The sequence below is a fragment of the Chiloscyllium punctatum genome, chromosome 10, assembly GCF_047496795.1.
Source record: "Chiloscyllium punctatum isolate Juve2018m chromosome 10, sChiPun1.3, whole genome shotgun sequence".
In the NCBI taxonomy this organism is placed as follows: Eukaryota; Metazoa; Chordata; class Chondrichthyes; order Orectolobiformes; family Hemiscylliidae; genus Chiloscyllium; species Chiloscyllium punctatum.
The window spans coordinates 72,612,600-72,746,191 of record NC_092748.1 but is presented as its reverse complement, the minus strand read 5'-3'; the positions used below and the strand labels follow the sequence as shown (position 1 = coordinate 72,746,191).

General features: G+C 40.5%; 1 protein-coding gene across 3 annotated transcripts; it reads left to right on the top strand.

The window, feature by feature from the left end:
• Positions 1–49,900: 49,900 nt before the first annotated feature.
• Positions 49,901–133,225, top strand: slc38a11 (solute carrier family 38 member 11). 3 transcript variants are annotated; one of them, XM_072579488.1, is made up of 12 exons: positions 49,902–50,681; positions 51,060–51,183; positions 66,252–66,326; positions 66,443–66,577; positions 68,490–68,555; positions 75,824–75,930; positions 84,552–84,631; positions 101,271–101,341; positions 112,997–113,158; positions 120,126–120,238; positions 129,300–129,431; positions 132,262–133,225. In XM_072579488.1, exons 1-12 carry the CDS (start codon positions 50,625–50,627, stop codon positions 132,550–132,552), a joined length of 1,413 nt encoding a protein of 470 aa, XP_072435589.1. In that variant the 5' UTR covers positions 49,902–50,624; the 3' UTR covers positions 132,553–133,225. The 3 variants fall into 3 exon arrangements, with proteins under 3 accessions (XP_072435590.1, XP_072435589.1, XP_072435591.1); XM_072579489.1 differs by lacking the exon at positions 129,300–129,431 and having other exon boundaries at positions 49,901–50,681; XM_072579490.1 differs by lacking the exons at positions 49,902–50,681; positions 51,060–51,183 and adding an exon at positions 65,440–65,550.
• The last annotated feature ends 367 nt before the right edge of the window (positions 133,226–133,592 follow it).

Below are 133,592 nucleotides of genomic sequence, written 5' to 3'. Positions count from 1 at the left end.
CAGGAGTCTGCGCTGGGGTCTGAACCTTTTACAACTTAAATCAATTACTTTAGAGGAGTCAAATGGAAGCATGATCGCTAAATTCTCATACCACACCAAGATAGGTAGGAAAAATATGTAATACAGAACACATAGGAAGTTGCAAATAAATATAACTAGATAAATTGAGTGGGCAGAAGTCTGGCAGATGGTGTACGATGTGGGGAAATGTGAAATTGCTCACATTGGCAGGAATAATAGAAAAGCAGAGTAATTCTTAAACAGAGAATGACTGCAAACTTCAGTGGTATAGAGGGTTCTGGGTGGTCCGATGTGTGAGTCAGTTAGTACGCAGACGCACTACAGAGTCAATAAGTTTTTTACACTCCATAAAACTCATATCCCACTGATTATGAGGTTTCCCTCATAATTTAAATGCAATTAAGTCTTAACTAATAGCATAATTTCTTCCATCATTACATTATGTCTCAGACATACATTTACATGGTGTCCATCAATGCTCTTGATGGCTTTAGAGAGAGGTGGGCACTGTGGAAGGTACTGTGTTTTATTTTCTCCTCCAAATCCATTTCAATTTAGTTCTTTCCCATCATTGCTACCTACACCACACTCGCCATTGATAGTTTGCATTGCCCATAATGAACTTTGCTTGTAAATACTTTATTAGATAGATGGATGTTTTTATTGAGCATGTCTACTAGTTTAAAAAAAAGCAAATAAAACTAGATATTCATTCAGATCACAGCAAATAATAACAGATTCCTTTTTTGCTTCTTTGATGGAATTCATCTACAATAATAATAAAAAAACATAACAAACAAAATGACACAAGATTATTTTCCCATTTTTATCTTTGCCTAAATTCCAAGTCTTCTTTTTTCAATATGTATAACAGTTTCTTAGAAGCTACAGTTTCCTTTGTAAAACAAAACTAGATTATAAATTTACTCTGTCATTACAGAAAGAATGGTTTAATCTGAGGGTCACCACCTCTTAGGCAAATGGAAAGGTTGAGATGGAGAGTCCTTCATGGTCATCTCACCTCAAGCAGGAATTTAATCCACGCTGTTAGTATCACATTGCATTGCAGACTAGCTGACCACACAACTGAACTGACTGACCTCCTTTATCAGATAATTAACTGTTGGTGTCCACCCATTTCAATTTCAAGATTTTTCCTTTCTCCACCATCTGTTTTGAAATTGCAATATCAATTCTCATTCCTTTCTTACTCACACACTTTGGTGAGTATATATGTTGTTCCATGGTGATTGTTGATGTAGCATTCAATGTATAATGCTGCTGAATTTCTTTTCATAATTTCTTCCAACAGTTTTGCTCTGTAAAATGTTACCAAGAGTGAGAGTCTTTGCTACTCGGCCTTTTTAGTTTCCCAATCTAGAGCTTTCAACAACCAGATGATAAACTCTCCTGCACTTGAGAACTCATCACCGACATTTGTATAAGAAGCATCAGTAAAAACTACAATTTCATCTTCCAGTCATCTCACACTGAAGGAAATTCACAACATAATACTACATTTTTAATTCTTCAATGTTTATTTTCCTGAGTAATACCTCTCACATTGGGATTTTTCATAACTGTATTCTATTGTAGTGTATTAAGCTGGCACCTGGCCTTTCTGGGTTCTAAGTCAATTCACCTGTCCAAATAGACTCCAATTCAGCAATTACTTCACTTCAGTCTGGAAGCTGCAGCAACTTTTTTTTTTACAAATAGCATGGGGTTAACATTTTCCAAATACGATTGCTGATGCAAAGTGACACTTGCTCCATTCTGCCCAATTTCCAATCCAGTGTACTTAAAAGCCCCAGAAGCCTGCCTTCCAATATGAATTCACTTTGAACCTATATATAGCAATGTTTTCAAATTCACTGCTCCTACCTCTGGAAAAAAACACCATCAACATTCATAAAGATTCCTGGAAGCTACCTGTTATGATGCCAGTTAAACATGGCAGGATCTGCTTTTTAATGAAGGAAAAGCCAATTTTATTAAGACAGATCTTTTGACAAGCATTAAACTCTAGAAGTGTCATATAGGCTGTGTAAATGTTTATTTAACTTCAAGATTCTCCCCACTGCATTTAATGCCTTGTTTGAAAGTCAAATAAACAGTTCTGCTTTCAGCTGATCTCCCTACAAAAAGGCAACTTTAATATCAATTGATATACGTTCCAAGCATTTGTTGCAAATGATGCCTCCATCTCCCTAAATATTTCATTTTCATGATATTGGTGAATATGTCCTTATATTTTGATGCTCCCAATATTTATTTAAAAGCCTTGTACCACTAGTTTTGTTTTAGCATAATAAGTCCCATCAAGGGACAACTCTTCAGTGCATATACATTTACATTATACAACTAAACCTCACCTGTCTGGCACCTCGATACAAATTGTCTTAAACTTTGTATTTCTAGTCTTGCTGTTTGACATCTTTTGTCAACTTGTCTTCTAGTTTGTTCATGGCCACTAAGACTTCTCAGTTACATGGGCTTCTGCTACTGGTGATATTCCTGGTTAGTACTTTAGTTGTCATCTTTATTATGCCCTCTACCTTGCCTTCAATCTTTTTTTCTGGACTGTTACTGTTTGACCTCCCATTCTTTCAATGGTTATTATTGTAGTCTCTTTTTATGTGCATGTCTGTTCCTGGACCACTGTTTGAGCTTGCACTGCATTTTCCTGCCAACTGTCATTGTGCTTTATATGCCCAATCTATTGGCTTAACCTCCTACCTCTCATTCTGTATATTTATTCAAATTTTTATATTTTTCAGTGGCCATCCCTGTTTTGCTCAGAATAGTTATAAGGTCTCCATTGACTAGTCCTCTCAGGCAAATATAAACTGAAAGAACTGTGGATGATGTAAATCAGAAACAAAAACAGACATTCCTGGAAAAGCTCATCAGAGCTGGCAGCATTCATGAGGAGAAGTCAGTTAATGTCTTGGGCCAAATGACCCTGTCCTTGCTCCTGCCCCACTGAACTGCTCCTTAAGATCCACAAGCCCAACTACCCAAGACGATCCAGCATCTTAGCATGTTCCTGCCTCATCAAACTCATCTCATCCCATCCTCTCACCCTTGGTTCAGGCATTTCCCACCTACATCCACGGCACCAACCATGCCCTCCATCTCTTCACTAACTTCTAGATTCCACCCCCCCCCCCCCACCCCCACCCCCAGCGCTTTCTTGTCACTATGGATGTGCAATATTTATACACGTCCATACCCCACAAGATTTGGAGATGCTGGTTTTGTACTGCGGTGTACAAAGTTAAAAATCACACAACACCAGGTTATAGTCCAACAGGTTTAATTGGAAGCACACTAGCTTTCGGAGCGCCGCTCCTTCATCAGGTGATTGTGGAGGACACAATTGTAAGGCACAGAATATATAGCAAAAACTTACAGTGTGATGTAACTGAAATTATACATTGAAAAATATCTTGACTGTCTGTTGAGTCTTTCATCTGTTTGAATACCGTGATAGTTTCACTTCTTTCATGTGTAAATCACAACACCTTTTTTTAAAAGTTGCATTCTCAGGTTAGCTGTAACAATTGGTGTTAGCTAGACAATATGTTGAAGGTGTTAGCCCCCTGTGTTCTCTGTCTATGCCATGATGTTTAGTTTGATTCTAATCTAAAAAACAGAGTTTTACGTGAATGCATGCAGTTTTTGAGCAAAGTACAATGTAATTCTGCAAGTACAAATTCACCCCACAAAATATATTTGTGCATGTGGGTCTTTGTGTCTGTCTCTGTGTGTGTCTGTCTGGGTTGGGGGTGTTGAGTGTGAGAGAGAGTGTATATGTATGTGTAGTGAGTGTAGAGTGTCTTAAGTCTGTGAGAGGGTGCATGTGTGAGTGTGGGAGTGTGTGTGTGTGTGTGTGCGTGTCTGGGGTGAGGGGTTGTGAGTGTCTGTGAGAGAGAGTGTATATGTGTGTGCATGAGTGTAGAGTGGTCTAAGTCTCTGAGAGGATGCCTGTGTGAGTGTGGAAGTGTGTGTGTCTGTAAGGGTGTGTGTGAGTGTCTGTGTGTGTGTCTGTGTACATATGTGTCCGTGTATATGTGTGTGTATAGGAGTGCCTGTGTGTGTGTGTGTGTGTGTGTGTATGCGTGTGTGCGTGCATGCGTGCGTGCATAGGAGTGTCTGTGTGTGTGTATAGTGCAATGGTGGTCACCTGTAGTGTGACATGAATTCCAGTTGAGACCCTCCCTATGGGTACCGAACTTAGCTATCAGCCTCTGCTCGGCCACATTTCACTGCTGCCTGTCCCGAAGTCCGCCTTGGAGGATGGTCAATTGAAGGTCTGAGGTCAAATTTCCTGGACCATTGAAGTGTTCCCCAACTGGGAGGGAACACTCCTGTCTGTTGATTGATGTGCGGTGTCCATTCATCCGTTGTCGTAGCCTTTGCTCGGTTTTTCCAATATACCATGCCTCTGAGCATCCTTGCCTGCAAAGTATTAGGGTTCAGCAAGGGATGAATAGGCACCACACAACAATCAGGTAGGTAAAAACAATGACTGCAGATGCTGGAAACCAGATTCTGGATTAGTGGTGCTGCAAGAGCACAGCAGTTCAAGCAGCATCCAAGTACTTCCCAGTTGGGGAACACTTCAGCGGTCCAGGACATTTGAACTCGGACCTTCGGGTGACCATCCTCCAAGGCGGACTGCGGGACAGGCAGTAGCGAAAAGTGGCTGAGCAGAGGCTGATAGCTAAGTACAGTACCCATAGGGAGGGCCTCAACCGGGACCTTGGGTTCATTGCACGATACACACACACACACACATTCCTACATACTCCTACATACTCCCACACACACGGACACACATATACACAGACATGCACACAAACACCCACACACACCCTTTTGGACACACATACTCCCACACTCACACAGGCATCCTCTCAGAGACTTAGACCACTCTACACTCATGCAAACACACATACACTCTCTCTCACACTCACCACCCCCAACCCAGACAGACACACACACAGACAGACACAAAGACCCATGTGCACACATATATTTTGTGGGGTGAATTTGTACTTGCAGAGTTACATTGTACTTTGCTCAAAAATTGCACAAATTCATGTAAAACTCTGTTATCTCACTTTTTAGATTAGAATCAATCTAAACATCATGGCATAGACAGAGAACACAGGGGGCTAACACCTTCAACATATTGTCTAGCTAACACCAATTGTTACAGTTAATCTGAGAATGCAACTTTTAAAACAAGGTGTTGTGATTTACACATGAAAGAAGTGAAACTATCATGGTATTCGAACAGATGAAAGACTCATCAGACAATCAAGGTATAATTTCAGTTACATCACACTGTAAGTTTTTGCTATAAATTCAGTGCCTTACAATTGTGTCCTCCATAATCACCTGATGAAGGAGCGTCGCTCTGAAAGCTAGTGTGTTTCCAATTAAACCTGTTGGACGATAACCTGGTGTTGTGTGATTTTTAACTTTGTATACCCTACAAAGATAGTCCCCAAGCCCTCTGCTTCTTCCTCTCCCACAGACCCATCCAGTCCCCCTCCACCAATACCCACCTCCGTCTCGCCAAACTGGTTCTCACCCTTAATAAATTTTCCTCTAACTCCTCCCATTTCCTCCAAATCCAAGGGGTGGTCAAGGGCACCCAGATAGCCCCCAGCTACGTCTGCCTCTTTGTCAGCTATGTCGAATAGTCCCTCTTCAGTACCTATACAGGCACTGTGCCCCAACTTTTTCACTGCTACATTGATGACTGCATCGGCACAACCTCCTGAATCAAGGCTGAACTGAAGCAGTTTATCGACTGCTCCCACAAATTCCACCCTGCCCTCAAATTCACTTGGTCCATCTTGGACACCTTCCTCCCCTTTCTTGATCTCTCCATTTCCAACTCTGGCAATAGTTTCCAGATGGATGTTTACTACAAGTCAACAGACTCCCATAACTACCTGGACTACAACTTCTCCCATCCAGAATTTTGCAAGAACCCCACGCTGTTCTCCCAATTCCTCTGCCTCCAACACATCTGCTCGGATGAGGAGACATTCTACTCCCAAGCGTCCCAGATGTCCACCTATTTTGAACAACGTGCTTTTCCTCCCTCTGTCGTCCAGACAGCCCTCCACTGCATTACCTCCATTCCCCATTCCACTGCTCTAAACCCCCTCCCCAAACACAATAACGACAGAGTCCCCTTGTCCTCACCTACCATCTCACCAGTCTCCACATCAAGCGCATCATCCTCAAACACTTCTGCAACTAGACCCCAACATTCAAGAATACTTCCCCTCCCCATCCTTCTCCACCTTCCACAGGACTGTTCCCTTCGACGGTCTTTGGTTTGCGCCACTTACCCCACTAACACCCCCCACCACCCCTGAACCCCCAGGTACCTTCCCCTGCAACCAGAAAAGATGCAAAACCTGCACCACCCCCTCACCTCCATCCAGGGCCTCAAACACTCCTTCCAGGTGAGACAGAAGTTCACCTGCTTCTCCCCCAACCTAGTTTACTGCATCATGTGCTTCTGATGTGGTCTTCTCCACATAGGGGAGACCAAACTTAAACTTAGGGAATGATTCCCAAGCACCTCAGCTGGGCCTGCAGGGGCAGACTGGACCTCCCAGTCACCGCCATTTCAATTCATCTTCCCACTGTCTTTCTGACATGACCATGCTTGGCCTTCTCCAGAGCCACAATGAACCAAACCACAAATTGGAGGAACAGCACTTCATCATCCGCCTGGGCAACTTACAGCCCAGAGGACTCAACATTGAGTTCTCCAATTTCAAATAACCTCCTTTCCTATGCACCGACTCCCTTCCCAGCCCCTCCCCATCCCTTGCAATGCCACAAACCAGGTTCATTCCTCCCACTGACCAACCAGGTCATATTGGTGAAAGTGAGAACTGCAGATGCTGGAGATTTGAATCGAGAGTGTGGTGCTGGAAAAGCACAACAGATCAGGCAGCATCCGAGCCGCAGGAGAGTTGATGTTTCAGGCAAAAGCCCTTCATCAGGAATGAGGGCTTTTGCCCAAAACGCCAACTCCCCTGCTCCTTGGATGCTACCTGACCTGCTGTGCTTTTCCAGCACCATACTCTCAATAATCAAGTCATACCCTCTAGCTGTCTTCACTTAACCCCACTTTACCACCCTGCTCCTCCCAACCCCTTTATCTGCAGCTCCCCTCACACCCATCCCCCCAGTCCTGAAGAAGGGTTACACCTAATCATCATCTTCTCCACCTCCTGATGCTGCCTGGCTTGCTGTGTTCTTCCAGCCTCCTGTCTGTCTACTCAGAATAATTGAGGCAGTTTTATCCTCATAGTTGTGCAATATTTAGGTGCAAGAAGTACCTGGATTCTCCCTATTTTCTAGAACATCTTTAGGATTTGGAAATTTGCAATCCATACCAATCAATCTTGAAGAATGTTCTTGAATAGTCTACTTTCCATGCTGTAGAATTATTACATTCCTGTCTGTAAAAATAACCTTCCCAATTTTCTCTCATGTAATAAATCACATCTCCCAGATTAAAACTGCTTTCTGAAGACCTTATAATGTATCTTTCTAAGATTCGGGCTTTAATGAAAGCCTTTTTGCCAGTATACAGTGCATTCAAATGATCTAAAAAGTAGAATTAATCATAGCCCCTTTTCAAGCAGTGTTTCAACACTTATTACAGATGAAACTTTAGGATTCCTGCAGAAAATTAATTGAGATAGTCTACACCCTCCAACTTCTTGGAGTTTGCATCAGCTTCTTAGCATGGACATCCTATGCTAGTGGAGACAGCAATTTTCAGTTTGGCTGATGCTCTGAAACTTTATGAACCAATTTCTGTATTACTGCATGGTTTCATTCATGTAAATCATTGCTGTAAGAGCTTTCTGCTGCTGTATTCATAACTATTATGTTCATATCTGGACACATATCTCTGAATTCATCATTAGTAAACTCTCCTGCATCTCTCTATTACCAGTAAGGTCCCTATTCACTTGTCCATTACGTTATCTATGATTATTTTCTTATCTTTACTATGTTTTATCGCTTACTGACAAAATCTGGTTGCCAAATCTGTGAAAAGTAAAAATTAATTATATTTTCTTCTGACTTTATTCCAAAGCTTTAATTCCATTGCCACTACCTCATTGAAATATCTTGCTAAGAGAAGACTTATTTTAGCCTGTTATGGTCCTTTGAGATTTCTTGCAAGTCCAACATTTATCACTCATCTCTTCTACAAGTTAATTGTGCTGGCCATCCCTTATTCCTGCATTCTTTACTGAAACTTCTAATATTTGAAAGTATAGATGGGCAAATTACATACATAATTTTAAAATAATTGACTTTTCATCTTATAAATTTCTACCCTGATATCAGAAACAATTCATTAATTTCTTCATTGGAGAGATTATATTTCAGTAAAGGAATACAATTTTGTCCTCATTGTGAAAATTGCAAATTCACTAATTTTCCAAGTACAATAGACTTGTCACTTCCTATCCAGTTTGTCTGTGCTTTCTTCAACAATGGTCTACTTAATACTTAATGACAGGGCTATTTCACTGAACACTTCACTTGTGCTAAGAAATTATTGATTTTAGCTATTTTACAAGAAATAACCATTCTTTTTTAAAAAAAGCATTACATTATCATCTTCAAATCTGAAGAAGGTGGAACTGTCAAATTCTTTCACTTTGTCCTGATCTTAATTACGCAGAGTCAAGTTATTATTTTAGCCAGTCTATTCCACACAGTGTAGATGTGCATCCATTGTCTAATATAGGACAATTGAAAGACTCTATCACTAACACATATATCATTGGGCTGAACATTGTTGTGTCCAAAACAATGCTCTCTCTTTGATCCATATCCCCATCGTCTTCTTCTTTGGAATTTTCCATTTCATGTTTAGTTTTGAACACTTTGTTATACCATTTTGGATAGTACTTGATGGAAAAGTATTTTGAATTGCACTTGAAATGTTGATTGATTATATTCTGAACATTTCTGGGTTTAATTTTAAAGAAAAGTTCAGTCTATAGTTTACAGCTCAACAGGTAACAAACAAAGCAGGCAAAATTCTTCTTGCAATGGGTGAAGACTTCAGAAAAATATGATGCTTTGATACTTCACAAGATGACAGCAAAGATGCTGTAGGATCTTAGAAGATCATCTGAAAGTTGAAGTCAACTTCTTGAGTTCTTGAGTTCATATCAGACCATCAGTAACCAGATGAAACAATTGACCAATTCCTGGTGTGATGAGATGTTTCTTCAAGAGGGACTTGTTGTACTCTTTTCTCTTGAAGAGGTGTCTTTTAAACCTGATGATGAAGTGTCTGCTCTATGGAAAACAAAGTAAATAGCTTTGTGTTTTCTTTTAAAAAGTAGACAAAAGAAGCAGGAGTGGGTGAGGCAGGCTCACACAAAACCAGAGTTTTAGTTTTTGCTTTTAGTTTTTGAAGCTGGGATTTTGGGGTGAAGCTGCTAGATACTTGTTTTCTCTCTGCTACTTCAAAAAGCTTAAGTTATCTTTCTACTGCTAGATTCATGCTTTCGGTTTTTCCTTTCTGCTGGAGATAGCAAGTGAGGAAGATCTGTTTTGCTGAATTTGCCTTTGCCAAAGGGTGTGTTTATGGGATGCTGCTATATTGGATCAGTTGATAAGTAGTGATTAAATAAAATATTATCTTATTAAGTATTTTGATAGAGTTAAAGTTATGCCAATTCTTCTTTTATTGTTTGTATTTTAACTAGGGCTGTAAGAATAAAGTATGTTTTTCTTAAAGCCTCATAGTTTGACCAAACAAATCACATCTGGACACAACGCCTCACATTTGCTTTAAATAAGATAAAAGTTAGGGTCTAGGCTACCTCCTTGATATGTTTAGAAGGAGTCTGGTCTGATCAATAAGACTAGGCAGGTGTCGATACAAAATTTCACCAAATTTAATTTATCTGAAAGTCTTATGTTATATAAAAGAATATTGATCTCAAATGTGTAAGTATAATCACTTAGAGAAAGCAAAGTGCAAGACAATGCTCCCCAACAGCATGTGAAGAAGAGCCAACCAATGAATAATCCCAAAAACTAACAATTTTCCATCCAATAAAGTGCAAGAGATATGGGGTTACAGCTTGTAGGTCCTATTCAGACAGTACATTTGGTATACTTGTCACACTTGTCTGGATGCTATCAGAATAGCTGAAGTCTTTACCTCTGTCCAAGTGATATTTCAAATTCACTAGGGGCCTTTAACATCATGTTACAAGACTGTGACCCATTCCATCTACAAGGATAAAGGCAGCACCATCACTGACAATTTCCCTTCCAAGACAAACACCATCCTGACTTAGAAATAGAGTCATAGAGTCATAGAGATGTACAGCATGGAAACAGACCCTTCGGTCCAACCTGTCCATACCAACCAGATATCCCAACCCAATCTCGTCCCACCTGCCAGCACCCGGCCCATTTCCCTCCAAACCCTTCCTATTTATATACCTATCCAAATGCCTCTTAAATGTTGCAATTGTACCAGCCTCCACCACTTCCTCTGGCAGCTCATTCCATACATGTACCTCCCTCTGCATGAAAAAGTTGCCCCGTATGTCTCTTTTATATCTTTCCCCTCTCACCCTAAACCTATGCCCTCTAGTTCTGGACTCCCTAATCCCATGGATTTATCCTATCCATGCCCCTCATAATTTTGTAAACCTCAAATAGGTCACCCCTCAGCCTGTGACACTCCAGGGAAAACAGCCCCAGCCTGTTCAACCTCTCCCTATAGCTCAAATCCTCCAACCCTGGCAACATTCTTGTAAATCTTTTCTGTACCCTTTCAAGTTTCACAACATCTTTCCGATAGGAAGGAGACCAGAATTGCATGCAATATTCCAACAGTGGCCTAACCAATGTCCTGTAGAGCTGCAACATGACCTCCCAATACATTGACTTTCTTTACTCCGCTGGAGTAAAATCTGCAACTCAATCTCTTACAATATGTGGGTGTTCCTATACCCCAACAGCTGCAGTGTGTCAAGAAGGCAGTTCACCACCACATAGAACGCAGGAAGTAGTACAGAACTATAGATGTCAGTCATTGTACTTTAGATTATGTGACAGAAAAATCAGAAATCGTCAATAATCTTGGAGTCAAAAGTGTAGAGGATGGAGGTAGAAAAAGGGGCAGCTTTTTACACAGAGGGTGGTATGTATATGGAGTGAGCTGTCAGAGGAAGTAGTGGTGGTTGTTACATTTACAGCTTTTAAAAGGCACCTGAATGGGTATATGAATAAGAGAGTTTAGAGGGATATGGGCCAGTGTGGCAAGTGGGACTAGAATAATTTAGGATATCTGATCGGCATGGACAAGTTGGACTGAAGAGTCTGTTTCCATGCTGTACATCTATGACTTAGATTCTATGACTCTAAGAGGCACTTCAGCCCACCATGTCCGTGCCAACCATAATGCCATTCTAAATCAATCCCATCTGCCGGCACACAGTTAATATCCCCCTATTTCCTGCCTGTTCGTGAATCTGTCTACATGCCTCTAAAATGTTGCTATCTACTTCTTCCACCTACCTTGGAAGTGTGTTCCAGGGGCTACCACCCTCTGTGTAATAACCTTGACTCCTTTAAAATTTGCCCCTCTAACATTAAAATTATGCCACCTGAAATTTGACATTTATACCCTGGGAAAATGACTTCTCTTATCCATCCTACGCATGCCTCACATAATTTTGTAGACTTCTATCAGGTCGTTCCTCAGCCTTTGACATTCTAGCAGAAACAATCCAAGTTTGTCCAAACTCTCCTTCTAGTTAATACACTACAAAACATCTTTCTAATCTGATTTGCTCTATGCTAACTTGCATATGGCTCAAGTAATAATGCAAAAATTATGACGTTTGAGGTTCTGTTTCTTAGTATGGTTCCTAGTTTCTGATATTATTTCTGCGGAACACCTATCTTTGTCCTGCTTTAGTTGTTGGTACCTACAAGGACCACGGTAACTTAATATTCTTCATTCCACTGAACATTAGTCATAGTGATGTATGGCAAGGATACAGACCCTTCAGTCCAACTCGTCGATCCCAACCAGACATCTTAAATTAATGTAGTCTCATTTTCTAGCATTTGGACTTTATTCCTCTATTCAAGTACCCATCCAGAAGGGCTTTTAAATATTGTAATTATATCAGCCTCTGTGTGAAAAAGTTGCTATTTAGGTTCCTTTTATATCGTTCCAATCTCACCTTAAATCTATGCCCACTAGTTTTAGACTCCTCTATCCTGAGGAAAAGACATTGGCTATTCATTGGGTCCATGCTCCTCATGATTTTATAAACCTCTATCATGTCACTCCTCATCCTCTGACGCTCCAGGGAAAATACCCCTAGCCTATTCAGCCTCTCCTAGTTCAAACCCTCCAACCCTGGCCACATCCTTATAAATCCTCTCCAGACTTGAGCAGATATCCCAAACCCTGGCACTGGGCAGGCAACATTACCATCTGGATTCACTCTTCCTTGCAGAAAATAGTGTCAATCCATCTCACTATGCTGTATCCTAACAGCACTACATTCTTATTATCTCTTCTCTTGAATGACTCCTTTTCAGCAAAGGCAATTATCTCTCGAATTATCAAGGCCATTGCTAAGAAATAAAGGTACAGCCCAAGTATTCTCAAAGATACATTCATGGTGAAGGAGGCCTGGAATGTGTGACAGAAGCCAAAATTGTCAATTGCTTCTGCCACACTGAGTTCAAACGGGCCACAGCTACATATGTTGCTAAGAACAAGGAGGCTCAGTGTGAACAATGGCTCATACTGAAGCTATTTTCATGCACTTGTTGGAGACCAGTAGGGAAATTCCAACAGAACAATCAAGGAAAGTTATGCCATGGTAGATGATACCCCACATACTGTACATGAAACTGACTGATGAGGGAATTGTAGATGTAGTATATTGTTTAATAGGGAGGCCCAAGTAATGCTGAGGAGTTTGATGAATGCTTGGCTTAATCTCCTGTTTCCCTAACTGAAGCACAAAGGCTGTATTTTGCACTGCAGAATGAAACCATGTTTGACTGAATTGGTAATATTGGGGACTGGATTACATTTTTCAGAAGACAGCTCATTAAGCTGAGAAATATTACTGAGCCAACTCACCACATTTTTCAATGCCATTTATTACACAGAGTCAAACCGTTTTAAATGCAAACAAATTGAAAAGCAAAGACATTATTCACATACTTAGTGCATTTTTCATTTGGTGTGCTTGACAGAAAACATATTTGTCAGCAAACCCAGGGTGCAAAGAGAACTCCTTGGCCACCTCAAAGCTCGTTTGACATGAGTTTGTGGGATGTCCCCCTACAATTTATCTTATTGTGATTTTACCTTAAAACTAAAAGCCCTTCAACTTTCAACCCTCAAAACACTCCCCATGCCCAATTCCTTCAATCTCATGCATGCATTTACCACTCACATGACCCTTTATAGCCAATATTGTAAGCCATGTCTCTCTACCCATCTCCTATGGTCCCTCATACACATATATTAACTTATAGCCCCCTACACACCCCAGAGGTACTTTTGTCCTTATACAAATTTAATGCCAACTCATACTGAGCCCATAAACCTTGCCCATATGCACTCTTTGTCAACTCACCCAGTATCCACCATTGGTAGACCATTGGATTCATGCTGAGATGAAATACAAAGTTCTTTCCTGTTTATTAGTGAATTTACTTTATTAAAAAATACCCACTGATTAAAAACCCATTGACTACACTTAACTTCCTTCAACTACTTTATCTTTATTCATTTGTATTCATAACCTGTTTTGAAAGACTTTACAAGTATTTGCAGTTGCCAATCAAGCTATGAAAGGACAGGCACGACACTGTGTTATGAAATCAATCAAGAAACATAAAGCCTACAGTGTTAGTCCTTAGATTTATGATAGTAGAGGGAAGTAGAAAGCATTGATATTTTTAGCACTATTGTCTAATCTCTCAAATCCCTCCAACATTTAAAGGTCAGGAGATATAAATACTTTGACAGTTTGACAATTGTCTTAATATTGTGACAGTTCTGATGAACTTCACTATTCCAATGAAGTTACCCATTTTTATGCACACTCATGTCCTCTCTTAACAAATACAATTGCAAAGGGCACCTTGCCTCTCTGAAAGGTATCTCTGATTCTATCTAAATTGTTACCTTATCTCTCCAAATAACTCTGTCAGCATAATACCTTCTCCTGAAATGTGTAAAGTACTCAGATCATAATTCTGGACATCCCATGAACAAAAGCTGGAACTGTTTAAAGGCACAGGTGTGAAAGATATTATGTTCCCAATTCCTCCTCCCATCTTGGTGAAAATAATGGGTACTGAGTTCAGTAGAACTTCATAAATAAAACTACAGAACTGTAGAAAGGGCATGGAAAGGGCCCATTCGGTTTATATTGATATCCTGATGTCCTTTCTAATCCCATCTTCTTGCAATGGTCCAAAGTCCTGCAGCTTACAGCACATAAGATCCAGATACTTTTAAAAAGAGTTTAGGGTTTCTGTCTCAGGCAGTGAATTCCATATATCCACCAGCCTCTGCACAGGAATGTTTTTCCTCACATCCCCTCTAATCCTTTTGCCTCTCAGCTTGAATCTACAGCCCCTAGTTTTTTAACTTTCTGCCAAAAAAAACAGGTTCCTACTGTCTACTCTATCTATCCCTCCCAATCATGTTATCCCTCAGCTTTCTCTATTTCAAAGAAAACAACCTCAAACTATCCAATCCCTCTTTGTAGCTCTAATTCTCCAGTTCTGGCAAGATTCTAATACACCTTCTCTGCACTCCCTCCAGAGCAATTACATCCTTCCTTTAATTTGGTGACCAGAACTGCACACAACATTACAGTTGTGACCTCACAAGTCTTATACAGTTTCATCATTATATTCCTACTTTTGCATTCTATACCTCTGCAGATGAGGGGGAGCATTGGTGGGATATTGTCCAGATTGTTAACACGGAAAAAAAATAAGCAGTTCCCATATCTGTGAGAATGGCTGGATAAACTTTGGATTCATTGCGTGTCAACCAAGCAGGTCCTTTCATTGGAGTCAATGTTCACTCAGACATTCACTCAAAGTGATTGGACATGCATAGGGTCCATTTGTCAAACACACAGAGTTCTGGAAGTCACAGATAGTGGACTATCATTTACTATGGGATTTTTATATAAGGAGAACTCATTATCTAATGACTTGGCAGAAAGAGCAGTAGGCTGGCTTGAAAGAACAGCCTATAGCCTTGCTGGATACCAAGCTGTTATGATTATTTGAAATGTTGCCAGCTTATGGTGACTTTGACACATTTTACCGTATTTTCATTAACACGTAACAATAAATTACTAAATTACTATAACGATTACTGATTATAGGACTACACATCATGCAACTACAGGGATAGAATTGCCAGAGTTGCTCATGAGTGGAAGATTCTCTAGCAGGTAAAGTCTGATCTTCCTGGATCTTTGGGGGAGGTTGCACCAGATCAGGAATTCCAATGTCAGTCACAAGACTGGATCATGTTCATTTGAACTTTGTTGTAACAAAATAGAATTCGCACTTGTGTTGTGATTTACTATTCACAGAGATTAGAGTCATATGGGGAAGAGTAATTTATTTGCAGAAAACATATTCATCAATTGATAATCATGGTAATGTTGGGACAAAGTATCCAAATAATCTCTGCAGTAAGTTTTTCCAACTGGAGTTGTCACATCTGAAACTCTTCAGGCTCAGAAACAGGCTCAATTCAATCTGACAGAGTTGCTATGGGGAAAAAAAAATCTTATGATTCTCAACCTGGCTCTGGAAAAATCGTCTGAATGTTGCTCAATGTTTTGTAGTGGTAATAAATGGAGCATTTAAAGAGGATATTTTTCTGCTTTCAATAAAGAGATAGCAGTCGCTGAAGTGCCATTTTAAAAATCTTTCACCATTTTGGGGTTTATGTGATGTGCCAAAAGATATCAAATGCAATTGTAGAAACCACAGAAGACTAGTGAATATCAACAAACTGTTGGTTGAGATTAAGCACTAATATACAGTAATAATCTGCAATCAGATGACTTGAGTTCAAGTTACTTCACAGCTTAGAATCCGATCAGTTGCCTCGCATTGTCAGAGTGATGCTTGTATTCCTCTTGCACCTGTTCCATGCAAGATTCCTTTTCCCACCCTGCCCTGATATTTCTTATGTACACATCAAATGTGACCTTACATATATCAAAAATATATGCTTTATAGCAATAAGTTCAACATTCATATCAAGTCTGTGAAACTAAGTGACAACAATATCACTATCTGAGAAAGACTGTTAATGATGCAAACAAATCTTCAGTGATCAAAAATAACATTAGTAACATTATTTGGCAACTATTTCTGCACCTTTTGCTTTGCTTCTTTTAATCTTTATTTATTGCTTGACCAAAATGATTCTCTTATTGCCATTTGTGACTGTTCATAAGTGGCTCAAAAATGGTCAGAGTTTCCCAGTCCCTTTGTGGATGACCTTAGAGTTGGGGTTGGGGAGAAATCAAATAGGGTAGCTTCACAACACCATGTTCTGATTTTACGAGCAGAAGGTAACACATCAAGTGGGAACATAATTGTATATGTACATTGGGTGATTTTTAATGGCATGGTAATATTGGGACAAAGTAGTCAAGTGGACCACATTATATCTGTACTAAATTATTCCAACTGGAATTGCCACAAATGAAACACTTTAGGCTTACAAACAGTGGTGTGTTCAGTTCCAACAACACTCAAGAAGCTTGACACCGTCCAGAACAAAGCAACCCATTTTATTAGCACCATATTCACAATTCATTCCTTCCAGCACCAACACTTAGTGGTAGCAGTATGTACCATCTGCAAGGCACACTGCAGAAATTCACTAAAGTTTCTTAGACAGTGCCCTCCAAACCAATAGAGTCAAAGAGTCATAGAGATGTACAGCATGGAAACAGACCCTTCGGTCCAACCTGTCCATGCCGACCAGATATCCCAACCCAATCTAGTCCCACCTGCCAGCACCTGGCCCATATCCCTTCAAACCCTTCCTATTCATATACCCATCAAAATGCCTCTTAAATGTTGCAATTGTACCAGCCTCCACCACATCCTCTGGCATTCCATACACGTACCACTCTCTGCGTGAAAAAGTTGCCCCGTAGGTCTCTTTTATATCTTTCCCCTCTCCCCCTAAACCTATGTCCTCTAGTTCTGGACTCCCCCACCCCAGGGAAAAGACTTTGTCTGTTTATCCTATCCATGCCCCTCATAACTTTGTAAACCTCAAATAGGTCATCCCTCAGCCTCCAACGCTCCAGAGGAAACAGCCCCAGCCTGTTCAGCCTCTCCCTATAGCTTAAATCCTCCAACCCTGGCAACATCCTTGTAAATCATTTCTGAACCCTTTCAAGTTTCACAACATCTTTCCGATAGGAAGGAGACCAGAATTGCATGCAATATTCCAACAGTGGCGTAACCAATGTCCAGTACAGCTGCAACATGACCTCCCAACTCATGTACTCAATACTCTGACCAATAAAGGAAAGCATACCAAATGCCTTCTTCGCTATCCTATCTACCTGCGATTTCACTTTCAAGGAGCTATGAACCTGCACTCCAAGGTCTCTTTGTTCAGCAACACTCCCTAGGACCTTACCATTAAGTGTATAAGTCCTGCTAAGATTTGCTTTCCCAAAATGCAGCACCTTGCATTTATCTGAATTAAACTCCAGCTGTCACTTCTCAGCCCATTGGCCCATCTGGTCCAGATCCTGTTGTAATCTGAGGTAACCCTCTTCACCGTCCACTACACCTCCAATTTTGGTGTCATCTGCAAACTTACTAACTGTACCTCTTATGCTCGCATCCAAATCATTTATGTAAATGACAAAAAGAAAGACAAGGTAAGCAGATATGTGGGAACACCACTATCTGCAAGTTCCTCTGCAAGCAACTCACTGTTTTATATTTTCCAATTCCTTCACAATCACTGGGTCAAAATCCTAGAACACCCTCCTTACTGACAGAATGCATTTATCTACACATAATGGTCTGCAGATGTTCAAGAAGGAAGGTCACCACCACCTTCACGAGATTGATTGGGAATGGGTTATAAACACTGGCCTATCCCCTGACTGAATAAAGAAAACCGAATGGGCTTTTGTATTTAGGGTACTTCAGGGGGAAAAAATTACAATTGTCAATTATTGGCTATTCCAGTTATGCACAATATGCACAATGGACCTCAGGGTCTGAAAGCGCAAACTAGTAGTGAAACCTCAGGCACTGCTGCTGCATTAGGTAGTTTCAGCTAAGGCGATGAGCCCTCCCAGTAAAGCTTGGACAAGCTGGCCAGATCCTACTGCATCAAGAAAGGGATGTTCACGTGCCAAGGCTTATAGTCAAGTCTCCTTAGTGGCAATTGGCTATGGTCATGTTGGTACACCGATAAGGCCTGAGGTGATGTTTAAGGAACTATCTGAAAGTGAACCTCGAGATAGGCAGTGTCCAATACCATATGCATCATTCACCCAGGAGGTGGATCCATTAGCAAGGAGTAGTTTAAAAGAGAAATACAGGCAAAGTTGCAAGACAGCAGCAACATTGTGGTGACTTGCAAGGGCAGCCTTGGCTTGGGGAAGTTGCAAAAGGCTACAAAAGGAACAGTGAACAGAGTCCACAATAGATCAAGTAGCTGCACGGTGGTTAGCAATGCTGCCTCACAGCGCTAGAGACCCGGGTTCAATTCCCGCCTCAGGCGACTGACTGTGTGGAGTTTGCACATTCTCCTTGTGTCTGCGTGGGTTTCCTCTGGGTGCTCCGGTTTCCTCCCACAGTCCAAAAATGTGCAGGTCAGGTGAATTGGCCATGCTAAATTGCCCATAGTGTTAGGTAAGGGGTGAATGTAGGGGTATGGGTGGGTTGCGCTTCAGCAGGTCGGTGTGGACTTGTTGGGCCAAAGGGCCTGTTTCCACACTGTAAGTAATCTAATCTAGCTACTCCATAGGAAAAATAAGTAGACAGAAGGTGAACTGTCACAAGATATCGGTGTGGGGGTGTGTCACAAAAGACTGTGTCTTTCACATTACAGACCTTTGTACCAGACTGGCTGAGTCCCATAGATACAGGCAGACACTGGTGAAGATTACCATGGTCATTAATCCTTATGCTGCATTCCAGAACGCCACTGTAGACAGGTGTGACATCTCCCAGTCAGCAGCATATCTGGTGACTGATGCCTTCCTCAGGTAGCCAAGCAATGCAACTGTTATTCCACTAATCCAGGCAGTTGAGACAGTCAGAAGATTTTGGCTAGCACTGACTACCCCAGGCGCAAGATGTGACAAACGTAAAAAATCCACAAGCCAGCCAGTAGCCTTTATTAACAGAATTAAAGAGTTCTACTCCATTCACCAGCTCTGTGACCACCAGGAATAGATAATACAATTGGGTGTATGGTCTTCTGGAAGCAGCCAAAGTGCCTTTTTTTATTCATTCACAGGATGAGAGAATCACTGTCCAGGTCAGCACTTATTGCCCATCCTTAATTGCTTTAAGATCAGTTAAGAGACAACCACTTCACCATGGATCTGGAGTCACATGTAGGCCAGACCAGGTAAGGATGGCAGTTTCCTTCCATAAAGGACATTCGTGGACCACATGGGATTTTCGAACAATGGATTTGTGGTTATCATTACACTCTAATTTCCAGATTTTTATTGAATACAAATTCCATCATCTGCTGTAGTGGGATTCAAACATTACATGGGTCTCTGGATTAACAGCCCAGCAATAATATCATGAGACCATCACATCCCTTTGAATCTCAGTGGTCTCATAAATTTTCTTTCTCATCCTCTCCTGCCAGTGAATTGCTTTCTTTCTCTCCCATTGTAGATCTATTCCCTTCCTTACCCTACTCTGGGCAAATTTCTCACTCATCCTTTCCTCAGAAAAGTGCTCTCATACAACATAGAACAAAGAACAGTACAGTACAGTACAGGCCCTTCCTCTACCTTTTACTTGACTCTAAGATCTCACTAACCTACATACCCTTCATTTTACTATCATCCTTGTGCCTATCCAAGAGTCGCTTAAATATCCCTAATGTATATGACTCTACGATAACTGCTGGCAGTGCATTCCATGCACCCACCACTCTCTATGTAAAGAAACTACTTCTGACATCTCTCCTCAACCTTACTTTGATCACCTTAAAATTATGCCCCCTCATGATAGCCATTTCTGCCCTGTGAAAAAGTCTCTGGCTATCTACTCTATCTATGCCTCTCATTATCATGTACACCTCTATCGAGTCACCTCTCATCCTTCTTTGCTCCGATGAGAAAAGCCCTAGCTCCCTCAATGTTTCTTCTTAAGACATGCCCTTCAGTCCAGCCAGCATCCTGGTAAATCTCCTCTGCACTCTCTCTAAAGCTTCCATATCCTTCTTATAATGAGGTGACCAGAACTGAACACAATATTCTAAGTGTGATCTAACCAGGACTCTATAGAACTGCAGCATAATCTCATGGTTCTTAAACTCAATCCTCCTGCTAATGAAAGCCAACACACCAAGCTACAACAGGCCTGCACACTATCCACAATTCCACCAAACTTCATGTCATTGGCAAATGTACTAACCCACCCTTTCAGTTCCTCATCCAAGTCATGTATAAAAATCACAAAGAGCAGAACTCCCAGAATAGATCCCTGTGGAACACCACTGGTCAACAAACTCTAGGCTGAATACTTTCCATCTACTACTAACCTCTGTCTTTGATGGACCAGCCAATTCTGTATCCAGGCAGCCAGATTCCCCTGCATCCCAAGCTTCCTTATTTTCTGAATGAGTCTACCATGGGGAACATTATCAAACACTTTGCTGAAATCCATGGACACCACATCCACTGCTCTACCTTCGTCAATGTGTTTTGTCACAACCTCACAAAATTCAATAAGGTTTGTGAGGCATGACCTGCGCCTCACAAAGCCATGCTGACTATCTCTAATAAAGCTATGCTTTTCCAAATAATCATAAATCCTGTTTCTCAGAAACCTATCCAATAATTTGTCCACCACAAATATAAGACTGGCTAGTATGTAATTCTCAGGATTATCTCTATTCCCTTTTTTGAACAAGGGAATCACATTTGCCATCCTCCAAATATCTGGTACTACTCCAGTGGACAGTGACGATGCAAAGATCATTGCCAAAGGTGCAGCAATCTCTTCCCTTGCTTCCCATAGTAACCTTGGGTATATCCCGTCTGGCACAGGGGATTTATCCAACCTCATGTTTTTCAAAGTTTCCAGCACAGTCTCCTTTTTAGTATTTGCCTCTTGGAACGTATCAGCCTGTTTCACACTGTCCTCGCAAACGACAAGGTCCCTCTCACTAGTGAATACTGAAGCAAATCATTCATTAAGGACCTCCCCTGCCTCCTCTGACTCCAGGCACAAGTTCCCTCCACTATCCCCGATTAGCCCTACCTCACTCTGGCCATTCTCTTGTTCCTCACCCCAAGTGTAGAATGCCTTGGGGTTTTCCTTAATCCTACCACCCAGGCTTTTTCATGCCCCCTTCTTGCTCTACTAAGTCCATTCTTCACTTCCTTCCTGGCTACCTTGTAACCCTCTATTGCCCTGCCTGATCCTTCCTTTCTCAATCTTAAGTAAGTTTCCATTTCCTTTTGACTAGATGTTTCACATCTCTTGTCATCCAAGGTTCCTTCACCCTACCATCCCTTCCTTGCCTCAGTGGGACAAACCTATCCAGCACTCGCAGCAAGTGCTCCCGAAATAAACTTTTTGTCATGCATTTCCTTGAGAATATCTGTTCCCAATTTATCCTCCACGGTTCTTGCTTAATTGTATTTCCCCCTTTCTCAATTAAATACTTGCCCACACCGTCTGCTACTATCCCTCTCCATGACTATAGTAAAATTCAGGGGATCATGATCACTATCACTGAAATGTTCTCCCACAGAGAGATCTGACACCTGACCTGGTTCATTACCAAGCACCAAATCCAATATGGCCTCCCCTCTAGTCAGCCTATTTACAATTTGAGTCAGGAATCCTTCCTGGATACACCTGACAGAATCTGCTCCATCCTAACTATTTGCAAGAAGGACATTCCAATCAATATTAGGGAAGTTGAACTCACCATGACAACAACCCTGTTATGTATGCACCTTTCCAAAATCTGCCTCCCAATTTGTTCCTCTGTGTCGTGGTGGTGGGGGCTGGGGGGAGGGGGGGCGGGTGGCGTCTATAGAAAACTCCCAATAAGTTAACTGCTCCTATCCTGTTTCTGACTTCCTCCCAAACTGACCCAGTAGACAAACGCTCCTTGACGGCCTTCCTTTCTGCAGTTGTTGCACTATCCCTGATTAGCAATGCCACTCCCCCACTTCTTTTACCTCCCTTTCTAATCCTTTTGAAACATCTAAACCCCAGAACATCCAACAATTATACCTGCCTCTGTGATATCAAAGTCACTATAATGGCCACAACATCACAGCACTGAACCATGCTCTAAGTTTATCACCCTTATTCCTGACACTTCTTGTGTTAAAATAGACGCACTTCAACCCATCACACTGACTGTAACTTTGCCCTATCAACTGTCTGTCCTTCCTCACAGACTCTCTGCATGCTGAATCTACCTGTTCACCCATGCCCCATCCTCAGATCCATAGCTCTAGTTTCAATTCCCTTACCAAACTAGTTTAAACCCTCCCAAAGAGCTCTAGCAAACCTCCCACTCGGGATATTGGTATCCCTCCAGTTCAGGTGCAATGCTCCCTCCTTGGACAGGTCCCATTTTCCCCAGCAGGTATCCCAATGATTCAAATATCGAAAGCTCCCCCTCCTACACAAGCTCTGAAGCCTCATGTTCAGCTGCATTCGCTCTCTGTTCATGGTGTCACGAGCCTGTGGCACTGGGAGTAACCCTGAGATTACAACTCTGCTCGTCCTGCCTTTTATCTTCCAACCTAACTCTCTATATTCACTTTTCAGGTCCTCATCTCTTTTCCTAGCTATGTTATTGGTACTGATGTGTCCCACAACTTCTAGCTGCTCGCCCTCCTCTTCAAGAATCCTGTAGACTCAATCCAAGACATCCCTGACCCTGGCACCCAGGAGACAACACACTATTTGCAACCACAGAATCTCCTGCCTGTTCCTCTATCCATTGAATCTCCTATCACTATCTCTCTCCTATTCTCCCCTTTCCCTTCTGAGTCACAGATTCAGTCTCAGTGCCAGAGACCTGGCCGCTATGGCTTTCCCCTGGAAGGTCAGCCCCGTACCTCCCCACCAGTATCAAAAGCAGTATACTTATTATTGGGGGGAATGGCCACAGGAGATCCCTGCACTGACTGCCTATTCCCTTTCCCTCTCCTGATGGTCACCCAGCTACCCTTATCCAGTAACGTAGGTGTGACTACCTCCCAACAACCCCTCTCTATCACTCACTCAGCCTCCTGAAGTTCCAGTTCCCTAACATGGTCTGTGAGGAGCTGGAGTTGGATGCACTTCTCGCAGGTGAAGTCAGCAGGGGCACTAGTGGTGACCCTGACCTCCCACATCCTGCAAGAGGAGCATTCAATAATCTTGATGGTTTTTCTTTTCTCATCTCAGCGACATTTCCTTTCTGTCTTCTCACTGATTTTCTCATTCTCTATCTCTGCTGGGTGATTTTCTCTCTCACCATCTCCTCTTGGTGATTCTGTTTTCCTCTCAAATCTCTCAATGCTTCTCTCTCAAATTGAAACATGGGATCTGGAAATAGATTTAGGCCATTTGGCCCTCTGAGCCTGGTCTGTCATGCATGGAAAACATAGACACACAAAACTAGGTGAAGGCCATTCAGCTCTTTGCACCAACACCACCATTCAATAGGATCATGGCTGACCTGCTACCTGAACTTCATGTACACATTTTCTGTCCATAATCTTTAACATCTAAAATAAAATTAAAGTTCTTGCTTGAATATACTCAATGAACCTGTGTCCATAGCCTTCTGTGGTTGCAAATTCTACAAGTTGGCCATCGTGTGAGTGAAGAAACATTTTCTCATCCCAGTCCAAAGATGACCCAGCCTGTATTCTAACTATGAGCTCTGGATCTAGACTCCTTAACTAGGGAAAACATTCTCCTTATAACTTTTCTGTCTAGTCCTGTTAGAATTTTATATCTTTCAGTCAGACGTTCTCTCATTCTTCTCTACTCTATTAGCTACTGGCACAGTCAAACCAATCTCCCCTCGTACAATAATTATATTTTCCACAGTATCAGTCTCGTATACCTTTTGCTGCATTCCCTCTATGGCTGGTATATTGTTTTCTTCAGTACAGAGAGCAAAATAGACAGAATACTCCACAAATACAGTCTCACCAAATCCTTGTAAACCTGTCGTAAGGCATTTCTTCTTCTGAACATATAGCCCCTTGCAATAGAGGCCAACTTACCATTCACCTTTCTAATTGCTTGCTGTGGGAGCCCATACACTCAGGCACTTCCAGGGTCAGGTAATGATACTTCATTTAACAGAATATTTAGGACAGCACAGTGGCTCAGTGGTTAGCACTGTGGCTTCACAGCACCAGGAACCTGGATTCAATTCCAGCCTCAGGCAACTGTCTGTTTGGAGTTTGTACATTCTCCCTGTGTTTGCATGAGTTTCCTCCAGGTTCTCTGGTTTCTTCCCACAGTCCAAAGATGTGCAGGTCAGGTGAATTGGCCATGCTAAACTGCCCAAGTGTCCAGGGATGTTCAGGCTAGGAGGATTAGCCATGGGAAATGTGGGGTTACAAGGATTGGGTGAGATGCTTGATGGTGTGGATTTGATGGGCCGAATAGCCTGTTTCCACACTGTAGGGATTTTATGTGCAAATATATGTTGAAATAAAGAAATTTGATATTCATGTTGATAGCAGTAGGAAGCTGTAAGGGAGCATAGAAGGAGAATGAATAATTGTTCCAGGCAGGGATTGTACGAGTGAGTGAAAGGAGTCAAGTGGAATAAATACGAGAGGTAAATATTCAAAAGAACAAAATAAAGTGGAAAGTATGAACACTTAGTGAGTAATGGATGAAGAAGGGGAATAAGACAGGGGGGCTCGGTGAGACAGAAATGAAAAGTGAAAAGATTGTCTTGGCAGACAATAAGGCTGAAAAGGGAAGAGCCAAAGGTTAAAAAGTATAGGTGTTGAGTGCAGGAAGCAGCAGCAGTAAGGGGTGTTGCAGGATATTGGTAAATTACCACGGAAGACAATGTATTGATGATTCAGTGAAGATTCAAATTACTTATTTTCTCTTGGTTTAGAGAAAACTTTATTAAGTAAAATTCTTGGAAACATAATTTTAAAATTCTGTTGTTAAAAAAAGACATTTGTATATTTAAACCATGACTTCTAAATGTTACAAAACTGTCACCATAATATCTGTGGATGTCACAATATGATATTGAATGCACAAAATTCAATAATTTTGGACAGTGAAGTTGGGGATTTGCAGAAAGAATACATTAGACTAGAAAGACCTGAGTATAATTCTGATCACAGTTGTGTCAGAAATGTGGAGCATACCTGAATCAATATAGTTCCTCTGTAGTGCAGGACAGTCAGAAGAAGTCAAACCAAGACCCTTTTTGCAGCAGTCAGTGCACTGTGTTCTGAGATTTAAATGCAGCACCTTGAAAGCTTCTATTAAATGCTACGTGATGGTACTACGGTTTTAAGAGTCTACTCCAAAATCAACAAAACAGCCTGTGAGGCCTTTTTTTTTGGAACTTGGAACGATAGAAGTAGCCTGAATTGCTGGGGTAAGCTCCCACAGAACCAGGATTTTTGGTGTTAGTTTTCATTAGCAATTGTTGGTGGGTCTTGAAACTGGGTTTGGAAGTTACAGTACATTTCTCCCTCCTACTCTCTCTCTCTGACTTTTCTCTTAATTTTTTTTCCTCCTTTACTAGACAATTGCCTGTGAGACAATCTATTTTTCTGAACTTAGTTTTTGCCAAGGGTGTGTTTCTGAGATGTCACTATATTGGAACAGTTACTGTTTAGAAGTAAAATAATCGATTATTCTGTTAAATATTCCAATCGAGTTGTTATTCTAAATTCTTATTTCTTTTAACTATAGTGTATGAATAAAGTGTGTTTTGCTTCAAATCTGGTAGTTTGACCAATTGAATCACAGCTGGAATGAAATACCTAGCACTTGCCTTTAAAATAAGAAAAAATTGGGGGATCCAAGATGACAGCAATCTAAGAAGATTGCACTGCAGAGCTCCACATCACAACACAAGCGGGATGAACTTTTAACCCACCCAACCCAGGCCATCACGATATCTTGGGACTTCAGAAAGATCATGGAGTCCCAAGAAACTTCTAAAAATTTAACTTACCTGTGTTTCCTGCCATCCAGAGATGCCAAAAAAGGGAGGAGGAGCATCCGAGGCCGGGTCTGCAGCTCAGCCTGCAGGATCCTCGGAGTCGAATGTTTTCCAGGCCCTGGTGAACAAGCTCGTGAAATCTCGCAAGATGCTGGGGAAACAGATTGAAGAGAAGCTGGCTTCAATTTCTTTCATGCTGCAGAAGCATGAGCAGCAGCTGGGAGACCTGGAGAAGAGGATGGATGAGGTAGAGCACAGGGTCACATTGGTGGAAGCTGATACCATTTCATCTGAGGATAGGATTCAAGCCCTGGAGATGCAGGTCCGTAATTTGTGTGACCAAGTGAATGATCTTGAGAACAGGGGCAGGAGAATAAACATTTGGATCATGGATCTGCCTGAGGGTAAGGAAGGTGAGCGGCCTGCGGAATTTGTTGAGGATTGGCTGCTGAAATTCCTTGACTTGGAGGCTGGCATGAGAGGATTGATGATAGAGAGGGCTTACCAGGTCACAGCACGGAGATCGGGTCTGGGTCAATGTCCTTTTCCTCTCTTGGTGCAGATCCATCATTACCGAATAAAGAGAGAGAGTCATGGAGGCTTCCAGAGTCCAGGGGAAGAATTTGAAGGCCCGAATTTACCAGGGCTCTAAGATCATGTTCTTTCAGGATTTCTCAGCGGCAGTGATCCAGAAATGAAAATTCTTCGACGGTGTCAAGAGAAAACTGAGGGAGTTTGGGATTCTGTACTCCCTAAGGTATCCAGCAGTGTTCGGTTCACCTTAGATGGATCCATATATCTCTTTGACACATCGGAGAAGGCAAGAGACTTTGTGGACAAGCTAACCTAATTTGAACAATTCTAGTATACATAAATAGGGTTGAAAATATGTTGCTGGAAAAGCGCAGCAGGTCAGGCAGCATCCAAGGAGCAGGAGAATCGACGTTTCGGGCATGAGCCCTTCTTCAGGAATAGTGTTGTTTGCTATGTGTTTATCAGTCTGTAAAAGAAACAGAGGAAGTCCAGTTGGAGCTGTATTTTTTTTTTACCCTCTATTGATAATAATTTGGTTTAAACTATGTTTGGTGGGAGTTGAGATGTACATTTTCAATTTCTAAGTAAGGATATACCAAAGGATGGGTGGGGTATTTATTTTTCTTTTTTTTCTTTCATATTGGTATTCTATGGGGTGTTTACTCTTTACTCTTGTGTTTGCGGTGCGGCTCTAGCTGGGAGAAGTGAAGGTGGCTGGGATGGTTAGATGCCTACTTATGGGCAGTTTGGGATGGGTAGTTGCCCCCTCTGGGCAGGGGTTGAGTTCCTCTACTCAGTGCTGTTGGTGCTTTATATGTTGGTTTGTTTTTTGGTTTTTGTTGTTTTAATTTTCAATAGTTTTGTAGGTTTGTTAAATGTAATGGTTTTAGTTTATGCAGTTTTTATATTTGGTGGATCATGTGACACTAAGGCTCAGCAGTTTGTTGTTTGGGTTCCTCCTGTCTGGAATTTAAATGTTATTGCAGAAGATTATGGCTAATGATTTGATTAAATGGTGTACCTGGAGTTCTAAGGGAAGTCATTCACTAATTAAGAGGAAGAAGGTACTCTTGAGTCTTAAAAAGGAGAAGATGAATATTGCTTTGTTACAGGAGACACATTTGGATGACAAGGAGCACATGAAGTTGCAGCACAATGGCTTTGACAGAGTTTATTTTTCATCATTTAATACCAGATGAAGGTTAGGAAAAAATCTCCCATTTAAGTTATTGGAATGTGTTAAAGACACACAAGGGAGGTTTGTAGTTCTTAGAGCCTTGATAAATGGGGAAGAATATGGTGTTTAAAATGTCTATTTCCCTCCAGCTCATCCCCTTAAAAGTTTGGTAGATCTTTTTCTAAACTGATAAGTCTCGAGTCCCAGCACATCATTATAGGGGGAGATTTTTAACTGTCTCATGGATCCCACAGTAGACAGGTTGCCCAAAGGTCCCTCATTTCCCTCTGTACAAACTAAACAGTTAGTGTGTCTGTGTGGGGAATTAGAGTTGGTGGACGTCTGGAGGCATCTCCACCCTACAGGTAGGGATTTTACATTTTTCTCCAATCTACATAGATACCACATTAGGATTGATTTTTTTCTGACCCCTGCAGTAACCCTGGATTTGGTGGCATCTTGTACGATTGCTAATATTATCATCTCTGATCATGCTCCAGTGTACCTGTTAGTTAAGATTAAGGACGTTACAGTGGGTTTGAGGTACTGGCAAATGGATCCCTTTATTCTCAAGGATAATAAGTTTGTGGAGTATTTCTCAAGGGAATTTCAGGCATTCCTAGACATCAACGTAGACTCGGTTGATAGCTCATCCATTCTCTGGGAAACTGCCAAAGCCCATGCTAGGGGGTTAGTTATTTCATATTCCGCCAGTGACTCCCGAACAACAGTCCTTTCTCAATGCCCCGCTATCAGAGCAAGAAGTGCAGGAAGCTGTGAGGCAGCTTCAGAGTGGAAAGGTGCCCGGTCCTGGAAGATTTCCCAGTGCATTCTATAAGGAATTTATGAGTATACTGTCAGGCCCAATGCTCAGTATGTTTATTGATTCATACAGTCATGATTGTCTCTTACCATCTCTGAGTAAAGCCAGTATTTCACTTACCCTTAAAAAAGGGAAGGACCTGGAAGACTGTGCTTCGTTCAGGTTCATCTCACTCTTAAATGTGGACTTTAAAATCCTCTCTAAGGCTCTAGTGTTCAGGCTGGAGACTGTGTTACCATCTATTATTAAAGTGGGCTTGATAAAGGGTTGCAAATCCTCCAATAATGTTAGGAAGCTGCTTAATGTAATTCAAGCATGTCAACAACAGGGACTGGCAATTTTCCTAGATGCAGAGAAGACATTTGACCGAGTTGAGTGGCTGTACCTTTTCTCTACTCTAGAGTGGTTTGGTTTGGGTGAAGTCTTCTTAAGATGGGTAAAGGCTCTCTTGCGGCGGTCATCACCAATAGGGTACGATCAAGTAATTTAATATTTTTAGCGGCAGTGCTGTCCCCTTTTGCCACTCCTTTTTCTGTTGGTGATTGAACCATTGGTGGAGGCCATTCATGGGGATCCCAATATACCAGCTCCAGAAGTGGGGTCAAAATTACAAGGTTTCATTGTATGCGGACGATGTCCTAATTTTTTTGACAAATCCAGCAGTCTCAGTGCCTCACTTGATACAATGCATTTGTGCCTTTGGCACTTTTTCGGGGTACAAGATTAATTTTGCGAAATCAGAGGCTATGCCTATGGGTGACCTTACAAAGGAGCGAGCTGTTGAGGGCAGCTATAGATGCCCATTTAGGTGGTCATAGGGGGTATTTGAGCATATTCATTACTCCAGTTCTGGATTGGCTGTTCAAAGCCAATTTTATCCAATTATTTGAAAAGATTAAATAAGATCTTCAAAGATGGGAGGCACTTCCAGGCTCGTGGTTGGGTTGTGTAGCGCTTATTAAGATGAATATTCTCCTATGTTTGCCATACCCTATATGGATGCTCCCCCTGAATTTCAATAAGCAAACACTCAGGAGACTGAATGGCTGGTTTAGCTCCTTTATTTGGCATTGTAAGCGGCCCTTCATTAAATTAGCCAAACCGCAACTGCCTCACAGATTGGGGGAAGTGGACCTTCCGGACATTAAAAATTACCAGTTAAGCTCATTTTGATCTACGTGAGTGATTGGGTTTTTTTTTGTGCGAGCCTCCAAATCTGTTTAACAAATTTGTGATTCAACTTCCATTTGCTTCTTATTTGTTTGTTGATCCCATTCTTTCAGCTTCCAAATGTGAAAACTGCTGGCAGAATCTTCCCAGGCCTTGAATGATGTGGGCAGTTTTGAGTCATTTGGGAAAATAAGGCGAGGTAGGAAAAAGTTAAATTTTCAAAGTTGAGAAAGTAAAGTTTGATTCTGCAACCAAATTTTGAACTGTGAGATCAGAATCTCACTAGTGAGTGGTAAGAGGCCTATTTGTGTGCATTTGGATGCTGTTTGTACCTAATCTCACCTCATTGATATGCATTTTCCTTTGCATCAGAGGGAAATGCAATGGCGACAATTACTGACATGAAAATCAAAGCAGGTATCTGGTGACTCTGGATATAATTAAACTGGAGAGGGTTCAACATATATTTACCAGGATATTGCTGGGAATGGATGGTTTGAGTTTTAAAAATAGGCTTGATAGGTTGGCACTTTTTCACTGGAGTATTGGCAGTTAATGGGTGACCTTATAGAGGTTTATGAACCATAAAGGGTGTAGATAAGGTGGATAGCAAGGGTCTTTTCCCTAGGATGAGTGAGTTCAAAATTAGGGGGCATATTTTTAAGGTAAAAGTTTTTAAAAGGGCAAGAAGGGCAACATTTTTACACTGAATATGGTTCGTGTGTGGAATGAACTGCTGGAGGAAGTGATGGATGCAAGTACAGTTACAACATTTAGAAGACATTTAGATACATACAAAAATATGAAAAATTTGGAGGGATATGGTCAAAATGTAGGCAGGCGGAACTAGATTAATTTGGGAACATGATCTACGTGAATTATTTGGACCGAAGGATCTGTTTTCATGCTGTATAATTCTATAACTCCATGACATTCATCTTTGACAACAGTCACCAACATCTCAGGTTACGCTCCATGGACAATGACTTACTGCAACCTATGTTCCCTCTAATATTCCCTGCTGTTGTGCGAGCCTCCAAGGTATAGCAACAGCTTCTGAAACCGGAAGCCAATAGATCCATATGCCAACTGGGATACAAGGACCTTCTGAGTAGCAGTGCAACTTAAAGGGAATATTGCCTGCAGTCCCTGCCTATTAGATAGCCTCACGGCATCATCATGGCATATCTCCCACCTACTAACAATATAGGTCTGGACTTCAATGATGTACTTTGGTGAACACCGGTACCTTTCACTCTTTGCATATTATGCTCAAAGGATCAAGCATGGATTTGATGAGGCTGTACATCAGGACTTCTCTCTTGCTCTCTTAGCACTCACTCACTTTGCGCCGACTTGGTTGCATACAGTATCTCTGTCTTGCCTTGTCCTGCTTTTAAACTTTGCCTCCTTATTCATTACTTAGAGCCTCATAGAAGTCTGCCTTGCCTCATCTTTTATTGCAGACACAAAGCCACGCAGACTGTCATGGTTGTCAGCAAAGATAGGCCAAGGGAGTATTGTTGTATGGTATCATGCCACAGGAGTGTTCCATCTGGCCCATGGTGCCAGCTGCTTATGCAGCAATCACACTGCATATGCTTCAAACAAATGACCATGCCTCAAAGTCAAAAGCAAGTAGCTCTTAGATAAGTCAAAGAGGGTAGCTTTCAGTCAGGGGTCCAGCTGAGTAAGGGCAATATATCAGTCCAGGGGCTTAGGACATTGTCATTTGGCAGCTTGGGCTGGAATTTCATACCACTACAGTACAGGCTCTGGACCATCAGTCCTGCATGTCCAAGGTGAACAATCTGGGGAATCGCATCCAGCCAGGTGGGGAGTTGCACAAAGATTACTCAGGACGTGTAATATCTCTAATCACGGTTGTCTTTCAAAGTCAGTCAGGAGGATGGGCCATGGTCAGTCCTGGGGTGTGTCCATTGAATGTCAAGGGGGTATTATCAAAGACAATTTCTGTGGTGCATAAAATGGAGATTCTTCAGAAACATGAACTGTGCAAGGCAGCTCTGGACAGATAGAGCTTGACCTGGTGCACAACTACATTTCAAGTTTGTCACCAATTCTGCATAGCAAGGTGGCTCAATGATTAGCACTGCTGCTTCACAGTACCAGAAATCTGGATTCAATTCCACCCTCGGGCAACTGTCTGTGTGGCATTCCTCCAGGTGCTCTGGATTCCTCCAACAGTCCAAACATGTGCAGGTTAGGTGGTTTAGCCATGCTAAATTGCCAATCAAGTCCAGGGATATGAAGGCTAGGTGGATTAGTCTTGGGAAATGCAGCATTACAGGGGTGGGGTAGGTCAGGGTGGGATGCCCTTTGGAGGGTTGGAACAGACTCAATGGACCAAATAGCCTGCTTGCACACTATAGGGATCTATGATTCTCGAATTGTGAGTACTTCTGCTGTTTTTGAATGTAAGATAGCACGAGCATGTGCCTTAGAACATGGGAAATGAGGAAATAGGCATTTAAAAAATGTGAGAAATCCCCATTGGGCTCACTGAGAGAAACTGTCCATGCAACTCCCTGAAATTGATACTTTGCTGATTTCTGATAAAACATAGCCCTCTGTTTCAGTGTGTATGAAATTACATAATGCAGTCAAATGTTTTAGATTGGCTCCATTAAGTTATCGAACTATGCATGCTTCCACTGTGAAATATTACAAATATAAAGATTGTCAGGAGACTACTAAATGCCTTTTACAATAGTGCCACCCACTGGTCTGAATAGCTGATGGAAACAATTATATATTCAGCTGATTCAGTAAACGTTCTAATTGCATCTCAGTCATTTTTAAATAATGTATGATTTTTTTAAAAAAGGTTAACTTCTAGCTGTTGTTTTTCAAACAATGTCATTGACAGACTTTGGAAAAATAACCTTTGGGTGATTTTAACTCAAGAGACCTTGTAGAAGGTAGGAAGATGAGCAGTTAAGACTGCCACAGTTATAGAGTGGTAGAGTCATAGAGATGTAAAGCATGGAAACAGACCCTTCGGTCCAACCTGTCCATGCCGACCAGATATCCCAACCCAATCTAGTCCCACCTGCCAGTACCTGGCCCATATCTCTCCAAACCCTTCCTACTCATATACCCATCCAGATGCCTTTTAAATGTTGCAATTGTACCAGCCTCCACCACTTCCTCTGGCAGCTCATTCCATACACGTACCACTCTGCGTGAAAAAGTTGCCCCTTAGGTCTCTTTTATATCTTTTCCCTCTCATCCTAAACCTATGCCCTCTAGTTCTGGACTCCACCACTCCAAGGAAAAGACTTTGACTATTTTATCCTATCCATACTCCTCATGATTTTATAAACCTCTATAAGGTCACCCCTCAGCCTCTGACACTCCAGGGGAAACTTGCCACTCTGGAGTCTTCAAGAGCTGATAGCTTCATATTTTAATGTATTCCCATAAAAAAAGTACATGAGGTTCTCAAACGCTCCATATTTGGTATGAATCTACTGGAAAGGGTGCATTGCTGGCAACTCTGAAGATATCATTCCTGGTGTGTTTCATATCCAAACTTGCAACCAAACTCTCTATCAGCCATTCAGAATCATTAGCTTGTTACTCTTTGGGGTGAGGTAGGGTCTTGTCTGGTTCTAATCTTTAATGAGAAGCAGTCAGTTTATTTACTTTCCAGTGTGTGTACTCTACTGGATACTGGCCTATGAGTTCTCTTACTTCATTTAGGTCTAATGGGGTGCTTGCTGTCTTGAGTCTTCAAACAAAAGCAACTGTAATGGTTCCCAGCCCAGATCCTGAAGAAAATTTTAACTATTTGGCAGAGGTTTGACTTTGCTGTGGGCTGATCTAGAGTCCCTCTGTTTAGACTATGTCCTGAGTGAGGCTATGCAATTGCCCAAGCTCAGTCAGACTGGTGAGGGTGTCTTCTTGCATCAGCATACCATATAATTTATGTCCAATTGTAGGAAAAGGCTCAGGCCCAAGCTTGATGTGGTGAAATTAGTTGAGAAAGATTCACGTAGAATGGTTCAACATTTTTTGATTAGAAAATTGTTGCCTGAGTGAAGTCCTAATTAAATGCCTGGAAGATTTTCAGGAAGGTCTCCAGACTATCAAAGGAGCCAAGGCCATCTTGCATGTGACCAGGAAGCAATTCCATGATTCACTGGATACCAAACTGTCCTGGTTCATATTTGATTATAGGACCAGCTCTCTTGCAAGTACAGGGATAGCTCCAGCAGAGTTGCTAACAGGGAGAAGACTCTGCAATAGGTTAACATCTGATCTTCCTGACCTGGTGATGTTGGTGGGAGTTGGGGTTGGGTTGAAACAACACCAAGAACACTAATGAGGGTGGACAAAGACTCTGCTAAGCAACAGAGACAGCATACCTCAAGGGACAGGGTTTGATGTAGGAACCATGGGAATTGCCCTGCATGGATAAGGTCGAAGTAAGATCAGGACCATTGATGTACAAAGTTCGGGTAGGTGCGACAGAGCTGAACAAGCACATGGACTATATGAACGCTGCAACCTCACAAAAGGTGTGGAAGCAAAACATGCCCGGCTCCTCAACAAACTTTCTGACTGTTCTGGAACCTGTGGGTTCTCCCTTCCCATCAAGCTTTGAAGATACATGGCAAACTGAGATGGATGCGATGGATGTCACTGTCTTGGCACCTTTTCTGCCTGAAGAAGAGAACAAATTTCTTCCTAGATACTCACAAGAGGTGAGCTACTGTGCATTACATGCCACCCATATCAGAGGCAGAGTTGGAGGAATCTGATCAAGTGCTAAAATGCCCCAGCTGGAGCTACAAAGAAAACTGGCTTTTGTCCTTGGACTCTGAGGGGAAGAATGTAATGATTGTCACAAGGTCACCCAGGTGGACCTCATAAAAACTGAATTCCCTGATTGGGGCTGTTAATCTGGAATAATAAGGGAAACCTGACTGTCAGATATATTGTAAACAGGACTGTCAGAGGTTCTATTCATTCTGAGACCTAACTCTGAGGAAACTGGATCAATGTCAAGGACCCTCCCATGTATAAATAAAGGCTGATTTGGTGACAGGATATGAGCCACTGTGGAGTTATTTCATGGAGGTGTCGAGAATTTGAAATTCCTAGGTGTAAATATCACCAACAATTTTTCCCGCTCCATCCATGTTGACACTACAGTCAAGAAAGCATATCATTGCCTAAACTTCCTCGGAAGGCTAAGGAAATTTGACATGTCTACAATACCTCTTACCAATTTTTGTAGATGTACCATAGAAAGCACCCTATCCAGATGCATCACAGCTTATTATAGCAACTGCTCTGCCAATGACTGCACAAACTTACAGAGATTTGTGAATGCAGAGCAGTCAAACCAGCCTTCCATTCATTATCTCTGTCTGCAGTTCCCACTGCCTCAGGAAAGCAGCCAACATAATCAATGACTTTTCCCACCTAGGTTATGTTCTCTTCCACCCTCTTCCATAGTGCAGGAGATACAAAAGCTTGAAAACATACCAACAGCTTCAAGAACAGCTTCTTTCCTGCTGTTATCAGACTGGTGAATGGACCTCTCATATATTGGAGTTGATATTTCTCTGCAATTTCTCTGTAGCTGTAACACAATATTCTGCATTCTGTTCTAATACCCTGATGTACTTAGGTAAGGTACAATGTATCTGTTTAGCACGCAAAGTAATAAATTTTACTGTATCTTGACATGTAGAAATAATAAATCCAATCAAACTGTTTTGTGACCCTTTGCTGGTTGTTATATCTTCCCCATCCAGATCCTGAAGAAAATGGCAGAGGCTTGACTTTGTTATGGGATTTTGCTGTGGGCTGACCTAGAGTCTCTCTGTTCAGATTGTGTCCTGAGTGAGGCTATGCAAATGCCCAAATTCAATCAGACTGGTGAGGGTGACAACTTGCATCGGCATACCCAGTAATTCATAAGCTCCACTTGCCACATTTTTCAGTAATAAAGCCAATTGTGGTACCTGTTTGAAATCCAGCTGGGCTTCAGCTATTAGTGCTTTTGCCTGGTTATAAATGATCTCTCAGCATCTCATGTTTAACCAAAGTCAGACTCTGCTGGTCATCTTAACTTTGTCAAAAATACCGACACAGATTCCCCGGTTCTCGAACTGCCAGGTAAAACCCATAGTGCCTCAAAATTAGAGGAGGCTTGGTGTCATAATATTCCTTAACCACATCAGTCAGCTCTTGAAAGGTTTTTGCATCTGGTGCCTCAGGGAAAGTGAGGCTCCTAATAATCAAAAATGCTGCTGGTCTACAAGCTGTCAAAAGAGTTACTCATTGCTTTTCATTTGTCCCCATGTCATTGCCCACAAAAAAATGCATTCTTTCCACATTGTTTGAAGGTAGCATAGAATGAATCAAGCTTCCCAATTAGTGGTATGATGCCAGAAATGCCTACCCAACACACCGACTGTTGGAAGGGAGTTTCTTCAGGATCATGTTTTTCTCATATTGCCACTGAAATAATGCCACAGAGGCCAATTTCCTGTCCCCAGTCACTCTTTCACTCTTTATTTACACATGGGGAGTCCTTGTTACTGATCCAGCTTTCTCAGAGCCAGCTCTCAGAGTGGACAGAACCTCTCACACTCTGTTTATATCTGTCAGCCAGGACTCCCTGATTAGACCAGGTTAACAGCACCAATCAGGGGCCTCATATTCTATGAGGCCCACTTGGCTGACTTTGTTACAATCACTACACTCCACCTCAGCACCATTGATACAGACAGGGGTGTGTCTTCCCCTATGCTTCCTGAAGTTGATGACCAGCTGCTTTGTTTTACTAACATTGAGGGAGAGTTTATTGTCTTTACACCATGCCACAAATCTGTCAATCTTCTTCCTGTACTCTGTTTTGTTGTTGTTTGAGATCCAACCACACCATGGTGGTGTCATCAGCAAATTTGTAAATTAAGTTAGAGCTGAATTTGGCTACACAGTTATGAGTGTATAGGGAGTATTGTAAGGAGTACAGTTTCTAAGAGCCACAAAATGGGATTATGAGGGGAAACTTGCAGGGACACCAAAATCAATAAGAAGAAATATTGTAGTTATATAAAGAAAAGCAGGTGGTCAGGAGCAATGTTGGCCCATTAAAGACTGAAAGTGGGAATACGGTCAATGACGATGGGAAATAGCAGACATGTGGAATAATTACTTTGCCTCAGTATTTACAAAAGAAAAGGAAGATAGCTTCCAAGAATTCCTGAAGAAATTAAAAGTGGATTGAGGACAGGGATTGAATAAAATTAGTATAAGTAAAATAGCAGTAATAAGGAAATTAATTGAATTCAAGAGTTATAAATCCATGGGACCCAATGGTTTCCATCCAAGGAAGGCAAAGGAAGTAGGAAAATTAATTATAATATTTCAGAGTTCCCTAAATACAGGAGTCATCCCTCTGGATTGGAAAATTGCACATGTCACTCCACTTTTTAAACATGATTTGGAGATGCCGGTGTTGGACTGGGGTGTACAAAGTTAAAAATCACACAACACCAGGTTATAGTCCAACAGGTTTAATTGGAAGCACTAGCTTTCGGAGCGACGCTCCTTCATCAGGTGATCACCTGATGAAGAAGCGTCGCTCCGAAAGCTAGTGTGCTACCACTTTTTAAAAGAAGAGCAAAAGAAGAAAACCCGGGATTTATAGATCTGTTAGCCTAACATCTGTGGTGGGAAATTATTGGAGTGAATAATCAAGGATAGGGTAACTGAACACTCTGAAAATTATCAGTTAATCAGGGAGAGCCAGCATGGATTCATAACATCTCGAACATGCCTGATAGCCTCACTGCATTTTTTTGAAGAGGTGATAAAGGTAGAGGACAAGGGAATGTCCATGGATGTTGATTACATGGACTTCCAGAGGACATCTGACAAAGTCCCACATGACTGACTCTTAGTAAAGTAGAAGCATAAAGATTTGAGGGCAAATTATTGACATGGGAAATTTAGTTAAGTGGCAGGCAACAAAAAGTAGGTATAATGGGTCGGTATGCAAATTGGTAGGATGAGACCAGTGGTGTCCCACAAGGATCTGTGTTAGGATCTCAGTTATTCACATAATTTATTAACAACTAAAATAAAAGCATAGAAAGTCATATATCCAAATTTGCTATTGATACAATGTTAAGCAGTTGCAGACAGTGTAGATAAAATTACAATAAACACTAGGGAAATGGGCAAAATTGCAGCAACTAGAGTTCCTTGTAAACAAATGCAAGGTTATCCATTTGGACCAAAAAGGTCAATCAGAGTACTTTCTGGATGATATGGAGTTAAATAGAGTACATACCCAAAGAAACTAGGGGGCTCAGGTGAATAGATCTTTAAAATGTCACAAACAGATACAGAAAATAATAAAGAAAGCTAATGGAATGCTGGTCTTTATATTGAGAGAACTGGAGTAAAAAGATGCAGAGGTTGCGCTACACTTTTACAAAACCTTGTTAGACCCTATGTGGAGTACTGTTAACAGATCTCGACACATTAGGAAGGATATATTGACCTTGGGGCAGTACAATGGAGGTTTATGAGAATGATACCAGGACTTTAGAGATTAGGTTATAAGGAGAAATTATACAATTAGACATGTTTTCTGGAGAACTTACTGGATTAAGAAATGAGTTGAATGAAGTCTTCAAATATTAACTGGAAAAGAAAGGGTACATAAAGATAAACTATTTCTATTGGTTGAGGATTCTTGAACTAGGAGACATAGTCTGAGAATTAAGGGCTGACAATTTAGGAGAAATGTTAGGAAGCACTTCAACATACAAAGGGTGGTAGATGTTTGGAAATTTCTTCTACAAATGGCAGTGGATGTCGGACCAGTTGTTAACGTAAAACCTAAAGTAATTCATTTTTTTGACAAGCACAGTGGCGGCACGGTGGCACAGTGGTTAGCACTGCTGCCTCACAGCGCCAGAGACCTGGGTTCAATTCCCGCCTCAGGCGACTGACTGTGTGGAGTTTGTACATTCTCCCCGTGTCTGCGTAGGTTTCCTCCGGGTGCTCCGGTTTCCTCCCACAGTCCAAAGATGTGCAGGTCAGGTGAATTGGCTATCCTAAATTGCCCGTAGTGTAGGTAAGGGGTAGATGTAGGGGTATGGGTGGGTTGCGCTTCGGCGGGGCGGTGTGGACTTGTTGGGCCAAAGGGCCTGTTTCCACACTGTAAGTAATCTAATCTAATCAAAGATATTAAGGAATGTGGGCCAAAGGTAAGTATATGAAATTTCGCCAAAGATCAGCCATGATCTCAGCGAAAGGTGAAACAGGCCCAAGGAATTGAATGGTTTACTCCTGTTCCTATGTTCCTACAAATCCAACTATAAGTTACTTAAAAGTGTTTTCCTCAAGCTATTACTATCTGCTCCAATTACTATTTGCATTAATGTTACTCCAGTTACAGAGACATCATTTGGATATGAAAACCATCCAATGGAAATAGATGTACATCATTTACATATTGTCAAGATGACATTGTAAAATTCCCAAAAGCACACTTCAACCCAAAATGGCTTTCCAGACATTGTAATGAGCAACAGTTGCTCTAATTTTAATGAAGAATTCAGCCATTTCATAAAAGACAAAGAGCATAAAAACAGGTCCTTTGGCCCACCATGCCTATGCTGACCAACAAACACAATACTACACTAATTCCAATTACCTGCACTTAGTCCATAGCCTGCTGTGCCCCAACATTTGAGGTACTCAGCCTGATTCTTCTTAAATCTTGTGAGATTTCCTGCAACGTCCACAGTCTTAGGCAGCATGTTCCATATCTACCAACCTTTGGGCGATTTTTTTTTTAACCAGGTCTCCTCTAAACTACTTGCTCCTCACCTGAAATGTATGCCCTCTGAGCTTAAACACATCTGGCATGGGGAAGAAATTCTCATGATCTACTCTGTCTATGCCTCTCATAATATTATATAACTCAATCAGATCCCTCCTCGGTCTCCTCTGCTCCAAGGAAACAAGTCCATCTTATCTAATCTCTCCTCATAACTGAGACTTTTCATCCCAGGCAACATCATGGTGAATCTTATCTACATCCTCTCTAGTGAAATCACATCCTTCCGTTAGTACTGGGAATTTCACCATCATAATCCTCTCCAAATAATCCCCAGTCAAATGAAAAGGCTGAGATGGCCTTGAAAATTACCAAAGGATTCATAAATAAATAAATAAATAAATCAAAACCATCACTGACATATGCAAAGTGTCGTGAGTAAATCACCACACGTTACCCTTAATTTGGTTACTTATTAAGAAATCCCACAGAAAATCAATATTGAAACGTTGAATCAAACTTTCTTGCGCATAGCAACCAAAATAAGAGTCCTCAAGTAAGCGAGTTAAGCCTCACAACCCAACTTGGCTAGTAACAGATAAATGGTGGAATCTGGCTAGGATTTCAACCAATGGTGATCTGTCTTTAGAAGTATCTAGTGCTTGATTCTTGTACAGTGTTGTTCTTCAAAGCTCTGCTAAGGATAAAGTTCTGGAGTTTGATTCTTACACAGATTTTCATCCTTCAGATTATTATTGATGATTTTTTAAGTTCTTTTATCCAAATTACTGCAAGTCTACATCTTCCTTTCTCATCAGAAGTAGCTTCTTTGTTCCTTGTTACATTTGATTTTGCTGTCTGTTTGGAGAGAGTGAGGACTGCTGGAGATCAGAGTGGAGAGTGTGGTGCTGGAAAAGCACAGCAAGTCAGGCAGCATCCTAGGAGCAGGAGAATCAATTTTTCAGGTATAAGCCCTTCATCAGAAATCCTTCCTGATGAAAGGCTTATGCCTGAAATGTCTGTTTGGAGACCCAGCTTTCTGTGATCAATCTCTTATATTTTTCTGCAGGGCAGTCAGCTGTTTGTGGCAGTAAAGCATCCAGTTTATCAAGCAGGTGTCAGAGCAGTTTTATCTATGTAATTTCAAGTCCTCCTTTCCAAGATATGGCTAATTGCTTTTAATCCCTGTATTAGTTTGACCTTGTCTTTAATAGTTTATTCCAGACAATGTTATTGCTGATTCTTTTGAGTGTAACAGTTTATCTTTGTTGATTCATCCAATCCATGAACAGTCATTAAAGTTCTGAAGTCTATAATATCACGAAAGTGGAGCTCCTTGAGTAAGACAAGTAGTAATAAAGTCTTTCCAGAAGGAAAGTAGTCCAATACAAAGATTGATGTCACACTGCACACAAACTACTTTTCCAAAAGCAAAAGAGCTACTGAAGCCATATGTAGTCACAGGCATGAGTGACAAAATAAAGGTGCAACAACCTTTGTTTTGATAAAACCATCAAGCCCAACAGTAGAGTTGAACATTGAAGAGTCTGTCAAGTTATTCTTCAACACTCTCAACAAAAGTGCACCAAAGTAGCAATTTGAGATCTGCACTGAGTAGTCGTCATACCAGTCGCTGACAGTGTAACTGAATGACTAGATATACTTACGCAACCACAGGAACATTTATATATTATTGGGCGGCACGGTGGCACAGTGGTTAGCACTGCTGCCTCACAGCGCCAGAGACCCGGGTTCAATTCCCGCCTCAGGCGACTGACTGTGTGGAGTTTGCACATTCTCCCAGTGTCTGCGTGGGTTTCCTCCGGGTGCTCCGGTTTCCTCCCACATTCCAAAGATGTGCAGGTCAGGTGAATTGGCTATGCTAAATTGCCCGTAGTGTTAGGTAAGGGATAGATGTAGGGGTATGGGTGGGTTGCGCTTCGGCGGGTCGGTGTGGACTTGTTGGGCCGAAGGGCCTGTTTCCACACTGTAAGTAATCTAATCTAATCTAATCTAATCTCATAACTGGAGAAGCTATTTCTTCATTATCAGCAGCCAATCAGGAACATGTGAATCTATAATCTGCACTGACTACAGTGTCAACCCCTGAAGTTTACAGCATCACAGAAATAGAAATGAAATAATAATAATTATCATGGCAATAAACAGCAAGGGAACAACAATTCCCCACAAAAGGAATATCACCCTATTGAACAGCCAATGCATATGCATAGCATTAAGAGATGAGTACGACATGTACATAGTATGTACAGAGACTGACTAAAGTAATGATTTATTAATACATGCATAGTTGATAACTTGAATAATAGTGTAAATAGTAATACATAGTAATAAACAAGAATGCTTGACAGAGAAGCAATACTGTACTAATGTACTTCTGGCATGCTGTACTCACAGGACCCTAACATAAGGCACTCGGTATTGACATCCATCTTATAGCCAATTCAATAAAGACGAAGGATAAATAAGTCTAATGTAGTGTGATTTTATTAGATTATATTGTTGCGCATGGCAAAGTTGTGCAGTGCCTCAATAACAAGTACCATGTCTTCATCATGCATTTAGTTAACATCATTATACGCAACTTGGTGAAAGTCCCTCACCAACTGAGTAACCAACACGTTATATTAAATGTGAGAGTCTGCTGCACTCTGACCCCCAGAATTAAATAAATCAAAGTTTATTGTATTCCTTAAAGACCATCATTAAGCTTACATAACAGATGACAAAAGTATATTCACCAGCTCCCACAGTACCTTGGAGGTTGCACAAGTAATGGATCATAATTGGCCACCATTTGGCTCTTTTAAAGTTATTACTGATAACTTCAGCATCAATGAGATGCCAATGTTAAATTTGCAAGCATCAATGGCATGGTGCAAATTGCTTTTGACCAGTATTTGAACCATAAGCACATTCATTTTACATGCATACAAATGGATGATGAAAAGGTTACAAATAATATGCAACTAGAGTTTGCCAAAGCCTACGCCATTTATTTGTCCTTTAATTTCCTAGCATCCAGCAAAAATGCTTTCTTCCAGCAAACTGACATCAATTCTGTCCTCTTGGGCATTGTCCAGGTTACATTTCCTTTTTTTTATTCATTCATGTAATGTAAGTGTTGCTAGCTGTGAAGGTAGTGGTGATCTGCCTTCATGAGCTGCTACAGTCCATGTGCTGTAGGTCAATCCACAATGCCCTTAGGCAGGGAATTCCAGGATTTTGACCCAGGAATGGTGATATATTTCCAAGTCAGAATAGAGAGTGGCTGTGAGGAGAATATGCAAGTGATGTTATTCCCATATATTTGCTGCTCTTTTGTCCTTCGAAATGGAAGTGGTCATGTGTTTGGAAGGTGCTTTCTAAGGACATTTGGTGAATTTCTGCAGTGCATCTTGTAGATAGTGTACTCTGTTTCTACTGAACTTTGATGATGGTCGGATTAGATGTGGTGTCAATCAAGCAAGTTGTTTTGTCCTGGATGGTGTAAAGTTTCTTGAGTGTTGTTGGAGCTAACAATCACCTAAGCAAGTGGGGAGTATTCTATCGCACTCTTGACTTCTGCCTTGCAGATGTTGGTCAGGTTTTGGGCACACAGGGGGCTATTTATTCACTACAGTAATCCTAGCTTTTGACCTACTGCTGTACTATTTATATGGCAAATCCAGTTGGCATTCTCATCAATGGTAACCCCCAGGATGTTGAATGTGAGGGATTCAGTTTTGGCAATGTCATTGAATGTTATTTTTTTTTTTCTTTATTTTTCTTCACACTACCGCCTAACTGCGGTAGTGCTTAGATACTGTTTATATTTTTTTTAATGCTGTGTGAACTCCTGTTTTTTTATATATAAAACCCCCACACTACCGCCTAACTGCGGTAGTGCTTATTTTTCCCCAGCACCCATGGTGTGTGTGTGTAGATGTGAGACACAGTGAAAGACACAAAGTGCACGAATCTTTATTCGATTTCCACCACCAGGAAGATAGGAAAATACCCGAGTGGCCAGTGACAAGCACTGCCCTTCACATCAAAGGGCAATGCTGTGTGATCAAAACAGCGAAGGGGAGGGTAGGGATTAAATCAAAATAGAGTTGGACGGGAAATAATGCACTCCACTCCCTGCGGTGCCCACCTCTCCCTGAACAACTCCAGGGTGTTGGTGGACACTGCGTGCTCCTTCTCCAAGGACACCCGGGCTCTAACGTAACCCCGGAAGAGGGGCAGGCAGTCAGCCCTAACGACCCCTTCCACGGCCCGCTGCCTGGACCTGTTGATGCCATTGAATATTAATAATAGTGGTTAGATTGCCTCTTATTGGTGATCATTACCTGTGGTTTCATGGTCATCATCAGACTCTTAATTTCAGATTTTTATCGAATTCAAATCCACTATTTCCTGTAGTGGAATTTGAACCCAGAACCTCAGAACATTATCTGAGTTTCTGCATTAATAGTCTTGCAGTAATACTACTAAAGAATCCAGAGAATTGCAAGCAATGGCAGGGAATGCAGCTCTTGGTGGACATCACCAGAACTGTGCTGCTCTGTCTGGTCACCAGGTACTCCACACCCCAGAGTCTCCTTTTATCTCTCACTATCCTCATAGCCCATTTCCACCCATTTTCTCCTGTGGAGACTCCCCACATTGAAATTCACCACCATTGTCCTCCATGCTCTTGATATATTACACCTTTATGATATCTATCCTGATTCTCTACACTCCTATTGGGGGCCATGTTGATGGTCACTGGCATTAGTACTGGCCCTCCATGGTTGTTGTCTATTCCATGGACTGTAGTCAGACAGATCTCCTGATCATGCCAAGGCTTCAGGCTGTCTACAGAGTCACAGTATAGGGACACCCTCATGGATAGCGGCCTCTCCACTCTTCAATGGTCTGAGGACTAATCTCCACTCATTTTCTATTAAGGCCAATTAGTTTAATTAATGTGCAGTGTGTTTGCTGTACAGGCAGATGGCAAATACTGATGTGTTGGATTGATATCTCAGTATACCATTCATAAAGATGCAATCCCATCCCCACCGTACCCCAGACAGAACCTTACTGTCAGGCCGAACAAGCACAAAAGAGCACACCGATATGTCAGTATTGATGGTTTTGATTCTGGTTAAAGTGTCAATGTTCAAACAGGCATGGCACTGCATGCCCAGGTAGGATAAGACTTGGATGTTGCAAGCATGCAAGTAGCTGCGATGTGAGCAAGCACTAAAAGACCAAGCGAGAAGCCCTGAGCTGCAATCTGTTCTCACCCTTGAGATGGAGGTGTGCCTGAATCTGCACTCAAATTATCCTTGCAGAAGCCTTACTCTGCTAATTGCTGGTCATGTTGTAATGCAAACCTGTGCTTCTAAAAGCATTCAGCAAATTGGTTGGAGTGGATTGAGACATGGTGGCAAATGTCAAATGCCAATGTTTGTGGATGAGGTGTGCCATGGTTAAAGCCCTGAGCTGCTGTTTGCATCTGAGCAATGGGGAGGCTCTTTGCAGCCAGCAGTGAAATGAAGTTGCCAGTTCTGACTTTGAGAGTTCCCAATATCTAGCTTATTCAGCGTGTTTGGTAAGGTAGAAAGCTCAATATTTATTAGGTGAATTGTGCTGTTAATTAGGCATTTGATAAACTGTAATTCACCCTTAACTGGCAGCTTGCCAATGTCTATCATGAAACTCAGCTGATTGCTTAACAAATGCATAAAAATGAAGTGAATTGTTCCTGAAACCAAGACAGGCCTTGTGGGCTTCTCATATGATTCTGCCAAAAATGACGCCATAGTCCATGGTAATTTATGCCCTTACATTATTCCGTACTGTATCTCCCATTATAATTACAGATTGTATAGACTGCAAAATTTCAAGAAAGATCGGAATATAATTTCGTGATTCAATTTGCAAAAAAATTCTACCACATCCAATACACTTTGTAATAAAATGTAATTGAAATTTTCAATAGCAATTCCTTTCATCCTTATTGTATATAGAGTACTTTACAGAGCAAAACTTTATCCTCCATCTGGTCCTGCAGGACTCCAGAAGACAGCAAAATAAAGTTTGAAGATGTTTTTCTCAATGTATTGTGCAGTAGGCTAAATATTTGTGTGGCATATAATTTAAATCTCAAAATATGAATAATATTCCTACAACTCTTTGGAATAAGTTGTAAATAAGTACAAGGTAAAAGTGAAACAATTGTGGTTTCTTCAAACCAGTAGTTTTATTTTCAGTAAAATGGCGATGTTAGACAATTAAAGCAACTAGCTTTTCTTCACAAGCCTAGAAATCATGGCAGTGTTAGGGTTAAAGTTGGCAACAAATAGTCAGTAAATGGACAATAATGTCAGCAGTACAGTACGTCCATTACAAAATTGCTATCTTAGCTGTTTTAGTGCACACACTAATATATTCAAGACATCTGCCAGCCTATTAGTCTAATTAAAACTAACAAATTAGGTAGATACGTGTACCACACTGACACATCTTTCATACAAAGCATTAATTTCACCCAAATGGAACAAGCATTACTGGATGCACATTTGACTAAATGCCAAAAATGTCATTTTAAAATGAGGTACTTCTTATTTTATTTTCATATGCTCGGTTTTGTCATACTAGGGCAGCAATCCAGCTCCATTTCAACTAGCTGAGAGAAGGAATAGAATAGAATGGAAATTTATTGCCACATATACTTTTACATGAAAAATTATATAAGTCATCCCTTATGGCACAAACATCAAGGACAGAAGTCATACCTAATAATAATAAAAAAAGTAAAATTCAGACAAAGTTCATCACAGTTAAGTTGACAGCTCCTGAGCTCAGGGAAAGTCAATATAGGGATGATGGAATATCCTGAATGTGCAGCCGGGACAAGACCGCCACGCCATGCCGTTGAACAGTAGGCCGGAAGCTTCCAGTGAAGAAATCTGCTATGATGGGCTGAAACCACCACTCCTGGATGAGACCACCTGCCAGGTCACTGGAATACCTGAACACCGAAGATGAAGAAGACGTCCAATCAGGGACAAGTCCTTCATGCCAGGATAAGACTGCTACGTCAGGAGACCACCACACAGGGAGACTGCCACACAAGGAGACTGCCACACAAGGAGACTGCCACACAGGGAGACTGCCACACAGGGAGACTGCCACACAGGGAGACTGCCACACAAGGAGACTGCCACACAGGGAGACTGCCACTCAAGCAGACTACCACACCAGGAGATTGCCACACAGGGAGACCGCCACACAGGGAGACTGTGATACAGGGAGACTGCCACATAGGGCGACTGTGATACAGGGAGACTGCCACTCAAGCAGACTGCCACAAAGGGAGACCGCCACACAGGGAGACCACCACGCAGGGAGACTGCCACACAGGGAGACTGCCACACAGGGAGACTGCCACACAGGGAGACTGCCACACAGGGATACCACCACACAAGGAGACCACCACACAGGGAGACTGCCACACAGGGAGACCACCACACAGGGAGACTGTGATACAGAGAGACTGCCATACAAGGAGACTGCCACACAAGGAGATTGCCACACATGGAGACTGACTTACAGGTAGAGTGCCACATAAGGAAACTGTCACATTGGGTGAAGACCATCTTTCTCCTCCTTTAGGGGCCTGGGCCTAGCTGTCAACATGAAACCTCAGCCTAGCCTGTGAGTCCAGGCTGGAGGAGTCACATTCCTTGCTTGTTGCAATGTTATCCAGCAAAATGTGCCTTCAAGCCCCAATGACATGCTATGTTCCGGGTCTATGCATCAGGTCCAGCTGATCATGATAATGTATCTTATGAGACCAAAGAGTATCATGAACTTGTTGCCTACTCTCTCACACCACAAACAGCATTCAGTCCACCAATGTACCAGAACAACTACTGGCATATGTGGACTACACAAGTTTCCTTTTCCCAATGTGTGTCCCCAATGTCTGCAACCTGTCCCTTACTATTCAGATGTATACCATATTTACTTCTTGATTTGTTGCCAAACCACTGGATCACCCTCCTGGAGGAGCAAACCATATAATTCCGCCTTCCCCATAACATCTCCTACCTCCATGTAATGTGAACCATCTTCCTTTCTAGTTCCCATCAAACCATAAAAAAGTAAGACATAAAATTAAGTTTCATTTCTCAACAAGTTACATTTTTTTGCAAAATGTGAACTTAATTACAAAATGTTGAAACACAAAATATTGCCAACCTTCTGATTATACCTGCACAAAATTAATGTAAAATGTTCACAGTATTCAATATTCATATATGAATCAAATTGATCATATATTTTATATCATTTAAATCAAACAATATGTTGTAACTATGTAGGAGACCAGGAGAGAGCTAGATTAAGTTAAGAAAAGTTTCATTGTATTACTTACAGTTAATAAGGATTGTTATGGAACCGAGACCATAAGATGTTGGAGCAGAAGTTGCATTCAGTCCCCCTGGGGTCTACACTGCCATTCAACAAAATCATAGCTGATTTCATAAGCCTCAATTCTTTATCTGCTTTATCCCCACAACCTTTGATTTCTTTTCCTGATTATAAATCTGTCTATCTCAGTTTTGAGCATACAGCTGTGAACAACACAGCCACTATTTCCCTCTGAGGTAAAGAATTTTGCAGAGTAACTATTCTCTGAGAGAAAATAATGTTCATGTCTGTCTTAAACATGTGACTCCTTATTCTGAGATTTAACTTCCTGGTGCTAGACTTTTCCAGGAGGGGAAGCAACCTCTTTGCATCTAACTTGTCAAGGTCCCAAAGGAATCTTTATAACATGCACTTTAAAGTACACTGCAGTTACTAAAAAAATGTGCCTACATTCTGATTAAAGTTGGTGGCAAATGTGCAGTAATGGACAGTAATATAAGAATTGTAGCATCCATTACGAAATTGCTCCTAAAGGTTTTTAATACAAGTAAATTACAGTAGGGATTGTCACGTGGCTCCACATTTAGTCATTTTGTTGCTGGTCATCTGGATAAACTCTGGTACCTACCTTGTCAGGTATTCCTCGAATTTCTTTGCGTCCACACATTGATTGGTCTCATTCTTGAATGTATCTTACTACTGGGCATTCGTCTTTGGGAAGTGAATTCCAAACACTCACAACCCTCATGTCAGTCCTAAATAGCTGAAATAGTCTTGTGTAATCATTGCATATAAAAGGAAGCAAATCAATATCTGTTTCTCTAAAAGTCCTCATGAGTTTTCCTTTTAAGGCAATCACTTTTATCATCTTTATTTGAGGTGGAATTAGGGATAGCACCAGCGATACCAGTTCTTTCATAGATCCGCAGCAATTATGCATTTACACTGAAAATAATGGGAATACAGAGCAGGTCTGTCAGCATCCGTGCAGAGAGAGCAATAGAGTTAATGTTTCAAATCATGAATCATGCAAATACCAAGGACAGAAGCAAAGCAAATACACACGAAAAAGACTGTCACGACAGCCGTAATTATAAAACATGCCATTCAGATCTTGAAGAAGCATCGACGATATGGACCAACCTTCTGCAGCAAGCCCATTATAGACTATCTCCTACCGCACAGCCCACAACTTTACAGGACAACAGTGAGGAATCAGAGATGAGGATTCGCATCTGGAAGAGTAATGCAACAAGACTCCAGAATGTGTAGGAGTCTAATTTAGCTGCCTTGTTACTTTGTAACCAATAACTATTAAGTACACGGCGTATTCTAAATCACATGGCGTGTGATTAATTCTCTGCGCTGTCTGGTGTATAAATGCTGGCAGTTTGCGTTAACCTGGTGCTGTGTTTGAATGCAGTATGTGACAATCAACTGGTGAAAAGAATAAGTGTGGTACCACTCTGCGGGGGTTCACTAACAGCTTGCTTATATTCATGGTGGACTTTTTCGGGAAGCTAGCCGGCACATTGTAGTTAACTTCGACTCTAGTTTCCAGATCTAATTGAAATAGGCAATAACGCTGCGACCAGAAACACAACTCCGTTTTCAGACTAATAATTTAGATTCCCACCAGATCCTGGAAATCGTTCCACTCAAAAGAAAAGCTGCATCTAACGCCATCAACTGCAAAATAATTACATTTGGATGAAAAAAAATTGCAGCGTTCACACTGACGGAGGTGGGGTCAACTTCGTAATCAGTTTTCGTGCATCAGAGTCGAGCTAACCTCTGTGCTGGAAAGAAATATTGCTGCTACATAATAATTTTGGATATTCCGTTGTGAAAGAGTATAGTTGCACTGTTCATTCTTTTGGAATTATGAAGTTGGAAGTTTTACACGGAATCCCTCATGTAAAGCCGGATGGCAGGGTCCGTGTAGAGGGGGCGGATTAAGGAGGAGCTGGACTTCCTTAAAAGGCTTTCCTTTGACATCCAGAAGAAACCCCGAGCACAGTCGTTTCAAGCAGGAGCTTCAATTTCACAACATTTTCAACTATAAACAAATCACAAGATCGTTTTTACTGACTTGATGGAGGCACTCGGCATGGAAGATGAAAATAATCAGATGCGGGAAACCTACGGAGAGGTAAGAGAAGCACTTTTTTCAACGCATTGTCTGTTGCAGCAGACAAAACCAGCACAGTTATTCAACCGTGATAATGAACTGAAATAAAAGTTTACGGAGAAAAACTTAGTCTGTTAGCTCAGAATTGAATACTTTCCCCACTGTTAATCTACACTTTAGAGATAAATAAAATGCAAAGCAATGAGTAACATACGATGGAATACATATTTTTTGATCAACAGCATTGAAATGGTCACAATATTCGCCTAGCTGTCTTTTTTTTAACAAACTGTAGTTCCTTGTTTAAAACGTGCATACAATTGTGTAGAAAATGAATTTGCTATTATTCATGAATTAATTATTCAGCTATTGAGTCACTTTGCGCATCGCTTTTTATAGATGGTTGATGTGGAAGATAAAAGAGCGTTGGTTTGCGACGACAGCACAACAGAAGGAGAGAAAAGCAACCTTTCATCAGCCAGCTTCAATGTAATAAACAGTATCATAGGCTCCGGGATCATTGGTAAACACGCGTGTTATTTATTTTAGTTCTACATTCATGAAAATTCATTCATCCAAGTAGTTGACAACCAACCGAGTTTCGCTTTGCCAGGAGTCAATCAGCGGCTCTAAGAGTTTAATGCTCAGCAAACAATGGCTCGGAAATTCCAAAATCAATAATTTATACCATGCCGTTATTTTAAAAGTCCAAATGCTTTGAAATGGGCTTTGAGGTTTCAATGGATAATGCGAAGTGGCAAGATGGGAAGACATGTGATCATCTAAGCAACAGATTTTAAAATCCCATGGCATACAAGGAACATTGTATTCATATGAAAGGGAGAATAAATTTGTTAGCTAAATTAAAATCGCAAGGGAAAATTAATTGCTCAGTAAGAATAGTGAGAAATGGCAATTTTAGCTAAATAGTAGAATTTCAGTCAAAATAGCTTAGAAACTGAGTTATGAATGATGTGTACTGTTCTTGATTTATCTTCAAATTGGAGCTCCAGCAGGACGAGTAAGTTCATTTCCAAGCATTTTTTTAAACTGCTTTTTAAAATTTTTTGACAAGCAGCTGAGAATCCCGGGCTTTAATAATGGAGGCAGAGGTTTGGAGAAGCAAGGAGGCTGTATTAGATCAGAATTATGGCTAGGCCTCACTTAGGGAAAGGTGTTTAATTTTGGGCACCATACCTTAGGACAAAAGAACCCAAGATGCAAGTGGAAGCTTGTTTTTCTAACACAAATATAATTTGGAATTAAGTGCTGAAAAGAACACATGCAATTGTAAAATTTAAGCAAAAACTGAGTTAATACTTGAAAGGAAAGAATTTACAAGCTTCCAGTGAGAAAGCGGTGGTATGGAGGTTCATTGGAAAGTTCTACCAATGTGCAGGAATGGGAATGATGGGTAATATGGTTTGTAATACCATTTTAAGCTATCACAGATTATGTCCATTAAAAATGTTTTAAAATCTATCCATATCTATCCTGTAACCATGCAAATCTTATTTTATCAAGTATATGTCCAATTTCCTTCAGAAATGTACTTCAAAATTAGTAAGTATCAAAATGAATACTGGTTCTTAAAGCAATCCTTGGGGCAAACCATTATGTCCTTCTATCCATTTTTGGTGGAAAGCTAAGTATTTGACAGGTTATGTTTATCTTCCAATTTCTGTTATTGTTCAGATTACTGTTGAGAGAATGTTTCACCAATTCATAAGTGTTTAAATCTCAGGGGTATGTGGGAATTTGGATTTAAGGACAAAATCAGATCAGCATCATCATCAGATCTGATAAAAGACCCCTCAGAATATTATTAGGTAGGAAGTTCCAGGATTTTAACCCAACAACAGGAAAGAATGCTGATACTTGGCCAAGTCAAGATGGTGAATGTTTTGGAGTAATGCTCTTCATATGCACCTGCTACTTTTGTTCTTGTAGTGAAATTTATGATTTCATATGACCTGCCATAGTGCATTGTATAGGCAGGGTATGCTGTAACTGTAATGTACTCAAGTAGAGGGAAAATACTTGAATTCCTGCATGGGATGTCAATTAGACAGAGTGTTTTCATCTGTATCGCATCAAGTTACTTGAGTATTATTGCAACTACAGTTATCCAGGCAAGTAAAAATAACACTCACCAGTCTAAGTGTTATGCTCACCTGCCAGTAAGTTTGAAAACTGTGGCCACTGCTCCTGATTGGTTCTGTTGGACCTTTTTTAAAAAAAATTTGCTCATGAGATGTAGAAATTGCTATCTTGGCCAGTATTTATTTTCAATCCCTAATCACCAATGAGGTGGTGGTTAGCTGCTTTGAGTACCTGCTGTTATGTGCTGTAGCTTTATTCAGTGCTGCAGGATTTGACCCAGCTGATTAGCTGGCTGCATTCTAAAGTGGATCTGCTTCCTAGATAAGAGTGGACAAATTTTAAAATATGAATTACCTACAATTAATTGCCCCCATCTTTAACTACTAGGGACAGCATCAGGATTATAGGCAGGCTCCCCACCTCCAGCGAATTTTAGCAAGGGGTGTTATGGATTACGATGCCCTGCAAAATTCAGTTTACAATTTTTGTTTTGTAGGCAATAGAGAGGCTTTAGAATGGCAGGAAGCAATTACACAATGTCCCATTTTTATTTGCTGTAGTTGTAATGTTATTTAAGTAGCTGAATTTATTGAATTAATTTGTTAAATTATTTTTTTTTCTCTCAGTCACTTTCTCTGGCATCAACTCATGTTGAAAATTGACCAGGTGTGATCTGGTCACAAACAGCAGGCCATGTCCAATTTGGCCATTTACTGTTCCATCAATTTATTTATTGAATTTCATTGATACCCAAAATGTTTATGGAGGCAATTCAATGGTGGTGATGCCATTAAATATCAAGGGTGTTTGTTGGCTCTGTCTCTTTTCGGTGGTGATGTTGTCTAGCTGTTGTATGGAATTAACTTTTCAGCTTGAGTCTGGATAGGTCAGGTTTTGTTGTGTGGGTATGGACTGTTTCAATACATGAAGAATTTTGAATGGAAGTCATCAGTAAATAGCATTATTCCTGCTCCATATCGCAGAGATGATCATTGATGAAACAGTAGATAATTATTATGCTTAAACCACAGTCTTGAGGAAATCCTGCAGTGTGTCTTGGGTCAGGGATATTTGGGTCTAGATTAGAGTGGTGCTGGAAAAGCACAGCAGGTCAAGCAGCTTCCGAGGAGCAGGAAAATCGACGTTTCGGGCAAAAGCCCTTCATCGAGAATGAAGGGCTTTTGCACAGGGATATTTGGTATTCAGTAACAATACTTACCTTCCTTTGTATCTGGTACAAATCTAGAAAGTGGTACATTTTTGCATTGACTCACAATTAGTTTATGACAGCTATTGGTGTCACATTTATTTACATGTTAGTTTGATGTTAATGACAGTCCTGCATATCTTACCCCTGGCATACAGTTCTTGTGTTAATATTTGGACCAAAGCATAGTAAGTTTTGGTGTTATGTGATTTTTGTAGAACCAAGACTGTGTATTAATACCAAAAAAGAGAAAATGTTGGAAAATCTCAGCAAGTCTGGCAGCATCTGTAAGGAAAGAAAAGATCTGACGTTTCGAGTCTAACTGACCCTTTGTGTATTAAAAACTAGATTGTTGGCAAAAATAAAGTCATCATAGTCTGAGAGGACCATAGTTCTGCTCTTTTATTTGAGAGGTTATTGGGAAATGCACTTAATTGCATTGCTGATGACTCCTTCCATTATATAGTTGGGAATAAATGGGTTGATGGGATATTAAATGGCCAAGTTGGATGTGTCCTGTTGTTTGTGACCAGATTTTATCTTGTCAATTTTCAACATGAATAGATCCCAGAGAAAGTAACTGAGAAAAAAAAGAGAATTAATTTAGTTATTCAAGTTGAAAATGAGTGAGAATGCTTGAATTTTGCCTTTAGGTTAACATGCTGAGTTGCACCATCATTGAGGATGTGGATATTCACAAAGCCGTCTTCTCCTGTGCGTTGCTTAATTGTTCAACTCTATTCACCACTGAATGTGACAAACTTGCAGAGCTTTGATTGGATCGCTTACCTATAGCATTGCAGAGCTCAGCCTTTAGCAGTTTGTTTCCCAGATTATAGATTATTCTTGAGCACTTTGTTTCAGTACTTCTTATTTAGCTAAAGTCAAATTATTCAGGAAATTTTGATGTTTGAAGTTGAATATGGTCAGTCAAGGGTTAATTTCTACTCTGTGAACAAGAAGACCAATAGAATCAAACAGGTCATTAAAAGCTAATGGAAAATGATAACAGATTTCAATGAAAAATGGTTGTGCTCTGAAGCCACCTGCCTCACAAACACATTCAGGATATTAGTTATTAGTCATTTGGTATTGAGTTGTCAATTCACTGCAGTATTTATGCAGAGTGTATATCGGTGTGTTATTGTTTTTGCTAATCCTAATCAAAACATGATTAATATTATACATTCGAGTTGGCTTTTGTTCATTCCTACAATTTTCTGAGGCCCCTTATCTTTGGAAATTTCCCTCTCTCCTGCATTCATATTGGTTAAGTAATCTGTGAAGACTTACTATACATTACATACTTGCATGAACTTGCCTCAAAACATAAGCACATTCTAAATTGAGACCAGGTGTCATGAACTTCAATGCATTTAAAATTTGTGGGTGGCACAGTGGTTAGCACTGCTGCCTCGCAACGCCAGAAACCCGGGTTCAATTCCTGCCTCAGGCGACTCTCTATGTGGAGTTTGCACATTCTCCCCGTGTCTGCATGGATTTCCTCCAGGTGCTCCGGTTTCCTCCCACAATCAGGTTAGGTGACTTGGCCATGCTAAATTGCCCGCAGTGTTAGGTGAAGGGGTAAATGTAGGAGAATGGGTCTGGGTGGGTTACGCTTTGGCGGGTCGGTGTGGACTTGTTGGGCCGAAAGGCCTGTTTCCACACTGTAAGTAATCTAATTTAACAAGATATGTAATTTGCACATAATTTGCAATGCTTGCCTATCCTCCGTTTCACCCAGCCCTTTATTTTTCTTAATGTTACATTGGCATGAGTACTGTGATAATTTAGAGTCATAGAGTCATAGAGATATACAGCACAGAAACAGACCCTTCAGTCCAACTTGTTCATGCCAACCAGATATCGTATCCTGATCTAATCCAGATGTAAGCACTTGCACTTCTTTAACTTGTGAAAACAACTGCTTTATATCTTTCCTTTAAGCACCTTTAAGGGATATGTAGCTGATTAGGTGAGAAGAGATATTGACGAGGATTATGTGGTCTGCTCTGTCAGACTGCAGGTAAATTAGAAAGGAAGAGCAGAAATGGTGCACTGTGGTCAAATGAAATACGGTGGCTTTTATGACATTGAATGCAGTTTTTTTTGTTGTGTTGGGTAAGAACCCTGACTACAGACATTCAAATAGTGTTGTGGGAAAGGTGGGCACAGATTTATGATATAACCATATGTTCAAAGACTTTGGGTCAGAAAAGGAGATTGAATATTTGTTAAGGTTAGGTTTTTAGGAAGAAGTGTGTGATGGTCGTAGATATAAAAGTGATGGGGACTGTGCCTCAGGACAAGCAACCATTTATAGTATGAGTTTGCATGGATTCCAGCAAGAGATGTTGGGTGCTTAGCGGTTTAGTGTAAATAGGCGAAGAACAAGTAATGGATCTTATGAACAAGGCACAATGGTTCATAAGAGGGAAACTAGAGAATAATGCATGTTCTGACTAGGGTGGGGGAAATATTGAAATAAATTTGGTTTGGCGGCCAAGAGCAAGGACTGAATGTATACTAGAAGCTACTGAACAGGTCATCTTAAGCTTCATGAGAAGACTTATATGAGCACTCTGCATTTGTTGGAAGTGAGGGTGGAGGAAGAAAGCACATGAATTTTCAGAGATAGCCTGAGAAAAAGCTAAGGATTACTGTTTTTATACTGGGTAATATAATAATAAAGGGACATGATGGGAGGCACTTGGGGATAGGGGTACTGGTGATGTCACTAGACTAGTAATTGCTGCTTGAATCCCACCATGGCAGATGGTGAAACGAGATTCAAGAACTAAATCTGGAAATAAAAGCTAGACTTATGGTTATCATTGCTGTAAAAACCCATCTGGCTCACTAATGTTTTTTTTTAGAGAAGGAAATCTGCTTGCCCATGTATGACTCAGGCCCCACAGATAAACTCCTTGAAATGGCTTAGCAATCCACTCAATTATTTCAAACCACTTTGAAATCAAAAGAAATGAAGGAACATGAATGCATCACTTGACATAGGCAGTGGAAACTACATCAGCAAACCCAGCCTTGACAAGTCAGTAAAGTTCTCCTTGGGTAAGTGTCAAAACTGGGACAGCTTTCCCACAGACTAGTCAAGCATCAGCCTACCATAGTCATATTCATGGAATCACGCAGCAATGTCACAGAGAGCACCATCACCACTGGCCGAAAAGATCCAGCAGAGCTGGAAGCACAGTGGTGTACAGTCAGGCAGGAGTTGTCTTTGATATCTTCAATTTTGATTCTGGACCCCATGATATCTCATGGCATCAGGTTTACCATGGACAAGGAAATCCCCTGCTGATTATCACCTACCACGCACCACCCTTGGTGGATAAAACAGTACACCTTCATTTTGAACACTAATTGGAAGAAGCATTTAGGATGCAAAGAACACATGATGTATTCTGAGTCAGAACTTTAATAGCCATTACCACTTGATAGCACCACTGCTGACTGAAATGGCCAAGTCCTAAAAAATATACCTACTAGACCAGATCGATGGCAGACCGTGAGGGAACAAATAAGAGAAAAACCTACTTGACCTTGTCCTCAGCAGTCCATTTGTTGCAGCTGCATCTGCCCATGATGAAATTGCTCGAGAATTGAGCACTGCATAGTCCTCATGGACACAGGTCTCATCTTTACATTGAGGATGCCCTCCATCATATTCCTATCACCCTGCTAAATGGGATAGATTTTGAACAGATCAAGCAAATTAAAATTGGGATTCCAGGAGGCACAGTGGTCAATCACAATCTGTAACCTCACAATCAGGTGTGTCCCCCACTCAATCATTGCTGTCAAGGGATTGGAGCAATTGTTTGAAGGAGAATGCTGGATCTGAAAGCCACCAGATCACATCAAAGTTTTGCACACCTGCAAATCAGCTGTGGATAGTGTTGGGCAATCAAACAAATAACAGGAGGAGGAGGCTCCACAAACATCCCCATTCTCAGTGATGGGTATGCCCAGCACATCAGTGCAAAAGAAAAAGCTGAAGCATTTGCAAACATCTTCAGTTAGAAGTGCCGATGGATGCAATTACTTCATCATCTCTTTTTCCTTCGGTTGCCATCATCCCAGATGCAAATCTTCAGCCAATTTGATTCACTCCAATGACATCAAGAAACAACTGAAAGCACTGTGTACAGCAAAGGCTTTGGGCCCTGACAACATTCTGGCAATAGTACTGATTACTTATGTCCAGAACTAGCTGGACCTGTAATCCAGGCACTCTAGTAATAGCTCTAGCAAAAGGAAGAGGCAATGGCCTAGTGGTATTATTGCTGGACTGTTAACCTCAGAGACCCAGGTAATGTTCTGGGAACCTGCCACAGTAGATGGTGAAATTTGAATACAATACAAATCTGGAATTAAGAGTCTAATGATGACCATGAAGCCATTGTCAATTGTTGGGGGAAAAAAACATCTGGTTCACTAATAGCCTTTAGGAAAGGAAACTGTAATGCATACCTGGTTTGGCTTACATGAGACTCCAGACTCTCAGCAATGTGATTGATTCTTACCAGTTTTCTGGGCAATTAGGGATGGGCAGTAAATGCTGGCCAGGCTAATGACATCCACATCCTGTGAATGAATAAAAGCAGAGCTACTGTTTGGGTTCCATGAGGGCCACTTAGCTCCTGACCTCATTTCAATCTCGGTCCAAAAATGGACAAAAGAATTGACCTCCAGAAGTGAAGTGAGAGTAACTACCTTTGACCATCAAGGCAGCATCTGACCATGTATAGCATCAAGGATCCCTTGCCAAACCAGAGTCAATGAGAATCGGAGAAAACTCCCCGTTAGTTGGGGCATACCTGGCACTAGGAAAGTGGTTGTGCTTCTTGCGAGTTAATTATCCCAGTCACTGGACATCTCTGCAGGAGTTCCTCAAGGTATTGTATTGGGTTCAACCATCATCTGCTCTTTATCAATGACCTTTGCTCCATCATAAGGACAGAAGTGAGCATGTTCATTGATGATCGTGCAATGCTCAACACCATTTGTGGTGACTCCGATACTGAAGAAACCCGTGCCTGTATGCAATATTACCTGGACAAGTGAGAATCCAATTATTTCCCCTTAGCATTAAATGACATTTTTATTACTGAATTGGTTGAAACTATCAACAGGAAGATAAGCAAAATGGCAGCAGAGTAGAACACCTGACAGGAGCGAGTCCGTTCCAACCAATTTACTTTCTTCCTCTTACTTCTTTACTTTCTTTTTTGTTTCTTATAGTTCTTTAGGTTTTCCTCTTTGCTCTACTTAACTTCCGCTGGTAGTCGGCCGAATCGTGGCTTCACTGATGTCCGGAGTGGTACCAGAGCGCGGCTCTGCAGCGAGGTGGCTGACACGGCAATAGAGCATGGCAACAGCTGGGGTCCAGTGCAAACCCAGCTCAAAAACACTTAATGTTCACCTGTGTTTTTGTTTTTGCTGCTGTTTACCTATTATTTACTTAGCTATGCTGCTTAACTCTGTGATCTGCCTGTGTTGCTCACAAGACAAAGCTTTTCAATGTGCCTTGGTACACGTGACAATAAATTAAAGTCAATTAATGGAACTCAACTCTAAGCAGGACAAACCAGCCACCTGATTAGCACTCCATCCTCCATCTTTAACATTTACTCCCTTCACTACCAATGCACCATGGCAGCTGTCTATACTACTTAAATAATGCACTGCAGCAACTCACTTGAGATTCTTTTGACACCTCTCACATCTAGGAATTACACTACCTAGAAAGACAAGAATAGTAAACACATAAGAATATCATTTGCAAGTTCCCCTCCAAGCCACAGATCATCTGGACACGGAACTATGTTGCCACTCTTTTACTGTATGGAATCAAACTCCTGGAACCTCTTTGCAAATAGCACTGTGAGCATATCTACACCCCATGGAGTGCATTGTTTAAAGAAATCTTCTCACCACCACCTTTTCATGGACAATAATAGTTGGACTATTAATTGTATCACAACCAGCAATAACCATATCTTCTGAATGAATAAAAGTAAAGGGCGGCATGGTGGCTCAGTGGTTAGCACTGCTGCCTCACAGCACCAGGGTCCCAGGTTCGATTCCAGCCTCGGGTGACTATCTGTTTGCACATTGTTCCCCGAGTCTGCATGGGTTTCCTCCCACAGTCCAAAGATGTACAGGTCAGGGGAATTGGCCATGCTAAATTGCCCGTAGTGTTAAGTGCATTAGTCAGAGGGAAATGGGACTGGGTGGCTTGCTCTTCGGAGGGTCGATGTGGACTTGTTGGGCCGAAGGGCCTGTTTCCACACTGTAGGGAATCTAAAGTGATCCTGCTGTTGTGACAGCTTTCACAGAGGAAAGTAGGATTGAATAATACATGATGCTCTCTAGCTAGCTTTGGCAGTGAATGGCAAAAGCACTTTGTTCCCATGAAAGATAAGCAACAATTCCAAGGAGAACAAATCAGGTGGGAGAGAATGTAGGTTTTACTGGGAACAATGACATGAAAGCTAATGTTGAGAGTGTAATCGAGTAGGAGGTTAGCTGCAGAAATATTGTGGGTGACTAGAGGTTATTTGTAAGTGTTGTTGTAATTGAAATTGGAATTGGGAAGAGGCAAAAGAGACATGACATCACCCTTGCCCAATTTTGTTTATAATGAATTGTATTTAACTGTTTGAGTTGATATAAGTTAACATATTTCAATTTGCCTTATTTAATTATAATTGTGAGTTAAACAAACTCGCATTGAACTTCAAAATGGGAGGAAAAGAGCACTAAAACATCCTTTGTTGCATTATTGTAAATTTTACATTGAAAGAATATTGACAGCCTGTTTATTTTTGGCCTCTTGGCTCCAGTACATTAATAACATGACGTGAATAGAGAAAAGGGATAGTAATATGTAATACTTTGGCTTCTGTGGAAGGCATTAGCTACTGCTTGACCTACAGAGTAATAGTAGCATTTTCTAATTTTGTTCCAGATTTCCAGCAAATACAGTCTATTGCATTTTTTGTTTAAATAACTAACGACTCCTTTCTAATGTTTCATTCTAAAATGGCAGCCTACAATAACTAAATAAACTAGTGTTCAATTTTGTGTCCTGATATGCGGCCATAAATCTCTGGTGTACTCAGGAGCTTTCCATCTCATAATTACATTGGGTATTTTGAAATCCTTTCTTCATTTATAAGCAATCCTTCATGCCCACTTCAGCATTCTTCTACAAAGCAAAAATGCTGACTCAATCAGCATTGCAGGCAATTTTATTAAGTAAGTTACCAAAGAGAATTTATATTGGCTGCCTTGCACAATTCAGTTTGTAATTCAAATGAAAATAGTTTTACAGATGTTTTTTTAAAATCCAAAGATGATGGGTGGAATTTTCGAACTTTCATTGACTATTATGAGTGAGATTCTTACAGTCTGGCCCACCATGACTGGGAGACAGTTCTCATGTTATGTTCCACTCCTCACCTCATTAACTACACAACCTGACTCTTCAGCATCCTTCTTGTGCAACTGCATGATAGGAGAGATGAAAGTGTTCATCACTGCTAGCATCTTCTGGAATTTATGCTGTTGGCACCAAGTTCAAAGCCCAACTGCACATCACTTAAAATGCAGCAAGTCACAAATTGCCCTTTTATAGTGTAGTGCTGGACAATTATAGCACAGAAAGCAAAGCTTACAACCCATTTCTCTGTTAGGACTTAGACATTTTAGCGAATGGGATAGTGGAGAAGAGGCCTGTCCATTTTTCCACAGGTGACCACGCCACCAGATCCAGCCAACCTGGACACAGATGTGAGAGGTATTAGCTTCCTTGCTACAATGCTCCAATTCAGGCAACATTCTGGCATATCTCTCTCCATCCTCATAATGCAATCAATTCTTCCTATACTGTGGGGACAAGAACGCCACACCATACACCAGTTGTGACCTCACCAAAGATTTGTATAGTTCTAACATATCCTCTCGGCTCTTATAATCAATTCCACAATACATAAATGTATGAATCCTGTATGGCCTTAACTACTTTATTAACCTGCCTTGCTGCCTTCAGTTGTATGTGGACAAGCACCCCAAGATCCTTCTGTTCATCCAAGCTTCATGCAGTCCTGCCATTCATTGATTGCTCCTTTGTCTTGTTACTTCTTCTCCTCACTGTTTTCAAGGTTAAATTCCATCTGCCCATCTCACCAGCCAGTCAATACTTTCTTGTAACCTAAAATGTTCTTCTTCACTGTTGACCATCTGGCCAATTTTCATGCCATGCTGCTTCTTAAGTGGTGGGCAGTTGGGCTTTGAACTTGGTGCCAACTGCATAAATTCCAGAAGGTGCTGGCAGTGATTAACACTTTCACCTCTCCTGCTATGCATTTGCACATTAAAGATGCTGAAGAGTCAGATTGTACAGTTAATAAAGTGAAGCATGGAAGATAGTATGAGAAATGTCTCAAAGTTGTGACGAACCTCTATAAGGTCACCCCTCAGCCTCCGACATTCCAGGGAAAATAGCTCTAGCCGATTCAGCCTCTCCCTATAGCTCAAATCCTCCAACCCTGGCAACATCCTTGTAAATCTTTTCTAAACCCTTTCAAGTTTTACAACATCTTTCCGATAGAAAGGAGACCAGAACTGCTTGCAATATTCCAACTGTGGCCTAACCATTGTCCTGTATGGCCGCAACATGACCTCCCAACTCCAGTACTCAATACTCTGACCAATAAAGGAAAGTATAGCAAAAGCCTTCTTCACTATGCTTTCCTTTCTACCTGCGACTCCACTTTCAAGGAGCTATGAATCTGCACTCCAAGGTCTCTTTGTTCAGCAACACCTTCCCATTAAGTGTATAAGTCTTGCAAAGATTTGCTTTCCCAAAATTCATCCCCTGTCTTTTATCTAAATTAAACTCCATCTGCTACTTCTTAGTCCATTGGCCCATCTGATCAAGATCCGGTTGTAATCTGAGGTAACCTTCTTCGCTGTCCACTACACCTCCCACTCCTTTCTATCCCCACCTCATTCCCCAATCATCAGCACAAATACCACCATTACCTAGTTGCTTTCAGTTCTGATAAAGGATCACTGGACTTGCAACGTTACTTTTTTTTCTCTCTCTCTGTAGATGCTACCAAATCTGTTTTTCTTTAAAAGCTAACTCCCCCTTTTGTCCCAAAGTCCTGCAAGCTTTCTCCTTCAATTACTTTACCAATTATTTTTAAAAGTTGTATAGGTTGTTGTTGAAGCTGCTTCCACTGACCTTTGAGGCAATATATTCCATGACGAACATATGGTAATTCATACATTTTATGGGATTTTTTATTCCTTACGTTGCCTCGTGCTATTTAGCCAACTACCTTGAAATCTGTGTGATTACTGGCTTACATGTCAATGCTTTGCTGAGATATGAACATCAGTAGCAAGGCCAACATCTTTTGCCCAAGCCACCTCTTTGAGGGGATACAGTCCATGTGGTTCTCATGCCACTGTTAAAAATGGGCTTCATAGGATTTGGACAATGAAGAAATGACAGTACTATTTTCAAAAATTAATTCATGGGTTGGTTGCATCGCTGGCTGGGCCAGCATTTAATGCCATCCCTAATTACCCAGAGGGCAGTAAAAATTAACTGTATTTCTCTGGGTCTGGTAGACATGTAGACCAGACCAGGTAAGGATGGTGGCTTCCTTCCCTTAAGGATATTAGTGAACCGGATGGGTTTTTCCGATAGTTGACAATAGTTTCAAGGTCAGACTCTTAATTCTAGATTTTTTTCTGCCATGGTAGGATTCAGGATGGTATATGACATGAAAGAAAATTTGCAAATAGTGGTATTCACAAGCATCTGCTTTTCTATGTTCTTCTAGGTGTAGAAGTTAGAGGTTTGAAAAGTGCTGTTGAAAGAACTTTGACCAATTGCTGCAATGCATTTCTTAGATGGTTTACACAGCAGCCAATGTGTAGAAGAAAGAATGTTTCAGGTATTCGATGCGATGTCAAAGCTGATTTCCTTTGCTTGGATGATGTTGGGCTTCTCAAATGTTGTTGTTTATTGTTGTCACTCTTGACTAATGCCTTGAATATGGAGAACAGATTTTGGCGAGTTGTGAGATAGGCACAAGATATCTAGCCTATATAGCTACAGTATGTATAGATCAGGTCTTTTTAAGAATCTGATCAATGGTGATCCCTGGGTTGTTTTTGGTGGAGGATTCAGCCTTTGTCATTTTGCTCAGCATGGTTACATTCTCTCTTGTTGTAAATGGTCATTGTGTGGCACTTGAGCACTAGTGTAACTTATCACTTCTCAGCCCAAGCCCAAATGCTGTCCAGGCCTTGATATATACAGATAAAGTCTACATCCATCATTGGAAATAGTTTTCCCTTATTTAATTTCTAAAAGCCTTTCATGATTTTGAACACATCCATCTAATTTCACCTGAACCTTCTCTGTTGTACAGTGAATAATCATAGTTTCTTTAGTCATATTGGAGCTTTTGATTTCTGGCAAGTCTGCATCCTCTATAAAGTCTTTACATTTGACTTTAAAATGTGGTAGCCAGGATTGGTCATTTGACTCCAACAAAGGCATGAACAGCATTTAGTACAGTGTTTCAGGAGAACATATTTGCTTTTGCACTTTTTACTTCTGTTTATAAATTCAAGGATTTCAACCTTCTGAACTTGTCCTCCCACCTTCCAAAACGTGTGAACAAATACCGAGCCATGTTGTTCCTGCATGCCTTTTAAAATTGTGCTGCATTGTTTGCAATGTTGTCTATGCTCATTCTTCCAACAAATGAATCACTTCACATTTCTTTGTATAAAAATGTTCTGCTGTGCCTATTTCTCTAACCATCCTCCTGAAATCAATCCTTTTCACTGGTTATTATATTTCTGAATTTCATATCACATGCAACCTTTGAAATTATGTTCTATCTATCCAGATCACTAATTATGTACCTAAACAATCAATCATTCCAACATGTGCCTCCTGTTTGAAGAAAACTTGCTTACCATTGCTCAGTGCCTCTTACCATTGTTAATTATATATCCACAGAGCCATTGTCTGTTTAAACCTTCAACTTTTATGTAGTACTTTACCAAGGTCTTTACAAACTCTGGAGATTATACACAAGAATATTTAATCAATTTAATATTTTCAATATCACTCTTTTTATTTTTGGAAAATAATCTTTCTGATTAGCTTGGGTGAGATGTCCTTAAACCTCCAAGATAACCAATGAAATACATTTGGCTTCTTTTTGTTTATTTCTAATGTAGTTGCGTTCACTGGGGGTTCATTTGGTTCCCTCTGTTAGATCAACATATTTTGATATGAATGCATTCAGATAAAGATCCTTTAGTCTTATTTCTTTGATACCTTTGTAAAATCTAGTCTTGATTGTTGATGTTTTTTTTGTCTTTCCTTTCCTACCAGCATCTAACCCATGTTTCACATATTAAATTGATTATCCCAAGTGCTGATACAGTTATCTAATTACAGCAGTGTAATTGGTCTGAGGGAGGTTCAGATCGAAAGCTTGAGTTTTCTTAATTAATGTAAGTCAATTACTCACAGCATTAACTACTTGAGGCTTTAAGGATGATTTAGAATTTCTATTAAAGAAAGAATCAATCAATATTTTGAGGAGTATTTTTTATTTCACAATACAGTTAAGGATGCATTAGAATATAAAGAATTCCCCATACATTCTACAATAATGTTATTGTGTGTGATATATCATAATTAAGGGCATATGTGTATTAAAATAATACCTTTGTAAGGTGGATATGTATGAACAATTTGGATTATATAAGCAACACATTTTAATGTTACAATCCTATTTTTAGCCTGGAAAACATTCATTTTAATGCTTAAATGTAAAACAGTAGACTGAAAGAAGATGAGATGGGCTTGCATTTAAACAACTACATTGTATAATTCTTTTCCATATGAGACATAAATGAGAAGTTATATTTTATAAGTAATATAAATTAATGATGCAATAGTTAAAATGCTTATTGTAAATGTTCAGATGAGTACAATGGATGATTAACAAGGGAAAATGGATTTTAATATATAAGAAAAGATTTTTCATGGTAGAGATATATTAGACTCAGTAGTTTATCTGCTATTTTAAATATTATTTTAAGTATTGACTCAAACATCAATTTGTTTTAATCAAAACACTCTGATGCATTCTTCCCTTCTTGCAGAATGAATTCACTGTATTTTGTCATCTGTTTTTGTGTGTTGTTAGGGCTGCCTTATTCAATGAAACAAGCTGGCTTTCCTTTAGGAATACTGCTCCTTTTTCTGGTTGCATATGTAACAGGTAATTCATTCGAGGAATTATATTTTTAACATTTCATTAATACTTAAAATTATAGCAATTAAAGTTTAATGTGATAAAATTTTAAATAGATGACAATTGTTCCATTCTGTACATAGATTATTCAATTATACTGTTGATTAAAGGAGGGAACCTGTCTGGAACAACCACTTATCAATCTCTGGTGAACAAAGCTTTTGGTATAACAGGTTACCTGATCCTTTCATTCCTGCAGTTCGTGTATCCTTTCATTGGTAAGAATTTAATTTTGACTTTGCTTCATCAGTAAATTTCTTCCAAGGCCTGTAAAGATAACAACTATATATATTTTTGCAGATTAGCAATAAATCAAAGTTTTGATTACATTATATTTATTATGAAGTATTAGACCATTATAACAAAGAATGGTAAGAGATCAAATAGCTATGTTCAAAATTCTGAGAAATTTTGAGAAAGTAAATGAGGAGAAAAGCTTTTTAGTAAGAAAATATTAAAAGTATGCAATGTTTTACCTGGACAAATCTTGAAAGGTTTGTAAAGGAAGAAAGGAAGAAAGAAAGTGTATGTAGAAAGGGCAGGGCTATGTGGAAAACTGGTTGATTCTTTCAGTGAAGTATGATATGTTTGGTACTTCAGGCTGCATTCCTTGTGAAATGTAGAATTCTGTAATCCTAGTGTTAGGCATAGAATCCATGTGAAGTGTTTTGCACACATTGTTTTACACAATTGCCTGAGAAATTGATTATTCCACTCGGCCATTCCTCTCTGCCTGGAACACTCCAAACATCTCCATTTAAATTGGAGACTTCAAAGAGTTAATATGAATTTAAGTGACTGTTCCTCAGGAAAAGTTGGACTATTAAAAACATAGTCAAACTCCTTAGTAACTATTCAACAGACTCCACAATTATCTCAGAAGTCTCCAAATATACCTCCCTCCAACTACATATATTTCCTAACCCTGACCTGACATGCCTGGGAGCAGACACCATTCCCCTGACATCATACCCAAACCCCAATCAAACTTCATACTCACAAACCAGACCCTACAGTGCCCCCACAACTGTAGCCACCAGATATAATGCAATCCATCTGTCATCGGATATAACCCAATCCACGATTCCCTCTGCCACAGCTGGACCCATCCCTACCTGACCCCGCCCCGTCCACCACAAGAACCAAAGCACCAGACCATTCTCCATGCCACACCATCTCTGCTACCCATCTAAAGTGCCCAATATTTCCCAACTGCACCAAATTTTCCTAAATACTGCATCATTTAGCTGGTCCCCTTGCAACCTTACTCACCTGATATCTTACCCCCTTCTCACTGGGCATCCTACCCACCTGTTGTCCTACCCAGCTGGCACCTTATATACCTGACACCCTCTCCTCCTATTGTCCTAACGCCATGTTTACCTTATGCACTTAATGTGTCAGAGTTGCTATCAGACAAGCTGTAGGGATCTTTTTTTATTGGAATATGGCAGCTGACAGATCTGAAAGGGCTGTGTGGTTTACCTTCCTCTGAGTGTGTGGTCTAAGAAAGAGTTGTCTTTATTTCCCCTTGGAAATACAGAGTTCCCTCTTTACATAATTAGGAAGGGCTGGAGTAGCAATCCCATGCAGATTGGAAAATACAGCCCTGAGTGTTTCCGGCCAGAACCAAACAGTCCAACCCAAGCAGAATGCGCAAAATCCTCAAATAAATTATAATTTTGGCAAAAGCAGTGATATTTAGCATGAGAATAGAAGAATAGAGCACTGGAAAGACCAAAGTGGCTCATCTGTTCAATGCCACTGTCCTGGAAGTATCAGATTCCATAGTATCTGATACCCCTCTATGAAAGTTTTAAATAGGTATTTGTCCAAATCTGTTGTATCAGCCTCTTTGCTCTGAGTAAAAGTTATTTTTGGGGAAAACTGCAAACCTAATCTCACGTTATATTTGGTCTTGACTGCCCCAAACCTCTTAAATTTGCATACTGTTACAAAGCAAAAGAGTATTTATTTTATGATATTTGGTCTACATAAATGTTAAACAGATATTCAAAAGGTTTAAAACTGTGATTATTAAAGTTTCCAAGTTTGCGTGATAGGTCTTGTTCTGTTTCATTGTCATATACATGTTAATCCATTTTGTAAAATGCCATTTTTAATTTTCAGCCATGGTAAGCTACAACATTATATCAGGAGATACATTAACAAAAGTATTACAGAGAATTCCAGGAGGTAAGTGATTTTTTTAGGGTTGCTTAATAACAGTAACATACAATGTAAAAAACAGGTTCACCCAAAAGTGAAAGATTGAGAGATGAACTGAATAAAAATAAACTTAACTCCTACACTTTTTTAGTCAATATGGCAAAAATGTTTAAATGTTCAATCTTCTCGCAAGAAAGAAGCTCAGAATATCTTTCTCTTGAACAATATAGGCATTTGAATAATTTAAAATATTGGATGTTTCTCAACTACCTTTTTTCTTATTCTTATCATGTGCACTGTCACATTGTCATAAGAACAGAGACAGATAACCTACTCACAGCTCTGCACCAGCGTTGCTGAGCAACCAGCTATGACTGCACTCTGAGTTGCATACTTCCTGGGGCCAAAACCTCTGCTCAGACGCTTTCTCTGTTACCTTCACTTCTCCTACCATGACATATCTTTTGGAATGTAACAGAGTTCATTTTTATAAAGCACAACATTTTAATGAACAGGAATACAGAACTAATATTGTGTTTTAAAATGTATAGATGTAATTTGACAAAATACAATTTGAATGTAAATTTATGTATAAAATATTTGCTGTGCCCTTAGAACATTTTGGCACTGGTGTAAATGTTACTGACTACCATTAGAAAAGAGAATTGTTTCAATGCCTGTTGAATGCTTATCTTGTTTCTGTGTGCAACTCAAAACATAACTCAAAAATGAGGAATGCTTATGGGCCAGAGTTTCCGATGTAAAGGTAGTCGGTGCAGCAGCATCAATAGGAGTTGTATGCAGGAACATGCAGAATTCCTGACACAGCTGACTCCACAGGATTTGCATGGGAAGTTAAACATCTGATGGACAATTACCCAGTGTACCTAACTATATTAAAGTCAGACTCATCACCATGACCCCTCAACCCCATGATCCCCTCTCACCCCTCACTTACATACCTGATACCTCTCCACCCCAACTCTAATTCTGTCCCTACCTCATCTGACCTGACCGGTCTTAATCTAACCCCTCCCCCACTGACTAGATCCACCCTTCACCTCTGCCATACTGCCACCACCACCACCACAATCTGTTCATTTGACTGACTCTCCACCCTCACCACCTACCTATCACTTAATGCCCTCACCCATTTGGTCCGTTACTCCCGCACTTATCAAAAGCCCCAGATCTAACTCTGTATTTCTCATGCACTTGGGACTCCCCCACCCCTCCTCATTTTGCATCCCACCCTCTTGCCAACTAGCCACTCCTTAGTACACCTGGGTGTGGGGTGTTGGTGGGTGGGGAGGGAATGGAGTTGGGGTGGGTGTTGTTCCAGCATAATTCTCTCTGTTGTTGCTTGCCTGGATTCCGAGATTCATTTTCACTGCTTTAGGGTACCAAGACTCCTGGCTTGGACATTTGCCTAGAATACTGCAGGAAGATTAACTGGCAACCATAAGCCTGTTCTGGGTTGGAAATAAGAATTCTGAATTCAAGTGGAAACTTCAGGGAAATGTCTCAAAGTTACTGCTGTAGCTCTTCTCACATGACCCTGAATTGTAGTTGTGTCATTATTTCTTTAACATCACTGGGTCAAAATTAATGATTTCCTCCATTGTTATCGAAGGTCACCAACTTCAATTCCTAGCATGACATTGGACAAAGATTGCCATCAACATAACTTTCTTCCACTAGAGAAAAGAAAATTGATAAAACATGGAGCCTTGGATGACAAGAGATGACGAGCGTCTCGTCAACGTGAAGAAGGAAGCTAACATAAGGTTGAGGAAGCAAGGATCTGGCACAGCTTTAGAGGATTACAGGGTAGCTAGGAAAGAACTCAAAAATGGACTGAGGAGATCTAGAAGGGGGCACAAAAAAGTTTGGTGGGAAGGATTAGGGAAAACCCAAAGGCATTCTACACTTAGGTGAGGAATAAGAAATGATCAGAGAGAGGGTAGGGCTAATCAGGGATAGTGGAGGGAATTTGTGCCTGGAGTCTGAAGAGGTAGAGGAGGCCCTAACTAAGTTTTTTGCTTCAGTATTCACTAGAGAGAGGGACCTTGTTGATAGTGAGAATAGCATGGATCAGGTTAATAGGCTTGAACAGATTGATATTCAGGAAGTGGATATGCTGGAAATTCTGGGAAGCATCAAGAAAGATAAATTCCCAGAGCTGGATCAGATATATCTAAAGTTACTATGGGAAGCGAGGAATGAGATTGCTGCACCTCTGGCAATGATCTCTGCATCCTCGCTCTCCACTGGAGCAGTACCAGCTGACTCAAGGGAGGTAAATGTTGTTCCTCTGTTCAGAAAGGGAATAGGGAAATCCCTGGGAATTACCAGTCAGTCTTACGTCTGTGGTAAGCAAGGTACTGAAAGGATTCTGAGAGATAGGATTTATGACTATTTGGAAAAACACAGTTTGATTAAAGATAGTCAGCATGGCTTTGAGAGGGGCAGGTCATGTCTTCAAGCCTTATTCAGTTCTTTGAGGATATGACAAGACAAGTTGACAAAGATTGAGCAGTGTATGTGGTGGACTTGAATTTCAGTAAGGCATTTGATAATGTTCCCCACTTTAAACTCATAAAGAAAATTAGGAAGTATGGGTTACAGGGAAATATGGCTGTCTAGATACAGAATTGGCTGGCCAAAAGAAGACTGCAAGAGATAGTGGCTGGAAGTTATTCTGCCTGGAGCTCGGTGACCAGTGGTGTCCCGTAGGGGTCTGTCCTTGGGCCTCTGTTCTTTGTAGATTTTGTAAATGATTGGATGAAGAAATAGAAGCATGTTTGCCAATGACACAAAGCTTGGTGTCAAGGGCTGTTGCAGGCTGCAACAAGATTATGACAGAATGCAGAGCTGGGCTGAGAAGTGGCAGGTGGAGTTCAACCTGAGTAAATGCAAAGTGATTCATTATGGAAGGGTGAATTTGAATGCTGAATACGGCATTAAAACAGGATTCTTGGCAGTATGGAGGAACAGCAAGATCTTGGAGTCCATGCACATAGATCCTTCAAAGTTGCCACCAAAATTGATAGCTGAAAATGTGTTGCTGGAAAAGTGCAGCAGGTCAGGCACCATCCAAGGAGCAGGAGAATCGACGTTTCAGGCATAAGCCCTTCTTCAGGAATGAAATGTCGATGCCCGAAAGCTTCTTGGATGCTGCCTGACCTGCTGCGCTTTTCCAGCAACACATTTTCAGCTCTGATCTCCAGCATCTGCAGTCCTCACTTTCTCCTACCAAAATTGATAGGGTTGTTAAGAAGGTGTATGGTGTTTTGTCTTTCATTAACAGGCGAATTGAGTTTAAAGGCTGCGAGGTTTGCTGCAACTCAATAAAACCCTGGCTCGACCATACTTGGAAAGTTGGTTGCCTCATCACAGGAGGAATGTAGATGCGTTAGGGAGAGTGCAAAGGAGATTTACCAGGATGCTGCCTGGATTGAAGGGCTTGTCTTATGAAGAGAGGTTGAGTGAGCTAGGACTTTTGACACTGGAGAGAAGAAGGAAGAGAGGTGACTTGATAGAGGAGTACAAGGTAATGAGAGGCATAGGGTAGATAGCCAGAGACTTTCCCCCAGGGCAAAAATGGTTGTCATGAGGGGTCATAATTTTAAGGTGATTGGAAGAAGGTATAGGGGAGATGTTAGATGTAGGTTCTTTATACAGAGAGTGGTGGGTGCATGGAATGCACTGCCAACAGTGGTGGTAGAGTTAGAGACATTAGGGACATTTAAGTGACTGCTGCACAAGCATATAGAAGGCAGTAAATTGAGGGACGTATCGGTAAAGTTAATCTTAGATTAAGATAAATACTCGGCACAACATCATGGGCCAAAGGACCTGTACTGTGCTATACTGTTCTGTGTTCTATATACAAAGAAATGTTTTGATGCAACAATCAGGCAATTGTGGGCAAGGCTTAAACTGTCTCAGTGGAGATTATGTAACTACAAACTGGTTGAATGTGCAGAGCTATTAAAGACTATAAAATGTATTTGCTTATGCGTAGTGTGGTATAGTTCCTTGGTCTATATGTAAATGTGTGCAGATTTTGTTTATCAAATCCAATTTCAGCCACATCTTCCAGCCTTTTGCCTAGGGGCACTGAGATCCATTGTAGCATTCCTGGTGCTGTACCAGGCTGGAAATTAAATGTGACACTTGTTTAACAGAATGTAATAAATAAGAGCAGGGACAGATTATTTGGCCCCTTCAGTCTGTTTCAGGATTCAACAAGACCATGATCGATATAAATTATGGCCTGAATTTTATTTTCTGGCTTTCTCCCACTCCATAAACCCTTGACTCTCTTGTAATACAAAATTATCTCCATTCAGCCTTAATTATATACAAAGGTGCAACCTCCACACTCTCTGGAATCAACAATTCTAATGATTAACAACACAGTGGGAGAAGAAACTCCTCCTCATCTCTCTCCACTTGTAAAACCGTTCCTCCTAATTCTAGATTTCACACAACATCTGCCCTGTAAAACCCCCTCAGGATCTTATATATTTTGATAAGACCACCCCTCGTTCATCTGAGCTCCAATAAGTATAGGCCCAAACTGTTTGGTCAATATTGGACCTGCTGTACTCTTTTGACAGTTGTCCTTCGAGGAACTAGACATTGTTTCTAATCAAAAACACTGCTGAGCTTCTACCAGGATAATTAAAATCAGGCTAGAAATCATATAACCAGCTATTCTCTGCCATTACCTCAATTGTCAAATGGACCCTGCAAATGTTTCACCAGATTTACACTGATAAATTAATGGCATTGCAAAATAACTTATGTTTCAAGTTGTTTTTGGCATGTGACTAATTCTAGTAGTTTTGCTTCTCAGCTCAAAACAATATGTATGCTTGGTATTCTAAGCCATAAAAAATATGTGATTTGGAGGTGCCAGTGTTGGACTGGGGTATACAAAGTTAAAAACTACACAACACCAGATTATAGTCCAATAGGATTGTTTGGAAGCACTAGCTTTCGGAGCACTGTTCCTTCATCAGCTGGTTGTCAGGCGTTATGTGATTTTTAAAATACAAAAGGTGAACTGGTAGCACTGTGTTTTCCATCCCTTAGGAGGCACTGTTTCACCACCTTAATATTTACATGCTTCACTGTAAACAGACTTACATGATAAATGGTCACAGCTAGGTCAAATTTTCCAGGATATTAGTTTGCAGATCTTTTTGAGAATTGCTGGGGGAATTTTACAAGGTTTCCAAGATTGAATCTGGGATCTTCCCAAGAAAGAAAGTGAAAAGTTGGAGCATGAATCAATCCTCAAGGGTGCAGCTAGCATTGAAATTATATGGCCACTTAAAAATAAGTATCAGAGTGGGAGCTATTTGTCAAAGCATGGGATGCCAGGGAACTATTAGGGCATAAAGCTGAGTCTGATGAATTATATTCTTTGAGTATGTGGGCTAGTGGTAGGAGTGGTATAGGAACCGTGGCATTTCTGCAGCTCTCAACAGGATATTGTTAGACAGATTAAAATTGAACAATTACATAACTGAACACTCCAATCATCACAATATCCTGACTGACCTCACATCCCCTCTGACGATCCTCATGAGCCAACCTGACTATTGCCTGACCTCCCACCTCCTAACCAGACATAACCAATTTCACCCCCTCACCTCCTCCATTTCATTAATTTCCAGCCCAACTACACTCTAATCCCCAACCATCCACTTAAATTTTCCAGACCTGAGTAGCATTCAACTCTGCACTGAACATATTATACACTTATCCACCATTTGCCCCCTTACCCAACTAAACCTCACCTATCTCCCTCCAATCCTACTGACCCACTTACCCCCTTTCCAATTTGCTATTCACTCACTCATCCATTAGCTGATATTGAGATAGGACGTTTTAATTTACCATTACAGAAGCTAAAGGTGTAGGGAAAAGTGAATCTACCCTCGATCCTACTTCACTTTGACAAAGATCCCTGATGGACACTGTACATTTCTGTGGAAGTTGGGAGTATAAACTCTCGGTAGGAATGCACAGCAGCATTGATTCGGGATGAGCCTGGATTTTCAATTGCAGCCGCAATTTCATCATGATTGCCACTGCTTGGACGATCTGGGCTCATGACATGGAGAAAATCAACTTGACCTTACCGCCTTCCAATACATGGATAGCAACAATATTTCATCTTTCCTTAACCTGGTAACTTCAATTGTCTTTTTATATTGAAGTCAAAGAGGTCAAGTAACCAGTTTTCTAATTATCATGGCTGGTGTGGTCAAAGGGTGTAATGTAATTGGGAGCCTAAAGTTCAGTCAGAACAGCCACGCTGAAATTCTCCAAGTAATGACAATCACTGTCAAATTAGAGCTCTGCTCCTCCTTTTTATCACTGTAACTGCATTTTGGGTTGGGATTTCTGATCCTGGCTTTCTTCAGACACATGGCCTGCACATAAAATTGGAGCCCTTCTTCATAATGCTGGACCATCAAAGGAAGATTCACAGCATTAGCTGCTATATTCTGGCGAGCATTCTGCACTGAAACGTTTTGGGACATTTAACAGCATTTCATTGTGCGCAGTGAGTAAATGCGTGAATATGTAGGTGTGTAAGGGGTAGGGTGGGTGAAGTTAGTCACTTAGTGGGTGGAATTGCAGCTAGGTAAGGTGAAATCTTGGCAGGGTGGGGGTCATGGGTTGGTAGTATGGCTGCTGTTTGAAGTAGGTACATGGATCAGGAGCAGTTGTCAAGCCAGTCACAGTGCCCGGGGAAATTAGAATGTTGGGGGCTGTTGACGTTTGGGAAATAGGTGAGGTTGGATCTCGGAGAGGCAGAACATCAGTGAGGAAGCTGGGTAATGGTGTGATCAGGTCTGGTTGGGATGGGTTGGAGGAATAATGGGTTAACTGGAGGACACAGAGGGTTTGCCCAGAGTGGGAGGTGGTGGAGGATGGGTGTTCAGATACTCAGAAATTAGACCGGGATTTTTCAAACATCTTGTAGGCTGCTATCTAGGTATGTAACTAGATCAATATTGGGAAAGTGGAAGTTCCCAGTTAATTATCATGGAGGTCTGCAGAGCAGGATTTCCAAAGAGTCCAGATGTGCATCTTCAGACATACATCCAAAACTCCAATGAGCCAGAGATGGGAAAATTTGGCCCATTATTCCATGAAGTTCAGAACGTCAGATAAATGATCATTGCTATGTAAATAAAGGGAGTATTGTGGATTTTAAAATCAGAAAATCTTAAAAATTAAATTCTAACACTTTATTTGTCTTTTTGCAGTTGGTCCTGGAAGCATTTTAGCTGAGAGACATTTTGTAATTCTGCTAACAACCGTTCTACTTACTCTTCCATTGTCTCTGTATCGCAACATTGCAAACTTGGGAAAGGTGATTATTGTTTTAATTTTGCATAACTGTTGGGTTTTAAATCCACAAGTTTTTTTTTTGATTATAGATAATATATTCACTGCTATAATCTGTACTTTAGTGAAAGTAAACCTTGACCATTAATTTTAAGTACCAGCCTATCAAACTTAATTGCCCTCTGGTAGCTGGGAGCCCACCTCTCGTTGTGCAGAGCCATTGTTGCACTAATCTAGTCTACTCTATTTGCTGCTCACAATGTGGTCTACTCTACATTGGGAAAGTGAAGTATCGAATAGGTGATCACTTTGCAGAACACTCACGTTCTGTCTGCAACAAAGTCTCTGGGCTTCCAGTTGCCTGCCACTTCAACACACCACTGTGTTATCTCTCTAACATCTTGTCTCAGGCTTGCTGCAGTCCCTCAGTGAAGCTTAGCACAAGCTGGAAGAACAGCGTCTAATTTTCTGCTTGTGAACTCAGTAGCCTTCTGACTCAATATCAAGTTCAACAATTTTAGGACTAGAGGCACCTTCTCCCATGTTTTTCCCCAACCCTTAAACACCAGGACTTGATGTCACACAAAATCCATTGTCAGCTACTCATAGTCCCTATTTTAAAGCTATTCATTCCCCCAGGCTGATCTTTACTCACTGCTTTGTCTAACTGTTTTTCTCTCTCTTTGGGCTCAATATCCATCTATTGCTTACTCTCCATTCTCCCTGACACTGTTTTCTGGATAAATACCAACCTTTTCATCAGTTCTGAAGAAGAGATACTGAACTTGAAATGTTAACTCTAATTTCTCTCCACAGATGCTGCAAGACTTGCTGAGTTCTCCAGCAATTTCTGTTTTTGTTTCTGTTATTGCACTGTTGATTTTGTGCTTGTGCTAAAGATTGAAATTTTCATCCAAACACTTTTCATAGAATGATTCAGAAACATGACCTGCTGACATGGTGGCAGGTTTGGAATGCTTTCACATCTCTAATCAAAAGAAATTGGTGAATTTGTGTAGCACAAATACATGAAGACTGACAGGATTACTGTGTGGAAATAGCAGAAACTCTGGCAGCCATGTCAGGGATTAGGGAGGATCTAGACAATTCGTTTGATTATTGATGATAGAACCTAACCTATACTTTGACACATGATTCTAACCTTGTCCTTTCTCATTGGTGGTCAAGACAAACCTTCTTCACAAGTCAGAGAGATAAGATGTGTTGTGACTTCTACAGGGCTCGCTGCTCACAATGTATTGAAATGATAATAGGATATCAAAGAATTACTGCCCCATTACATTATGTAAATCTATAATTACAGTGACAATACCAGCTGCTTCAACATAGCAAGCTCTCCCTATATGGTGGCTACCAGACTAAAGGTTTTGGCTTACAGACCTGATTGATTTCAGAATGAAATGCAGTCTGATGAAAGCCTTCAGAATCTCTAACAGTCCAATAGCCCTCTTTGAGTGTAAACTCTTGCTGATAGGTGAGCATCATCACAGTCTGCCACTCAATGAAGATGAAGAGGGTGAAGAAAATATAGTGGTTTTACGTTGCCTCGTCACCTATCGTGTCTAATTAAAGGTATGTAGCCAGATGAGAGCACATGGTATTGGGGGCAAAGTACTAACTTGGATTGAAAGTTGGTTGGCTGATAGGAAACAAAGAGTATTGATAAACGGCTCCATTTTGGAATGGCAGGCAGTGACCAGTGGGGTACCGCAGGGATCAGTGCTGGGACCGCAGCTTTTTACAATATATGTTAATGTATAGAAGATGGTATTAGTAATAAAATTAGCCAATTTGCTGATGATACTAAGCTGGGTGGCAGGGTGAAATGTGAGGAGGATGTTAGGAGATTACAGGATGACCTGGATAGGTTAGGTGAGTGGTCAGATGCATGGCAGATGCAGTTTAATTTGTATAAATGTATGGTTATCCACTTTGGTGGCAAGAACAGGAAGGCAGATTACTACCGAGATGGAATCAATTTAGGTAAAGGGGAAGTACAAAGAGATCTGGGTGTTCTTGTACACCAGTCAATGAAGGTAAGCATGCAGGTACAGCAGGTAGTGAAAAAGGCTAATACCATGCTGGCCTTCGTAACAAGAGGGATTGAGTATAGAAGCAAAGAGGTTCTTCTGCAGCTGTACAGGGCTGTGGTGAGACCACACCTGGAGTACTGTGTGCAGTTCTGGTCTCCAAATTTGAGGAAAGACATTCTGGCTATTGAGGGAGTGCAGCATAGGTTCACGAGGTCAATTCCTGGAATGGCGGGACTACCTTACGCTGGAAGACTGGAGCGACTAGGCTTTTATACCCTTGAGTTTAGAAGACTGAGAGGGGATCTGATTGAGACATTTAACATTATTAAAGGATTGGATACTCTGGAGACAGGAAACATGTTTTCGCTAATGGGTGAGTGCCGAACCAGAGGACACAGCTTAGAAATACGGGGTAGACCATTTAGGACAGAGATGAGGAGAAACATCTTCACCCAGAGAGTGGTGGCTGTGTGGAATGCTCTGCTCCAGAGGGCAGTGAAGGCCCAGTCTCTGGATTCTTTTAAGAAAGAGTTGGATAGAGCTCTCAAGGATAGTGGAATCAAGGGTTATGGAGATAAGGCAGGAACAGGATACTGATTAAGGATGATCAGCCATGATCATATTGAATGGTGGTGCAGGCTCGAAGGGCAGAATGGCCTACTCCTGCACCTATTGTCTATTGTCTACCACCAGGGATATATTTCCCTCCCCACCCCTTTCCACCTTCCACAAAGACCGTTCCCTCCGTGACTACCTGGTCAGGTCCACGCCCCCCGACAACTCACCCTCCCATTCTGGCACTTTCCCCTGCCACCGCAGGAACTGTAAAACCTGTGCCCACACCTCCTCCCTCACCTCTATCCAAGGCCCTAAAGGAGCCTTCCACATCCATCAAAGTTTTACCTGCACATCCACTAATATAATTCATTGTATCCGTTGCTCCTGATGTGGTCTCCTCTACATTGGGGGGACTGGGCGCCTCCTAGCAGAACGCTTTAGGGAACATCTCCGGGACACCCGCACCAATCAACCAAACCGCCCCGTGGCCCAACATTTCAACTCCCCCTCCCACTCTGCCGAGGACATGGAGGTCCTGGGCCTCCTTCACCGCCGCTCCCTCACCACCAGACACCTGGAGGAAGAACGCCTCATCTTCCGCCTCGGAACACTTGAACCCCAGGGCATCAATGTGGACTTCAACAGCTTCCTCATTTCCCCTTCCCCCACCTCATCCTAGTTTCAAACTTCCAGCTCAGCACTGTCCCCTTGACTTGTCCACACTTGTCCGACCTACCAAGCTCCTTTTCCACCTATCCACTCCACCCTCTCCTCCCTGACCTATCACCTTCATCTCCTCCCCCACTCACCCATTGTACTCTATGTTACTCTCTCCCCACCCCCACCTCCTCTAGCTTATCTCTCCACGCTTCAGGCTCACTGCCTTTATTCCTGATGAAGGGCTTTTGCCCGAAACGTCGATTTTGCTGCTCCTTGGATGCTGCCTGAACTGCTGTGCTCTTCCAGCACCACTAATCCAGAGTCTATTGTCTATTGTCTATTTGGGTCATGTACCCTGACACCTATCAAGCCAGAGAGCTCCTAAGCCTTGGTTTCACTGTTGGATGAGATTCATGCATCTTCTGTTGTCAAGGCTCTCCACACTACCACTTTCTCTTAACCAGAAATTTCAGATTGTTTCATGCTCACCTACCAAGACCAACACAACTCCTTTCCTTCCCTAACAAGACAGTTGCCATGTTTTTTTATGGAGGTTCATTATGAACATTCCCTGAGCAAGTGTCATTTTATGCTACATTTAAACAACAAGCTCTTAAGATAGCTGTTATCTTGGAGTATGCATGATAGCAATGCAGTTGCTTTTATTCAATGAATGGGATGAGGAGCTTGATGATGTTTTATTGGAATCAACACACTCCATTTAAAGATTTCTTAATCACTCAACTTAGTGGGCCCTCTTGAGGTGCAATGTTAGAATCCCTACCCTCCCCAAAATCAAGAGACCCAGGTTCAAGTCCACCTGCTTCAGAGGTGTGTAATAACATTTCTTAACAGGTTGATAAGAAAAGATGGTTACATTTTAAAATAACATTTTATTCAAGCTCTGTGCCATTCATTGTTGACAGTGGAATCACTGACAAAAAAAACACATATCCACAGCGATGAGACTCAATGTTCCAGGAAAGCGTTTGTTCAAATCTGATCAAGGCTGACGGTTAATCACTTTTACATGGTGTTGGTGAAACATACTTTTAGTTATCTAGATACCATTTGCTTTTGAAGACTTCATTGTGGAAAAACTTGATGTGAATGTACTTTCAGACATTCCAGTCTTGGAAACCAATATGTCAGTTTGTGCAGATATATACCTAGTTCTGTTTGGTGACTCCACCAGCTAAGCTTCTAGATTTCCTGCTTCTTCCAGTCCACACAAAGTGAGGCAAGCTCCTTTCACACTCCCTCAAAATTAATGACAGTCCTGAAGAAGGGCTCATGCCCGAAACATCGATTCTCCTGCTCCTTGGAAGCTGCCTGACCTGCTGCGCTTTTCCAGCAACACCATTTTCAGCCAAAATTAATGACAGTCTGGCCAGGGAGTTTCATTGGATGGTCAGACTATCTTGCAGAACTACACATTTGCAATTGTGCCATTGCCTGTTTTTCACAATAAAATTGTATCAATCTACCAACTTTGCATCCATCACATACTTTGACTAGTATCACTGATAGACCTTGTGTCACAAACCTCTCCTGTGAACTGCAATATGTGTCTCACAGTTAGCATTTTTCTTGAGTAAGAACAGCAATGAAGATTCTCCAGATGCCATGACATAGCAGTGTACTATGTAATACATGCATAAGGCTATTCTCATAGCCTGCTCTTCTGGATCAATTTCACATTCTATCTAGCATATGTATTCTCAGTCTCACATACTCATTCAGGGGTATTTCAGCATCTTCAGTGCAATATTGACAGACTGCAATGACAAGTTTGACCCTTCAAGTAATGTCAACTTGCATACTGTTCAAAAATATAAATGTCACCTTCTGTTACATCCCAGAGATAACCATATGGAGTTGGAACCAAAACTTAATGACCATGAAGACCTCGAGTCATGGCTGTGACTCCTCAAAGCCTGTCCACCATCTACAATGCACAATTCAGAGTGTGATGGTATACATTCCACTTTCCTAATTGTGTGCAACTTCAAAAGACATTCATGAAGCTTGACAACGTCAGATCAAAGCAGCCTATTTGATTGGCATCACATCTACCAACTTTGACATTCACTTCCCACTCTATTGATGCACAGTGGCAGCAGTTTGTACCATCTAAAAATACACTGCAGCAAATTACCTAGGCCTCTTCAAACAACATGTTCCAAACCTGTTGCTCTATCAAGGACAAGGGCAGCAGATACAAGATAACCCCACTACCTCCAACTTCCACTCCAAACAACTGACTTGAAACTACATCCCATTTCCTCACTTTAGCTGGGGCAAAATAATGGAATTCCCTTCCCAGCAGTTCTGCGGGTGTCCCCAACCACCAGCACCGCAGTGGTTCACAAACAGGGCACCTCGTATACTTTTCAATCATAATTCATGATGAGCAATGAAACCTTTCCTTTTTGGCAAAGCTCACATCCTGTCCAAGAATTTAAAACAAATGTACTTTGAAGAGGCCACACTGTACAAATGCTCATGTATATCCATACAATTTGTCACTGGTATGTCTGAATCTGTAACTGCCCTCAAGGAAATGGCATGCTGTGTCTAGAGTGATCTTCTAGAGACCCCAGTCATCAAATTTGCGAACTTTCTCTACTGTGATGGCAACAATCCTGAAGAACATTTCACATTATTGATGTGTGTCTCTGTGCTATGTGCTTTGTTATGCAAATATGCCATGTTTATTCCTTCATACATCAGACATCACCTTCTGCTATTCACCAAGTTTAACAGGACCTTTTTTCACCAAAATTGCTAGTTTCCAAGCTGAATATCCCTCTTTCATCACTTTTGTTTCCACCTATTCAAAGGCTTTTCATTTTTAAGTTTACCATTGTTTGATATCAAATGTTAACTCCCAGTTACTACCATTGCCTGTGATAGTTTATACAGAGGAACCTCGATTATCCAGCATTCGATTAACAGAATTTCAGATAATCCAAACAAGATTGCAAGGTCTTGATGCGTGGCAAACTATGTTATCCGGCATCGATTATTTGGCATTCGATTAACTGAACAAAATACTCCCTGCCCATTTGAGCTCCTTGTAACATCCAAAGAAAACATGATCATTCTCTATAATGTCCTAGAAGCCCTCATGACTGCTGCCTGTCTTTATCCTCAAACATATCATCAAATCAAGTCAATCAATATTTCTATACCCTTAATCTAGCATCAATGCGACAACTAGCTGCCATACTTCTGTTGGTCTCTAGACCATCAGGTGCAATTTAATGGCCCAGTCTTTGAGTGGTTCTCCAGATGTGATTTGCATCTCATCTGCTTGTGATGTTATCAAGCACGAATGACGATTAATTTCAGTGTTGGACAGTGTGTCAGCTGCTTATATCATTGTCAGTGTACAACAGGGCACCTTATTGGATGCTGTTCCCCAGTTGTGCTTCAGGTTTTGTCCAGTAGATAAACTAAGCTGCCATATGGACTGATATCACATCTAAACTTCAGCTGTTAATAGTCTAACTCACATCAAATTCCATCATTCCTGAACTTGCTAAGTGGCCAGTCAAATCATTTTGATTTTAATTTTCTTTTCATCCTTTTCAAGTCAATTCATCACCTCATACCTCTCTTAACTCCACTATCCACTGTGATTTCTGCACTCCTCTCAGGTGATGATTTTAGTTGCATCATTAATTGTTTCAAAGCTGAGCCCCTAAGGTCTGGTATTCCCTCACAACTTTTCAGCCTCTGTCACTCTCAGGTCCTTCAAAACAGCCCTTCAAATGTTTATTTTTGATTCTGCTTTTAGTCATCAGTGCTGATATATCTTTGTGTCTTAATGTAGGTTTTCTTTTGAATAGTGTTCGTATGAACCACCTTTACTCTTTATTACTTTATTAAAAAGACAATATGTCACATTAAAATGTTCTAAGTTATTATGATGATTGTATTTCTCAGATTGCTTTTGTGATAGCCTCACATGTTTTCCTACATTTCTTCATCCCGGTTTTCCCTTTTTTATATAAGCTCTGTACTTTTTAAATTCGGCTTGATTGTTCACCAAGTAGCTATCTGTGGAACCTTACTCTGTGCAAATGTGTTGCTGCATTTCCTTACTTGGTAACTAACGTCATTCACAGTATTTCAGATTTCAAAATGCTTTGGATCTCAAGGCCATGAAATACACTACTGCAAATAATTTAAGATAAGTTAAAAAACCTGAATTAACTTCAGTTTGTAATTAAGCCATAGAAAAATCCATGAAGTACTCAAATTCATCAGTTTTCAGAAAGTTCAGCAGATGTGAAAAACATTAGACCAGATGCTTTTGAAGTATCAACCAAAGTCTTGAAAAATGCAAACAAAAAACTCGAAGTGGCCCAACTAATTGACATATTTTCTTGTATTATGTTAAATGCCCTGCTTCTGTATGTTCAGCTAAACTGTGTCTGCACCTTACCATGTAGCAGGTTTGCTGCCACCATCTAATGGACATGCTTGGTCCAGTGTGGTAGAAGAAAGCCACTTATTGGTCTAGCTAAAAGAGACTCATGTATTTAACAAGTACTTTATTACATGTTAGCAACTAGTTACAAGTTACATTGCTGTAATAGATATTGTTACAGAAACAATGAGAAGGCCTGGATTTTAGGCCTTACTCTTCCAAGATCCTTGGCTACTCTACACACAGTTCATTATTTCATCATCATAGTAGGTGATGCTTACAGCAGTCCTCAGTATTAACCACTTCAGACACATATATAGCACCTGCCACCTATGTCACCTTTCGAGCATGGTCAGTTTTGTTAATGAGATTCCTCCTGGCCTTATTTTTATCTTTATGCAATTCACAGATTTCAGTTTGGATCAAGTTAGCCCCTCAAGGTAAATTTGGGATCCTTTAAACTCATAGAACTCACAGAATCCCTACAGTGTGGAAACAGGCCCTTTGGCCCTACAAGTCCACACCAACCCTCCGAAGAGTATCCTACCCAAACCCATTCCCCATTTCTCTACATTAACCCCTAACCTACACATCCCTGAACACTATGGGCAATTTAGCATGGCCAGTTCACTGAATCTGCACATCTTTGGATTGTGTGAGGAAACTGGAGCAGCCAGAGTAAACCCAAGCAGACACAGGGAGAACATGCAGACTCCACACAGACAGTTGCTAGAGGCTGGCATCGAATCTGGGTCCCTGATACCGTGAGGCTGCATTGCTACTGCATTGCTATTAATCCACTGAGCCACTTGGATTAAAAATTCTCTTCTGGTGTTAAACATCTTCTGCTCTGATGTGTAATGGAGATTAGCTTGTTAGTTTGACATAACATTTTGAACAAACAGAAACAATTCTTTTTTTTCATTTTCCTTTTAGGTGTCATTTTCCTCGCTTGTTTTAACTATTGTCATATTGGTAATAGTTATAGTCAAAACTGCAACATTTGGACCACACATGTGAGTGTTCTCACTTTAACAGTGATTCATGGATTTCTTAAATAAATGTGACAACACAACAGTGAAAAATATATTGTTGAAGACTTAAGTGTGTTTGGGTTTAATCCTGATTTTATTGAATTCTACTTCTGCTTTGTTTATGTTGAACAGTTGCAAATTTTAAATTTGTGCTAAACATTCTCTCAAATTGGCATTGTTAGTATCTTCTGTAACTGGATGCCAGTCTCTTTTGATCAAGTAATAAAAACAGAAAGTGCTGGAGAAGCTCAGCAGGTCTGGTAGCATCTGTGGAGAAGGAAACAGGGTAAACATTTCAAGTCCAATGTGACTGTCCTTCTTGACTTCAAGGTCTCCAGTATTTTAGTATGTTGCTTATATTCTTATGATTAAATCTTTACCATTTTACAGCCAGATGCTATTTCTTTAATAGCATGAGACCCATTTTAACAATTAATATGTTTAGTATTTGAACTGGATATTGTAATTTCCAATGTGTCAGAAGATGGCCTATTTCACAAATCCAATCAACAGGGTAGAATTATTTTGTTAACAGTAAATGAACTAACAAAATAATGATTCCCTGTGAAAGACTTGTTTTAAAATGTTTTTTTTTAGCATTGAGGATAACCAAGAAAGTTACATACTTCCTGTTAGTATTATTTCTCTGACCAGTGATTGCTTTGAACCTGATTGATGCTATACAACATCAAGAGGATTATTGTCTCTCACTATGTCTTCATTTACCAGCACTTCCATACTGACTTAAATTGTGCTTGTATGATATTTGTCTGTTTCTGGTTTTGTTCTGCAGGAATCCAGTTTCTTGATCTTAATATTTTAATGAGCTCTTCTTATCTATAAATGGGTCGGTTGTCCTGCCAATTAAATTGGCCACAGATATCCTCAGTGGAAGTCGCCTGCAGTAATCCCAGCTGTCATTTAAACATAACAGAGTGGGTGCTTAAGGAATGTCCGCATTAATTTCTACTGTCTCAACTTGAAGTGCTCTTTGGGAGGCAGTGTTTGAATAACTCATTAATCAAGATCTAATCCAAATCTTGCACATTGCTGCTTTATGAGGCTAATCCTTTGAGATGTAAATATAATTTAAGAATATAAATAAACAAATTTTCACTTTTAAAGTGCATTTCACACCCTTAGATGGCACTAGCTGCCTCATAGTCATTTGTGTATTTTCAACGTACAATCACTTTTATAATGTTTGTAGATCTGATAAATAATTTATGCACAGCAAGACCGCACCTGTAATAAGATGGGGAGTAACCAGTTAACCTTATTAGGTGGTGGATAAATACTGATCAAGACTTTTTTAAATTTTCATTAATGTAGAAAAATCATTACAATAATGGTTTTTGTATTTAAGGAGGAGATATCTGTCATGGTACGCTCTTCCAGAAGATTAAGATGTATGGGATTGACAGTGACTTGGCTACAAGGATGCAGAACTGGCTTGTCAATGGAAGACAGAGGGTAAAAGTGGAAGGGTGTTTTTCTGGCTGAAGTTCCATGACTAGAAGTATTGCTCTGGGATCTGTACTGGGACCTCTGCTGTTTGTGATTTGTATAAATGACTCGGATGAAAATGTAGATGGATGGGATGGTAAGTTTGCAGATGATACAAAATTGGGGGAGCTGTGGATAGTGCAGAAGATTGTCAAAGAATATAACGGGATCAGTTGCAGATATGGGCAGAGAAATAGCAGGTGGAGTTTAATTTGGATAAGTGTGAGGTGTTGCACTTTGGGAGATCAAATGTTAAGGAAAAGTATACAGTTAATGGCAGAACACTGAACAGTATTGATGTACAGAGGGATCTTGGGATTCAAGTCCATAGCTGTCTACAAATAGCCATGCAAGTAGATATGGTGGTAAAGAAGGCATATGGCATACTGGCTTTTATTGGTCAGGGAACTGAGTACAAGAGTCAGCATGTCATGTTGCAGCTTTATAAAACTTTGGTTAGGCCACACTTAGAGTATTACATTCAGTTCTGGTCACTACATTACAAGCAGGATGTGGAGGCTCTGAAGACAGTGCAGAAGAAGTTTTACCAGGATGCTGCCTTGATCAGAGGGTATGAGCCATGGGGAGAGGCTAGAAAAGCTTGGGTTGTTTTCTCAGAAACAGTGAAGGCTAATAGACGTCTACAAAATTATGTGATATGTAAATAGGATTGACGGTCAGATTCTTCTACCGTGTTGAAATGTCTAATACAAGGGGGAATGCATTTAAGGTGAGAGGCAAAGTTCAAAGGAGATGTGAGGGGCAAGTTTTTTACACAGAGAGTGATATGAGCTGGGAACGCACTGCCAGGGGTGGTAGAGGAAAATACATTTGGGGCTTTTAAGGGACTTCTAGATAAACGCCTGAATATACAAGGAATCGAGGGACATTGACCAAGGGCAGGCAGAAGGGATTAGTTTAATTTGGCATCATGTTCTGCACAACATTGTTGGCTGAAGGGCCCGTTCTATGCTGTACAGTTCTATGTTATGAATACTAGACTTTATATGATGGTTATGTTTTCAACTGTCTCCTTTAATTCAAATTAAATGAACTGGTTTGGAAAGGGGGTAGAACCTTCTCCTAAATCTGCCTGCAGACAAACCTATATGACCTGCTTGTTATAGAGACAACAACATAAATTGGAACATACTCAAACTCACATCAAAATGTGAAATCTTGACACAAAGAAGAAACTGTTATGACTCATAGACCCATAGAATGTCAGGTATATAAGAAAATGGATGAGAAATGAAAAGTAATTGCAGCTACATCAGGCACAAGAAAAAGGACTGCTTTTTGGTTAGTCACTAAGTGGAGTGCTGGTGAGAATAAAACCACTATTTGAAGAAAGGATTTTGGAGAGTAAAAACTATACAAATTCCAGAGGATACTTTGCTATTGGAAATCCACTACATTATGCTTAGAGGATTGAAGAGGATTTAATCTATGAGCATATGAATTAGGAGCTAGAGTAACACACTTATTCCTGATGAAGGGCTTTTGCCCGAAACATCAATTTTTCCTGCTCCTTGGATGCTGCCTGACCTGCTGTGCTTTTCCAGCACCACTCTGATCTAAACTCATTTCTTCAAGCCTGCTCTGTGACTCAGTAGAGATCAAGGCTGGTCTGATTGCTCCTCATTCTCACTTATCCCCAATAATCTTTCACTCCCAAACTTATCTTTCTAACTCTGGTTTAAACAAAATTCAAGGATGCTGCTTCTATCACTTTTTGAACAAAAGAACTCCAATGACTCATGACCTTTTATGAGAATAAAGATTCTTATCTTTATCATATTTGGATGATCAGTCATTTTTAAATGTAACTTTTAGTTCTAGACTCTCCCACAAGAAGAAACACTTTCCACGTCCACTCTGTGCAGACCTGTCAGGACTTCATTTGCTCCAATTAAGTCAGCTCTTACTCTTCTAAACTCTGTTGAATACAAACCTAGCTTGTTCAAACTTTCTGCATAAGACTGCCTACTGATTCCATGTATTAGTCTAGTAAAATAGTAAAAGGACAATGGAAGTTTCACTCTAGTAGTGCAGGCAGAGAAGAAAATCCTGCTTAAGACAGAAGAAGCTTAAGATTTTTTGAGAGTACCAGACATTTGATTGATGTGTTGTGGGGATTTTGGATATGTTAAGGGGGAACATTCAACAGGCCTGGCAAGTTCTGTCTAGAGAAGAACAGAATTAGTATTTTGAGTCCAATATAACTCTTATCTGAAGAGTCATATTGGACTCAAAACTTTAACTCTGTTTTTCTCTCCACAGTCGCTCTTCAGTTTCTCAATCACTTTCTGTTTGTATTTCAGATTACCAGTATCTGAAATACTTTGTATTTATGTCTTTCTTGTAGTTTTCTGTTTTGGTTGCCTGTTAAATAATGTTTAGTTTTTAAAAGCAAAGTTCTACAATTGGGTTCTGAAGAAGCATTTACTCAGTTTCGCTCTCCACAGATACTGCCAGGCCAGCTGAATTTCTCCAGCATTTTCTGTTTTCATTTCAATGTTTAGTCTACATTGATTGGTGCACATTTGTTAAAACATAGTATCATCTTATGGGATCTTTTGAGTTGGTAACTGGAAAAATCATATGTTTTAAAAAAGTTATGAGTCTCTACAGGATCATAGCACCATATTTTTGGTCATAGTGGTTCAGTCTACTTTACAAGGAGACAAAACTGTTGTTTTTGGAATTAAAGATGCAACAGATTAATGACATTTTGCTGATCATTGAATGATTTCAGATGAAGCATACAGCTAAAATAACACTTCAAATATTTTTGATTTTTTACCTGATCGAACATGTAGAACTGAATTCTGTTTTGTAATAAAGCAGCAATTTTATTACTGATGTAAAATCTGCTACCTCATAATTTCATTTGTTTCCATTAGTTAATTCAGCAAATTAAATAACAAAGCTTTTTTCAATGATTGAAGGCTGTTAGCTGTGATTGCAAGAACCTTATTCCATTAGCAGAAAAGTCTAACCCACAATTGGTGAGTGAAGGTAAGCATTATTGAAAGTGGTGCAGTTTGGCAACCATTCTTTAGTTGGTAAGTGCAGAGAGCCAGAAGAACTTTGTATTAATTAATTGTGATTTAAATCATCATGTAGTTCATTAACTAAAACATTCTCCACATGCTCTCTTTTTGAAAGTAGTGCCACTTATTCCGCAAGGACCATTAGCTATTTTTTAATTATATAAAAATTTACTATCACACCAGGGGTTTGTCAAAGAGTAAAGTTTTGGTGTGTGAGTGATTACAACACAAACTGATTATTAGTATAACTGCTTTTTGCTTCTTATGTCTGTCAAGGTTGTCATTTTAAAGGAATGAAAAACTTAGACTAAAGTATGAGCTAAGTCAGCCGGCAGTTTTTTTGTTATTGAAGGTTTCCTCCCATGTGAAATTTGTTAGCACAATGTTCTTCCTTTATTTTCATATCCACTACTTAATACAGCAATTAAGGGTTACTTTGAATGCAATAAATTTTCCACCAGTTCTCACTATTCCATAACTTTCCAGTCCTATAGTCGTGCCAGCTAGTGCAGATTGAGGGCATCATGCCAACTGACAGGCTGCTGCACTGATATACTAGTCTGGTGGACCAACTCTTTATTGTCCCACTTGGACCTGCAATAATTGCAGCCAAGACAGAAATAGACCCTTTACTCTTTAGATGACTTGTAGCTAGTTTAATGGCTTTTGGTGGAATTCTTTCTGTCCACAAGCAGGTTATTGCTGATTTTAGAAGAAGACAGGGAAAATAGTTCCATCATCACTTTCAAAGTCCTTCTTTCCCAGACTATTGATTCCAATCAGCCTTTGTTGACATTTGCAATTTACCCAGTCTAGTTCTGATGTACAAGCCTTCATAATATATTGAAGGATAATAGGATGGATTCCAATTTGTCTTATGCACATTAAGCTTCAGTGTCCCCCGTTATCCAAGGTGAAACAGAGAGGGAAACGTAAAGCTCATTTGTTGCTCATGCATCCTTAAACCAATGGGTGTGAATTCCCCAGAAAGCAGTGAATATCCATATTTAATGGGGTATTTACTTAGATTCAAGGTTGTCAAAATCTTAATAGTCACATGAGTTACTTTCAGCATTTTAATAGTCTTTTGTCAGATTTTCAAAGGTAATGACTTAAAGTTCATATCAAACTGAAATATGACACATGGAAAAATGTTTATATTATTAATAAACTCCAAAATAAATATTGACATTCTTGGCACCAAAATCTAAAAATATGGCCAAAAGCAACATGGATTACAACTTACAATCATTTCAGTATTTACGATCATCGCAAAACATCTTATTTTCAAAAAGTTGTATCTGTAGTATATCCTATCATGTCATGTACCACAGTTCATTCTACTGTCATTCTCATCACTTTTTCTCCACTGGTCAACTATATAAATCTCCACTTGTGGTGCGACACACCTACTAATCCAGAAACAGAAATGTATATCCAAAGGAAGATAGACCTGCAAACCCAATCGTCTGGGTTCCCTTGTTTCTCTTACTGTTATATTTCTGTATGTAATTTCCAGATGTCATGTAAACTTACATATATTTTGAATGTACTAATTAACTTCCTCAGCTTCCCTTCAAATGAATCATGACTTCCTTTAGCTAAACATAAACAGTTTAGCTACATGTTTACGGCCAAAACACCACTTCTGCACATAATATTGTGTGTACAGTTCATTGCCCTACAATTCATCGTGGTTCGTATGTCCTAGATTAACCTATCTTTTGTCTCTTTCCGCTCCCAAATCAATGCCTGAATGAGTTTGGTATAAACCAAAGTTACATCATGGCTCTGATGAATGTGGAAGCTAGGGTACTTGTGGAAATAAATAGTGATGTTTTGAAAAGAGTTTATATTACAGAAGAGGAGGTGCTGGACGTTTTAAAACATATAAAGATAGATAAATCCCTGGGACCTGATCAGATGTTTCTCAGAACTTGTGGGAATCTGGGAAAGATTGATGGGTCCCTTGCTCAGATATTTGTATCATTGACAGCCACAGGGGAGGTACTGGAAGATTGGTGATTGGCTAATGTGGTGCCATGGTTTAAGAAAGGCTGTAAGGAAAAGCCAGGGAACTATAGAGCGGTGAGCCTTATGTCAGCAGTGGGTAAGCTGTTGGGAGAGAATTCTGAAGGACAGGTTTTACAAGCATTTGGAAAGGCAAGGACTAATTGGGGATAGTCATCATGGCTTTGTGTTTGAGAAAGCATGTGTCACTAATTTAATTGAGTTGTTTTGAAGAGGTGACAAAGAATGATGAAGGCAGAGCAGTAAACGTTGTCTACATGGACTTCAGCAAAGCGTTTGACAAGGTTCCACTCAGTAGAATGGTTAGTAAGGTTAGATTACACGGGATCTGGGGGTGCTAGCCAATTGGATACAAAATTGGCTTGGAGGTAGGAGACAAGAGGGTTGCTTTTCAGACTGGAGGCCTATGACAAGTGGTGTGCCATAAGAATCAGTTCTGGATCCACTGCTTTTTGTCATACATATATGATTTGGATGGGAATATAAGAGGTATGGTTAGAAAGTTTGCAGCTGACACCAAAATATGGACAGTGAAGAAGATTATCTAAGAGTACAACAGAACCTTAATCAGATGGGCCAATGGGCTGAGGAGAGGCAGATGGAATTTAATTTAGATAAATGTGAGGTATTGAATTTTGATAAGGCAAACCAGGACAGGACTTATACACGTAATGGGTGGGGCCCTGGGTAGTGTTGCTGAACAAAGAGACCTAGGTGCAGGTGCATAATTCCTTGAAAGTGGAGTCGTAGATAGACAGAGTGTGAAGAATGCTTGCCTTCATTGATCAGAACATTGATGTCATGTTGTGTCTGTGCAGGTAACATTGGTGAGGCTACTTTTAGAATACTCCATATAATTCTGGTCACCCTTTTATAAGAAAGATGTTGTTCAACTTGAGAACAAAGATGTATGGAGTCATAGAGTCATGCAGTATGGAAACAGAACCTTCAGTCTAACCAGTCCATGCCGAGCATAATCCCAGCTGAGCTGATCCCACTTTCCTGCGCTTGGCCCATGTCCCTCAGAACAATTCTTGTTCATGTACTTATCCAGGTGTCTTTTGGATGTTGTAGCTATGCACAAAGCACTCTGTGTCAGGACTGGAGAGTTTGGGCTAAAGGGAGAAGCTGAATAGGCTAGGGCTATTTTCCCTGGAATGTCAGAGGATGAGGGGTGACCTTATAGAGGTTTGAAAATCATGAGGGGCATGGACAGGGTAAATAGCCAAGGTCATTTTCCTTGGGTGGGGGATTCCAAAACTAGAGGGGAAAGATTTAAAAAGGACCTGAGGGATAACACAGAGGGTGGGGCATGTATGGAACAGGCTGCCCGAGAGAAGTCATGGAGGCAGGTTCAATTGTGGCATTTGAAGGGCATCTGGGTGGGTATATGAGTGGGAGAGGTTTGGAGGGATGCGGGTCACGTGCTGGCAATGGGAGTAGCTCGGAATGGGATGTCTAATCAGAGTGGATGAGTTGGACTGAATGGTCTGTTTTAGTGCTGCATATCTCTATGTCTCGATAAATGCATGTGGATTACCACTCCCCCTTCATTCCAAGCAGCTTGTCCAGCATTTAATCTTGGATAATCTAAATTTTTCTCATGCTAACATTGGAAAAGCAGAAACTGTCATTTTCTGCCCCTACTGTTCATTCTCTACCCTTGCTTTTAGTTACAGCTTTCAACTTGGCAAACCAGACTCTGCCTTGATGTTCTGTTTGACTTCAAGTTAAGATTTTGACTCATATCTAATATTTCTACATTTTTTTCATTCACTTGTGGGACCTGGGCATTGATGGTTGGCCAGCATTTATTGCCTATCCCTAGTGCCCTTGAATTGAATGGCTAGTGAGGGCATTTCATAGTTGAAAGTTATCCCATTGCTGTGGGTCTGGAGTCACATGTAGGCCAGACAGGTTTGGATGGTAGATTTCCATCTTTTGTGAGCTAGATGGGTTTTTCTGACAATCAGCAATAGTTTTGTGGTCATTCGTAGATTCTTAATTCCAGACATTTTTTTTATTGAATTCAAATTCTACCATCTACCATGATGGGATTTGAACCCAGGTCATCAGAACATTAGCTATGTTTCTGGAATAATAATCTAGCAATAATACCACCACCCCATTGCCTTAGCTGCCCCTGCTTCCTGTAACTGAAGTGCTTATCCGTGTTCCTTGTTTCCAGATTTAGCTATTCCAGTTCATTTCTGGTCATCTCCTCATTGTATCCATTCATATATTTCAGCTCTTCCAAAACTCTGCCTATATTCTGTCACACTTGCCCCAGTGCCTTAATATTTCCGAAGAATTAAACATTTGTATTTGTGCCCTTAAATTACTTTTAAGGCCTGGCATTTTTCTATTACTAATCACCTCTGGCTCTCTAAAACCCCAGCGCATACTTCCTCCAACTCTGACAGGTGAAGTTTAATTTAGATAAATGCAAGGTATTGTATTTTGGTGGGTCAAACCAGGGCAGGACTTACACAGTCAATGGTAGGGCCATCATTATACAACTAAGAGATTTAGGGGTACTGATTTATAGATCATAGGGTGTGGAAGAAGGCTTTTGGCATGCTTTCATCTGTCACACCTTTGAATATAAAAGGTGGTATGTCTTGTTGCAATTATACAAGTTGTTGATGAGGTCACATTTGGAATACTGCATGCAGTTCTGGATGCTCTACTGTAAAAAAGGACATTATTAAACTAGAAAGAGCACAGAAAAGGTTTACCAGGATGCTACCTGGACAGAAAGATTTGAATTATAAAGTGACATTGGACAGGCTGGGACATTTTTTCCCTGGAGTGTAGGAGATTGAGGGTTAAACTTGTAGAAGTTTATAAAATCATGTCTAAAACTAGAGGGCATGGGTTTAAGATGAGAGGGGAGAGATGCAAAAGTGTCCAGAGGGGCAATTTTTTCATAAAGTAGAATGTCTGGAACAGGTTGCCAGAGGTAGTGGTGTAAGTGAGTACTATTTTGTAATTTAAGAAACATTTAGACAGGTACATGGATGGGATAGGTAGGGAGGGATATGGAGCAAACACAGGCAAATGGGACTAGTTTAATTGTGAAAACTGGGCGGCATGGGCAAGTTGGACAAAAGAGCTTGTTTCCAAGCTGCAGACCTCTATGACTCTATTAGGTACATACAGTCAGACACATACACAAATCAGACAGTGTTTACTGCTGTTCATACTACAATAAGTCCCAATGAAGATATTATCTCCCAGATTTCAGCTGCACCTGGGGATTTTGGGCATGGCTGGAAGAATCATAGTGAGAGCAGTGGGGATTGGGGTTATGAAGGAGGGATAAGGTGGGTTGCTGTAGGGAGTTTCCCCCCCCCCCCAACCTTTACAACCGTGGTCCACCTCAAAACTGCTGGATTGCTTGTCTGCCTCCACAGACTGTAAAATCACTGCAGAGGTAACATAAATTCTTAAGTGTGCAGGTGCTTGATGTCTTACTCTCATACCTGTAATATGGTGGACAGGTCAAGGTGGAGGGGGAACTGGGTGGTAAAGCAGAGACTGGACACTTGGCTCCTTTTAATATATGAACAGCAGCCAGTAAATTCCCCCAGGTTTTTGTTGAACCACCATCCTTTCAATTCCACGGCTTGGTGAAAATTTCACTAGACTAGTAATCTCGAACCCCACACTCACATTCTGGGAACATTGGTTCGAATACATCATGCCAGATGATGAAATCTGTGTTTGAAGTTTTTTAAAAATTCTAGAATTAAGAGGAAGGTTAATGGTAGCCATATCAATTTTTATAAAAATGTGTCTGGTTCACTCGCCATTTAGGAAGAAAATCTGGTTTCTTATCTGCTTTTACCTAGGTGTGATTCCATTTCAGCAGGGCTAGAATACAAGAGCAAAGATGTACTGCAGAGGTTGTATATGGCTCTGGTCAGACTGCATTTGGAATATTGTGAGCAGTTTTGGGCTCCCTACCTAAGAAATGATGTGCTGGCATTGGAAGGAGTCCAAGGAGGTTTACAGGAATGAAGGGCTTGTCACATGAGGGGTGATTGAGGACTCTGGGTCCATACTCAATGGAGTTTAGAAGGATGAGGAGGGTAACTAATTGAAACTTATAAACACTGAGAGGTCTGGATAGAATGAATGTGGAGAAGAAGTTTCCTCTAGTAGAAGAGACAAGTCATGAAGATACAGCCTCAGGGTGAAAGGACGACCCTTTAGAACTGAGTTGAGAAGGAATTTCTTCAGCCAGAGGGTGGATAATCTGTGGAATTGATTGTTACAGAAGGCTGTGAAGGCCAAGTCAATAAGTGCGTTTAAGACTGAGGTAGATAGGTTCTTGATTGGTAAGGGGATCAAGGGTAATGGGGAGAAGGCTGGAGAATGGGGTTGAAAAACAAATCATCCAGGTTTGAATGGTAGAGCAAATTTAATGGGCCATTAGCCTAATTCTGATCCTGTACCTTATGGTCTAAAGGTGGACAATTAAACAACTAACACAGGACTTTGAGGTTCCAGAACTGATGTTCTGATGAAGAGTCACTGGATTTGAAACATTAACTTTGTTTCCTTGTCACAGATACTGCCAGACCTGCAAAGTATTTCCAGAAACTGTGATTTATGTTTCAGATCTCCAGCCTCCACAGTTTGTTTTACTATTTTGACCTACTATTTTAATAACATTCTCCAAATGTGCTTTTCATCCAAGTCCTCTGCCTCTCTTCCTAATGTTCCTCTCCTGATTCAACATTCCATTCCTCCTGTTAGTGGCCTGCACAGTGCTTCCTGTAACTTAGAAGTATCATAAAAATGTAAGATGTGGTTGCATGAGTTTCTGAAAATCTTTGTCACATTATCATAAGAGTAAATACATAGTTAACCTACACAGTTAACTGTCAGAGATGTCAGAAATTATCAGAGCTATTATTATCATTATCCAGGCTGCCAGAAATCAGATAAATTGAAACAAAGCAGGCAACATGTCTTTCCTTTTGTTTTATAGCTCATTCTGGCTTGCGGCTACTTGCCTGCATGGTACCTGAATGGTTATATTGGAAGTAAAGCCAAATAAAAAATACAATAAATTAGAATGGTTTACTAAAATACCAGTGCTTCACTTCTGAGCCCTGGGCAGTAAAAAATAATTTAAAATAGATGGGCAAGAAAACATTGTTTACAATGTTACTCATTGGCTGAGCAAAATTGGGGAAGCAAAACCTTCAGAGGAGGCCTAATTTAAACTATGCAAAGATGACTAAGAATTTAAAATATTATATGTTAGCTGTTCGATTGAGTGGGAGGACAGAGAATGTCACTCTTTTCAGATCTAAAAGCTTTGCAATTAGAATAACTTTTCAGAAATGGCTCAGCAGTCTTTTCAATCTTTACATTTTCTGAATAGTGTTAATTATACAAAGCTGTTAGTTGTGAGTTCTGACATTTATACATTCAATTTTGTTTTCTGTGGTTTTGCTACAGATGACATCAGCTTAACTAACTGGTGGGTAGATGCTGGCCAACATAGATAGTCTTTGGTTTCTTTGAAAATTGTAAGTCATTTTGGAAAAATAAAACCTTAACAGAAATTTTAGCTAATGTGGTGTGCAGAGAAATAGTAACAACACATGCAAGAAGTTTTAAAGTATATTTTTATACTTTTATTTTAAGGGTAATATGATAAATAAATCATTTTTGCTGCTTGACACACACTGCAGTACTTCCCTGTTTAAGTCTCTGGAATTAATATGTGGGAAACAGAGTTGCATCATCTTGTAACTATGGTAACTGTGTCTAGCCAACAATTTTGTGTAATGTAGAATTTTAGTTTGAAGGTTTGTTGCAGGCAACATTTCTTCATAGTCCAGTTTTGAAGATGAGGTTAACATTTTGTCAGATCAGTAGTACAGCCAAGTATATCCAGAAATCTTGTTTTGAAGATAAAATGGAAGTCCACTTTAATGTTTGAATCTTGCCAGATTAGGGAAAACAGCTGAGTATATCTGGAAGAATTATTGTAACTATGTAATATGTTTGCCTTTTTTCTTAGTAATAATGTGCTTATTATGGCATGCTGGTTAGTCTAGCTTCATAGAGATTTATTTAGTTATTCGTACAACTGGTTTAGTGTACATTAAGGAATTATACAGATCTCTACATAGCCATGTCTTACTCTGTGGAAGTGATCATCATTCTCCACTCGCACCGCCTATCCCCCAGTATCTGAGTCATCTCACTTATGGATAGCTAAATGCTTTTAAGACTTCACAAACTAATCTTCTGCTGATATTAAACTAATTTTCTAAGGTGCAACATGATTCTGAACTGAACTCATTATCAGTAAGTATAGGTCTGTCTTCCTGCATGTCAACTCTGTAAAACTTCTTCATTTAAATTTAAAGGTATCCTTCTAGACACTTCATTAAATCCAGATGCTTTTCTGAAAATGATGTCTATAGCCCAAATGATTTCCTAACCTTTTTTTAAAAAAGTTACTTTTTCAGAGCAGAATCTGCAAATCTACCTCATCTCTACTTTAAAATGGAAATTCTCAAATGAAAATAACTTATTAGAAACAGTTATCAAAATATGGATTTTGGATCTCAAAGGAAAGTTTATTTTTATTCTTTCAGGTGATGTGAGTGTTGCTGGCTAGGCCAACATATTTAGCCCCTAATTAGTTGCTCTTGAGAAGGTGGAGGTGAATTACCTTCTTCAACTGCTGTAATCCATTCAGTGTAAGTTGAGGGGGAGTGGGGAGTTCCAGGATTTTGACCCAGTGACAGTGAAGGAACAGTGATATGTTTCCAAGAGTGGATGATGAGTAGCTTGGAGAGGAACATGCAAGTGGTTGGGTTCCCATGTATGTGTTGCCTTTGTCCCTATAGATGGCAGTAGTTATGGGTTTGGAAGGTACTGATTAAAGAATTTCGGTGAATATCTGTAGTGCATCTTGAATATGGCACACACTCTCCTTGGGAGGTGGATGGACTGAATGAAGAGTGGTGCTGTTTGAGGGACTGCTTTGTTATGGATGTTCACAAGTTTCTGAAGAGTTGTTGGAGCTGCACCCATCCAGACAAGTGGGGAGTATCCATCACACTCCTGATTTGTGCTTTGTAGTTGGTAGACAAGCTTTGGAAACACAGGAGGTGAGTTGCTCACTGCAGGATTTCTAGCCTCTAGCCGGCTCTAGTAGACACCATATTTAGCTGGCTAATCTCATTCAACTTTTGGTGAATCTGGTAATCCCAAGGATATTGACAGGTGGCGTTACAATGCATATAATACCTTTGAACATAGAGAGAGGTGGCTGAATTCTCACCTGTTATAGGAGGGTAATACTCCGGCACTTAAGTAGTGCAAATGTTACTAGATCCTCATCAGTCTAAACTTGGAAGTAGTCCAGTTCTTGTTGCCTGTCTAATTGGACTGCTTCAGTATCTGACAAATTGTAAATGGTCGAACAGTGTGGTGCTGGAAAGACACAGCTGGTCAGGCAGCATCCGAGGAGCAGGAGAGTTGATGCTTCAAGTATAAGCTCTTCATCTAGGGCTTATGCCCGAAACATCGACTCTCCTGTTCCTCGGATGCTCCTTAACTGGCTGTGCTTTCCCAGCACTACACTTTTCAACTCCAATCTTCAGCATCTACAGTCCTCATTTTCTCCAATTTGTGAATGGTGCTGAGCATTGTGCAATCATCAGGAAATATTCCCAAATTTGATCCTATAATGGAAGGATGTCACTGATAAAGCTGCTGAAAAGTTGGGTCTCAGACATTCCACTAAGAATCTTCTGTAATAATATCCTGGGGAAAAAGAATCATACCAATCATCCTTTAGGCCAGGTATGACACCAACCAATGGACAATCTTCCTTCTGATTCCTATTGGTTCCAATTTTGCTATGGCTGCTTGATGTCACAATCGGTCAAATATGGCCTCAATGTCAAGGGCAATTGCTCTCACTTCCTGTCTGGAGTTAAACCCTTTTACTCATTTTTTAACAAAGGCGATTAAGGGCTGAGTGACTCTGGCAAAATATAAACTAAGCATCAGAGAGTTGTTATTGCTGAGCAGGTGCTGCTTGATGGCTCTGTTGATGGCATCTTTCATTGATTTACTGAGGCTCAAGAGTAGACTGATTGGGCAATAATTAGTTGGATTGGATATGGTCTACCTTTTATATACTTGCTAAACCACTGAAATTTTCCACATTGTCAGGTAGATACCATCATTCACAACTAGATATTGCAGGACTTTAGAGCTTAGGCCTGATTCATTTGTTGTGGAATCACTTAGCCCTGTCTATCACTTGTTGCTTATGCTGCTTGGAATTCAAGTCGTCTTGGGTTGTGGTTTCAGAAAACGTTAGCACCAGGAGCAGCTAATCTCAGCTCTGAACTACATTAAGCCTTGCTGCCACCTTCCACTGTTGGACAAATATTTGAAGTAAAAAAAGTTCCCACAAGTAGGAGAAAAGATAGATGAGTGGATGTTTGAAGAAATGGAGAGGTAACAACTGTAAAATGGTACAGCAGCAGAGGGATTTGGATGTATAGTATATGTGTACAAATCATTATACGTGGCAGGACCAGTTAATATGATATTCTGCATCCAGGCTTAATTAATGGAGTAAAAGGTACAAAAGCAAAAAAGTTATATTGAAATTAAATAGGACACTGGTTTGAAGTCCATTGAACCATTGTGTCCCGTACTTGGATTTAAGGAAAGGTGTGAAGGCATTTGAGAGAATGCAGAAAAGATATATGAGAATGGTTCCAGGAATTAAGAATTTGAGTTTTGATGATAGATTGGAGAAGGTGAAACTGTCTTCCTTGGAGAAGGGATGTTTTTGATGAGATTCAATGGAAGTACTCGCAATCACAAGAGGTCTGAACAGAGTAAATATGGAGAAAATGTTCCCAATCAAAGAAAGATCAAGAATGAGGAGGCATTGATTGAAAATAATGAGTAAAAAAATCAAAAGTAATATAAGGAAAATCTTCTTCATGCAGTGAATAGCTAGAATGGGATGCACTATCTGAGAATGTGGCTTCAATCAAGGCATTCAGAAGGGAATTAGATAGTTATTTGAAAATGAACAATCTTAACAGTTATGGGGAAAAGCAGAAGGGCACTTAGAGAGATGCTCATTTGAGCACTGACACACACATGATGGGTCAAATGGCCTCCTCCTGTACTGTAATAATTCTGTGATTCTTTCAAAGAGCCAGCACTGGCCCATGAGCTGAATAGTTTCCTTCTGTGCAGTGTCATTTCATGCTTTTATGATCCAGTAAAGTCCTTGCATGGGGTTTATGTGTTTATGTAATCCCTTTTAAACAGGAAAATATTCCATCCACAGTCGTCCATTGGTAAATGAATCAAACATGTGGCAGGCACTATATTTGGAAGGATCAGCAGCTTCCCTGAAAGGCACTATTTACTAAACAGGACAAAGAATATCTAAAATATTTCCTTCATTCACAATATTAAAAATCAATGCATGCTATTATTAATTTACTCATATTTCACAATACCTATGCTGAATAAATTTAAGGTTTACTAATGAAGCACAGCCTCAAAGTACAACAAGGGTTTTGTTTCATAGTATTTTTATTCCCAATACAACAGCTAACAGCTTGTCTCTGCATGGTGTTCTATTGCAGAGTCTGCCAGCTTGCAAAAATACCTGCCAAATTGATTTAGAAGCTTGCTGTAGCAATTATTTGGTCTCATTGCTTTATTGCTTTCAGAGGAAATGTTAGCAGTGTTATTCAATAACACAGAATTGCCACTCGTGATTCAGAACCAGTTACTCTGTGTTCCTCCTTTTAAGTTATGATATCCTCATTGTGATTTTGACTAGTGTATCTGAACTGAGTGCCACATGTTTTCCGAACATGGAAAAATAGTCTATTATTGCTTTCTGCATATATTGAATTACTGTTTCTGCCAATCTTGATTTTCATTGAAATTACTACAAAAAGAATACTATGGACCAATTTACCTAATTCTTATTTACCTTCCAGTCCAACCACAGAAAATGCTTGGACATTTGCACAGCCAAATGCAATACAAGCAATAGGAGTTATGGTATTTGGTAAGTCTTAAATATTGATTCTATTATTTAATTATCTTCAATGTAGCTGTCATACTTCAATTCAAACTGTTACTGATTAATGATTAAACAAATAATTGTTAAAAGTATAAACTGCCTTGATTTTCTTTAGTAATACAAACCTGTAGATAATATTAATTATGTGGGATTTGAAGAAATTATTTTATAATGTATCTGTCTTTTTGCAATGTCTATACTTTACCAGCGAAAGTCTTTGTGTCCAAAACACTCCAGATAAGATGTTTCTCGACCTATTAAAAACATGAGGGAATTCAGCATCCCATACATTACTTGTCTAACATTGTAAATAAGTTTCTAACTGGTGCTCCACCACTGAAAGGAAGGTCTTCCATTGTGAAAGAGCTTCTTCATGACTCAGGAACATAGAAAAAATGTCTGGGAGAAAGGAAGTGAGAAGACAGGAGAAAGAAGGAGTAGCATAAAAGCTGTTAACAGTGGCCAAAGCCTCAACATTTATGATGATAATATTCACAGATATATGGACAAGAACAATCCTCCTCTGTACATAAGACAGGAATTCCTCAAAAAGAATGGTTCAGGTGGTTGAAGAGTGTTGACTCATGCAGTCCATGCTGAATCACATACACCACAAATAAACACATTTAATTGACACCTCTATTTCAGACAAGTGAAGTGAATACATAATTTCAACGCAGATTCTGAAATCTTGAAGTATGATGCATTGTCAATCAAAACAGATCTGTCACTTAACCTACATCTCAAAGCATCATCAGATTGGAACATTTGGAGATGAAAATAACTTTTGAAATTAATCAATAGTCTGTTAAAATAATTTTCTTCTTTATGTAAGTAAGTTGGCTTGCTGAGCTTGAAGGTTTGTTTTCAGACATTTTGTCACCATGTTTAGGTAACATCATCAGTGAGAGTCCCTGTGAAGTGCTGGTGGTATGTTCTGCCTCTCTATTTATATTTATACTTATATGTATAGGTCCTAGTTTCTTAAGGCAGGTGATGTCATTTCCAGTTATTCTTTTTCAAGGGAAGATAGATAGGGTCTAAATCAAGCTTAGCGAGCTAACTTACATACTTATCATCAACCTGAGCTAAAATCTTCTCAAAAATCACAAATTATCTTATTTAAAAAGTTGGAGGATATATTCCACTAGGCTCATAAGTAAGCACTGAAGGAAGCTCTATAGTTCTTTGTTAGACACAGCAAGGAGAATAGGTTTTGGTTAGGAATTGTAGCCAACTTGATAGCTGTTGTAACCTTCTCCATCCCACCCTTTCCCCATTAGACATTAATAAACTTATTGAACTTTTATGCAATCCAGATGCATTCATAGTTACTTTCTTTGTAAAAACCCTCTATTACCAGGTTTATCACATGCGATGTTCAAAAGTTATGATGGTCAGACCAAAACATAGAGGACAGAAATTTCTGCTTCATTTAGGATTTAAAGTGCAAGTTATGAATCTCATCAATGTGTAGTGACTACCTTATTTCTGTGCATTTTCATCTCCTTAATAGCTTAATTTATGTCATTTTAATGAAGCTCACAACTGTCTTCGCCTTACCTGAGAAACTAGATGGTGCCAATGTCCAACATGAAAGTCCAACTTGGCGGCAGCAGCAGTTCACTAATTGCTTCTCTAGACACTCAAGCAACTCTGTTTTCTCTGCAATGTCCTTCCAAGCTCCATGGACAGCATCTTTGTCCAACCTTTATCCATGCAATGGACATCATTAAACCACCAGCCTCAGCACATCAACATGGATGGTTTCTGTCAAATTCACACATCACTTCTGACCTGAGGAACATATGACTTGCATGCTTCTGCAAGATAACTTTGGCTGCAGATTCATCTCATGCATCTACACAGGAAGCATCTTATGGTTCTTAGCTTACTTTCTTAGTGCTTACTCACTCACTTGGATATACTTCCCCTTATTTTCCATGGCCTGACCACATTTCCTGTTTTATTTTTATGCCAGAGTAAGATGAATAGCTTTTGAAGTTCATTCATTGCTTATCTACCATCATCTCTTTAAATAATGTTCCTCAATTTATCATAGTTAGCTCGCGCCTTATACCATCAGTATTTCCTTTAGTTAAATTCTGGACTCTAGTTTCAGAAACAACTATGTCACTCTCCACCTTAATGAAGAATTCAATCCAATTATGATTACTCACTCTTAAGACACCATAGACAAGTAGATTATGAATTATTCCTTCTTCATTACACAATACTAGTCAAGGATGGATGGCCTTGTTTCTAATTGGTTCCACAATGTATTGATTCCTAAAATGATCCTGTATGCAGTCAAAGAATTCTTCCTTGATGGTTTTGCTACTGATTTGATGTGTCCAATCTATGTGGAAATTGAATTTGCCTGTAATTACAGCTGCACCTTGATTACATACATTCCTGATTTCTGTTTTAATGCCTGCCACATAGTACTACTGCATTTTGGGGGTTTATATACAACACTCACTATTATATCCTACCCCTTTGGTTTGCTAAACTCAACCCATACAGATTCCATTTCACCATATCCTTCTTTACAACTGCATTAGTTTCCTTTTTAAACAACAGTGCCACCCACCTCCTTTTCCTTTGTATCTGTCCTTTTTAGAAACAGAAAACCACTGGATATTCACTTCCCATTCCTGGTCACACTACAACCACATCTATATTTTATCCACTATATCATACCTGTTTAGGTCCATTTGCACAGCTAATTCATCTGCTTTATGGAGAATGCTCAGTGCATTAAGGCACAAGGCCTTAAGGCTTGTCATTTTGGCATTACTTATCACATCTTCTGTGGCCCTGCTTGATTCCAGCAGTTGAATTCATAGCTGGTCACTTTTACACCATATGACCATAAGATGTCAGAGCAGAATTAGGTCATTTGGCCAATTAATCTCTTCCATCAATCGATCATGGTTGATATGTTTCTCAAATACATTCTCTTGCCTTCTTTTCTGTAACCTTTTATCTTCTTACTAATCAAGAACCTATCTATCTTTGTCTTAAATGCACTCGATGACTTGACCTCCACAGCCTTCTGTTCCACAGATTAACTACCCTCTGGCTGAAGAAGGTGTTCATCTCAGTTCTAAATGCTTGTCCCTTCACTGTGAGCCTACGCCTCAGGTCCTAGTCTCTCTCACTAGTGAAAACATCTCTATGTCCACACAATCCAGACCTCTCAGTACATAGTAAGTTTCAATCAGATCCCTTCTCATCCTTCTAAATTCCACTGAGAATAGACCAAGAGTCTTCAATCGGTTCTCATATGACACGCTCTTCATTCCTGGGATCATTCTTGTAAAACCCCTCTTGATCCTCTCCAAACACCAGCACATTCTTCCTTAGGTATAGGGTCCAAATCTGCCCCAATGCAATATTGCAAATGCAGTCTGACCACAGTCTAATACAGATTCAGCAGCACATCTTTGGTCTTCTAATTTAGCCCTCTTGAAATAAATGCCAATATTGCATTCACCTTCCAAACTGCCAACTGAACCTGTATGCACCTTAAGACAGTTATGATCTAGGACTCCCAAGTCACTTTGTGTTTTAGATTTCCAAAGCCTTTCCCTGTGAAGAAAATAACCTATACCTCTACTCTTCCTACCACAGCGTATAACCTCATATTTACCCAAATTGTATTCCATCTTCCACTTGTTTGCCAACTCGCCCAGCCTATCCAAGTCTTTCTGCAATCTCCCCACTTCTTCACCACTATCCTTCCCTCCATCTATCTTTGTGGTCATCTGCAAACTCAGCAACAATGTCTTCGTCTGGATCATTAATGTATAGCCAGAATAGCTTTGGTCCCTTCACAGATGCCCGTGGAACTGAACTATTCACTGGCTGTCATCCTAAAAAAGATCCCTTTACCCCTACTCTGTTCTCTGCCAGTCAGTCAATCCTTTATCTAGGAGAAAGTGAGGACTGCAGTTGCTGAAGATCAGAGCTGAAAATGTGTTGCTGGAAAAGCGCAGGTCAGGCAGCATTCAAGGAACAGGAGAATCGATGTTTTGGACATGAGCCCTTCTTCAGGAATGAGGAAAGTGTGTCCAGCAGGCTAAGATAAAAGGTCGGGAGGAGGGACTTGGGGAAGGGGCGTTGGAAATGTGATAGGTGGAAGGAGGTCAAGGTGAGGGTGATAGGCCCGAGTGGAGGTGGGGGCGGAGAGGTCAGGAAGAAGATTGCAGGTTAGGAAGGCAGTGCTGAGTTCGAGGGATTTGACTGAGACAAGGTGGGGGGAGGGGAAATGAGGAAACTTGAGAAATCTGAGTTCATCCCTTGTGGTTGGAGGGTTCCTAGGCGGAAGTTGAGGCGCTCATCCTCCAGCCGTCGTGTTGCTATGGTCTGGTGATGGAGGAGTCCAAGGACCTGCATGTCCTTGGTGGAGTGGGAGGGGGAGTTGAAGTGTTGAGACGTGGGGTGGTTGGGTTGGTTGGTCTGGGTGTCCCAGAGGTGTTCTCTGAAACATTCCGCAAGTAATCCTTTATCCATGCCAGTATCTTACCCCTAACACCATGGACTCCATTTAACAGGCTTGTGCGTGGCACTTTGCCAAAGGCCTTTGAGAAATCCAAATAGATCATGCCCACTGGCCCTCCTTTGTCAAACTTACTTTTTACCTCCTCAAAGAATTTCCAACAGATCTGTCAGGCATCTTATTTTACTATGCACTCCCAAGAACTCAGTAATCGCATCCTCAATAATGGACTCTAAAATCTGACCAATGACTGAGGTCAGGCTAAACAGCATATCATTTCCTGTCTCTGCCTCCCTCCCTTCTTAAACAGGGGCGTTGCATTAGCCATTTTCCAGTCAGCTGAGACCCTCCCTGACTTCAGTCATTCCTAAAAAAATCACCACCAATGCCTCCATCATGTTGGCAACTAAATGTTCCAGAATACAGATGTTTCAGTCAGGACAGAGAGGGAAGTAAAAGGTGGGGGGAGGTGGGGGGTGGAGGATTTGCATTGCTGGTCAGGGATGATATCACGGCTGTGCTAAAGGAGGACACTATGGAAGGCTTCAGCAGTGAGGCATTATGGGTAGAGCTGAGAACTAAGAAGGGTGCAGTTACATTGTTGGGGCTGTATTACAGACCTCCCAACAGTGAGCGTGAGGTAGAAGAACAAATAGGTAAACAGATTATGGTAAGATGTACAGGCAACAGGGTGGTGGTGATTGGTGATTTTAACATTCCCAACATTGACTGGGATAGACTTAGTATCAGAGGTTTGGATGGGGCAGAATTTGTAAGGAGCACCCAGGAAAGTTTTCTAGAGCAGTATGTCAATAGTCCAACAAGGGAAGGGGCCGTATTAGACCTGGTGTTGGGGAATGAACCATGCCAGGTTGTAGAAGTTGCAGTGGGAGATTTATTTGGGAATAGTGACCACAATTCTGTAAGTTTTAGAATATTCATAGACAAAGATGAGAGTGGTGCCAAGGGACAAATACTAAACTGGGCCAAGGCCAATTATATCAAAATTAGGCAGGAGCTTGGAAATGTGTATTGGTTCACATTTGATATGTGGGAGGTTTTCAAAGATGGGTTGAAGATAGTGCAGGATAGGCATGTCCCTTTGATAACAGGGGATAGGAAAGGCATGATTCATGAACATGGATGACAGGAGAAATCGTGCATCTAGCCAAGAGGAAAAGGGAAGCGTACATAAAGTCCAAGCAGCTAAGAACAGAACGGGCCTTGGAGGAATATTGGAAAAATAGGACCAGTCTTAAAGGAGGAATCAAGTGGGTGAAAAGGGGTCATGAAATAACTTTAGTGAGCAGAATTAAGGAGAATCCCAAGGCCTTTTATTCTTATATAAGAAGCAAAAGTGTAACCAGAGAAAGGGTGGTCCACTAAAGGGTAAGGAAGAAAGATTGTGTGTCAAACCTGAGAAAATGGATGAGATTTTCATTGATTACTTTGCATCAGTGTTGCTGAGGGAGTTGAGAGAGGAAATAGTTGGGGCCCTGACAGATATCTTTGGAGCATCCTTAAAGACAGGTGAGGTGCCAGAGGACTGGAGGGTTGCCCATGTTGTCCCCCTGTACAAGAAGGGTAGTAGGGATATTCTAGGTAACTACAGACCAGTGAACCTGATGTCAGTGGTGGGAAAATTGCTGGAGAAGGTACTGAGGAATAAAATCTTTTTGGAAAAGAATGGGCTTATCAGTGATAGGAAACATCGTTTTGTGCAGGGTAGATCGTGCCTTACCAACTTAATAGAGTTCTTTGAGGAAGTGACCAAGTTGATAGGTGAAGGAAGGGCTGCAGATGTTATATACATGGATTTTAGTCAGGCGTTTGATAAGGTTCCACATGGTAAACTAATGGAGAAAGTGAAGTCACATGATGTGCAGGATGTTCCAGGTAGGTGGATAAAGAACTGGTTGAGCAACCGGAGACAAAGAGTAATAGTTGAAGGGGGTTTCTTGAAATGGAGAAAGGTGACCAGTGGTGTTCCACAGAGATCAGTGCTGGGGCCACTGTTCTTTGTAATATACATAAATGATCTGGAAGAGGGCATTGTTGGTCTGATCTGTAAGTTTGCAGATGACATGAAAATTGGTGGAGTAGCAGAAAGCATAGGGGACTGTCAAAGAATACAGGAGAATATAGATAGACTGGAGAGTTGGGCAGAGAAGTGACAGATGGAATTCAATCCAGGAAAATGTGAGATGATGCATTTTGGAAGGTCTAATTCTAGAGAAAACTATACTATTAATGGAAGAGCCTTGGGAAAAGTTGATGAGCAGAGATATCTGGGAGTTCAGGTCCATTGTACCCTGAAGGTGGCTGCACAGGTGGATAGAGTGGTTAAGAAGGCATATGGTATGCTTGCCTTCATCAGATGGGGTATTGAGTATAAGAACTGGCAGGTCATGTTAAAATTGTACAAGACTTTGGTTCGTCCTCATTTAGAATACTGTGTTCAGGTCTGGTCGTCACATTACCAAAAGGACGTGGACACTTTGGAGAGGGTGGAGAGAAGGTTTGCGAGGATATTGCCTGGTATGGAAGGTGCTAGCTATGAAGAGAGGTTGAGTAGGTTAGAATTGTTTTCATTAGAAAAAAAAGGAGATTGAGGGGGGACCTGATTGAGGTCTACAAAATCATGAAGGGTATAGACAGAGTAGATACAGATAAGCTTTTTCCCAGGGTGAGGGATTCAATAATGAGAGGTCACGAGATCAGGGGGAGAGGTGAAACATTGAAGGGGGTTATACATGGCAGTACTTTACACAGAGGGTGGTAGGTGCCTGGAATGTGTTGCCAGCAGAGGTAGTAGAGGCAGGCACGGTAGATTCATTTAAGATGTCTCTGGACAGATGCGTGAGTAGGTGGGGAGCAGAGGGATACAGATGCTTAGGAACTGGACGATAAGTTTAGACCGTGGATTTGGATTGGCTCAGGCTTGGAGGGCTGAAGGGCCTGCTCCTGGGCTGTAAATTTTCTTTGTTCTTTGTTCAGCTATCTCTTCATAATTCACACAACACTAGTTTATAATCATGATTAGAGTGGTGCTGGAAAAGCACAGCAGGTCAGGCAATATCCCCAGGAGCAGGAAAATCAAGAATAAGGCTAGAAGCCTTGGGGATGGAGATACATGGGTGGGGAGGGGGGGTGCTGGGGAGAAGGTAGCTGAGAGTGCTGAGAGTGGATGGAGGTGGGGGCAAAGGTGATAGGTCAGAGGGAAGGTTGGAGTGAATAGATGAAAAGGAAGATTGACAGGTGGGACAGGACATGAGGACGGTGCTGAGCTGGAAAGTTAGAACTGGGATAAGGTGGGGGAAATGAAGAAACTGGTGAAGTCCACATTGATGCCATGGAGTTGAAGGGTCCAGAGGCAGTAGATGAGACGTTCTTCCTCCAGGCATCGGGTGGTAAGGGAGTGGTGATGGAGGAGGTCCAGGACTTGCATGTCCTCGGCAGAGTGGGAAGGGGAGTTAAAATGTTCAGCCACGGGGTGGTTGGGTTGATTGGTGCGGGTGTCCCGGAGATGTTCTCTAAAGTGCTCTGCAAGAAGGCGTCCAGTCTCCCCAATGTAACGGAGACTGCATTGGGAGTAATGGATGCAATAAATGATGTGTGGAAGTGCAGGTGAAACTTTGATGGATGTGGAAGGCTCCTTTGGGGCCTTAGATAGAGGTGAGGGAGGAGGTGTGGGTGCAAGTTTTGCAATTCCTGCGGTGGAAGGGGAAGGTGGTAGGAGGGGAGGGTGGGTTGTTAGGGGCGCGGACCTGATGAGGTAGTCGCAGAGGGAATGGTCTTTACGGAAAGCAGATAGAGCTGGGGAGGGAAATATATCCCTGATGGTGGGGTGTGTTTGTAGGTGGTGGAAATGTTGGTGGATGATGCGATTTATACGGAGGTTGGTGGGTTGGAAGGTGAGGACCGGGGGGGTTCTGTCCTTGTTGCAGTTGGAGGGGTGGGTTTTGAGGGTGAAGGTGCGGAACGTGGATGAGATGCGTTTGAGGGCATTTTCAACCATGTGGGAGAGGAAATTGCGGTCTTCAAAGGAGGAGGCCATCTGGTGTGTTCTGTGGTGGAAATGGTCCTCCTGGGAGCAGAAGCAATGAGGCAAAGGAATTGGGAATAGGGAATTGCATTTTTACAGGAGGCAGGTGGGATGAGGTGTAATCCAGGTAGCTGCGGGAGTCGGTGGGTTTGTAGAAAACATCAGTGTTGAGTCGGTCACTGTTTGGTGGAGATGGAGGGGTCCAGGAAGGGGAGAGAGGTGTCAGAGATGGTCCAGGTGCATTTAAAGTCAGGATGGAATGCGTTGGTGAAGTTAATGAACTGTTCAACCTCCTCGTGGGAGCACGAGGTGGCGCTGATACAGTCATCAATGTAACAGAGGAAATGGCGGAGACTGTCGCCGGTGTAACTCCGGAAGATAGATTGTTCTACGTAGCTGACAAAGAGACAGGAATAGCTGGGGCCCATGTGGGTGCCCAGGGCTACCCTTTTTGTCTGGAGGATGCGGGAGGATTTTTTCCTGACGAAGGGCTTATGCCCGAAACATTGATTTTCCTGCTCCTCGTATGCTACCTGACCTGCTGTACTGACTCAAGATTGATCTGACTCACACCTTTAAGGCATTGTCTGAGCTGAGATGTTACCTTTTGATATAAAACCTTAAATTATCTTGAGAATGTGACTTAAAAGTAGTTCTGGGATTTACATATTAATGAACCAAACCAGCAAATCCATTGTAAAAGATGTAAGACTTAACAATCTAGGTTTGTTCAATATATCATTGCATCAATGTAATCTTTTGCTATAAATTCTGTGTCTTATGGTCCTACTTCACAACTACCTGAAGAAGCAGCACTTCAAAAGTTAGGGCTTCCAAATAAACCTGTTGGACTATAACCTGGTATTGTGTGATTTTTAACTTTGTCCACCCCAGTCCGACACCGGCTCCTCCAAATCATGGCTTCAGAACTCTGCAGTGTAGTCCATCTGGTCTGGATGACTTATCTACCTTCAGGCCTTTCAGCTTCCCTAGCACCTTCCCCTTAGTAATGGCCACTATCATCACCTCTGTCTCTGATTCATTTGATAAGCTGCTGGTGTCTTCCACTGTGAATACTGATGCAAAGTACCTATGCAATTCACTTTGGTAGCAAGAACAGGCAGGCCGATTGGTGTCTAAATGGAAATACATTGCAAAAGGGGGAGGTGCAATGAGACCCGGGTGTCCTCATGCATCAGTCCCTAAAAGTAAGCCTACAGGTGCAGCAGGTGGTGAAAAAGGCAAATGGTATGTTGGCCTTCATAGTGAGAGGATTCAAATTCTGGAGCAAGAATATCTTGTTGCAGCTGGAAAAAAACACACCTGGTGTATTGTGTGCAGTTTTGGTCTCTTATCTGTAGAAAGATATTCTGGTTATTGAGAGAATGCAAAGAAGGTTTACCAGACTGTTTTCTGGAATGACAAGACTGACGTTTGGGGAGGGATTGGATTAGTTAAGATTATTTTCACTAGAGTTAGAAAAATGAGGGAGATCTCATAGAAACCAATAAAATTCTAAGAGAACCAGACAGCACAGATGCAGAAAGGATGTTCTCAATGACCAGGAACTCCAGAACTAGGGGTCATAGTCTCAGGATAAGGGACAGGCCTTTTAAGACAGATGAAGAGGAATGTCTTCACCTGAGAGTGGTGAGCCTGTGGAATTATTGGCCACTAGAAATTCTTGAGGCCAAAATATTTAAGATTTTCAAGAAAGATTTCATAATAGTTTTTAGGACGAAAGGAATCAAAGGATATGTCAAGAAAGCAGGAAGAAAGTACTAAGATGCAGGATCAGCCATGAAGGTTTGAATGGCCTACTCCTGCTCCTTTGTTCTAGGTTTCTTTGGATAATGCTGGAGCACTGCAATGTGAGGGGCATTTACTGTCTTGCTTGTTTTAAGGTGTGTGCTTGGGGTTTAAGTATTGCAGCAGCAGTGAGTGCTTCCAAATCTCCTGCTGCACAAATCCACAAGATGGACACCAAAGATGCTGGATGCATGATTGTTGAGATGGAAAGCAAAGGATTGCGAGAGAAAAATCCACATGAACTATGGCAGCCTAGCTGTCATGCATCTTGCTGCAAAAAAGCCAAAAGAAAAGGGAAATTATATCCCATAAGATTTGGGTTGGGAGTGTAGTAGCATAACCACATGTTCACCATCTGAGTATTTTTAGTTGGGATGTTCTGGAGAAATTTCTATGCTGTATTTAAGAAATGTGTTTCTTGTTGATATCCCACAAGATATCAAATAAGAATGGAAATTTCTCTATCAGTGCAAAATTGTATTTGATTTATTGGAACTATAGTTCTGATAGAATGCGATAATTCAGTTCTGATAGAATGCGATAATTCAGTTCTGATAGAATGCGATAATTCAGTTCTCGTGCAACCTTGCATTATGAGAAATCACACAATAGCCACTCTATTTAAGTTAATGGGGCCTGAATCATGTTATAGCCAATACAGATAAGGAAAGTTTGTGTTCTACAAGCAACGGTCTAAATGCTTCAATCACATTAAAGCCGAAGAAACACATGTTATAGCAGAACGGACTGTACGTGCAATCTTAATGATTCAAACAGACCAATTTATATATTTTGTTAAGTTCTTGACAATCATTATCATGCAACAAATATTTTCAATTGCAATGCTTCTGTGAATTCAATATTCTAATTTCCTAGATTGCTGTATGCTTGGTGGTAGCAATTTGTTCTCAGTAAAAAAGTATCATATTGTTTTCATGTTATATCTAATTTCTTCATATTAAGTGTGATTGAAGGTTTCTTCCACCAAATCAATAGTCAAATTGATAGAAGATAATTAATAGAAATTTTAAGCTTAAGCAAAGAAAAAAATCCTTAGTTAGTTTGAACCTATTCATGGCCAATTCACAAAGATCTCGCCAAAAGCAGTGAAGCTTGTTTTTTTTTCTGCATTGTTCTCTATAAAGTAAAATTCTTCTAGTAAATTCCTGTCTGGAAAAAGAAGAAAAGTTAATAGCTTTTACAAGAGCACAAAAATGTTTGTTTGTTTGATCATAATAAGAAATAGCATAATATTTATTAACATTTTATTCTGTGCTTACAGCTTTTGTTTGTCATCACAACAGTTTTCTAATTTATGGATCGTTAGAACAGCCTACGATAAACAACTGGTCTCGTATCACTCATGTGTCAGTGTTATTTGCCCTGATCATTAGTATGACATTTGCTGTGTGTGGATATGTTACGTTCACAGGTTATACACAAGGTAAGGAAGCAATTTAGCTTAAATAAAAATTCCAGAGGTAGGATTTCTGTCAGGGTTTCCTGATCTACTTCCAAAAGTTCACAGACGAATAGTAAAATCCTTGGATTAAGAATGTCAAAGGTCATTTATTTCATTTTCCTTGGGTTTCTACCATATTTCACAGTTGCTGAAGGAGATTGGGGGAACCTCTGCAGAAATTACTGATAGAAATGTTGAGAATGATATTGATTTTGTTTCATTTATGAGTTTGGTTGACTGTTAATAGTTTCAGTGTTCCTGCACCCTAAATCAACATTGATTTCAATTATCGATATATACTTAAATGGAGAAAGTTAGAACTAACAGACTGACAATTTGAAGAAAACAGAATAAATGAAAGGAATGAGTCAAATGGCTGTTCTAAAGGCATTAAAGAAATAGGAAGAATGTTCTTTTAAACTTTGGCAACTATTCTTGGACCTTCATTACTTATTTTGGATCATATTTTTGAACTCTGTGCAACCAACACTTCTTATCAAGGCACAATTAAAGTACAGAACATCCTTGATTATCCAAACGAGGCCTGCAGGGAGTATTTTATTTGGATAACTGATTGTTCGTATAACGTTTTTACAGGACCTTGAGATCTTGTTCAGATAATGTGAAATTCAGATAATTGATGTTCAGATAATCAAGGTTGTTCTGTACTCAGATGAACTTTCTTCAAACTACTTCTTTGGTAATGTCACAATTAATCCATATGGTTGAATTTTTCTCGACATTGCCTACTTTTGAGCATGAAGTTGAGGAAAAAAATGGCAAGTCATATACATTTTTTGCAGGAATGTAGAATACAGAAGTAGTGGTGATGTTGACATTGCACAAGATGATATGTTCTGGCACTATTAAGTGAATGTATGTAGCTCTAAGCATTTCATTGTAGGAAGAATATTAGGGGTGCACATCATTCACATAACAAGAAAGAGATGAGTTCAAGCATGGGACAGAGAAGGGTGATCTCTGGAGATTGCCAAAATTATGAAAAGTTAGATTAGATTAGTTTACTTACAGTGTGGAAACAGGCCCTTCGGCCCAACAAGTCCACACTGACGCGCCAAAGCGCAATCCATCCACACCCATTCCCCTACATTTACCCCATTCACCTAACACTACGGGCAATTTAGCATGGCCAATTCACCTAACCTGCACATTTTTTGGACTGTGGGAGGAAACCAGAGCACCCGGAGGAAACCCACGCAGACACGGGGAGAATGTGCAAACTCCCCACAGTCAGTCGCCTGAGGTGGGAATTGAATCCGGGTCTCTGGCGCTGTGAGGCAACAGTGCTAACCACTGTGCCACCGTGCTGCCCACAAACAGAAGTCATCCTTACATCACCGCATAGGGGAGCATCAACATGGGCCACAGTTAAGGAGGGACATTGCCCTCAAGCCAGGTAGGACACGAACCTACAATCATAAAAAGTTATGAGAAGATAGATAATAACTTTCACAAGTTGGTGAATTAAATTGTTTAAGGGTTCCAGTAGTTGTCTTTGAGTTAAATGAGCATTGCAAATCCCTCTCTTTAAGTGCTCACTCATTGGGAAATAATGAGCTGTTGCAACCTTCATGCATCTGCAGTAGCTAATAAAGGTAACCATCCTCAAAAGACACTTTTGCAAGTAATCAGGAAGATCTTTTTGATGCAAGTTCCAAAAGATCAGCTGCAGGACATGTTGCTGATACCAGCATTGAGGTGATCTGCCAGGAGGTTAATATGGGAAAGAATACATATAAAGGGTCATAAAGAATCATGCGGGATCAGTGGAGAGAGATGGCCAGATTGTGATCTCATACTGAACATCAGTCAGAAAAGGGGAATCACAGCAGCTGGAAAGATGTATTCTATAATAAAAATGTCTGTCATTGATAGTGATTGTCTCCTCACATTCATGAAAAGGGAAAAGGGCAGCACAATGGCTCAGTGGTTAGCACTGCTGCCTCACAGTGCCAGGGACCTACGTTTGATTCCCACCTTGGGAGACCGTCTGTGTGGGGTTTGCACATTCTCCCCATGTCTGTGTGGGTTTCCTCCGAGTGCTCTGGTTTCCTCCCACAATCCAAAGATGTGCTGGTCGGGTGAATTGGCCAGGCTAAATTTCCCGTAGTGCTAGGTGTATTAGTCGGTGTAAATATAGGGTAGGGGAATGGGTCTGGATGGGTTATTCTTCAGAGGGTTGGTGTGGACTTGTTGGGCCCAATGGTCTGTTTCCATACAGTAGGGAATCTAATCTAAAAAAACCATCAATTTCACAGTCATCTGAAGGAAGTGTTACTTCACTTACAGCCTTGTATGCAATACGCTAACAAAACTTTACATTTTTTGGTGCAAATAGGTTCTTGTGTTTTGCTGCATCTCATTTTATCCAAATGAAATGTCAACTTTTACATTCATACGAAAGCATGACAGAACTATTGATGACAGATGATGGACCCTCAAAACTTAATTCTTAATGCCTTTGAGAAAAACCTTACAAGATTAAAGGGAAAGGCTATAGAAGGTATTGAAAGAGGAGGTTGACAATTGAACAGGACTTTAAAATTTATAAACCCCAACAAATCCAGCAAGCTGGAAGTCATCTTCTCAGAGACTGCATATGCCTATCACCATCTGACATGATAGTTTGAACCTCCTGAGACACTTTTGTTCAGATATGCAAAGGAAACTCAATGCCTGTAGGCATTGTGTTATGAGTATTGCTTCCTGAGAATCCTCTGTTGTTCCCTTCCATGCTGCATCTTGTTATGCTGCCCCCTGTTCTGCAGATCCAGAGGTCAATTTTCATGTCTATTGCTGGACATCTGAGACTTCATCTGAGATCTGATCTAAGGTGGGATAAGGAGCACACTTTCTGGTATGGTAGTGCAGAAAATAATTTCCAAAGCATACAGCAAAAATTCAAAGTGTAGAAAGTAACCTTTATGAACAAAACCTTTCCAAAGAACAGATAAGAAAGCAGCTATGAGTACGGAGGTTGATTTAGTCCTCTTAGTCAATATTGTGTAGTCATTTTTTATCCCCACTGTCAAATTTAATGAAGCCCATGATTCTCATAAATCTGTGATGAAGTGAAAAGTATGAGCTCATCATCCTCATTGTTATTTCCTCTACAACTTAAAAAAGTGGCCATTTCTTGTGTGTTTAAAAGCATCTTATGTGCATCCTCACATGGCTGTGGAGCATGATTACAGACCTATATGTCTTTTCCCCATGCAGTGAAGGATGAGTTGACTGCCTGTAATCTTTCTCATTTAGAAGAACTAACACAATTTGAGATTTCTCCCCAGGTGGTTCTTTATAGAGGTATTGATATTACTGGTTCCCCATAAGAGACTGATTAGCAAGGTTAGATCTCATGGAATACAGGGAGAACTAGCCATTTGGATACAGAACTGGCTCAAAGGTAGAAGACAGAGAGTGGTAGTGGAGGGTTGTTTTTCAGACTGGAGGCCTGTGACCAGTGGAGTGCCACAAGGATCAGTGCTGGGCCCTCTACTTTTTGTCATTAACAAAAATGATTTGGATGCGAGCATAAGAGGTACAGTTAGTAAGTTTGCAGACGACACCAAAATTGGAGGTGTAGTGGACAGCGAAGAGGGTGACCTCAGATTACAACAGGATCTGGACCAGATGGGCCAATGGGCTGAGAAGTGGCAGATGGAGTTTAATTCAGATAAATGCGAGGTGCTGCATTTTGGAAAAGCAAATCTTAGCAGGGCTTATATATTTAATGGTAAGGTCCTAGGGAGTGTTGCTGAACAAAGAGACCTTGGAGTGCAGGTTCATAGCTCCTTGAAAGTAGAGTCGCAAGTAGATAGGATAGTGAAGAAGGCATTTGGTATGCTTTCCTTTATTGGTCAAAGTATTGAGTACAGGAGTTGGAGATCATGTTGTGGCTGTACAGGACATTGGTTAGGCCACTGTTGGAATATTGCATGCAATTCTGGTCTCCTGCCTATCGGAAAGATGTTGTGAAACTTGAAAGGGTTCAGAAAAGATTTATAAGGATGTTGCCAGGGTTGGAGGATCTGAGCAATAGGGAGAGGCTGAACAGGCTGGGGCTGTTTTCCCTGGAGCGTCGGAGGCTGAGGGGTGACCTTATAGACGTTTACAAAATTATGAGGGGTATGGATAGGATAAATAGACAAAGTCTTTTCCCCTGGGGTCGGGGAGTCCAGAACTAGAGGGCATAGGTTTAGGGTGAGAGGGGAAAAATATAAAAGAGACCTAAGGGGTAACTTTTTCATGCAGAAGGTGCTACGTGTATGGAATGAGCTGCCAGAGGATGTGGTGGAGGCTGGTACAATTGCAACATTTAAGAGGCATTTGGATAGGTATATGAATAGGAAGGGTTTGGAGGGATATGGGCTGGGTGCTGGCAGGTGGGACTAGATTGGGTTGGGATATCTGGTTGGCATGGATGGGTTGGACTGAAGGGTTTGTTTCCATGCTGTACATCTCTATGACTCTAATATATGTTAATTGCCAATCCACCTCCGCATACATTCAGCCTGAAATGCTTGAGTTGAATCCAGAAGTTGGCAGGTTAGAGCTGGCTCCGTGATGCATTGATACTTTTCGCAGTTTTGGCAAAATGTTTCTCTATTCCAAAACAATAAAATTTTATAACATAGTAGGATCTGTAAGTCATCCGAGAAGTGAGTGACTCGATCTGGAATTTTTTAAAAAAATGTAAAGTGTTGCATAATCTTACTTAAAAATCATAGATAGATAATAGGGGCCAGTATAAGCAATTCAGCTCTTCAAGCCTGATCTACCATTCATTACGAGCAAGACTAAACATCCAATTCAGTTGTCTTTTCCTGCAATTCCCTCATTTAGTTTGATCACTTTACCCTAAATGATATCCACGTCCTTCTTGAAATCATACAATGCTTTGGCCATGACTGCTTTCTGTGGAAAATTAATATTCTTAACTGCTAAAAGAATCTTCCTCATTGCAGTCCTAATTGATTTACCCCTATGTTTAGACTATGGCCCCTAGTTCTGGACTCCACCACCATTGGGAACATCCTTTCTGCATCTATCCTGTTTCATCTGGCGAGAATATTTTAGGTGTCTGTGAGATCCCCTCATTCTTCTGAATTCCAGAACATATAATCCTAACTAATTCAACCTCTTCTCATATGTCAGTCCTCTTAATCAATCTGGTAAGCCTTCTTTGTACTCCCACATTAGCCAGAACATCCTTACTCAGATAAGGAGACCAAAACTGCACACAGTACTCCAGGTGTGGTCTCACCAATGCTCTGTACATTTGTAACAAGACACGCCTGCTTTTTTACTTGAATATTCTCGCTATGAAGGCCAACATACCATTTGCCTTCTTTATTGCCTGTTGTACCTGCATGCTTACTTTCAGTGACTTTTGCATGAGGATACCTAGGTGTCTTTGCACCTTCTGCTTTTCCAATCTACTGCCATTTTGATAATAATCTGCCTGCCTATTTTTGCTATTAAAGTGGACAACCTCACATTATCCACATCATATTGCATCAGCAATGTATTTGACAACTTACTTAACTTGTCCCAATCACACTAGAGGTTCACGGTATCCTGCCAACCAGCTTTGTGTTTATCTGCGAGCACAGAGATATGACATGTAGTTTCCTCATCAAAAGCATTAATATATATTGTGAATAGCTGGGATCCCAGTACTAACCCCTGCTGTACCTCAAAGGTGATTGCCTACCACTTGGAAAAAAGATCTGTTTATTCTGACTCTTCATTTCCTGTCTGTCAACCAGCTTTCTATTCATCTCATTTTAAACTTTAATCTCTTAAACAGACCTTTGTTGAAAGCCTTTTGCAAGTTAAAATAAACCATATCTATTGGCTCCCCTGACAACTCTACTGGTTAAATCTTTGAAGAATTCCATTGGATTTGTCAAGCTTGATTTCCCTTTTGTAAATCCATGCTGCCTCTGTCTGATCCGGTTATTGTTTTCAAAGTGGACTCTGGCTTCTTCTTCATCACACAAACTGGTTTATAATTCCCTGTTTTCTTTCTACCTCTTTGTTGAAGTAGTGGGGTTACATTAACTATCTTCCAATCCATAGGATGCAGTGCAAGGACAGTGGCTAGGCTATTTTGGACTGAGATGAGGAGAATTGCTTTTCACCCAGAGTGTGGTGACTCCACCACAGTGTAATTCTCTACCACTGAAGTCAGTTGAGGCTGAAAAATGGGATGTTTTCAAGAAGAAGTTAGATATAGTTCTTGGGATAAAGGGAATCAAACATATGGACAGAAAGCAGCCAACTGAGACAAAAATAGAATGCTGGAAAAGCTCAGCAGGTCTCCCAGCATATGTGGAGAGAAATCAGAGTTCAAGTTTCTGGTTGAGTAATCCTTCTTCAGTTCAGAACTGAGAAAAGGTCACTCGACCTGAAATGTTAACTCTGATTTCTCTCCACAGATGCTGCCAGTCCTGCTGAGCTTTTCCAGCGATTTGTGTTTTTCTGTCTGATTTACAGCATCTGCAGTTCTTTCGGTTTTTACTTAAGCAGCCTACTTAGTTGCATAATCAGATACGAACATATTGAATGGTGGAATAGGCTCAAAGGTCTGAAAGGCAACTCCTGGGGCTATTCTCGATGCTTTCTATGTTTCGCAGTATTGTTACTGATTTGGTTTTCCCAATATATATGTAAGTTAAAGTCACCCATTATTAGAGACATACATCAATTGTAGCTGTTTACATGTGCTGTTTGAACAGTTACCATTGCCTTTCCACCTCAGATAACTTATTTCTTTTCATTGAAACAAATTAATTTTCGAAATTAATAACTTCACAGTGAAAGCATTCATATCATAAGGGGAATATTTTGATGCTGTTAATGTTTTGAAATGTTTAATGGAAATTTAAATTAACTCTGAATTTTTTCAATGTCTTTTTACTAGGAGACCTATTTGAAAATTATTGCAGAAATGATGATTGGGTTACTGCTGGAAGGTTTCTGTATGCAATAACCATTATTTTGACATTTCCAATTGAATGCTTTGTTACACGTGAGGTAAGTTATCTTTCAGTAAATATAATTATACAAGTTAATTGGGCATGTTTCTAATTTTACTGTGCACCTTCTATAGATAGACATTTCCAGATTAACTTTGTAATATGCAGTGCTAGTTTTCTATTACCTCATAATAATGAGGAGCAGATTTTGATTTATAGTCATAGGGTAGAAAATAGGTACGAGCCTTTGCAATACAAAATATAATTATACTTTTACTCAATGTAGAACTGCACATAATTGTCATTCTGCTGTCTTCAAAACATCTAGTTTTGTTAATGACATTTTGTATATTTATAGCGAATCCATAATTTTGCAACACTAAAACTCTAGAATTCAATTAACATAAACTGCTTGAATTACAGACCATATACTTTCATCACCACAACATCACCTGACTCCATTTGTTCATATAATATCAAAACCTTCAAGTATGGTTTTTATCTTTTGACTTGACTATTCTTAATTTGAATGTTCCATTCGCTGCTCACTGCTGTGCTTGATGATGTACATTGGCTGCTTATATTTTAAAATTAAGATTGAACTGATTGACATTGCCATTTCAGAGGTAATTAAGAGTTAGCCACATTACGGTGGGGCTGAAGTCACATGTAGGCCTGACCAACTGAGGATGGCAGCTTTTCTTCCCTAAAGGACATAGAGTCATCGAGAAGTACAGCATGGAAACAGACCCTTCAGTCCAACCTGTCCATGCCGACCAGATATCCCAACCCAATCTAGTCCCACCTGCCAGCACCCAGCCCATATCCATTCAAACCCTTCCTATTCATATACCCATCCAAATGCCTCTTAAATGTTGCAATTGTACCAGCCTCCACCACTTCCTCTGGCAGCACATTCTATACACGTACAACCAGGTGAATCTTTACAACAATAAATAAATATTACCAGGTTGCCATGAGAGAAGCTTGTCTCTCCAGATTGATTGAATTCAAATTTCACCAGCTGCCATGGTGGGATTTCAACCCATGTCCTCAGAACATGAGCCGAGGCCTCTGATTACCAGTCCAGTGATGTGACCGCTATGCTACATCAATGCTTCCCTTTCGTAACTCTGCTCACTGATGTTCTGTTTGGGTTACACCATGGTCATATGGTTCCAGATCGAATTACAACCTTGTCAAATTTGGACAAATAAAGCTAAACTCAAAAAGGAAAATGAGAATGACTGTACTTGATATCAAGTTGCAATTAGTAGAGTCTGACGCAAAAAAGTTTTAATTAGCAATCTGGAGGAAACCTTTGCACTGTTTGGAATCACATTCAGCACAAATTAAGTTGGCTGTGATTATTGGAGGCCAACTTCTAAGTCATAGAGTCATAGAGATGTACAGCAGAGAAACAGACCCTTCAGTCCAACTTGTCCACGCTGACCAATAGACAATAGACAATAGACAATAGACAATAGACAATAGATGCAGGAGTAGGCCATTCAGCCCTTCGAGCCTGCACCGCCATTCAATATGATCATGGCTGATCATTCCTAATCAGTATCCTGTTCCAGCCTTATCTCCATACCCCTTGACTCCACTATCTTTAAGAGCTCTATCCAATTCTTTCTTAAATGAATCCAGAGACTGGGCCTCCACTGCCCTCTGGGGCAGAGCATTCCACACAGCCACCACTCTCTGGGTGAAGTAGTTTCTCCTCATCTCTGTCCTAAATGGTCTACCCCGTATTTTTAAGTTGTGTCCTCTGGTTCGGCACTCCCCCATCAATGGAAATATGTTTCCTCCTGCCAGAGTGTTCAGTCCTTTCATAATCCTATACGTTTCAATCAGATCCCCTCTCAGTCTTCTAAACTCAAGGGTACACAAGCCCAGTCGCTTCAGTCTTTCCGTGTAAGGCAATCCTGCCATTCCAGGAATTGACCTCGTGAACCTACGCTGCACTCCCTCAATAGCCAGAATGTCTTTCCTCAAATTTGGAGACCAGAACTGTACACAGTACTCCAGGTGTGGTCTCACCAGGGCCCTGTACAGCTGCAGAAGAACCTCTTTGCTTCTATACTCAATCCCTCTTGTTATGAAGGCCAACATACTATTAGCCTTCTTCACGACCTGCTGTACCTGCATGCTTGCCTTCATTGACTGGTGGACAAGAACACCCAGATCTCTCTGAACAGCCCCTTTACCTAATTTGATACCATTGAGGTAGTAATCTGCCTTCCTGTTCTTGCCACCAAAGTGGATAACCAGACATTTATCCACATTAAACTGCATCTGCCATGCATCTGCCCACTCACCTAACTTGTCCAGGTCACCCTGTAATCTCCTAACATCTTCATCACATTTCACCCTACCACCCAGCTTTGTGTCATCAGCAAATTTGCTAATGTTATTGCTGATACCATCTTCTATATCATTTACATATATTGTAAAAAGCTGCGGTCCCAGCACGGATCCCTGCGGTACCCCACTGGTCACTGCCTGCCATTCCGAAATGGAGCCGTTAATCACTACCCTTTGTTTCCTATTAGCCAACCAATTCTCTATCCAATCTAGTACTTTGCCCCCAATCCCGTGCGCCCTAATTTTACTCACTAACCTCTTGTGTGGGACTTTATCAAAAGCTTTCTGAAAGTCCAGGTACACTACATCCACTGGATCTCCCTCGTCCATCTTCCGAGTTACATCCTCAAAAAATTCAAGATTAGTCAAGCATGATTTCCCCTTCATAAATCCATGCTGACTCTGTCCTATCCTGTTACTATTATCCAGATGTGCCGTAATTTCATCCTTTATAATAGACTCCAGCATCTTTCCCACCACTGAGGTCAGACTAACTGGTCTATAATTTCCTGCTTTCTCCCGCCCACCCTTCTTAAAAAGTGGCACAACATTAGCCGCCCTCCAATCCTCAGGAACCTACCCTGATTCTATTGAACTCTGGAAAATAATCACCAGCGCATCCACGATTTCCCGAGCCACCTCCTTCAGTACCCTGGGATGCAGGCCATCAGGTCCCGGAGACTTATCAACCTTCAGACCTAACAGTCTCTCCAACACCTAATCCTGGCAAATATAAATTCCCTTAAGTTCAGGTCCTTCAGCCACTGTTACCTCAGGGAGATTGCTTGTGTCTTCCCCAGTGAACACAGATCTGAAGTACCCATTTAATTCCTCTGCCATTTCTTCGTTCCCAGTAATATATTCCCCTGCTTTTGTCTTCAAGGGCCCAATTTTTGTCCTAACCATTTTTATGCCTTGGACATACCTAAAAAAGCTTTTACTATCCTCCTTTATATTCTTGGCCAGTTTACCTTCGTACCTCATTTTTTCTCTGCGTATTTCCTTCTTACTAATCCTCTGTTGTTCTTTAAAAGCTTCCCAGTCCTCCGTTTTCCCACTTATCTTTGCTAAGTTATACTTTTTCTCTTTTAACCTTATATGTTTCTTTACTTCCCTCGTCAGCCACGGCCGCCCATGTCTCCTCCTGGGATCTTTCTTCCTTTTAGGAATGAACTGATCCTGCAACTTCTGCATTATACACAGAAATATCCACCATTGTTCCTCCACGGTCTTCCCTGTTAAGGTATTGAACCATTGAACTCTGGCCAGTTGCTCCCTCATAGTTCCATATTTCCCTTTATTCAACTGAAATATTGTCACTTCAGATATCCTAACCTAATCTAGTCCTATTTGTCAGCACTTGGCCCATATCCTTCTAAACTTTTCCTAATCATATACCCATCCAGATGCCTTTTAAATATTGTGATTATACCAGCCTCTGCCATTTTCTCTGGTAGCTCATTCCATACAAGCACCACCCTCTGTGTGAAAAGGTTGCCCCTGAGGACCCTTTTAAATTTTTCCCCTCTCACCCTGAACCTATGCCCTCTAGTTCTGGACTCCCCCACTCCAGAAAATTACCTTGTCTATTTACCCTATCCATGTCCCTCATGATTTTATAAAGCTCTATAAGGTCACCCCTCAGCCTCTGATGCTCCAGGGAAAACAGCCCCAGCCCATTCATAAACATAGAATCAGAAATTGTGATGTTTTCTGATGATTGCACAGTGTACAAAACCATTGCAATTTTACAGATACTGATGTCATCTGTGCTTGCATGTAACAAGTCCTCAACATCATTCAAACTTGGGCTAAAAAAATGAATAGTATTTGGCTCACACTCGTACCAGCCAACAACAATTTCCAATAAGGGAGAATCCAAATATTCCTCTTTCAACTTTAACAGTATAACCATTGCTCAATCCTCCACCAACAACTTCAAAGAGGTCCTTATTGACCAGAACTTTAACTAAATTAGCCGTATAAATACTGCAAGAGCAGGAAAACCCACCTCCTGACTCTCCAAAATCTGTCTACCATCCTCAAGGCACAAGTCAGAAATTGATGAAATACTTTCTACTTGTCTGGATGAGTGCAGCTGCAAAAACTTGGAAGAAATCAAACATCAATAAAAACAAAACAGCCCACATTATTGGCACCCCTTACACTGTCGTAAACATTCACTCCCTTACCATAGATCATAAAACATATAACGTAGAACATAGAACGTAGAAAAGTACAGCATAGAACAGGCCCTACGGCCCATGATGTTGTGTCAAGCAGTAATCCTAATCTAAAATAAAATAACCTAACATACACTCCCCTCAATTTACTGTTGTCCGTGAGCAAGTCCAGCAGTTGCTTAAATGTCTCTGCTTCCACCACTACTGCTGGCAACGCTCTCTGCGTAAAGAACTTCCCTCTGATGTCTCCTCTCATCTTCCTCCTAACACCTTAAACTGTGATGCCTTGTGGCAGACAGTCCTACTCTGAGGGAAAGTCTCTGGCTATTGATTCTATCTATGCCTGTCATTACCTTGTACACCTCGATCAGGTCACCTCACTTCCTCCTTCTCTCCAGAGAGAAAGGGCCGAGCTCAGTCAACCTCTCTTCATAAGACAAGCTGTCCAGTCCAGGCAGCATCCTGGTAAACAACCTTTGCTCCATCCCCAAAGCCTCCGCATCTTTCTTATAATAGGGCAACCAGAACTGGACACAATATTCCAAGTGTGGTCTCACCAGGGTTTTGTAGAGTTGCAGCAAAACTTCGCGGCTTTTAAACTTGATCCCCCTGTTAATGAAAGGCAAAACACCATATGCTTTCTTAACAACCCTATCCACTTGGGTGGCAACTTTGAGGAATCTATGCACTTGAATACCAAGTTCCTCCACACTGCCAAGAATCCTGTCTTTAATCCTATATTCAGCATTCAAGTTAAATCTTCCAAAAATGCATCACTTCGCATTTATCCAGGTTGAACTCCATCTGCCATTTCTCAACTCAGCTTTGCATACTGTCAATGTCACGTTGCAACATGCAATAGCCCTTGATACTATCGATGGCACCTCCAACCTTGTGTCATAGGCAAAGTTACTAACGCATACCTCAACCAAGTCACTTATAAAAACTACAAACAGCAGATGGTCAAGAACAGAGCCCTGTGAGACACCACTCACCGCAGGCCTCCAGACAGAATACTTTGCATCTACAACCACACTCTGCCTTCTGTCAGCCAACCAATTCTGAATCCAGAGAGCCAAATCTCCCTGTATCCCCTACCTCCTGGCTTTATGAATGAGTCTACTGTGGGAACCATATCAAACGCATTGCTGAAGTCCATGCACACCACACACACTGCTCGACCTTCGGTCATCTGTCTCGTCACCTCCTCAAAGAACTCAATAAGATTAGCGAGGCATGACCTGCCCCTCACAAAGCCATGCTGACTGCCTATAATCATGCTATGCTTTTCAAATAGTCATGAATCCTATCCCTCAGAATTGTTTCCAAACCTTGCTGACCACAGATGTAAGACTGACTGGTCTGTAATTGTCAAGGATTTCCCTATCACCCTTGAAAAGAGGTACAACATTCACCTCCTTCCAATCCTCCGGCATGTCGAGAGTGAGGAAGCAAAGATCTTCACCAGCAACTTAGTATACTCATTTCTCACTTCCCGGAGCAACCTTGGATAAGTCGAGTCTGTCTCTGGGGACTTACTAATCCTAATGTTTGCCAAAATATCCAGCATATCCAGTTGCTCAATCTTGATCTGTTCAAGTCTGTTTCCCTGCTCCTTAAAGTTCTCATTCACAACAAGGTCCCTTTCCTTATTGAAAACCAAAGCAAAAAACTCATTTAGGGCTTCCCCTATCTTCTCTGACTCCATGCACAAGTTCCCAACATATCCCTGATCGGCCCTACCTTCTTCCTGATCATTCTCTTATTCCCCATGTATGAATAAAATGCCCTTGGGTTCTCCCTAATCCTTCTTGCCAAGCCTTTCTCGTGCCCCCTCATGGCTCTCCTCAGTCCATTTTTGAGCTCCTTCCTAGCAAGCCTGTAATCTTCTAAAGCTGTGCTAGATCCCTTCTTCCTCCACCATATGTGAGCTGCCTTCTTCCTTTTGACGAGAAGCTCCTCTGTTCTCATCATCCAAGGCTCCTTAATCTTACCCCTTCTTGCCTGTCTCAGAGGAACAAATTTGTGCATCACTCGCAACAACTGCTCCTTTAACAGTCTCCACATGTCTGTCGTGCCCTTTCTGTGGAACAGTTGCTCCCAATCTGTACTTCCCAACTCCTGTCTGATAATGTCATAATTTCCTTTCCCCAGTTAAATATCTTCCCATGGTAACTGCTCTTTCCCTCTCCATGGCTATGGTAAATGCACTCTCTGATTAGCAATGATATACCCCCTCCTTTTGTTCCCCCCTCCCTGTTCTTTTTAAATATTCTAAACCCTGGAATATATAACAACCATTCCTGCCCCTGTGAAACCCACGTCTCCGTTGTGGCTACAACATCATAGTCCCAAGTACTGATCCATGCTCTAAGCTCGTCACTCTTACTTCTGACACTCCTTACGTTAAAGCAGACACACTTTAACTGATCCCTTTGTTCCATCACATGAAAACCCTTCTTGCTAGATTCACTATATCCTATCACTGCCTCATGTACAACTACAGCTCCCCACCTCCCCCCCCACCAACACACCGAGAAGTGTACTCTGGTTCCCACCCTTGCCAAACTAGTTTAAACCCTCCCAAACCAATTGAGCAAATCTCCCACCAGGGCATTTGTGCCCCTCTAGTTCAGGTGCAACCCATTCTTCATGTACAGGTCCCACTTTCCCCAGAAGGCATCCCAATGGTCTAAGTATCTGAAGCCCTCTCTCCTGTACCAGCTGTGCAGCCACTGACTCACTGACTGTTCCTCAGCTCATTGTCTCATGGCACCAGCAGCAAACCTGAGAACATTATTCTACTTGTCCTGCTCTTCGGCTTCCAACCCAGCTCTCTGTAGTCACTTTTCAGATCCTCAGTCCCTTTCCTGGCTATGTCATTGGTGCCAATGTGTGTACAATGACAGCAGTGTATAGCATCTGCAAGATGCATTGCAAGAAAGCGCTAAAGCTTCTTCAACAGCACTTTATAAACCCCACACCTCTCCTACTGAGAAAAGCAAGGCGACATGGGAACACTATTATCTGCAAGCTCCTGTCCAAGCTATATACCTTCTTGATTTAAAATTAATCAGTGTGCCTTCACTGTTATTGGTTCAAAGTCCTGGAACTCCCTCCCTAAAAAGATTGTGCTTGTATCTACATCATGTGGACCTTAAAAATTCAACAACCTTATCAGCACCTTCTGGAACAGATATTGATGGCCAATAAATACTGGCCTTGCAATCAATGATCACATTCCATAAATTAATTATTAAGAAAAACTAACATGGTTCAGTGCCATGTTTAGGAAAAGAATGAAAATTATTTGATTGCAATATGAGTAAGTAGTCTTATTGCTTTCATTCTTTGCTTCGATGTATGTAATGTTCGTTATACAACACACCAAACTTGAGAATGAATGCACAACATTTAGATTGATCGAGACAACATCAGCATGTTACATGGGATGTAACAACAGAAATTCTAAACTCACTCTTGATTTACATTTTCTGTAGACGTTTGCACTCCATATTCAGTTCCTGCTAATAAATGATTCACAATTATCTAATTGGCTGCTTTTGTACAATAAATACACAATCACAACAACAAACAATTGTCAAAGGTCTAGTATGCTTATACTGGCAATAAATGTATCCCTCTCTCCTATTTTATATGATAATTTATGTGGCAGTTTGTTATAATAACTGATCAGTTTACTGCTGCTTTTTTAGTTGTCTTTGTGGACACAGTCCTTGGTTCTCATTTGTATTCTTCCTAATTTTCACCAGCAGTTCCCTTGGGGACACAAAGCATCTATCCAAAGTTTTAGCAACTGCATGTAAATAATGTAGTTGCAGTGGTTTCACACGTCATCAGATCCGTTCTTTCACAGTTTAACCATTTAGTTGAGGTTTGGGGATTCAAAATATTTGTTTAAAAAGGACTTATAAAATAACTGAAATTGAATTCTTCCTTCACTTCATTTTTGATAGCTAAACACAAGAGACTTTGTGCCTGATTGGGATTTAACCCAAAGTATTACACAATTTCTACAGTTCACTAAAAGCAAACTTTTACAATTTTACAATCAGACAGTGCATTTATAATGGAGATACAGATATTCAGAGCCTTATTATTTGAATTATTTTGTATATTTGTCATTCTTCTGACCTGCAGATTCAGGATAGTGCTATACATCAGTTAATGTGTATCTATAATCAAAGAACTTAAATATAATGCTTTTAACTTTGTATAATATAAAATTTTATGATTGAAAATGATAAGTTAAGAATGATTAGCATAGCTGAAACTTCACTAAAGCTTCATTATAAGTTGCAGTGGAACTTAAACCATTTTAACCATTGAAATATTTTGGAGGATTCTGAAATATTAATAATTAAGATTAAGTGAGATATTTTGGCTGCTGGAGAATCAGGTGAAGATAAGTTTTAAACATTTTTATCATTAGTTTGATGTTTTTCTGCCTGAAAATGCATTTTAAAAACATATTATTGCAAGAATGGGAACACAAATGCTTTCATTTGTTTAGCAAGGGATCATAGGATTTTCTTTCATCTACAGGTTATTGGAAACTTATTTTTCGGGGGAACATTGTCAACAATTTTTCATTTCTTTGTAACCGTCTGCATTGTTGCTGCAGCTACAGGCATTTCATTAGCCTATGATTGTCTTGGAATAGTTTTGGAATTAAATGTGAGTAAGACTATTCTTATAATAAGACGGGCTTTATTTTTTGCCATTCATTCTCTGGATATAGATGTCATGACCAAGATTGGGATTTATTTGACATATATGTGAAAACATTGTTTGTGAATTGTTTAAGTTGATGTGCTAAAGGTCCTCCTATAACTTTGTTCGCATAAGGCTTAATAGTTTGATACAACCCAGTCATTTGCTTAGGCAAGGTCAGAAAACAATTAAGAGTCAATCAGATTCAGCCAGGACTGGAATTGGATATAAATGGGAGTATGAAAGAATTGCAGGTTTAAATTAGGTTTTTCTGATGATCCAGCAGTTTCATGGTTGCTGTTACTGAACTCAGATTTTTATTAAACTGAATACAATTCTAAATATTTTTTTTGAATTATTGCTTTTTGTGAACTGAACATATCTTTGTTTGCCACTTTAGTTCTTCTTCTGGACTTCTGTGCATTTCTGCCTCATACCTGGAGTTTTCCTTCTCAGTAGGGTTCCTCAGTTAAAAGGACTGGCTGTCCTTTCTCTTTCAGCATTTATGCTAAGCAGCTGTGCCACTGGTCCATACAATCTAACGTCACACATAATTCCTTTCCTGTGCACTCAGGTTTAAGAATTCCAATTGCTTTTGTTTTGTTCATTTCTTTCCTTGCTCACATCTCTTCCAGCATTTTCCTTCTCCAAGCCAGAAATTCACTCATTCAATCTGACTAGTTAGCCAATGGTTTCTAACTGCCATTCCAATCAGGCCTTTCATTCCACTTCCAGCAACCCATCCTTTACTTATGGGCTCCTCTCACACAGTTTTGGCCTCTCTACTGTCACACCATATCAGACACCAGATCTCTTAATAGTTAGTAGAAGGGAACTCCAAGATTATGCAGATTGTAGCATTTTCTATCAATAGCTTCAGTTCAGCCACTTCATTTACAATCATCTTTCTTGCAAGATCTTTCAGCCATCTTTCCTGTATGTTTAAATCCTTTGAACAGGATTCAGCTTTACCAGTGTAATGTAATAGCCCTCACCTAAGTCACAAACTGACATTCTATGTGATTGTGACCATGGTAAACTTAATCCAACTCAGTTTCTCAACTTCCCCGCAACCATCGAAAAGTGCCTCTCCTTTGTTACCTATGTGGCTGGGACTGCCAGCATCAGACTCCATTCTTATTTATTCAGTCATAGCCAGAGAATCTCCTTCAATGACTTCTCTTCTCCCACACAATTAAATTGAGCCCCCAAGCATCTCCTTTGATCCTTTCTTGTTTCTCATCTAAATACTGCCCCTTGGCAACAGCATCAGAAAACTTATTATATTTCACACAAGTGTCAACCAACTCCACCTCACCCCCACCTTTTCTAACCCCTCCAATGACTATGATGTACTGCTTAACCAATATCCAGTGGGTGAGCAGTAATTTGCTCCAATTAACTACAAGGATGGCTGAAACCAATGCTTATCATCTTAGAAATAACACTTCTGCCCCTCTTTCATGGTTATATCTGTGCTCGAGTGTCTTTGGAGAGGGAGCATGTGGTGCTCATGGCATGATGTAAAATCTTTGTGGACTGGTGGACACCGCATGGTTTGGGGAGCATCATCACCCCAGATGATGTTGTCTTAATTTAGGAAATTTCTGTTTCAGTTAAGAAAGTTTCCGTTAAACCATTAATTTGTTATTTAATATAGTGTCTTAGCATGTTTAACTACATATTTATATTCTGCCTAAAAAGAGTAATGGAAACTTTAAGTTCAGTTTAAAAGTGTATAGGGAGCTTTATTCAGTTTAAAAGAGTCAAAGCTTTGCTCTCTATATAATCCTATGCTCTACCTGTACCTGGAAATGTCTAATGGACACAGTGCAACTGGAGCTTCACTCTATATCTAACACTGTGCTGTCCCTGTCCTGGAAGTGTTTGATGGGGACAGTATCAAGGAAGTTTTACTTCAGTTTAGAAGAGTAGAGGTAGCTTTACTCTGTATCTGCCCTCATGCTGTCCCTGTCCTGGGGTGGAGTATTGTTTGATGGGGACATTAAAGGGGGAGCTTCACGCTATAACTAACCCTGTGTTGTCCCTGTTCTGGTGACAGTGTCAGGAAAGCTTTACTCTATGTTCAGTTTAAAAGAGTAGAAATAACACCTTGTGCTCAGTTTGCATTTTTCCTTGCTAACCTGCAGTGCAACTTTTAATGATAATATTCCAAGAATCTTTTATTCACAAACCAAAATAAACTTGAATCTCTCAAGAAATAAGTAACCTTCCCATTCTTCCAGCAAAATGTACTACCTAACATTTCTGCATGGAACTTAATTTGTCAATTCTGCAAGTTTGTTAATGTCCTTGTAAAATTTGTTGGTCATTCCCAGTATGGAATCTCCTTCCACACCCACCAATTTAGTATCATCTGCAAATTTAGAATGTGTGTTTGTACATGTAAATAGATACCCTGCCCATGGATCTCCTGGTTTTTGTGCCATCCCACAGGATGACACATGGGGGCAAGGGGGTAGAAATTCATCTTGAACAAAACACTGAATGGTGAGTGAGCTGCTGTTTCGCAGTTCATTGGTTTCAATGGAAAACAAATTCAGATGGAATGCAAAATAAGCTATCAATTCACAATTGGCCATTTTGTACTGCCATCCCAAAGTGAATTTAAATCTCCAAGAATATTAATTGTTGAGTAAAAGGGAATGATAATGAAAAAGGAATGTAAATAAGAAAAAAGTGTAAATTACATGTTTACTCCATGTTTCAAGGACTTTGACAAAACAATGAAACAACTTTGTAAATGTCCTTCAATATTATTTTGTTTTCACAGGGTGTGGTAGCTGCTACTCCACTGGTTTTCATCATTCCAACAGCATGCTATCTAAAGCTCTCTGAGGAGTCATGGTATAATTGGGATAGTGTTCAGTCTTGTATAATCCTGATCACTGGTATATTGGTGATGATTGTAGGTTTTGTAATGGCTGTCATGTTTCCAAAAGAATGCAGTCATGGAAAAGAAATGTTTTACTGCATGCCTTCAAATTCAACTATACACAATATTACATTCCTTGTCAATGAGACAGCCAGTCAATCTCCTGCATTCACCACCAACATATTATAAAATACGTGAATCTGTACAGTGATGTTGATGAATAATCTGTTGATTTCTGTTGCATTATAACAAATGTGCTGTTATTTTTCAAGTAAATGTAAAATTATGTCCTCTACTTTATGCTAATGTTTGCAACCTATTTATTTACTGTTGAATACTTTAATTTATTGTCAATATTTAAAACAAGTAAACACTAGCTTCCCGTTTTGTAAGTGAAGCAAATTGAACTCAGAGAACACTGACTAATCCGTAAATGTTTGAACAACCAAGTGATACAACTTTTGATGCATCCATAAATAAAAAATAATTAATGTACTTCACTATTAATTGGCTACATCAGTGACTGTGTAGACTTACTTAATTGAGTGATCCATAAAAAGAAGGCTCAACATTTGATCCCTGACTAGCATTGAACTACCCGATTTCAGCTCAGGCAGCAGGAGAATTGTTTCAATGAAATTTAATGACCCAGCAGTAAGAAGAGGACCATCAACCATTCCTGCTTGCAAACTCCTGAAGTTTTAAAGTTTTGCCTTGCTGGTAATACACTTTTCTAACAAGTTAGCATTAACCAGTAAAAAAAGCATCATAAGAATGTGTATCTTTGATGTCACGTGTTGAATAATTCAATGAATTTTTGTGAAACTCTTTATTGTGAAGCAGTAAAATCATGATTTTATTATGATCAGTATTCTCTTGCTTCCTATTACTCTGCCTCATTACTTCACTCAATGTTTACAAATTGACAGAATTGAGGAATAATAACTTTTTATAGCTTTTATTTACTTCTGTCCTGTCACAAGTATTCCCTTTTGCTCTTTGATCCTCTTTGCAATTTCATTGTGTCTGTTCTAACTTGACACTTACTATTATCACTAGCATTTTTTATTTCTCAAGGAAAGATAATTGATCTGGAATGTTAACACTGCTGAGATGCTGCCAGATTTGCTGAGTTTTCCAGCATCCTAATTATGTTTTGCAACTGGAGAATCATGAAGAAGACAGCTGACTAATCCTTGGAAGGGGGAAGGTTTCAGACATTAGGCTTC

Bases quoted from the DNA above. Each gene is read 5' to 3' on its own strand.
- slc38a11 (XM_072579488.1), top strand. From the start codon at position 50,625: ATGGAGGCACTCGGCATGGAAGATGAAAATAATCAGATGCGGGAAACC. The intron at 50,682-51,059 runs GTAAGAGAAGCA...CGCTTTTTATAG, and splicing joins TGCGGGAAACCTACGGAGAG to ATGGTTGATGTGGAAGATAA. The intron at 68,556-75,823 runs GTAAGTGATTTT...GTCTTTTTGCAG, and splicing joins ATTACAGAGAATTCCAGGAG to TTGGTCCTGGAAGCATTTTA.